This window comes from Onychomys torridus, chromosome 19 (genome assembly GCF_903995425.1).
Source record: "Onychomys torridus chromosome 19, mOncTor1.1, whole genome shotgun sequence".
Taxonomy (NCBI): domain Eukaryota; kingdom Metazoa; phylum Chordata; class Mammalia; order Rodentia; family Cricetidae; genus Onychomys; species Onychomys torridus.
In genome coordinates, this window is record NC_050461.1 from 47,697,310 (window position 1) to 47,841,488 (window position 144,179).

Genomic DNA, 144,179 nt, shown 5'->3' on the forward strand with positions numbered 1-144,179 from the left:
AGTTTGAAATAGCTTGAGTGTTAAGGGCAGAAGAAACTGCACTTGAATGGGAGCCTGGGAACAGTGGCGGGAGTCCTTCACTGGGGTAGCTTTCCTGGATATGGGCTTGGGACAAGTGACGGTGACTAGTCAGTGTGCCTGCCACTGTTGTGGGGTATCATTTTAACCAGGCAAAGATGGGTTACATGTATTTCTGCTGGGGAATATTACTTTAACTATGTGAAGGTGTGTTACATTTGTTTCTGCTGCCTTTGTTCACAATGTAAAGACATGTTGCATTTGTTTGTGCTGCGTTTGTTTAATTATGTAAAGATGTGTTATGTTTGTTTCACTTTGCCCAGGCACCTGATTGGTCTAATAAAAAGCTGAACGGCCAATAACTAGGCAGGAGAGGGATAGGCGGGGCTGGTGGGCAGAGAATAAGCAGGAGGAGAAATCTAGGCAGGAGAGGAGAGAATGAAGGAGGAAGAGAGGGAGATGCCCGGGGCCAGAAGCCAGGCAGCCATCGGCCAGCTAGACAGTAAGATGTACAGAAGGGAAGAAAGGTCAAAAGCTCCGAGCCAAGATGTGGATGAAGGGAAACAGGTTAAGTATAAGAGCTAGTGGACAAGCGTAAGATAAAGCTGAGCATTGATAACTAATAAGTCTCCATGTCATGATTTGGGAGCTGGTTGGTGGCCAAAAAGAAAGCCTGCTACATGTCACCTTCTAACCTCAGAGTACTCCTGATGTAGCCTCAGGTAGGGGGTTCCACTGCTTGTGGAACTGTGACTGAATGGTTTGTGTAATCCCATGCATGGCTAGGCCTCCTTGTTTTCTTACAAATTTGTGCCTTCTGCACTGGCAGACAGTGGGTGTTTGAGCCCTTGAACAAGATGTACTACGGCTGTTCTTTCCTGGCATTTAGGCTCAAAATGGTGAGACTCAGGTCAAGACTGTGGATCTATGAAATGGGATCATTTCAAGCTAAGCATGACCTGAAAACTGATATTACATATGACAAAGACTAAGCCAGAGCAGGCTGCCTTCTGCTTTCGCACAATGTGTGAAGAGCCTGTTCATGGCACTGACCATGTTAATTTTGAGTTTGGTTTACGCTCAATGTGATGATCTTCACACCCATTTTCCAACAACCATTTCCTTTTTATTTATTTATTTTTTTAAGATTTATTTATTATGTATACAGAAGAGGGCGCCAGATCTCATTACAGATGATTGTGAGCCACCGTGTGGGTGCTGGGAATTGAACTCAGAACCTCTGGAAGAGCAGTCGGTGCTCTTAACCTCTAAGCCATCTCTCCAGCCCCATTTCCTTCTTTTTTAAGGTTGAATGAAATTCCATTGTATGTTAGCCATGTTGTCTTTATCCATCCTCTGTGGATACTTACTTTGATGGTATAAGTTGGCTATTGTGAATGTTGAACATTTCCCCCACATAGTTATTAGCCCTCAACTCTTTTTTCCTTCCTTGAGACAGAGTCTTACTATGTAGCTCTGATTGTCCTAGAACTCAGTCTGTAGACCAGGCTGGCCTTGAACTCACAGAGATCCTTCTGCCTCTGCCTCCTGAGTGCCAGGGTTAAAGTCATGCACCACCACACCCAGCAGCCCTCAACTCCTAATGTCATCCTATTGGCCATTATTTCAACACCCAAATTTTGAAGGAGACATTTAAATCATGATACCATTTCCTATTGTGTGGCCCCAATCATAATCTCAATAAATACTGTGAACTAGATGTTCTTTCTGGTCTTTTAAGGCTCAACTCCAGATTATATTAGGGAAGCTATCAATGTGGAAAAATATCCTAGCATTCTGGTATCCACTAATGGTCATCAGAATACTCTGTCAAAGCTGATTTTTTTTCCTTCCTTAGTCATCTACATACAGGGAACCTCTGTGGCTCTGGATCCTCTCTGCCCATGCTAAGCAGTCACATCAGAGACCATTCAATCTCTTTTCTCTCTGCCTTCGCCTCTCGATACATCATCACATTCCTCTGCTCAGTCTTGACTATTACCTCACCCCATCTTCAGACTTTTCACAAATAATCAAGGGAACCAGTTCATCCTGAAGATACTTCTCACAGGTGAATCACAGTAGCTGCACATTTCCTGGACAGCCAAGGCCTGTGTCTTTGGTGATTTTAGTTCTGCTGGAATTCAATACAAAATGTAGGCACAAGGCGGAGACCCATTGGCACAGCGGAGTGCCTGGAGGTGCTCACCGAGATTTCAGTGAGAAAAGCTAGCAAATGGTGATTTTCATGTTGACGGCAAGAATTCTTGTGTCTTCACCTTTAACAGGACCACAGTGGAGCTAGCCATCTGCCGCCGTGATTAGGGCAAGCATTGTATGCGTGTCCTTGTCCATTCTTGGGGCTTAATTACTGCCTAGATTTCCTGCAACAACATATTACAATGATTAGTCATCAGGCAGACTGGAAAATAAAATTCAGGAAGAGAAAAAAAAGTGAGAATGTGTTAATGGGACAAAATAAAAAGTCACATTGTGGGAAAACCTTTCTATGAAAAAGAAACAGCTTCTCATTCTGTCAGCGTTTGCTTGAATGTTACACACAGCAAATTAGAGGTTAAGAATACTGCAGATTTCCCCTAATTAATTAATTTATATATTATTATTATTATTTTTAAAGACAGGGTTTCTCTGTGTAGCTTTGGTGCCTGTCCTGGATCTCACTCTGTAGACCAGGCTGGCCTCGAACTCACAGAGAACTGCCTGTCTTTGTCTCCTGAGTGCTGGGATTAAAGGTGTGCGCCGCCACCTCCGCCACTACCACCACCACCTGGCTCCTAATTTATTAATTGTGAATGTAAGAAGTGATGTTTAAAACACACACACACACACACACACACACACACACACACCCACACACAACTGGACTTAAAGGAATAACTTTCTGGGCTATCTTCATTTAAAAAGACACAAATTGAGCTAGGCGGTGATGAGCCAGTCAGAACTGTGCGGCCATTCTCAAATGGATTTAAACATTTATTTGGAGGAGTCCACATTACTGTACAAAAATCCCGTTTTTTTTTTTTTTTCTTTTCTCCACCCATCTTCCTTTCTTCCCCTTCATGAAGTTGTTGAATAGGACTGTTAGGTTTGTTTTCATTTTTGTTTATTTATTTGTTTGTTGCGAAGGCTAGATTCCAGGGTCTTTGTGCTCACCCTGAGCACACACTGTGCCATTGAGCACATCCCTAGCCCCTCCCACCTCAGGCATCCAGGGCACAGATTAGAGTGTGTTTTCCCTTTTTCCCTTGGACCTCAATATAAATGCTGTCCTTAATGCTCTCAAATGAATCCTTAAAGTAAATTATTCTTTTCTTGTTTTTTTTGTTTGTTTGATTTGTGTGTGTGTTTGTGTTTTGTTTTTTGAGATAGTATTTCTTTCTCTCTGTTGCTCTGGCTGTCCTGGATCTCACTCTGTAGACCAGGCTGGCCTCAAACTCAGAGATTTGCCTGCCTCTGCCTCCTGAGTGCTGGAATTAAAGGCATATGCCACCACAACCCAGCAAATAAAAGATTCTTATGTATGCATATAGACTAAGTCATTGGGTTTTTTGTTTCTTGTTTTTTGTTTTTGTTTTACTTTGTTTTGAGATAGGGTCTTTCTATGTAATGCTGCGTGGTCTGGAACTCTCTATGTAGCTCAGAATGGCCTTAAGATGGTAACAATCCTCTTGTTTCTGTCCCTCAAATACTGGGATTACAGGTGTGTACCATTAAGCCTGACATAAATATTTTTTTTTTTTTTTGTTTTTAAATAAAACTGAAAAAGCCAAGCATGGTGGTTACATTGTGACCTCCTCATTTGGAAGGCTGAAGCAGGATAGTCATGAGTTCAAGGTTAGCCTGTACCACAAAGCAAGATCTTGTCTCAAACAAAACAAAAGTTGAAACAGATTCCCAAATAGGGGTGTGTCCCTATAAACCACAGCAGTTGGGAAGGGCAGGCAAGACCATCAGGAGTTGGAGTCTAGTCTGGGCTATATAATTAATTCCAAGCCAGCCTGGGCTATATGAGACACTGTCTCACAAATGAAATAAATCAGTAAAAAAATAAAAGCAGAAGAAAAAGGCAAGAAAAGTATGGAAAAATCCCAAATGGAATTGTTTTCCTGTTTAGAATCTAGAACCAAAATCCACAAAAGAATACTTCATTCATTTGTTTACTTTCCTGGCCGGAGGCTCATAAAATGCATCAGGTATATAAAATGTGTGGATATCACATATGAAGCTCTGCATTCAGGGCATAGTATTAAACATCTTACTCATGATGTGGCATAATATGCTAATACAGATACCACAGGCAATGTACTTATTACATTCTGTACACACAGACACCAAGCAGCAAGAGTGTTCGTTATTGCTTTGAGTCCAGCCTTACACTGTAGCTCAGGCTGGCCTAGGACTCATTGTATAGCCTAGGCTGACATCAAACTTGTAACAATCCTCCTGTATCAGCCTGTAAGGGCTGGGATGATGACCGTGAGTCACCATGCCCAACTGAACACAGGATTTTAAGTTACAAGCCCAATGTTGTCCAGTTAGTCAATGAATCAAAATTTAAACTCCAATCTGCTGGAATCCAAAACTCTTATTTATATCTTTATAAATTATTTCATTTCAGCATAATTTATAGCCATGGTGACGCGAGGCAGAGTTCTGGATGTAAGCCGTACTATGAGTTTCAAATACATCACAGACTCACAAGTCCCATAATGAAGAAAGATCGATGGTAGACAGATGGAAGCTGTTTTTTTGGTAATGTTGCAGTTAGCTTCATTTGGCACATTCGAATTCCTGGATTTTTACAATGAGCTGAACACCACATGAGATGAAAGCCTTCTCTAAGATCTTCAGTGTAGAGAGCCCCAACATGAACAACTCCCACGATGAGAAGACATGTTTCATGTTTCAACAGGCCACTAGCAGCTGGAAGCCAGTGGGGAAGAAAAAGGAAGTTATTTGGGGGGCAGATGGAAGCAATTTGACAAAGATGAACTGGCTCACTCTTCTAACCAAAAGGATGCTAATAAAATTTGTTGGTGAAATCCAAAATTTTGCTCATATAAATGATCCCACTTCCAGCCTGGTCTTTGACAACATTACTGACAAATTATTTAAAATTAAATGAGGTACGCTTTTATGTTGATCTATTCCATGTTTCCACTACCTTCGATCTCAAACAGAAATCTTGGCTTGAGCTGCTAAAGCCCCAGAAACTGTGGAAAATCAACTTGATTATTGTCAAGATGGGTTCTGACTCAGAGTTGAGCAAGGACTCAAGTCCTATTCCAATACTAATTAACAATGCCCTTGCAGTAGGGGATATGACTTAAGTGTTCAGTTATTTTTGTACTTAATATCCTTTATACATTGTAGCATGAATCTTAAAAGTTCTTATTAATAAAAACAAACCTGGAGCCAGGTATTGGGGTGAATGCTGGAAAATCAGAGAAGCAGAACAAGCAACAGCCACCTCACCTTGCCAATTCCTCAGCTGATCCTGTTTTTTTCAGACTGGAAGCTTCTGAGTCCTTATCCAAATGGATCTCAGCTGAACTGCTTCTCGAAAGCCCGAAAGCTTAACCAGCCAAAAGCCTCTAGTTCCTCGTCCTCACACCTTAAATACCTTTCTGCTTTCTGCCATCACTTCCTGGGATTAAAGGCTCACTTTCTGGGATTAAAGGTGTGTGCCACCATGCCTGGCTGTTTCCAATGTGGCCTTGAACTTACAGAAATCCAGAGGGATTTCTGCCTCTGGAATGCTAGGGTTAAAGGTGTGAGTGGCACCATTTTCTGGCCTCTGTATTTAGTTGTTCTGTTCTCTGACCCCAGATAAGTTTATTAGTGTGCACAATATTTTGGGGAACACAATACCACCACAATACATAACTACTAAACTCACTTTTAGCTCTGTCTATAATTTTAGTATCCAATTGCTTGTGTGTGTGTCTGGTTGTAGTCCTTCCTTCCTTCCTTCCTTCCTTCCTTCCTTCCTTCCTTCCTTCCTTCTTTCCTTCCTTCCTTCCTCTTTCTCTCTTTTCTTTTTGTCATGCACCAAACAGCATGATCCTATTCATCCTTTTTACTTGAAAGTTGATACTTATTAACAGAAATTCCACATCCCTTTCCCCACTGAGTGTCATTTTTCTTCATGGACAACTCCTGTGAGATATGATGATTGGTAGTGTCGACTTGTCAGAAATTGTGGGCATGTCTGTGGGGGATTATCGTGATTAAAAAGGTGGGCAGAGCCTTCCACCTGTGGGCTCCTTACTGCTCTAGAAGCAGTGGGACCTGGGAGAATGAAGCCAGGAAATGAGGCAGACTAAAGTACATGCAGTAGTCAATCTTATTTAGAACATCAGACAGTTTATATTCTGAGGCTTAAGGAGAGTCATGTGATTAAAGTATACAATCACAAGGACAAGGCACACGTGGCAGACAAACTGCATGTGGCAAAACCATGTTCTTCCACAGAGGTGTAACAAATAACAATAGCCAGTTGTAACGAATAATCCGAAGTAAACTTGCCCCTGTCTGATATACCTGGGAGAGTCATGAAGGCACAATTCAAGAACAGTGCCATGTTTTTGAAGAAGCTGAGGTCAGGAGACTGTTGGTTTCTTGGAGTGCTTTTTCCTGCATGCATGCAGAAATCTCCTCACACAACTCCATTCTTGGACTATGTTCTGACAGTGGAACATTCCAACCGGGGGATCTTGGACCAGAGAAGAAAGGGAGATAAGTAGCAGCTTGCATGCATGCGTGAGGTGGCTGCTTCTGACTTCGGATGTACTGAGATCCGCTGCTTCACATTCGTGTGTCTGGTTGGAGGGGTGGGGGGAAACCAAGGCAAAAGCAACAATATAATATTAGTGTGAACTAGGCAATGGTAGGAAAAAAATAGAGCAAGGCTACACACACACACACACACACACACACACACACACACACACACAAATAAGGAAAAATTGAATTTCTTGCCTAAGAGGTTATACAAGTTGAAAATTGTAAATAAATTTCAAAACACAAACTGGTAGATAGTAGGGTCAGTCTACATTATAAGGGAAACTAAGTGTGCCCAGTGTTGACTCTTCCTAACGTACTCTGATTGGTTGATAGAACTGTGACTTTTAAACTGTGCTCCCAAGGGCTCCTGGAATTTCCTTACAATGTTTCCAAGGGGCCAGAACTGAGGGGAAGCCATATCCTCAAGTCCCATTTCAACCAAGGCAGCACCCACATAGTCTGCTTTGCATGTGTGATTCCCTATAAAACTTCATCAGGATAAAGTGTTGCATAGCGAGAGCGTTATTACACAACCAAACACCTTCTGTGTGGTGAATGGAGACTTAGTCCCTCCCACAGACAGAATCTACTCTGGCCTCCTAGCTAGTGGGGAGAAGGTAATGCGGGATCTAGACTTGTAATTTATGAGTGTAACTATACTTAGAATTTTAGTTATACTCATTGTTCAAATGTTTTGTTTTGACTTTTAGAAGTGAAAACAAATTTGCAGTAATCTCCCTTCATAAGTACACAACATTCCCCCAAGAAAATGGAACACTCTTTCATTTCCAGTAGCCCCCCCTTATCCCTGGAGCCCACCCTCCAATAAACAGGCTCTGAAAGTCCATTAAGCTGCTGCCTCCCAGCCAAAAGGATGGAGTCTACCTCTAGGTGGAGACTTAAGACTTAATCCAGGTGGGCAGGTCAATCTCCTGGCCAAGAGACCACCCCTAGGAAACTGGGTTCATCTAACGCTATCCTAAAGAGATGGGAGGTATATTTATCTCTTTAATGAGATAATACTTTTCTTTCCCAGAATTCCTGGCTCCTGGGTGGTCCCATATGAAACCACAGCCATTCAGCTTCCTAAATCAGCCCTCTTTTTCTGAATGAGTCAGGAAAGCCCATAACTTCTCCTTTCCTCCTTCCTCTTTTCTAAGCATGCTTTATTTAACACTTTGGGCATCCTCATGCTTTCCCCAAAGACCATTCCTCCCCCTCTTTTGCCATGAAGCTTACCTCCATTGCCCAACACGCCAACTTAACTCAAAGAGCATGATCTTCCGTCTTCCGTGTCTCCATCTTCCTTCTTTGGGTGTCTGCTAAGATTTATAGCTTGCATGCCCTGGATTTTTCGTTTGAACTGTAACAAAATTTTCTGTAAGTTTTCTGAGTTTCTTCTTAATTTTAAAAAAAAAAATGAGTCTGAGCCCTCAAAGGGGACCTCAATTTCCATGGTAACATGAGGCAACCCCAATGGGACTCTGAAACATTTCTGGGCACAAAATGTTTGAAATCCATTCTAAATGTACTACAGTACACACCTACCTGTGTGTATAAACCTGGTAAGATTTAGTTTATAAATTAGGCACAATATAAGATTAGTACTAATCATAAAGTGAAACAATTATGATAGTCCTCCCTTAAAGGGATTAAGGCACACGCCAGTTCTTTCAGACTGTGTTGACAAGGACATCTGCACTGGTTGCTCTTCCAGAGGTCCTGAGTTCAATTCCCAGTGACCAGCTCACAACCATCTCTAATGAGGTCTGGCGCCCTCTTCTGGCCTGCAGGCATACATGCAGGCAGAACACTGTGTACATAATAAATAAATAAATCTTTTTTAAAAAAGAAAGAAATGTTAGAAAATGCAACTGCAGATAGTGGAGGTAAGGTACAGAGGGTTTGTGTGTGTGTGTGTGTGTGTGTGTGTGTGTGTGTGTGTGTGTGTGTGTGTGTGTGTTTTCCAAGACAGGGTTTCACTGTGCAGCCCTAGCTGTCCTGAAATTTGCTCTATAGACCAGGATGTCCTTGAACTCACAGAGATCCGCCTGCCTCTGCCTCCCTAGTGCAGGAATTAAAGGTGTGTGTCACCACCACCGCCGCCGTCGCCGCCGCCGCCAGCTCAGAGGTACTCTTTTAAAAACGGTATTATTTTGTGTATATAAGTGCAAGTATCTGTGTACCATGTGTATGTATACTGTGCCTGCAGAGGTCAGAAGAGGGCATCAGATCCCCTGGGAGTGGATTACAGAAAGTTGTGAGCTGACAGGTGGGTGCTGGGAACTGAGCCCAGGTACACTGCAAAAGCAATCCATGCTCTTAACCACTGAGCCATTTCTCCAAGCCCTAGTGGATCTCCATTTTCTTTCCTGTTCTTTCCTCTTTCTTTCTCCCATTCTCTTCCCCTTCTCTTATTCAAGTAACATTTCTTTCGTGTGTGTGTGTGTGTGTGTGTGTGTGTGTGTGTGTGTGTGTGTTATGCGTGTGCATGTGCACACATGCCATGCATGCTCGAGGAGGTCAGAGGACAATCTGTGGTTGTCATTTCTCTCCTTTTACCGTGTGAGTTCTGGTGAGTGAACTCAGATCCTTACTTAGCAACACACACCTTTACCCACTGAGCCATCTCACATGTCCCCCATTTTCTTTGTTTCAAATGACAGTACACTTATTGTTAAGATTGTGCTAGCTGTGATAATAGCCTCAACTCAACAGCTTAATAGAATAGAAATTCTTCTTCTTCTTCTTCTTCTTTTTTTTTTTTTTTCAAGACAGGATTTCTTTGTGTAGCTTTGTTCCTTTCCTGGAACTTGCTTTGTAGACCAAGCTGGCCTTGAACTCACAGAGATCCGCCTGCCTCTGCCTCCCAGTGCTGGGGTTAAAGGCGTGCACTACCAACGCCCAGCTAGAAATTATTCTTATGAAGTCCGCTTATCTGGGATATGTGTGTGGAAGCATCCAGCTCTGTGAAGACAGGATGGCGGCTCTGGGGTCCTACAGAAATTAAGGTCTGTGAAGCCTTGTGAAAACAGAGTAGCCACAAGCACAGGAGATGTTTTTCTGGGCTGAACTTGGAAGTCACGTACTTCACTTGTGCCTACATCCCAAAGGTCAGATTTCAAGGTCACACCTAAGTATGTTTTGTGACCAGCAAAAGAGTTGGCCACACTATGGCTGTGGCAGAAAAATGAAGTTATAAATTTATGCTTTTGATTGGGACAAGTTAAGATGCTTTTTGTGTTTCGTGACTGAGAGTGAATGCAGAGGTGTATAAGGACAGATTCAGAGTCTATGGACTCATGGGAGGCCCAAATGGCTGTCCTGAGGCTCCAGCATATAAGCGAGGGAATAGCTTCTTTCTGTCTGTCTTTGACAGGTTGAGTAATATCCGCTTCCCGGGGAAGTCATTTTCTAGCCTGTCATCAAACTATTACCGGTAACATAAAAATCAAAATGGCCACAGAATGGGCAAAAAGAGCAAAAATCTCTTTCGAGTCAGTGGTTTTACCAACAGGGCTAAATTGCCACACAGAGATTATGCTGGGAACTGAATTTGCCAGAGGGAACAATTTTTTCAGACTCTGAAAATACCTTGGAAAGTTTGAGAAATACCAGATTGGCCAGTTTGCCTCTTGACCTGGACATTCCAATGCGCTTGCAAAATTTATATCCACCCTGATTTGTGCCGAATTTGCCTCCGTCCACCTATGTCTCTCAAAGAATTCTAAACATTGCCTCCTATTTCTCCAGGTTTCCCTTCCCCGTGTGAGGAAGCTATGTCCGGTTTACTTGAGTGGCACTCTCCATTTGCAAATTTCTTATGCACCCCCCCCCCAAATGTCTTCAATTAAAAAAAAAAACAAACTTACTTGATCATATTTTTAAGTCACTTTATTACCTTTGCAATAAGGGTATTATGCTTTTTCTTTTCGAAATCTCACCATTTCTTACTGGTCTGAATCCAGGAGGGTAGTGTTAGATACTTGTCGCTCTCTTTAACTCACCAGCTTTCTGATCAATGCACGCATTGAGCAGGCTGATTTATCAAATGAAATAAAAGAAGTTGGTGTTCTGAATTCAGTGCTCTGTATCTAGCGTGAAACTTCTAGAGCTGTGTCAAGAAACCCGGGACAGGCTCAAGGGCTTGCCTGTTTTTAAAAGGACCATCTGATGACCCAAACTGCCTGCAGCTTGCTTGCTTTATCTTTGCTTCCTTCTCTTTCTCTTTTGAAGAGTTTTATTGGCCAAGTAAATTCATGACTGGTAATGCAAATTTATAAATAGATTTAATTGAGATCAACCTATGAATCAGCAGAAGATAAGGCTCTCTTCTAAACAAAAAAAAATTAGACCAGTTTATTATTTGGATGTTTCTGGGAGGGATACAGGAGAGTCACTTTATAGATATAGGCATGTGGTTGACTAACTGACAATTGCTTATAAAATCTGTTCTCATGTGATTCCGAAAAATCATCAAAAGGGTGTGGAATGCGGCTATGAAAACCTTGGCAGAAACTTAAAGTCAGCCCAAGAAGCTAGGGGCGAAAGCAGCGTGAGCAGGGACATTTTCCCTCTTGATGTTTTAAAAACCGAGAACTGCTTTTTGTTTGAAAGTTGGCACAGTTTTAAAAGCAATCCGGAACATGTCTAAAACAGGGTCAGGAGTATCTCACACTCCTCTCAACCCTACTCAGAGCAATGAGATTTCCCAAAATGATAAGGACATTAGAAAGATTCAGAAATAGCTGGGGCTTCTGCCTAAGTTTAGAAACCAGCTTGCTTTTGAAAGCTTGTTCTTAACTGAACGTTGGATCCGTTGTCTTCTGTTTTGAGGAACTTTTAACTTCACTCCTTTGAGAACTTTGTGGTGCAAGAAGGATCCTGGGCTAGGAGGGTGGCTCAGTGGGTAGATATGCTCTTCTGCACAAATGTGGTACCCTGGATTTGATCCTGAGAACTCAAGATGAGAGGATAAAACTGGCTTCAGAGGGTTGTACTTTGACCCCACACATGCGCTGTGGCATGTATGCCACACACCACAATGATGGTATTATTAATAATAAACCAATCTTAATATTTTCTCACTGCTGTCTCAGTGTGATCTTGAGTAACTTCAAGTAGGTTGCTATAAGTCTACTGTTAACCTCCTGTTCCTGGACAAATTACCTCCAGAATCATTTTACAAATGGACCAGGATTCTAGGGAAGACAAGTTCAAGGCTGCACTGTGGCATGCACCCGCCTCCCACAGATCACACATGTACACAAACCAGGGCTCACTTGGATAGGGCTCCATGCCATTAAAATAATAATAATAATGATAATGATGATGATGGTGATAATAATAATAATAATAATAATAATAATAATAATAATAATAATAAATTAAAGCATAGTGGCAAATTTCAATTAATGGCATTAAAATTATCATTGGACAATTTCATGCATTTATGTAATGTCTTTTGATCATATTTACCCCTTATCCCTTCTTATCCCTCTCATTCTCTGGATCCCTTCTTCCCAACATGCTTTCCTCCTATTTTTGTATGTACGCATGCATGCATGCATGTCTGTGTGTATCATTTTTATGATCCACTGAGTTTAATTAAGGTTGCTTGCATGAGCATAGGTGTCATGTTATTGACTGGATCATCGACAGCTTACCAGTAGTTTCACCCCTGAAGAAAAATGACCCTTTCATTCCTTATCAGCCCCAACTGTCAATAGCTCCTCAGCTAGGGGTGAAGCCTGGTGAGCCCCTCTCTCATCCATGCTGGAATGTTGACAGGCTTGATCTAGTGCAGGCATGCTGCAGGGAACAGCTGCTGTGAGTTTAAGAGGGCCATGGCCATGTCATGCCCGGATGACAGTGTTTCTCGGCACACTTCTGATCATCTGGCTCTTGCCTTCTTTCCGCCCCCTCTTTGAGATGTTTCCCGGGATGTGGGGAGGATGTGCTACAGCTGTCCAGTTTAGAGCTGAGCACTCACCCACCCACTGCGAGGCTCTGCAGTAACTCTTGCCCACTGTAAAAGGAAACTTCCCCGACCAAGGCGGAGAGCAGCACAAATCTATGGTGTGGACCCAGGCACAGTTAAGCATGGTTGAAAGAGAAGTTCTTAGAGTTCTCCAGCTCTAGCAGGTTCTGCTTGGTGCTGTGTTGGGTGGAGCCTTGATTGTTCAAAACTAATTGCCTACCTATCATTTTAGATGATGACCAAAGCTACCGAAGGGACAAGGCATTAGTGATTGAGGTCCACAGCCTTCCCTGTCTCCTGTCTCCATTGTGGATCCACTTGTCCCATGCTGACCACATTCTTTCTTTAAATATGATGAGATAGTTAATTAGGTTAAGGTTTTCCTTTGGCTCAGGAAATAGTAGGGTTTTATAAGGCATTCTGCATATCCCTGCTGTGGCTTAAGAAGAGGGGGCCCATAGGTTTGTATTTTTAATTCAAAAAATTAGAAACATTTATTTTCTTGGCGTGTATGTATGAATGTGGGCTCAAGTCTGCCATGGAAGTGTATAGAGGTCAAAAGGCAATGCTTGGGGGTTCGTTCACTCTTGTTTCTGCCACCTCAGGTACTCCAGGCTAGCTGGCCAGCAAGCTTCCGGGGAATCCCCCTGTCTCTGCCACTCATCTCACAGGAGGACTGTTGGGACCATGCCACTTGCTCCCTCTTCCAGGATTTTGCATGAGTTCAGGGGATTAAACTTGGCTCATCAGTTTTCTACAGCCACAGATACTTTCAACTGTTAAGCCATCTTCTGGCCCTGTGTTGTTTTGAGGCATGGCCTCATGTAGCCCAGGCTTAGATTCCCTATGTAGCCATGGGTGGCCTTGATCTTCATGGGTTCACCTCCCAAATGCTGGTGTTACATGCCTGTGTCTCCGTGACCAGTTGGATGTCTGATCTTAGAAGTGAGGTGTTTTCAACTCCTTCCTAAAAATTCTTGCTTTCCCAAAAGCAAAGAAGATGTTTTAAAAATATATTCTTGTGCATTTAGTTAAAATAATTTAAGCCTATGATCTTCCAAAGTTGTTGGTCTGGTAGAATAAGAGTAAACACTGCTTTTGTGGTCCTTATGGGGAGAATTCTCTATTCTAGGACAAACAATGATGACAGCTAACTAACTTACTAACTTCGTCCCAAATTCTGCATGCTAGGTACTTTGCACATGTTAAACAGTATCATCTTGGTATCAACCTCACATTAGTACCTCTATATCACAGATACCAAAATAGGTTTAAAGAGATTAAAGAATTTGTCCATCATCCTAAGGCTAGGAAAGAGCAATATCAGAATTTGAACCCGGACAGCCTGGATGAGGATGTGTCCACTCTGGTGATCTGAGGACCTCCAAACCTAGGGATAAATCCAAGGACTTTTCATATTTTTTAAATGATAAAATATCCTTTACTTTATGGTCATTTTTTCATATATGTGAAAAGACCTTGCTCTCATTAATAATCCAATTTCAGTGAACAGTTAATTGCTGATTGCCAACTTATTTAAAGTCAAGAGGATGCTTTATTCTACATCATTTTCCTTGAGCCATCTATTAGTTTTAGCCATCAAGAAGAAGAGTTAGGCTTTTGTCTGGCCATCTCCATAGGCCAGTTTTGATTTCTCAGGGACCTATCTATTGAGGACTTTTGCTCCTGGCTGTCTTCCTCTATCATCATCCTTGGTAACATCAACATCCAACTGGGTGACCTGTCCAACATCTTGACCACTTAGTTCTTTGATTACCTGCTTTGGGAGCAATGATTTCCTCCCATTTTCGACTGAGTTACCTGTTTCCATGGTTACAGCCTAGCCTAGGAACTGTGCTGTCTCAGGTTTCAAACCTCGCACTCTACCCGGCACCCACTGTCTCCTCAATTACTTACTAGAATAGCCCATCGCTACCCAGTTCTGACCTCCTCACATCTTTCATCCATCACTCCTGTGCTTTCATTATTGCTCTTTAACTCACACATGCTTTCATTTCTCTTCACCTCCACTTCCTGTACTATCCTACTCATATTCCATATCCATTATTATGATGACTCCCTTGCAAATACAATAAGGTCTCTGTTCTTCTCTCATCTTCCTGGCCTGATATAACCTTGACCTTGGTTGAAGGTAAATGTGTTCCATTTTCTTCAAAAAATTGGAACAGAGGAGAAAAATCGTACAATAGAGACCACTGGTTTCATCTTAAAACCTTGACCATAAGCCTTAGGTGTTTCCTCAATGCTTCTAGAAAGTCCCATGATTTCCCTCTGCAGTGTTTCCCAAATGCTAGCCATTCCCATGTCACCTAGAAGATATTTTTGTGTTTGAATACTTCCTATGCAATGATTTACTTCATAATCTACCTTAAATTGATTCTGGATGAAAATTTAAAGCTGGGTGTGGCAGCACACACCTGTAATTTTTGCAACAAAGCAGGAAGATTACTGCAAGTCTGAGGGCAGCCTAGTCTATGTAGTGAGTTCTAGGTCAGCCAAGGATATGCGTTTTGTTTTCAAAACGAAAACAAAAATAAAGGAAATGTATCTGTATCTCAGATTTTGTTCTAGACTATAGGAGGCATGTAGGACCTTGTGTTCACAGATAAGCAACAGGGAAATCAGGAATAACAACCTCACTGAGGTAGATCAATGAATCTACTCTGAGAAAAAAGATGAAAAAATAATAGGATAAATGGGTAGATCACTGAATCTACTGTAAGAAGAAAAAGGAGAAGATATAAAAATGACAAAAGGTAGATTACTGAATCTATTATGAAAAGAAAAAATACTTTTAAAAAGGAACTACTTGTTTTAAATAGGATAAGTAATGAAAATTTTTTTGTCTGAGTTTATCAGACATTGTTATATATAATGGAGTTTTTCACCTGAATCTGTCAAATGTTAATGGACTAGACATCATTAATGTAATCTTGACTGTGTATAATGTGTATACTTATTGGATATGATTTTTCTTGTATTAGTTATAAGCTTTTTTAAAAATTTTAGACAAAAACAGGGGAAATGTGGTGGGTATTGTGTTCCCAGAAATAAACTTATCTGGGGTCATAGAACAGGCCGGCCACAATATTAAACATGAGGAGAGGCAGTGGTAGCACACGCCTTTAATCCTAGCATTTCAGAGACAGAAATACCTCTGGATCTCTGAGTTCAAGGCCACATTAGAAACAGCCAGGCACGGTGACTCACGCCTTTAATCCCAGGGAGTGATGGCAGAAAGAGAAAGATTATATAAGTCGTGAAGACCAGAAACTAGCAGCATTTGGCTGGTTAAGCATTTGGCTGGTTAATTAAGCTTTCAGGCTTTCGAGCAGCACAGTTCAGCTGAGAGCCATTGGGATGAGGACAGAGAAGCTTGCTGTCTAAGGAAACAAGACCAGCTGAGGAACTGGTGAGGTGAAGTAGCTGTGGCTTGTTCTGTGTCTCTGATCTTCCAGCATTCACCCCAATAACTGGCCTCAGGTTTGATTTCATTAATAAGACTTTTAAGATTCCTGCTATACCTCACAGGGTTGTCTCTTCAAAGAGAGATATGGATAGTCTGTTTTCTGCCCAGAACACTGAGATCAGATGTTTTTAATAGCCTGATGACCTTTGCTCTGTTTGTATGGCCAGGCCACAGCTGCTACCCTGCTCCTTATCATGAGCTTGTTTACCTTGAGCCTCTTTCCTTGGTTAATCTATAGAACCTATCTTTGTAGATGATGTCATTTGTACTTTGCAAGAGTTTGGAGTAATCATATCTTAAGCTGTGTTGTACATAGGGGTTTGAGTTATTTACCAGCAGGAAACTTTTTGCCAAGTTGTGCTGCACTTAAATGTGTCTTAAATAAACTACCTGGGGTCAGACTCTCAAAGTTTGAACCAACACCAGCTGCTGAGTCATGCAGGAATGGATTTCCTTCTTGTCTTCCTCCATTGACACTCTGCTGGCCATGGTGTTTGCAGAGACCGTCCTCCACTCTCACACATTAGATCAGGGACTACAGGTTGGAAGCATGGCCTATGGGCCAAATCTAACCTGCAACCAGTTCTGGGTGTATGTTTGTGCCCATGTGTACATATTTGTGTTTGTCTGTATGTCGGACATACGACATCTGTCAACATCTTTTTTTTCCTTCATTGACTTAGAATTTACAAACAAGGCCACACTGGTTGGACTAGCCCCCTGGAATCGGCCTGTCTCCTAGAACTGTGATTACAATTGAGTATCACTATATCCATCTTTGTTTTATATGGACTCTGGGGATCAAACTCAAGTCCTCCAAGCTTGAAAAGCAAGCATGTTACCAACTTCAAAAAGTTTTATAATCTCTTTGATGCTTTCCTGAATCTTTTGCCCATGGTATTAATACTTAAGACTTTTATCTTTGTATATGTGCATGCATGTGTATAATGAGTGTTCTACCTTGTTTGAGGAAAGGCCTCCTTTCTTGTTTGCTGCTGTGCTGTACACTGTGATGTGTAACTAGTCCACAAGCTTCTGAGGAAGTCAGTCTCCACCTCTCATCTTGTAGGGGTGCTAAATTACAGTCATGTGCCACTGTGTCCAGATTTTTCATGGGCATTGGAGAGCTGACCATCAGGCTTATGTGACAAATGCTTTTACCTGATGAACCATCTTCCTAGCTTTACTTTTGTTTTTAAACACTACCAAAACAATCCAGTGCAAATACATCTAGAAGTTATTATATTTTAGAGCAATATTTGGCCTATTAAAATTTGTTATTTTAAAGTTTAATTTATGTGTATGTGTGTGTGCTTGAGTATGTATATGAATACCATGCATGTGCAGTGTCCATGGTGGTCAGAAGAGGGTATCACATCCCCTGGAATTGGTGTTAGAAAGGCTGTGAGTTACCATGTGAGTGCTGGGAACTGATGCTAGGTCCTCTGAAAGACCACTGAGACATTTCTCCAGCCCCTTGGCCTAATTTTTTAGCATTCATAAGAAACTCTGCACATATATAAATTAACCCTCCAATCATTGTTTTCACATTTGTTACTTATCTATTTTCATGGAGAAGGGATGCACCTGCTCTGGTGCGTGTGTGGATGTGGGAGGACAACTTTTAGCTGTCAGTTCTCCCCTGCCACTCGGGGAGTCTGGGAGAGCAGACTCAAGTGGTCAAGTAGGTTGCAAGCACCTTTGCTCACTGAAAACTCTTGAGAATCCTAAGGTTTTTGCTTCTTAAGATAGCAATTATAATTTCCCTTAACAGTGACAGAGAAGATGTTTGAGTGGGTTATTTCCCATGAAGTGAGCTCCCAATGGTTCTCTCAACCTCTTTGACAGTAAAGTTACAAAAGGATCATTTTTATTTCTGATATTAAACATGTATGCTCGTATGTACATGAGAAAAAAAAAGTGGATCTTAAACATAAAGGGAATGGACATTTGTGGTGATCACCGGAAGTGGCATTGGTAAGTTGTTTCACAACCAGCTGCCTATTACAATAAGACCAATGACAGATGGGGGATGCCTTTTAGGATGAACTGGTAACCACAACCATTGTTCATTTATTAGAGAGCAGGGATTAACACACACTCAGGAGACCTCTCCCTGCTCTTACACAGGTTTCAGTAATGTGCGTTTAAGTTATTTCTCTTTTCCTTAAGTAACTAAATGGCTATTTGTAGCTTCGGGCTAGGTTTCATTGAGTTCTGTCTTAGTCCATGCCGGTTGCTATAATAAAATATAAAAAAAACTAGAATGGGTCACTGTAAACATAACATTATGTCTCATAGTTCCGGGCGTTGAGAAGTTCAAGGTCAAAGTGCCTGCACTTCTGGTGGTTGTGAGCTCTGCTCTTTGCAGATGATGGCATCTTGATGCAGTGTCCATGGTAGCTTGACGGAACAACTCTTCTTACACAGGCACTGATCTCTCTCTCTCTCCTTTTAAAAAAAAATAAATAAACTTATTTATTAATTTTACATCTCAGCTGCAGTTTCCCCTCCCTCCTCTCCTCCCAGCTCCTTCCCCAACTCCCCCCTCCCCATCTACTCCTCATCCATTTCTGTTTAGGAAAGGGCAGGTCTCCCATGAGCATCAACAAAACATGGTGTATCAAGTTGCAGTAAGACTCCGCACCTCTCCTTGTATTAAGGGTGGGCAAGGAGTAGGGTCCCAAAAGCCACCAAGTGCTGGGATCAAAGACTCAAGATCTCAAGTGCTGGGATCAAAGGCGTGAGATCCTAAGTGTTGGGATCAAAGACTTATGCGACAGTCGCCTGGCTCTATTTCTCTTTTAGACTGGTTCAATCTCATGTAGCCCAGGGTGGCCTTGAACCCCTGATTTCCCTGCTTCCTCCTCCCACATGCTGGGATTAAAGGTGTGTGCCACCACTGCCTGGCCTCTAGGGTTAGCTAGTGGCAGCTAGCTCCATCCTCTGATCTCCAGGGAAGCTTTATTTGTCAGAACACAAACAAAATATCATATAACAAAAGAGTCAGAGACAGTCCTGTTCCCAGTGTTAAGAGTCCCACAAGAGGACCAAGCTACAAGACTGTAATATATATGTAGAGAGCCTAGGTTAGTCTCATGCAGGCTCCCTGGTTGTTGGTTCAGTCTCTGTGAGCCCCTGTGAGCCCAGGTGAGTTGAATCTGTGGGTTTTCTTGTGATGTTCTTGACCCCTCTGGTTCCTAAAATCCTTCTTCCCTCTCTTCAATGGGATTCCCCAAGCTCTGCCTAATGTTGGGCTGTGGGTCTGCATCTATTTCCACCAGTTGCTGGATGATGCCTCTCTGATGACAATTGGGGTAGTCACCAATCTATGAGTATAGCAGAATATCATTAGGCATTATTACATTGACATTGTAGTTTTCCTCCAGTCATGTTTGGTTCTATCCTAGGTCTCTGGGTCACCCAGCCTGTGGGTCCTGGTGCTCCAGGCAGTGCCAGGAGTGGGCTTACTCTCCCGGCATGGGTTTTAGGCTAGACTGGTCATTGGCTGGTCACTCCCTCAATCCCTAGACCACTCTTACCCCAGCACACCCTAAGTCAGACTATAGGTCTAAGGCTATGTGGCTGGGTTGGGTTCCCACTCCCTCCACTTGAAGTCTTGCCTGGTCACAGGAGATGGCCAGTTAGGCTACATATCCACTATTGCTAGGAGTCTTAGCTGGGGTCATCCTTGTAGATTCCTTGGAGATTCCCTTGCACTAGGTTTTTACATGACCCTGAAATGTCCCACCTTTTCAGTAATCTCTTTTAGTATTCTCCCCATCCTTCCCCCTGTAACCTGATTGCTCATGTTCCCATCCATACCCACCTGCAGTCCACTCATGAAATCTCTTCTATTTCCCCTTCCCAGGGAGATGTAGGCATTTCCCCCATGAGCCCTCCTGATTACCTAGTCTCTCTGGTTCTGTGGATTGTAGTATAGTTACCTTTTATTTTATAGCTAATATCCACCTATGAGTGAGTACATACCATGTATGTCTTTCTCTGTCTGGGTTACTTCGCTCAGGATGATTTTTTTTCTAGTTCCATCCATTTGTCTTCAAATTTTCTGATGTCCTTTTTAACAGTTGAGTAATACTCCATTGTGTAAATGTACTGCATTTTCTTTATCTATTCCTCAGTTGAGAGGCATCTAGGTGGTTTCAACATCATGGCTATTACAAATAAAGCTGCTATGAACATAGTTGAACAACATTCCTTGTGGTGTGGTTGAGCATCTTTTGGGTATATGCCCAAGAGTGGTATTACTGGGTCCTGAGGTAGGTTGATTCCCAATTTTCTGAGAAACTGCCACTCTGCTTTCCAAAGTGGCTGTATAAGTTTGTACTCCCAACAGCAATGGAGAAATGTTCCCCTTGCTCTACATCTTCTCCAGCATAAGCTGTCACTTGTGTTTTTGATTTTAGCCATTCTGACAGGTGTAAGATGGAATCTCAGAGTCATTTTGATTTGCATTTCCTTGATGGCTAAGGATGTTGAACATCTCCTTAAGTGTTTCTTGGCCTTTTGAGATTCTTCTGTTGAGAATTCTGTTTAGATCTTCACCCCATTTTTTAATTGGCTTATTTGGTTTGTTGATGTTTAGTTTCTTGAGTTCTTTATATATTTTGGAAATCAGTCCTCTGCTGAATATGGGGTTGGTGAAGATCTTTTCCCATTCTGTAGACTGCCATTTTGTCCTATTGACAGAGTCCTTTGCACAGGTACTGATCTTAATCATGACAGTGAGGTCTTTCTTTATAATTGTGTGTGTGTGTGTGTGTGTGTGTGTGTGTGTGTGTGTGTGTGAGCATGTGTGTGTCTGGGGGGTGTATTTGCCTGTGTGTGCATGTGTGGAGGAGGCCAGAGGTAGATGTTGAGTGTCTTTCTCTATTACATTCTACCCTATTTTTTGAGAGAGGGCCTCTTACTGAACCTGCAGCTCACATAGTTTGGCTAGGCTGCTGAAGCAGGCTTTCTCTGGGGTGCCAACCAGCTCCCAAATAAAGACACAGAGACTTACTATTAGTTATGAATTCTTAGCCTTATCTTATGTTTGTCCCACTAGCTCTTATAACTTAGTTTAACCTGCTTCCCATCATCTATGTTTTTCCTTGGAGCTTTTTACCTTTCTTCCATTCTGTATGTCCTACTTTTCTGCTTCTTCCGTGTCTGTCTGTCTGGCAGTTTCCTGGCTGACTAGACCCAGGCATCTCCCTCTTTTTCTCCTTCATTCTCTCCTCTTGAGCCTAGATTCCTCCTTCTACTTATTCTCTCTGTCCACCAGCCCCACCTATCCCTCTACTGCCTAGCTATTGTCTGTTCAACTTTTTATTAGACCAATCAGATGCCTTAGGCAGGCAAGGTGAAACAAATGCAACACATCTTTACATAAACAAATGCAGCATAAACAAATGTAACACATCTTTACATAGTTAAAGTAATGTTCCCCAATAGCTGCTATCCAGTAGTCCTCCTGAGATCTTCCTCTCTCCTCCAGCCAGTGCAGTGATTACAGATGTATGCTGCTATGCCCAGCTTTTTACATAGCTGTTAGGGAACTGAACTCAGGTCCTCAAGCTTGCAAAACAGCACTTTACTCATGGAGCAATTTTCCAGTCCTCCACCTTTTAATGTTATCACACCGAATAGCGTATTCCAACATATGACCTTGGAAAGATACCAACATAGGGCATAGCAAGGTGTACTCTTTAAATCATATGGACTCTTTAAAAAGAATCCTTATATAACCCAAGTGTCATAGGCGTGTTTTGAGTGACACTTTCATGTTTGTGGTTTTTCGAGATAGAGTTTCTCTGTGCAACAGCCTTGGCTGTCCTGGAACTTGCCTTGTAGATCAGGCTGGCCTCGAACTCACAGAGATCTGCCTGCCTCTGCCTCAGGAGTGCTGGGATTAAAGGTGTGCATCACCATGCCAGGTGGATAACACACTTTAAAACATACATTAAAGCTCCAAAAATCATCATAGCAAATTTTTCCTTAATTTTTTTCTATTTTATTTGTATGGGTCTTTGACCTGCATTTGTCTGTGCACACACAGAGCCTATGGAGGCCAGAAGATTCCTGGGATGGGAGTTACAGACAGTTGTGAGCTGCCATGTGGATGCTGGGAACAGAACCCAGGTCTTCTTAAAGAGCAGCCAGAGCTCTTAACCACTGAGCCATCTCTCTAGGCCCAGTACAAATTATCTTATAAGAAGCATGTGCATTTGTAAAACACACAAATAGACAAATGTCATGATCTAGACCATAAGAAACTGTCAGAATGGACATAGCTTTCCACCTTCCTCTCCAGGAGCTACTTTCAGGCTTAAAAACAAAAAATCTTGTCTTAGCATTTACTTAACATGGGTGTGGGCACTCCAGGATTATCAGGGTACTTCAAGATGGGGTTAAACACTGTTAGAGAATGAGTTGGATTTCTGCTTTAAGCTCGATGTGCCCAACACTTCCCATTCCATAGCACAAAATATTTGTCTTCTCTCCACACCTCAGTCTGAGTTTGTCTGTGTGGTGGTTTCAATATGTGTGACCTCCCTAGACTCATGTGTTCAAATGCTTGCCCCACTGGGAGTGGTACTATTAGGAGGGGTGGCCTTGTTGGAGGAAGTGTGTCACTGTGGAGGTGGGCTTTGAGATATCTTCTATGTTCAAGGTATGCCCAGTGTGGCTAACTGTGGATCAAGATGTAGAACTCTCAGCTACCTCTTGGGCACCATGTCTGCCTGCATGCCGCCATGTTTCCTGCTATGATGATAATGGACGAAACCTCTGAAACTGTAAGCCAGCCCCAATGAAATGTTTTCCTTTATAAGAGTTGCCGTGGTCATGGTGGTCTCTCCACAGCACGAGGACAGTCCCTGACTGAACTTCTCCTCTTCCCTCCTTTGCTTTGTCTGCTTGCTGTCTGATTAGGTCCCACTATGATCCCCTGTGCCCTGTGAGCGCAGATGTAAGTACACATCTGTCTCCCCTCTCCTCAGAACTCCCCTACACTCTGTTGAGTCACATCTTCCCTTCCCTGTGGCAGTCTTCTCCCTGGGTCTCCTTGCCACCCCCTCCTCCTCCATCCAGCCCACCGCTGTCCAGCTGCCTTCTTGAAGTTTAGCATTTATGAGATTGCTGTTCCCAAACTTACTAGCTTTAGAACTCCTGGACCACACAGTTCAAATTCAGCCTGAGCCCTAATTAGGAACATTCCTCTTCTGCAAAAAGTTATATGATGTGTTCAAGGGTGAACTGCTGGTTGCTCATATCTCTCTTGTCACTGCAAAGGAAAGCATAAATGAACACTGGGGTATTATGGACCATAGTGTATTACTCACCCATGGATTGCCCCCACTCATGAAGTTTTGTGAGAAGACTGGATGGGAGCAAGCTTTATTCATTTTACTTTTTTCTTTTGCTAAAACTACCATCATAATGGAACACTCCAAAGTGCTGTGTTTATTATGCAGCTCCCTCTGTAATCCAGGCCTCTGAATCCACCCGCCCAACTAACTAGACATCGTTAGACTCCAGCATCAGATGAAGGCGTCAGGAGTCACTGATTTACATCTTAACATTCCAGAAAGATCAAAGGCAATACTTGTCTGTATCCATTACCATATGAGTACTTATGCCTTCACGTGGAGACAAATCTTTTCACAATAAGTCCTGAGAACAGTGAAAGCTGAGATCTGTTTTCATGAAAACATACACACACAGTCTGAGGTCAATCAAAGTGACCAGAAACAGGCTTTAGCAAATAGAATTCTACAATAGACTTTAGAATTATTGGAGAGGGGGCTTTTTCCAGGCTGGTTCTTCCAGAGGCCTCAAGTTTTCATCTGCTTTGAAGTTTCTTGGACAGTGTCAGTTCGTTGAAAATTAAATAAATCCACAGCAATTCCCCTGTGATGAAACAAACAAACAAACAAACAAACAAACAAAAAACCCCCAAAAACCTAACTGGAAGGTATGTTTCCTATGAATTCCACTGTAAATTGGAGATTCCAAAAGCATAGTTTCCAGTGAGGAAATTTAAAAATTAACGTGGCTGCAAGCGAGCGTACTTACAGGAGCTTGGATTGATTATATGGCTCTCTTACTGTCTGTCAAGCATTGCATGGTAACCTATGAATAAGCATGGCTCTGATGTGTCAATCAAGGTAGTATAGGTTGTTTTTTCAGTACTATTCACAGTATTTAAATTATGTAACCATCCTAGGTGTTTAGCAACAGAGGACTGGATAGAGAATGTGTGATATATATTCACGATAGGATTTTTTTTCTGGTCATAAAAAAGTTCTGGAAAATGGATGCAACTGAAGATAATCACATCAAGTGAGTTAAGCCAGCCTCTGGAGGACAATTTTTCTCTCAGTTGTAGTTCTTAGATTTTATATGTATGTTCGTATATGTAAACCATGTGTCTATGTGACATAAAAGCAGTAATGAAACTGTCCTTGTGGCAAAGGGGACTCATGAGGGTGCAGAAAAGGTAGAATGAAAAGAAGTATGCTTAGCATACAATTTATACTTGTACAAAACCTCAGAAAGTTAAACAGTAATAACCCCTTGTCAAGGCCAAGACACCCTGGGATACATCTAGACACATGACTGGATGGAACCTAAGAAAAGCTGCCTCAGCCTGTGATTTCATGTGTGTTTCCAACAGCACATGTGTCCCCCAGGGCTCTCAAATGATGTGACTGTGGGGTTCACTTCCAGTTTCCCTAACTAAGGCAAGCTCCTCCACCACACTTTGTTTTCTGCTCTGGGATGTCGCCAGTCTTCCGTTTGACAGCTCTGTGTCTTCGGCTGGCTTTTATTTCATCCCACTGTGACTGTTTGCTTATTTGGAAAACGGATTATTCTGATATCCACTTCTAACTCTCACGGAACGCTTGGAGCTTTCGGATGAAAGGCCACCTGCCTGCGAGTGTGTCGCAAGAAGCCACGAGGTTACCCGCACAGCATTGCTACATCTGTGCTTCTGGGCAGGGTTGTTGAGAAGGCGGGATGGAAGAACGTTCACTCACCCAGGACAGGCTACATACTTTGCAGAGCCCGGTACAAAGTGAATGCATGACTCTTAAAAAAGAAAAAAACAAACAACAACAACCAGCCCAGCTGAGATGGTTGGACATGTGGCTCAGTGGTCTAAGTGCTTGCCTAACATGCATGAGGCCCCGGGTTCAGTCTCCAGTGCGGCCTTAGACCTGGAATTGCGCTCACGGTAGTAATGTGCACCCCTCCCCGCCTTAGGAACGACCTCTGTCCCTAAATGTCTTTGACAGCTAGGAGGACCGATTCCTAAGGGATAATTGCATTGTGGCCTGCGGGTCCCTGTGGTGGCTTTGGCCACTGGCTAGTGCAGGCAACAGGCGCCGCCTCCTGGCCTCCTGGTTCTGTTTACTTGTTGCCCCAGGAGACACAAGGGTGTCTCTGGCTCCGTGCTCTGCAGCACTCTGCTTCCTGGGTCCCAGCAGCATCTCGGGGGCGAGCCAACATGAACCACAGCTACTCCTTGGGCTCCGGGAGCCTGGAGCGCCCCTGCGACGCCTCACCTGCCGAGGTAGAGTTCCAGCTGCTGATTCCTGGGAGGGGCAGGGAGTCTCCGGTTTGCACGGTGTCCTGGGTGGGATTGGAGCAGCTCAGCTCCTACAGGGGAAGTGGTCAGGAATGGCTTGAGGTGGTGCCACGCGGCCCCTCTGACCACTGAAATTGACTGACTTCTCCAGAGTAGCCTCTTCTGGAGGTTCTTCCCCCACCCTATCCCCAACAACAACAACAACAACAACAACGAAGGTATTGCTTCAACGAACTGAATTTTCCATTAACCTAGTGGTGGCAGGATTAGTCCTGGGCCTCACAAGGCTCCAGCCTGTAGGCTGCTAAAAGGTCCCCAAAGAGTGTTTGGTTGGAACTATTTACTCATTACTCCTAGGCATTGGGGACTTAGAGGTGTCACACTCCCAAACAGGAAAGGGAAAGTTCTGAACCTGCCTGGGGTCCTCCTCGGAAATTGTGTGTGTGTGTGTGTGTGTGTGTGTGTGTGTGTGTGTGTACACACATGCTGCTTTCAGAATAAATCTCTAACCTAGGAGGTGTCCTCAGGACACACCCACCATGTACATACTCTGGGCAAAATTAGATTAAAAACATGGGTTGGAGCTGGGCGGTGGTGGCACACGCCTTTAATTCCAGCACTCGGGAGGCCGAGGCAGGTGGATCTCTGAGCTCAAGGCCAGCCTGGGCTACAGAGAGAGATCCAGGACAGGCACCAAAACTACACAGAGAAACCCTGTCTAGGAAGGAAAAAAAAACCCAAAACCAAACTCCCCCAAAACCCCATAGGTTGTGTTCTCTAACATGCTATCAGAATTCAGTCATTTAGCACACTTGACTCTCACCCCACTTCTCTGATTCTTCACATATTGTGGGGAACCAACATCATGCATGATATACAAATACATCTAATTTTTCTTCAGACAATTTTGTATTTGGTATTACATTTTATCTTAATGTTGTGTTTGTTCTCTGAATTAAGATGGTTGAATCATATATAAGTTATGTAATACTTTTGTTATTAATATATTTTTAGCAAGCCCATTCAATTTAAATTACAGATCTACCTCCAAATACGTTCTTGTAAGAATAAGGGAATTCACCAAAGCACAAATTCAGAATATTTAGCATTATTATAATCATATTGTCTAATGTATATTATCTGCTAAATTTTGGCAATCATCCCAAATATAAAATATTTTACTCCATCCCCAACATGCATTGTGTTTAGTGTCTTTAAATTTGAACCAGTTCCTCAGCTTTTTGCAACTCTGACTCCCCATGAGCTGATTATTGGTAAGAGACTACATTAGGAGATATTGTGTCTTGGTATATTACTTCAGGAGCTATGAAATATCAGCATGACCATTATTGATGTCCCCAATAACAGGGACTATGTCTACCAGATGCTTCAACTGTAAAATTCCCCTTAGTGATAAGTAAACAATTATAGGGGCTGGGAAGATTGCTCAGTGGTTTAGACCATATACTGACCTGACATTGATATGGTGGCTCAAATTATCTGTTCCTCTAGTTCCATTGGACCCACCACCCTCCTCTGACTTCCCACGGGCTCCAGGCTTGCGCATGTGCACATACACATATACTTGGCAACACATTCATACACGTTTAATCATCATAATCATCATAATTGTGTAATTATCTTTTAGGATAAGCCCCTACCTACTATAAAGGAGAATTTTTGCTACACTTGATATTTGAGCTGGCTTGGAAGAAATAGACTTTATTGAGAAGAGTGGAAAGAGAAAAGCCAGAATTTATTACCATTAGAATTTGAATTTATAAAATATTTCATCTGAGATGATCTTAGGTAGATAATGAGGATGTTTCAAATTATATAGTTGGGTTGCTCAGTTGACAAAAGACGCAACAAAGACTTAACTGTCTTCTGAAAGTTTTATGCATTTCCTGCTGTGCTGCGCTGGAAAATGGATTAAAATACAGAGCATGGATAAGAGGTCCCTTTCAGATAGTGTACATATCCAAGGGACTGAGACACCAGGTTTGCAATAAAAGTAGGGCTCAAGCAATCTGGATTATTCTACTTCTCCAGAATATTTTCATCAAAAATTCTTTAGGACTTTAGAACTTGAATGTTCTCACCAGAAAGAAGATGTATTAATGTTACCCTTTTTGCTATGATACAATATCATGACCAAAAATGGCTTATGGAAGAAGGAGTTTATTTGGACTTTTAGTTCCAGAGGGAGAGTCCATGCATGCCCCTGTATGGCAGCAGGCAGCTGGAGCCAGGCAGGAGCTGAGAGATCACACCTTCAAACATACTCAGAAAGTAGAAAGAGCAAACTGGAAGTGAATTCTCAAAGCCTGCCCAGTGACATGCTTCTTCCAACAAGGCTCCACTCCCTAAAGTTTCCATACTCTCCCCCAAACAGTGCCATCAATGGGAGACCAAGTGTTCAAATATGGAAGCCTTTGGGGGGGCATTTCTCTTCCAAATCACTACACACACACACACACACACACACACACACACACACAGAGAGAGAGAGAGAGAGAGAGAGAGAGAGAGAGAGAGAGAGAGAGAGAGAGAGCTCATAATACCATGTAGTGTCTTTTGGGGATTTCATAGTCAATGTGTGCAGGGCACTTAACAGACTGTCTGCTATGACACTAACTAAAATTAACCATTAGGGTCTCTTCTGCTATAGCCATCATTGGTATTTCAACCAGTACCTCTGTCGCCACCTCAACAATGGATTTCTTGAGGATCCGAGAGTGTAACTGAAGCTAGAAATGAGTTCTTGTTTTTCCTGGAGAGTTAGAGTTTGTGGTCAAGGGAACTGGAGTCATGACAGGGATATTCCTTCTCTGGTGTCACTTCAGGAGGCAGATTTCATGCTAAGATTTTCCTCAGTTGAATTTACCGAAATCAAATCACCCACCAGAAGAGCTTCCCGAGGCTAGACAATGTGAGAGCTGTGGGCGGTGTTGGAACTGACCCAAGCTTCTCAGGCAGGGAGGAGGGCGCCATGCGTTGGAGAATTCATGAGCATGGGAGTCCTCATGCACTTGCGACATCCTTGGGTGTGAAAGCACCACCCAAGGATGGGGCAGCGTCAACAATCAGCAAAAGCTATAAAGTGGGGATTTTCTGAAAAGTGTTTTGATTTCTTGTCAGGGCCACAAACTAATGGTAGCTTTCAGGCTATCTTGTGATATTGCTGTTTTTACTCATTTAGAGGCTCTGAATGAAAATTATGACTCCAAGTCTCTTTCCTCTGGGCGTCACAGGGGCTGGAGAGATGGCTCAGTGGTTAAGAGCGCTGGTTATTGGTACAGAGGACCCGGGCACATAAGGAACCAAACAACCATATATGTTAAGGGAAAAAGACATCACTTGAGGTGATGATAAAAATTGATATCCTAAGATAATAAAGATTTCATTCGCTGGGAAATTGTAATAGTTCAAAGTGTGTATGTAGGAAGCAGTGTAGCCTCATTTGAAAACCTGGTAGATCTGTTAGGATGAACAGACAAATCTACATGAGGTAGCACATGTCCTTCCTTTAAAAATTGAGCATTTATTGTGTGCGTGTGTGTGAATGTGTATGTGGGAGGGAGGGAGAGAGAGAGGGAGGGAGAGAGAGAGGGAGGGAGGGAGGGAGAGAGAGAGAGAGAGAGAGAGAGAGAGAGAGAGAGAGAGAGGTGTGTGTGTGTGTGTGTGTGTGTGTGTGTGTGTGTGTGTGTGTGTGTGTGTATGGAAGCCAGAGGATTACTTGTCAGAGCCAGCTCTCTCTCTTTACTATGGCTGTCTCAGTGACTGGAATCAGGCTTCACAGTTAGTACCTTAACTCCCTGAGTCATCTCATTGGCCCTAGAACACTTTCAGCAGACCTCAGTTAGGGTAAGGTGGATCAACCAGTCAAGAGTTTAGTGGGGAGGCGTTAAAGGGCTAAAATTCAGATTTAATTAAATTATTGTGAGAATAAACATGTGTAAAATAGTGGAAGGCTGGGAGAGGAATTGGAGAGGAGGGAAAAGGAGATGGGTTTGATGAAAATACTTGATGCACATATATAAAGTTCTCAATAAACAGACAAACACAAAGCCCCGAACAATAATTTGGGCCTTTGACTATCTTTACTTATGTGGGTTGCTGTCAATCTTGAAGCTGCTCCTTCCTAATCTGTATTATTTCTTCACCTTAACGTTTTATTGCTATGTTGCAATCCCTATGAAATAAAGTTATCAAGATGTTTTTGCCCCTGTGCCTAAAGTGGTGTGTGTGTGTGTGTGTGTGTGTGTGTGTGAATGAATCCTTAGACTATGAAATAATTAGACCTAAGCCTAGAAGTACTTTATTGGTAGGGACTGAATGAAATGAGAACTTTATACTATTATGAGCGAAGGAAAACTATCAAATCATTTGAGAAAGTTAGATAACCCAGCTTTAAAAGGAATTCTGCAAAATCCTGGCCAGTACCCTTCCAAAGTGTTGAGGCAGCGAGGGAAGAATGAGGGGGGTATGAACACCAATGGTAATATGGAAGCCTGCCTTGGCTCCTGGTTGGGAAAGGGCTCTTACTGCAAAAACTGTAAGACTGGAACAAGGCCTGCAGAGCAGTAATATTGTGACACTCGGAGTTCTTAGTGTTGATAAATGTGCACAAGTGGTTTTCTGGGGAGGCAGGGGGAAGATGTCTTTGATCAAAAAGTCTTTGTTCAGGTTTTGCAACATTTCCAGAATCCTAAGTCATTTCAGAGTAAAATACCTAAGAGATAAATGAATAATGATGACAGGTTTGCTCATTTACACTTTGACTTGGAGGTTTTTATTATATCGTTCATCTTCTCCTGGCTCCTCTTTCCTGGCCACCTGGCTTCAGAATGGAGTGCAAGATAAAAACTTCTGGCTTCAGAATTTAGTGTGAGATAGCACCTTCAAAGAATGGGCAGGACTTTTTTGAACACCAGAGAGAGAATCATTTTTCCCCCATAATATCCTTTAAAGAGATCGTCTTTACTTAGTGTCAGCAAATAGAATGTAGAGGCATTTCAAACAGTAGTGAATGCTTCTTGGTTTGGATTAAATTGATGAATTTATAAGAACTTACATTTTCCCCCTCATGTTCAAGGACTAATTTTTTAAAAACTGTATGAGGGAGCCACACTGGGTACACCAGGAATTTTTTTTTATGGCATGTTCTTTTGCTCAAGGTTTTCCTTCTTTCTTTGTTTTACTTCTAGTTTATCTTCTCCTTTGAAACTGGTGTGTTGGCAGCTTTGATCTCAGGGTAGGGAAGTTCAAAGGCCTTGCTGGAGTGGATGAGGATACTTCACTCTTTGAGTTACTGATATGCCAGCCCCACTGGCTACAGTTTCAGTATCAAGATATATATTGCTTGAATAACTAAAGGTTGCTTATAAAATAATCAAATGGAATAAATAAATATCTAAATAAATATCTATTTAGGGCAGCAGGGAGGATATTAGTTCATAAAATAAATACCTGCTTTATAGTTCTGAGTAACCCAAATGATTTTCTTCTCGTTGAATTTTCCTTTATATTTTTCTTCTCAAACCTTCCCCATGGAGATTCATTTTCAGAAATGTGGCTTTTGGCAGAGGAAGGTCAACATGTGGTAACCTCAGCATTAGTGATAAAGGCAAGATTTTTAAGACCCGAGGGTGATTAGGGTATTTTTATGAATATCTTTGATTTGGGGTCAACAATGTGATAGTAGGATTTCTGATAGGAGGTCTTGATGTTGAAACCTAAATGTTTAGATTAGCAAAAGTGAGAACTTGGGAGGAAATGGGAACCACAGGGGTTCTGCTAATGAGTTGTTGGAATAGCCAGTCACAGGGCTACAGTCTCAGGCATGCTGTTACACACCAAAGGCACAGGAGTACCTTCCTGCAGCCACCGTAGGGCCTGTCTTAAAGTCCACTCTCACAAAAGTCGTATATGAGTAAGAGAAAAAGGTTTATTTAAAAACTAAGCCACAGAGAACAGAATTTGAGAGCGTGACAAAGGCTTTGAAAAGAAAATCAGACAGGGTCATAAGCTGAGATTCGTAGGGTATAGGGCAAGACCCACTTGGCAATGGGCTGAGTCCTAGGTAACCTGGAAGGAGTGTGCCTAGAAACAGCAGACCTGTTGATGGGAAAGAGATAGATGTATGTGGTGATGTATTGTGTCCTCCAATAAAGTTGTCTGAGAATCAGAGAAAAAAAAGCCAACCACTATAATAAACACAGAGGTCAGGCAATGGTAGCACATGCTTTTAATCCTATCACTCAGAAGGCAGAGATCTGTCTGGACCTCTGTGAGTTTAAGGCCACACTGAGAACAGAGTCAGGCATGGTGGTACATACCTTTAATCCCAGCACTAACCATAAAGGTCTGGAGGTCTGTACAGACAGACAGGAAGTGACAGAACTAGGCAGGAAGAGGGAGTGTTGTAGCTTGGCGGAGAGAGGAAATGTGATGGAAGCACAGAAAGGCATATAGCATGGGTATACAGGAAGTAGGTCTCTTTGGCTGAGGATCTCCAAGTGGTGAAAATGTGGCTGACTTTTTTTTTCCCTTTTCGGATCTCTTGGTTTTAACCCCAATATCTGGCTCTGGTTGTTTGTTTTTGTTTTTGTTTTTTTAAATTATTAATAAGACCGTTTAGCAATTTGTCCTACAAATGTATATATTCAAGAGTAGTTTGAGCCAGACATTCTGAATTTCCAGCCAGAAATCCAAGAATTTGGGATGCTGAAGCAGGAGGATTGCTATGATTTGAGGCCAGCTTGAGTCTTCTTGGTGAGACTCTGTCTTTAAAACAACAACAACAACAGCAACACCCACAAAATACCTGCAAACAAAACCAAACAGCAATAGATTGTTTTCAAAAGTGTGGCTTTTGGCATAGGAAAGTTAACGTATTGTAACCTCAGCATCAATGCCAAGGGCATAAGTTGTTGATTAACAACAACAAAAACAAGAGTTGTTTGTTGACTGATGTTTCTCAGTTTGTACATGTGCAATGTCTCTCCATGACTGACAGTTCCACGGATGCGTGTGAGTAGTCCATGACAGTTTATTCCATTACTGAGGATATGAAAGACAAGCACAGGCTGAGAAACGGCTACTTGACAGCCACATGCCATGCATTCACTGTTGCTCTGAGAGAACATTACTAGCGGAATGGGTGAGTAATTCTGCGGCCTTGTTAAACGTCTTGAATCTGACATTACGTGAAGAGGAATGTTCTTGTTCTTGGGAAATATGTGTCGAAGGACTTGGGGGTAATTGGCCATCATGTGTGCAAATTGTTCAGAAGTAATTCAGCCATCAGAATCGTCACTCACACACGAAGAGGTAAATCAAATGCAGCCAACTGTTCTCATAACTGTCGACTGTGTCTAAACTAGTCTTGAGTTCATTGGATCATTCTTGGAAGTTTTTTTTCATCATGAAGTAAGAAACCAAAACCCAAACCAAAACATTCCCATCAACACATGCCAGTCAGCAAATGAGGTTATAGAGTAGAAAGCACTGTTTCTGGCAATTGAGTTTATAGTTTGGTTAAGTGACAAATAATTAGTAATAAGTGATGTGTGCACAAGGGAGATGTCAAGCATGGTGAGTGTCAATACACTAATTCATGGAGGAATCCAGAGGGGTAAACGCAGTGAAGCACACCCAATGGTGTGGGTGGGGTGTTCATAGACTAGAGCGTGGGGTGTGCATACAGGGAAGCCTTGAGATGAATGACTCCTGTCTTTGTTGTGTGAGAACACAGGATAGGGTCCTATAAGCTAGGGAGAGTGTTCTCACTGAGAAAATCTTGGTCTCAGGCTTCCAAGCCTTCTGAATTGTGGATGAGAAATGTTTTTGGTTTAAGTTGTCCAGGCTCTGGTATTTTGTTATAGTAAGTCTGAGTTGACTGACAGACCAGCCTTTGCTGAAGTTAGAATCCTTATTCACGTACTTGGGTCTTACACCCAGCAGATCTGATTCAGGGCAAAGGCCTTTGGCAACATTCTGGGCTGTATCTTTAACTGCAGAATCTTTCTTTCTTTCTTTCTTTCTTTCTTTCTTTCTTTCTTTCTTTCTTTCTTTCTTTCTTTCTTTCTTTCTTTCTTATGTTTTCTACTTTTATTTTATGTGCATTGGTGTTTTGCCATGAGTGTCAATGGAACTGGAGCTATAGAGAGTTGTAAGCTGCCATGTGGGTGCTGGGAATTGAACCTGGGTCCTCTGAAAGAGCAGTCAGTGCTCTTAACCACTGAGCCATTGCCTCAGCCCCCGAGAACTTCTTTCCTTAGCAGACTAGATTCTTGGTGCACTGCCTTGCAGGACTGCAGGCAATGGCTGCTCTGACCCTTTTGTTCACCTGAGTTTTCTTCAGGTGGTCAGCAGATGATGGCTAAGTCTGTGGCGAGGGCTAAAGACTGGGGCAGACAAATGCATGAATGTACACACTTTAGAGATGATGTCGTTTAGGTGGGGAAAATGAAGCTTTTGGTCACGACTTCATTTATTATCAGGAGACATTACCCGGAGTGGAAATATACCTCTTTTCCTGTGCAAGGAAACCTACCCCATTGTTTTCTCTTTCTCCCTTAGACTAATTTCTGATGGTGAAAATGATCATGAATATGTTGTCATGGGGCTGAAGATTAGGGAACCGTCTTCATGACCTTGTGACCCCCAAGTCTTTCTTCTCGGCCCCAATGGACATCATTGTTGCCTGAGTTCTTGGCTCTGCCCTGACTTCCGAGGGTTCAGTCAGCGACCTGGTCCACACTCCCATTCAGTGGTCCTTTGAGTCTTAGCTACCTTATTCTTTTAGTTTTTCTAGGGAAAATGGAAAGCCATGTACAGTTTCCACCTAGCTAGTTGTCAACAGGGCTTTCCGCTGCCTCCATGCCACTTAAGTGGCAATGTCCCCAATATTCAGTCATCATCTGTCCAGACAGAGGCACCTAATGCCTCCTGTGGAAAGAGAGCCAATTTCAAAGCAAAGATAGTGCTAGATGCCGAAAATAGGCCCTGAAGTCAATTAATTTTTCCATGACTTCTTTGAGTCCAGTTTGAGAACTATATTCAGTTAAAATATACACTTCTAAATCGGCCAGATCCAACCTGTACGTTGCTGCACTTACAGAAAAAAAAAAAACTCATCTTTTAGACAGTAACTGGAAAGAGGGTTATGAATTAAAATTAAAGCCCTTAACATTACAGATAGGATACAAGCCATTATTCCAATAGTCAGACTAGCAAATAGTAGTACTGGGGGTTAGGGACAAGTTCACTTTCTGAAAAGAGATTATTTTAAACTTTTGACCAGACAGATATAGGACAGTAATACAACAATTGAGAATATGGGCTCTGGAGTCAAGCAGTCTTGGTTTGCATTTGGATGGATCACTCACTCATTCATTCATTCATTCATTCATCCCCTACACATTTGCTGATGGCTAGTTACTGGAAAAAACAGCAGTGAACAAAACTGACATTCTCTTGTTAATAGTCTCTCAGGGGAAATGGATGTTGTATAAATAGTCATTCAGATAAATCATAGCCACAGTGGTCATGACACAGAGGATAAAGGTTGGCCCCACGTGAGGGGATAACACAAGAACTTAATCTATGTGGAAGGGTCAGAGGTCACTTATTTAGTGGATGAAGAGCCACCGTGGCTGGAGCAGAATGAACATGGGGGGTTAGGGTTGAGGGAAGGAAGGAGGCTGATGCCTCCTTGTCCTCTTAGAGCCTCATTTCCTTTTAACACATTGTGGACAACACCATCAGCATTACAAGGTCACTCCAGGATTAAATAATGCTGTACTGCATTATGCTGAGTCCAGGCTCGGTTTCAGCATTTAACACTTGGTGTGTCCTCTGTGGGATCCCTGATATGGTGTAGACATAAAACAGTGTGTGCCAGGGTTGGCTTCTCCAATGGGGTTTTGAGTACAGAAGGGTACAGCACATGACTTATGGAAAGTTCAAGAAGAAAATACATTTTAAAAATACTATCTTCATTTATATTTTTATGTGTTTTGGTGATAAACCAGATATGCACAGTAGTACATTTTATATAAACATAGTCCTGGCAAGATACAAGCAAAATTATTTGTTGATCCCAGGGTAAGATCATGGGTTTAAGGATCCGAGGAGCAGGTAGACTTGAAATCAGGCTCTACAGTGCACTCCCTGTGGGCTCCTTGGGCAAGACCAAGCTGCTCATGTCTTGTGACATTATTGTAAGGGCTGAATGTAGTAAAATTAGTATAATCATAGTTTATGTTTTCCTTGAGAAAGGATCACTAATTGTGTCCTTCAAGGAACAAATATTGAATACAGGCTTTTTTTTGTGTGTGTGCTTTTTCGAGACAGGGTTTCTCTGTGTAGCTTTGCACCTTTCCTGGAACTTGCTTTGTAGACCAGGCTGGCCTCGAACTCACAGAGATCCACCTGTCTCTGCCTCCCAAGTGCTGGGATTAAAGGCATGAGCCACCACTGCCCGGCCAGACATCTTTTTAAAGATGTGTGTGTGCCTGTGTGTGTGTGTGTGTGTGTGTGTGTGTGTGTGTGTGTGTGTGTGTGTGTGTGTGTGTGTGTGTGTAGATTTATATATGTCATGGTATATGTGTGGAGATCAGAGGACAACCTTGAGTGTTTTGGTCTTTCTTTTACACTTTGAGTCAGGGTCAATCTCTCTGTCATTTTACAGTTGTGCAAACCAGGCTTGCCGGCTGTGGGGTTCTTTTTCCTGCCTCCCATTCTCCTGCGGAGATTACAGACACTCGCCACTGTATCCAACTGTATGTGGGTTCTGCAGGTTTGAACTCAGTTCTGCATGGTTGTGTAGCATTCGTTTTACCCACTGAGGGCTTTCCCTAGCCCTGGAAAAGGACGTTTTGAAAGGCCTTCAGAAATAATGAAAAGCTGGTGTCTAAATAGTGACCCTTCATCAGGGACACCGAGAGAACACGACCCACAGAATCAACTGCCTGGGACTCATGGGAGCTCACAGAGATCAGAGAGCCTGTAGGAGTCTGACCTAGATCCTCTGCATATACTATGTTTGAGTAGTTTGGTGTGAGGTTCCTAACAGTGGGAGCAGGGACTGCCTCTGACTCTTTTGCCTACTTGTGGGACCCTTACCCCCTGCTGGGTGTCTCATCTAGCCATGGTGGGACGGTATGTTCTTGGTCTTATTGTAGCTTTGTTATGCCGTGTTTGTTTGGTTGATGTCCTGAGAGGCCTCTTCTTTGCTGAGGGGAGACAGAGGAGGGGTGGATTGGGGAGGGGCAGAGGAGGGATGGGATGGAGAGGGAGAGACCTGGGGGAGGGCTGGGAGGGAAAACTTCAGTTCGGATGTACTTAATGAGAGAAGAATAAGAACAAATATAATGACCCTTCATATGACGAATCTCAGTTTGTTGGTCAAGTGTAAGTTGGTGTTGTTTTTATGTGAGATAAGCACCCAAATCCTTAAAATGTTTATTACACAGCCATCTTAGCAGACATTGCTGAAGGCCTGAGGTCGAAGCCTCAGCAGGGCCTAGCAGCTTCTCTCAATAAGCTTGGCCAAGTGGAGCTTCCTCCCTCCCTCCAGCAAAGCTTTCTGCCCTCTACCCCCGCCCTTATCTGGAGAATGTCCCTGGGCCTGGAGGACGGGCCTTATCTGAAAGCTCTCTCTAAACCAGATGCCGATTCTTCTTTAGCTTGACCCTTGGCACAGATCCCTGCAGAGAAGACCTGTGTTAGGAGCTCTGCCATTGGACCCCACTGCCACATACTGAGCCCTGTGATAGGAGCATGAGAGTTATTGTAAATTAGGGTTTGTCCCCAGCCTCCCCAGTCCTATATATTCCTTATACCCTGGAGTAAAATTGAACTAATTCACTGAACTCTGTCTCCCAGAGGGCTGTCTTCACTTGTGCTCATGGGTCGCCAAAGCTTTCTGTCACCCCCTCTGCTTCTTCCCCTCTTGACCTGGTGGCCAGAAGGCCGAGGGGGAAAGAGGACCTCCACACAGCCATTTCTTTTTCAGGAATTATTCCTAAGAATAAATTAAAATACATCTTTTACACTGGACTGTTATGTAGGTGGTTAGAACTGCTAGGATTGTGGGGACCGTTGGAGATGGACTAAGTGCATTTTGTAGTAGAAGATGGTTATAAACCTTTGGTGGGTCCTAGAGTAGAATTTCATGGTGTCTATTGGGGTCAAGTAGACATTTTAGGTGTTTATTTGACAAAGGGTGGACTTAAACCTGTGATGACTTATCCTGCATCTCAGCTTGACTGGGCTGTGAGATGCCTCAAGATTACTAAAATGCACTTTGCAGCATGTCTATGAAGGCATTTCAAAGAGGATGAGCTGAGGGAGAAAACCTGCCTTGGATGACTGTGACTCCATCCTACAGGTGTGTGTGTAGGGTGCTTTATAGACTAGACATGAACAAAGAGAATGCTTCCTAGTGTAGGCAGTCTTTGGTGGTACACTTCCTGGCTGCCATGTCGTGAATTATTCTCCTCCACCATGGCCCCACTCCATGGTGGACTGCAGACTGGGCTAGCCATTGAGGATTAGAATAGAAATGAGGGAAATGTGGATCCTGATTAAGTGAGAAGTGTGTTATGTAGAGCTTGGGGTGTTTATTTCTTACCTTGTTTACCTGGGAAGGTTTTATAGGATGTTCCTGGTGATTGTCACCTTGACAGGATCTAGAACCTCCTAGGGGACAGGTCTCCAGGGATACCTGTGGGAGTTATCTGGTTCAGTTGGCCTCTGGCCAAGCCTGTAAGGGATTAGTGTGGTTAATTGATGTGAGAAGAATCATCTTAATTGTTGGCAGGGCCATTCCCAGGGCAGGGAATTCTAGACCATATAAAATGGAGAGCGAGAGCTGAGCATTAACAAGCATGTACACATGCATTCATCCCTTCTTCTTCCCGTGGATGCAATGTGAGCAGCAACTTCAAATTCCTGCTGCCGTGAGCCCCCCATCTCCACCCATGATGGACTGTACTTGGAACAGTGAGCTAAAAATAAACGTCATCCTCCTCCTCTTCCCTTCTCCATTAATTTATATTTTATGTTCATGTTTGCTTGTATGCATGTATATGTACCACATGCATGCCTGGGGCCTACAGAGACCAGAAGACCGTGTCAGATCCCCTGTCACTGGAGTTACAGATGGTTGAGAGCTGACACGTGGGTGATGGGAGCTCACCCTGGGGCTTCTGCAAGAACGGCAAGGGTCTCACTGCTGAGTGTCGCTCCAGTCCTCCTCTTCTTTATAGAAGTTGCTTATGTTGGGGGATTTTATCATAGTGACAGGAAAGAAAAAGACACTGAAGAAGTTGTGATCAGAGCTTCCTGGAAAGATCAGCACAAAGGAAGACGGAAGGAAGGGTGTACAGGAATTCCTCCTACCGGGTCAGTCTTCACTTGTTTCTGGGGGAGGTTTTGGCAGAGCCATTTCAGTCCTGACGCTGAAGTGCTTCAACTCAGGTGCTTGAGAGCTTGGTGAATTGATATTTATTATTTTATTTTATTTTATTTTTGTTTTTTTCTAGACAGGGTTTCTCTGTGTAGCTTTGTGCCTTTCCTGGAACTCACTTGGTAGACCAGGCTGGCCTCGAACTCACAGAGATCCACCTGCTTCTGCCTCCCGAGTGCTGGGGTTACAGGTGTGCGCCACCACTGCCCGGCCTGGTGAGTTGATATTAGTCAGAGGAGGCTGCCACACTTGCCTCACAGAACACACCTTGCTATCTGTCTCAGGTTTTCTGTTGCTTTGAAGAGACACCGTGACCACAGCAACTCTTATAAAGGAAAACATTTCATTGGGTGGCTTAGAGTCTTAGAGGTTTAGTCCTTTATCATCATGTCGGGAAATATGGTGGCATGCAGGCAGACATGGTGCTGGAGAAGGAACTGAGAGTCTACATCTTGATCAGCTGGCAACAGGAAGAGGGCTGTGACACTGGGTGTCACTTGAGCATGGGAGACCTCAAAGCCTGCCCCCACAGTGACATACTTCCTCTAACAAGGCCACACCTGCTCCAACAAAGTCACACCTCCTAATAGTGCTGTTCCCTATGAGCCAATTACATTCAAACTACCACATTATCTCAACAGGAACCAGTGTTAGGTGATGAGGAAATCACACCAAATGACTTGAATCTTGGAAACCGGAGGCTGGGCTATAGCTTGGGTGGTATAGCACATCTCTGTCCCAACTGGCCTGACTACCTCACTACTTAGACCAGGCTGGCCTCGAACTCACAGAGATCAACCCATCTGTCTTCTGAGTGCTGGGATTAACATGTTCAGTTTAGTCAGCTTTCTTAGACAACTGAATCACAACCCCAAAGTGGGCTGGCCCTCCTCCATCTGTTAACAATGAATATATTCCTCACAGATATGGCCGTAGGCTAACTGGATCTGGGCACACACTGTCTTTGCAGATGATTCTAGGTTATACCAAGTTGACAATACCAACTAAGGAGGATAGCCTCTGCTGTCTCCTTTGAGTCCACAGCTGCCTTTATTCTCTTCACTGGAGCTTCTGGGGAGATTCGGATGTGGGTCCTGAGGAGGAGGGAGGTAGATCTAGCTTAAGGTGGATCCACCTTTCAGAAACATGTGGTTCCTTCCTAAACTGACGTCTACCACCTCTGCCCCAAAGGGTGTGGTGGGGACACCTGTCACTCTCATGCTAAGCGATGACAGTGCATGGGGTTTGAGATCCACCTTGAATCTGACTTATTCTGAAACAGACTATAAAAATATTATTCTAAGCTGGGCGGCGGTGGCACACGCCTTTAATCCCAGCATTCGGGAGGCAGAGGCAGGTGATCTCTGTGAGTTCGAGGCCAGCCTGGTCTATATAGTGAGTTCCGGGACAGGCTCCAAAGCTACACAGAGAAACCCTGTCTCAAAAACAAACAAACAAACAAACCAAAAAAAGTTCTAAATACTTTATTGTGACTCTCGTACCTTTGCATAAATTATTTAAAAATTTTATTACATATGTGTGTGTGTGTGTGTGTGTGTGTGTGTGTGTGTGTGTGTGTGCACGTACCATGGCCCACATTTGGGGGGTGGATCCAGGGGTTAAACTAACTTATCCTTACAGGCTCAGCCAGCTCAATGATCCCAGGTTTGCATGATTTCTTATAGGAAGGTTTAAAATTATTTGAATGTTTGCTTCCATGTTCTTAAGGTTTCCACACTCTCTTGTGTTCCAAATGGGCCTCCGAGAGCCTTTGTTGCCATCAGGAGATGGTGTGTCCCGGAGGTCACACTTTTCTCTTACCAGAAGAAACAGCTGCTGGCAAATGGGAAGCAACAGTGTTTTCAGGAGGTTTCCCTGGGTGGCGCTAAGGGCTTGTTTGGAAGAGAAAACAGGGGTTTGGTTACACAGATGTTATTTAGGAAGCCCCCCCCCCCCCACCCCGTCTGGTTTTTCCTTTGTTAATTGGAGAACTTTTACAGTTAAGGGGAAAAAATGAAAAGCATTAAATTCCCGTTTCAAGCTCAAGCTTCTGGGACACTCATATTTTGGCTGCCACACTATTTATGTTTCCTCTCTCAGCGGAGAGTTTCCTGCCTCAGAAGTAAGTAGTTCAAACTGTCCCTGCTCCATGCCGCTCCCTTCTGCTTTATCTTCCCTCACCCTAGGGTTCAGGTTCAGGGTTTCTTGTTTCCTCTGCAGCCAATCAGAGCTCACAGAGAAGCCAGGCACAGCAGCGCACACCTGGAATCCTAGCACTTGGGAGGTGGAAGAGAGCTGGAGTATCCAAAGTTCAAGGTCATTTTCTGCTATGCAGTGGGTTTGAAACTAGCCTGGGCTACATAAGACCATGCCTCAAGAAAACTTTGAAACCCAAGAGATCAAAACAAAGCACAACATCCAGGAGATTAGGAATATGACTCAATGTGTGAAGGGCTGTCTGTGTAGAGATGAAGACCCAAGTTTGGATTTCCAGCACTCACACACACACACACACACACACACACACACACACACACACATGCATACCGACATGAGCACTTGTATATACAAGAGCATGCACACACATGCATACACACAGACAAAGACAGACCTAAAACCCCAAGCAAGCAGAGATCACATAACGTACAACTTCTGCAGTCTCTAGGGGTTAGTATGTGACAACTGAGAACTTGGTAATTTAAACTCCTAAACATGCTTTCAGCTATTGCTTAAGGTTTTTAGTATGGAAGTTCATCACTTTGTTTAGATCTATTTGGAACAGAACCACAAAATGTGCGTGTTTAACGGAATCATGTGGTGTTTTGATAGATAGATAAAAGTTAATTGCTTTCCTTTAGGAATCATGGACATTACCAAAGTTGCTATTGTTCCCTTTGAAAATTATTTCTACTCTTGACCTCTTCAGCAGTAATTAACACATAGGACCCCCCACCCCCACCCCATGGGTGTCTTTTAGGCTGCTGAAAATACTTTGTGCATGCATTTGTACCTAGAGAAGTTACTATTTTGTTTAGCATGTACTTTTAAAACTCAGCAGTGGATTCTGGAGAGACGGCTCAGCTGTTGAGAATACTGTCTACCCTTCCAGAGATCCTGGGTTGAATTCCCAGCACCCACATGGCAGCTCATAACCATTTGTAACTTCAGTTCCAAGGGAGCCAACATTCTGGCTTCCAGGGGCCACAAGGGGTGCACAGACATACATGCAGGCAAAACACCCATATACATGAAATAAAAACAAATAAATCTTAGAGACATAGATGGTCTGATACTGTTAGCTTTGTTCCATAATTCACTTTATTTAAAGATGTATGCTTTTGAAATCTACTTATGTTTGTCACATAGATTTGATTGGTTCTTTTTTTTTTTCTTTAAAAAAAATTTTTTTTGAGATTATAGTATAATTACAGCGTTTCTCCCTCTCATATAGCCTCCACATTCTCCTTCAAATCCCTGTCCTGTTTCTCACTGATTGTTATTGCATGTACACATATATATTCGTAAATATAACCTGTTCAGTCTGTATAATGTTACTTGTGTGTATGTTTTCACAGCTGATCAGTTGACAGTGGACAAAGAATTGATGTGCTCTTCCCTGGGGAAGGCCACCTCTCCTGCTCCCTGCTTTCCTCAGTTGCCTATAGTTCTTTGTGTTTGGTTGAGGCTTCATAGGCTCTTCCCCAAGCAGTGTAGAGTGTTCACTGGTGTCCTCCTTGTTCAGCTCACCTTTGGGCAGTCATGTTAGTGAGACTTTACAGGTGGAGCTTCTGACATCACTAGGAGACACACTCTTCAGGATACTCTGGTTCTTCACACTCTTTCTGCCCACTCTTCTGCAATGTTCTCTGAGCTTTAGCTGCAGGACTGTTTTGTAGATAGAGCCATTGGGACTGGATTCTACACCTCTACATTTTGATTGGTTGGGGTTTTCTGTCGTGGTCTCTATTGTTGCCAAGAGAAGCTTCCTTGATGAGTTGAAGATAACTTTTAACGGTGGGTATAAGGACAAAAGTTTATAGATTGTTGTTAGGGTTAGTTTGGTGCTTTTACTGCTTTCTAGAGTCTCATCTTATGGACAGACAAAAGTTTGCTCTTTCCTATTGTAACAAATATTACAGTGATAAGCCTTGTGTCGAACTGGAAGGACTGTGGGGCAGAGAGTATACACCAAAGTGACAGCCACATTTTATACACCCATTCACAGAGTATACATTGAACTCATTTTTTAAATGTAGAGCTATAGTTTTTCTTCTCTCTCTTCCTCCCTCCCCTCTTCCTCCCTCCTTTTCTCACCTCCCTCCATCTCCCTACTATTGGCTTTTAAAAAATCTGCCAATGTAATTTTCTTTTGGGACCTTATTTTCCCCAGTTTTAAGTGGTGTTTTAAGGATAGCCCCTACTTATAGAGTCATTGAGAATGGGGACAGCTCCTGGGTCAGTGGATATTAGTGGTGTATTGTTATCTAACACGTCAGGAGTTATTCTTAAAGCAAATACCAAAAGAGATTGGCATTTATCTATTAGTTGGTGGAATTTTCTGTCCAGTCAGCCAGCTCCCAAATAATACAGAGACGTATTATTAATTATAAATGTGTGGCTGATAGCTTAGGCTTGTTACTAAGTGGCTCTTACAACTTACATTAATCCATGTTCCTTTTTAAAAAAAGATTTATTTATTTATTATTATGTATACAGTGTTCTGTCTGCACATATCCCTGCAGGCCAGAAGAGGGAGCCAGATCTCATTACAGATGGTTGTGAGCCACCATGTGGGTGCTGGGAATTGAACTCAGGATCTTTGGAAGAGCAAGCAGTGCTCTTAACCTCTGAGCCATCTCTCCAGCCCCATAATGAACTTTTTTTTTTTCAAGACAGGGTTTCTCTGTGTAGCTTTGCACCTTTCCTGGAACTCACTCTGTAGCCCAGGCTAGCCTTGAACTCACAGAGATCTGCCTGGCTCTGCCTTCCAAGTGCTGGGATTAAAGGTGTGTGCCACCCCCCCTGGCTTCCATGTTCCTTTTATATGTTCTTCTACAAGGCTCATACCTTTCTTCAGCATGGCATGTTCATCTTTCTTGTCCCCGAGTCTACTGTTGACTCTGTCCTTCTTCATCACAATGCTCTCTCTCTCCACAAATCCCACCTAACCTCTTCTTGACTAGCTATTGGCCATTTAGCTCATTATTAAATCAATGACAGCAACATGTCTTTACAGTATACAAGAAGATTATTCTACAATAAACTATGGCTCCTGCTCACCATATGATGTCTTTAGCAGAGCAATAATATGAAGGTTGTTCAAAAATAGTGTTTTCTTTTCAGTGGGTGTATTGAATTAGAAAGGCTTTTATGTGAATAATAAATAAGTCTAAGGGAAGATAATAAAAAACAGCATGGTCAGCTTTGTTTGAAGTCCTTGGACTCGTGCAGAAATATCTTCTGAAGTTTGCCTGTGTCTGCTAAGTTGTAGATACTTGGACTGCTTTCTTAGGTCCTCCACCCATTACTTTGCCCCCTTAGGCATGAATGAGGCCAAGAGGCCAAGTGCAGGCAGAGGAGAAAAGCAGAAGACTCAGGAGAGAGTCCTGACAGATCATCAAAATTTGACGAGAACTACCATGTCCAACCTCCAGCCAATGGTCTACCTGTCTCAGTACAGTTCTAAGAGTGGTCCAACACATTTTAGGTTAATGTCATATTGCGACATCAAAAAGATAGACATCTGTGGACTGGAGGAGTGATCAGGTAGAAAAATTTGTTTTTCAAGATGATCAATGTGCTGTGAATTAAGGAAGAAACTAGTGGGTGAGGAGAAGATGGACAGCAGAAAAGAATATCTTAGAAGGGGTTATTCACTAGGCAGCACTGGAAACCTGTGTGTGTGTGTGTGTGTGTGTGTGAGTGTGTGTGTGTGAGAGAGAGAGAGAGAGAGAGAGAGAGAGAGAGAGAGAGATTGAGATTCTATAATGGAAGAGTCTGTGGTGATTCAGTTGGACATTATGGTGTGGTGTAATGCTGGAGCAAGGGGGAGAATGGTTGTGGGAACCAGAGATGAGAATGAAGTGAGCTTGAGAGCTTTTGGGTGTCCCATATGGCAGTGACTTTCCTCCTCTCCTTCTTTTCTTTCTATTTTTGTCCATGGGATAATAAGATAGCTAGGCACTGTAGTAGCAAGACTGGCCCAGACACTGCCCACAGGTCAGATAATTGGGCACATTGTGTACTAAATTATGAGTGAGCTCATCTTTGCTTTATGGCACTGAACTTCGAAACTATCCTTTATTCTGAAAAAAAAAAAAAACCCAAAAACTATGAGCCTCCGGAAAGCAATTTCATTCATTATCATAATAGTATCAGCGGCAGAATCAAATCATATGTATTTGGCTCTCTAAAATTAATGTAAAATTGCTTCATGCTAGCTGGGTTGTACCTAATGGCTTCAATTGTCCTCATGGGAGGACAAATGGATGGGGCCTCAATTTTGCCACTGTGGATAGAATAGAAAAAAAAAAAGATTGTTTAGTACTTATAGGTAAAGTTGAGGGATTAAAAAAAAAAAAAACCAAGAGGACTACAGGAGGGCTTGATTAAAAGAAACCTCCTGAAATATCAGCTCTCACCCGTGTTCCAATCTGTGCTGTCACAGTTATCTCTTTGTCTCTGTGGTTCATAGAGAGACTGCACAGGAAGGCTGGTACAGATTAGCTCTGCTTGACCCTTTAAAAACGACTTAAGGGGGATGGAGGACGCCATGTAAACAAGGTCCCCTAACTCAACATGATCAAAGCCCACATGAGCTCAGAGGAGACTGAGGCAGCATGCACAGGGCCTGCACAGGTCTCTCTACCAGGTATACATTGTGGCTTCCAGTTTAGTGTTCGTGTGGGACTCCTGAGTGTGTGAGCGAGTGGGTCTTTGATTCTTGTGCCCTCTCTTGGGCTCTTTTCCTTCTGTTTGTCTTGTCCCACTTCGATGGGTGAGTTTTTGCTTTAGCTTATTATATTTTATTTTGTTATCTTTTATTACCATCCCTTAGAAGTCTATTTGTTTTCCAGTGAGGCAGAAAGGGAGTGAATCCCCGTGGGAGGGGAGAGGAGGTGGGGAGAAGTGGGCGGGAGAGGAGGGAAGAGAACTGTAGTCAGGATACATTATGTGAGAAGAATATATTTTCAACAAAGGGGGGAACAACAGAGGACATGCATTCTAATGATGAAAGTAATACACAGTCTTGTGATGGACCTGGAAAATATGGGAAGATGAGAAGAATCACAGTATTTCTGGCCAGCATTTTAAAACTTACGTTTAACTATACAAATGGTGTAAGACTGAGTTGTTGTGCTCTTACCTTGTGTTCAACATTGGTGTCCTTCCTGGAGGTCATTATTACTACCAGGCATGTGTGTTTGGTTCACTTTGATTTGTCATAGATGTACTAATAGGAAATACATAGTAGTAGTTTTTTCCCTTTTGATTTATGAGCACAAGCATCAGGTTGTGGCTCCATACTTTCTTGGTTTTGGTCAGTGATGTCGCTTGGAGACAATATAATGCTCTGATGTGCAGATCTGTCTCCTGTTTCCCATTTTGTGGGGTTCTACAGTTCAGGAAGGCCTTTGTTTAATAACTGTCATGTGAACAGGAGTTTACGATGCTTTAATAACCTCTTCCCTTTTGTTGTTATTATAAATCACCTCATAACAACAATTATCTCTATGCATGTCTCTGTGCACATGTGTGAATAGTTTTCAAGGGGAAATAGAGGAGAGTTGAGCTGTTGGGCCAGCTTGTTTGTGTGCTTTGGTAGTGCAAGAGATTGACATCAAGGCTTTATACATGCTTGGCAAGTTCTCTTACATGGAGTGCTTTGCACCCATACCCCTGTTTTTAACTGAAATACATTTGTGTCCACCCATGAACACTTGAAGATGTTAATACTTTTGGTACAGAGCTCCTTTAGATCAGGACCTGCTAAGATAAAGGGCTATTTCTGAACTGTTTCATATGGCTCTTAATATTATATTCAGTGGGCACATTGCATTTATTAGAAGGAGGTATAAAACAATGAGATAATTATAGCACTTCTTAAATGAGATAATTACATCACTTCCTCAGTGAAATGTGCTTTGTTCTTGAAAGAGATCATAGCCATTGGAGAAGTTATTCTCCTAGTAAAATTTTTATTAAATGGTGGGCTGTGTACACTAACGTTGAAACCTCTCCCAAAGACACTTCAGTCTCTCATGGCCTCATGTGGCAGCTATGGTGTTGAGAGTCAGTAGGCCCTTCTGAATCCTGAATGAGGCCGGTGGAATGTGACCTCCAGGATGTGACCCTGCACCAAAAGCTTCTGTTCAACCTATTTTGCTGTCTCCCCAGGAGTATTTAGCCACCTTGGTTGTGTTGTGACTGCAAACACTAGCTGTCGTTACGAGTCCAGGAGCTACAAGTCCTGTTTGGCATCTTGTGGATTGCCACACACAGGTCATGGCAACGTTTGTTTTCCAGTTCAGGGCTGCTTGACGACTTGTGTGTGCATGAGTGGATCAAGCATTGGTGGTTGGTGGTGGAGTAGTCTCTGGTGGTCATGGTGGTTTTACTCATGTGTCCTTTGAGGCCACTGGGATATTCCATGAGATTCTCCTTGCTATGACCTCTTTCACATTCCTTCAAAAAAAATTGCATGTCTTTCACAAAGACCATAGGGCCTTGAGAACTCACAGAGGTGGGTAGAGACATACATCTGTTTTACTTATTTTTGTCTTTGCTGTCTCAAGATACTTGACCAATGCAACTTAAGGAAGGAGTCGCTCACTCTGGCTTAGAGTTTGAGGGTCCAGTCCATCATGGCCAGGATGGTATAGTGGCAAATGCCCAGGGCAGCCAGTCACATTGCATCCACATTCAGGGAGACCAGAGTGGTGCTTTCTCATTTTTTATTGTCTGGATCCCCAGCTCATGGGATGGTCCCACTTACCATCCCATGTCAGCTCCCGTCTGTGTTCCAGTCAGTGTTCTCTACAGTCATTTCACTGTTGTTGTTGTGTGTGTTCTGTGAAGACCAAACAGAGCAAGTAGTTTTCAGCTAAGCTTGTCAGCCAACCCAGTCTAGAGACTCCCTCACAGATACTCCTGGGGGTTTATGTCTCTGGTTATTCTAACTTCTGTGAAGGGGCTGGAGAGATGGCTGAGCGGTTAAGAGCATACACTGCTCTTCCAGAGGTCCTGAGTTCATATGTCATTCATATGTCAAGGGGGCTCACCACTATCTGTATGTAGCTCTAGCTCCAGGGGATTTTATACCCTCTTCTGTACACACACACACACACACACACACACACACACACACACACCCTGTCAAGGTAACATCGTTAACCACCACAATGTCCAAACTAAGAAGCCATCCTTACCAGATGTATACCTAGGCATGAGGAGCAGAAAGAGGACCAGAGGTGGCAGATTAGGACCCAACCTGCCATATCTGCTGCTCAGCTCTGTTCACTTGGCTCCTGTTTTTCTTGTTTAAACATTAAAGTTAGTTGCCAAGAAGTTTTACTTTAAAAAGTCAAGATACGTGGCTTGTTTTGCAAAGTTGAAATGAGGGGCTGGAGAGATGGCTCGGTGGTTAAGAGCACTTGTTGCTCTTCCAGAGGACCTGGATTTGATTACTAGCACCCACGTGTCAGCTCACAACCATCTGTAATTCCAGTTGTAGGGAACCCAGCACCTTCTTCTGGCCTCTTCGGGCATCAGGCACACATGTGATACACATGCATACATGCAGCAAAGCACCCAGACACATAATCTAAAACAAACAAACAAAAAGAAAAACGGGGATGATTTGGACAAACAGGGACCCGTACTTTTGCATCAGCAGCTGTCAGTGGAGCCCAGAACTGTTACCTTCTAGAAGGGCCTAGACTTCCTGCAAATCTCCACCACCCCATCTCTCACCTCATGCATTCACTTAAGTTGCTTTCATGATCTGAGAGAGATTGTGATGTTGAGAAAAATGGCAAAATGAACCATTAGGAAGAAGGCGACCTTTTCCATTTAAGCCACACAGTTCCTTGGCAAAGAAATGAGATCGGAAAGCAGCCCGTCAAAATTTGCTCTCTGTCTGTCTGCCTGTCTGCCTGTCTGCCTGTCTCTCTCCCCCTCCCTCCTCCCCCTCTCCCTCTTTGTGTTTTTTGAGACAGGGTTTCTCTGTGTAGCTTTGGAGCCTGTCCTGAAACTTGCTCTGTGGACCAGGCTAGCCTCGAACTCACAGAGGCTCTGCCTGCCTCTGCCTCCCATGTGCTGGGATTAAAGGCGTGCGCCACCACCACCCGGCTGCTGTCTTTTTGTTCTGGGCAGATGTAAGACATTGTTTGAGTTAAGTGGAAGGAAACTTAAAAATATTAGTTTAATTTAATCTTTTTTTTTGTGCATGTGTGTGTTCATTTACAGTCAGTGCCCATGGCATGGTTCTCTTGTGGAGGTCAGAGGAAAACCTCAGAAGTTGGTCCTTACCATCCACCTTGTTTGAGACAGGGTCTCTTTGTAGTTCAGTGCTCTGTATTCCAGACTGGCCGGCTGGCCTGGGAGCTACTGGGATTCCTGTCTCTGCCCCTAATCTCCCTGTAGAATTGCTAGGCCAGATGGACACCTGGCTTGTATATGGGTCCTAGGGATTTGAACTCAAGTCCTCACATTTGCATGGCCAGTGCTTTATCCACTGAGCCATCTTCCTAGCTAGGAAGAAACTCGAAACTAGCAACCTCCAATTCTTTCTTGCTTGGTTTCTTTTTCTTGTTCTGGTTCTCCTCCTCCTCCATCTCCTCCTCCTCCTCCTCTTCCTCCACCTCCTTATTCTATTGTTTTGTTTTTGCTTTTTAAGATAGGGCCTCAAGTAGCCCAGGCTGGCCTTGAAGTTGCTAAGTGGTCAATGTTATTCTTAAAGTCCTGGTCCTAATGTCTCCAACTCCCAAGTGCTACCATGCCTGGCTATCTACCTTCCTCTCTTTCTCTCTTCCTTCCTTCCTTCCTTCCTTCCTTCCTCCCTTCCTCCCTCCCTCCCTCCCTCCCTCCCTCCCTTCCTTCCTTCCTTCCTTCCTTCCTTCCATTGGAGATCCAACCCAAAGCCTCACTCATGAGCTGTACTGCTGAGCACCCACATTATTTTCTCATAGAACAGTATAAGACTTATTTTTCTTGTAAGATCCAGGGTTTTGCTGTGTTGTACAGGTTGGCCTCACACTGTTGATTCTGAGCTTCCTGAGTGCTGGGATTATAGGTGTGGGTCATGGCACCCAGCTCTAAAGATCAATTCTTAAATGCCTTATCTCTCTACTATGATCTCAGGGGGTGTGTGCACCATTATTTCTTGGGCTGCTTCTTGCTTCCTTTTGAACTTGGAGAAAAAGACACAGTACCTTCTTGGTAGCACTTTCTATGCATTTGAAATACAAAGGAAACTTCCATCTGAGATACCTTTGCGCAGTCTCAGATAACGGACCGTTTAACCTTCCTTTTAATGCTTTGTCTTCTGGGGACACTCTACCAGGAAACTGCCAATCATTCCACGGAATTCCCAGTCACCCGGGAACAGCTGAACCACTACCGAGATGTGGCTGAAAACGCTCAAAGTGAACTTGCAGCAACTTTGGTCAAATTTGAATGCGCTCAGTCTGAGGTGAGGCGCTGCACACATGCAGTACTCAGAAGTGAAGTTTTAAAGCCTTTTATAGGGTGAAACGGGTTGCTGGGGATTAGAAACAAGATAGTAAGCAAGGAATTTTGACCTATTGACAAAGCTTAGACTTACTTTCTTGTGTGCTTAGCACCTCCAACTCCATGCTGCCTTTCAGATTTTAGTGAAGTCTGTATAACCTGGGGGCACCTGAGGACTTTGGGTTAAAGTTGCATGGGCCTTGGGGAACGTGAAGCCTCCTTCAGAGTGCCTTCCCTTAACATGTATTGCTTGTTTTCCAGAGCTCTTAGAAAGATTTCTGAATTCTATTCATGTGCGAGTTCTGGTTGGGCAAATTCCAAGATTGACTAGTGTAGTGGAATTTCGGAGCCTCTCTGGAATCATTCTGCTCCAGAGCAGTGGCTGTGAGGGGTCTAGACTGGCCTGTGATGTAATGAGCAGTGTCACTGAGGGTGCAAGGGACCAAATGAGAGATGAACTTGTAACATGTGTGTGATTCTGCATGCATGCACATTCTCAGTTCCAAAGAACCACAAGTGTGTGAAGATGGTTCCTCAGAAGAGACCGGACATTCCCGGTCAGTAGAAGGCAAACACCCTCCAGCATTTTTGATGCTTCAGAACTCACAGAAGTCCAAAAGTTTCCTTTGCATAATTTCCCTTTGTTGCCAGATTTCCCCCAAGAATCTGAATGTTATTTTTCTTTACCACCTACAATTATGGTCAAAAAGGCAAATGGGAGAAATACAGTGGTATCCTGAACATCTGGATTTACTTGAGAGACAGTTTTGGCTGTGAAATCACAGTGTGGCTTGGAGGTTCCCAGAATCATTGTAAATCAGCACTAAATGCAGCAATACTGATAGAGTAAATGGGTTCCCACTGTGAAATATTTTATTGCTTTTTGTAATATCCACCACAAATGTTTCTCGAGTAGCATGAAATCAACTTTAGATGTTGCTCAATTTTATTTTTGTCTTTGTTTTGGGTATTGAATTCAAGGTCTCTCATGCACTATACAAGTATTCTTCCACCAGGCTGTCATACTAGCCTTCAACTGATTTTCGAAAAAGATAGATTATGACTATTAGTCAGGAATTTACTCAGTCATAATTTCCAATTTGGTAATGCAGACCCAAATTCAAGAAAGAAAAAGTGAAATTAGACTAGGTCATGAATAAAAAGGTGAAAATTTAAATTACAATTTTGGTTCTTTCGGTAGGCACTTCCAATGGCACATTGTTAAATCTCTTTGCCCTGCCCTTGTTTCTTTACATTAGCTTCGAGAGCTCCGCTCCAAGATGCTCTCTAAAGAAGTTTGCTGTCAAGAGCTGAAGGCTGAAATGGAGGGCTACAAAGAAAACAGTGCCCGAAAATCGTCTCTTCTCGTCTCTTTGAGGGGCAGAGTGCAGGACCTCCAAGAGGAATCGGCAGCTCTTTCTGCTTCTAAAATCCGAGCAGAGATCTCTGCTCACACCACGATGAAGGAGAATCAGGAACTAATGAAGAAAGTCCTAGAACTGGATGAAAAATTACAGTAAGAAAGTTGGAAATGTTTCCCCATTTGCTAGTGGGCATACTAGCTTTAGATCTCAGCCTATGTCTCGAGCGAACTTTGAATGTTATACATTATTTTTCCTTGAAATTGAAAAAACAATTACAGACCTCATATCTCTTTGTAGTCTTGGAAACTTTGCTCGAGTTCAAACGTCATCAAGTATTTTAACAAACACAATGTTGTCTTATGCATGCTTAGAACTGTTGGTGAGACCCGCAAAAGCTTATAGCATATATTAGATGTGAGATTTTTCCTTAAGTACAAGTTTAACTCCGGAGTGACAGGGAAGCTCACAGGAGTATATTTAGAGGTTTGCAAAAAAAAAAAAAAAAAAAAAAAAAAGCAAGGAAGCCAGACATCCCTAAATAGGTTTTATTGGCATTTCATACAGAGAACACATGAAACTCAGGTTTTTCTCACTTCGTTTAGTCAAGAGGTCACTATTAAAACAAAATTGGGAACTGCTGGCTTCCAAAATATATTTTAAAATTCTATGTATGGCTTTATTTTATTTTTTTAAGACAAGAGTCTCTCTACGTAGTTCTGGCTATCCTGGAATTATAGACTAGGCTAGCCTCAGTCTCACAGAGATCTGCCTACCTCTACCTCTCAAGTGTTGGGATTATAGTAATATGTTTTGAGACATGGTGTTGCTATGTAGCATTGAACAGTTCTGCCTCTGCCTCCTGAGTGCTAGGATTACAGTCAGGCTGTACCATGACCAGCTTTAAATATCACTATTAATGAAGTAGTTGATACTGTTTTTATGTATTCCATCTCAAAAAACGAACCGGTGCCCCCAGCCCCTGTCCTTTTCCACCTATAAACAAACTTTTTTGTTTGTTTGTTTGCTTGGCTTTAAACCAGGCTCTCCCTGTGTAGCCCAGGCTGGTGTTGAATTCACAACCCTCCTTCCTTTTCCTCCCGAGAACTTGAATTACAGGAGTTCTTAAGTCTTTTTATGAACCGGTGTCTCCAGCTTATCTCTTTTCTCTGCTCCCCTGAAATTCCTTGGTATGATCCCCAGTGATGGTACAGGGCTGCTGGCCTCTGCAGCATCAGCTACGGCTGATCTGTGAACCAATTTCTTCCCTTGGCTTCGAGAACATTACACACAACTGGGTTATCTCTTCCTTTTCTCTTTTTCTGTTCTTTTTCTTCCTCTTGACTTCCAAATATTAGGGTGCCTTTCTCCTTACTATTCCCCCTTATTTAATCTCCTGTCTTTTAAGTATGATCTAGATGTGGGTGATACCACAGCAACTCTGTATCCAGCTTGAAACTCTTCTCCCAACACAAGACACACAAACCTGGGCATCTTCATGTGGACGCCCAGCAGACATTTCAACTTTCTGCATCTGAAACTGGGCTCCTGAGGTTCCCACCATATCTCTCTGTACTTATTTGATTTGGTGGTAATTTCATTCTTCTAGCCATCAGGTAAAACATCCCTGGTTCTCTTTTTCTTTAGTATTCTTCTCTATTTAGCAAATGCACTCACAACATCTTAAAATAAAACTAAATATTGACTGTTTTGCATTTGTTACCCCAATAACACTACCATCTCTCACCTGGACTTACTGTAGCAAGGATATACTACTTGAAGACCATACTCCTGGTACCAGTTTATTCTTTGAGTAATCTAGGGTGCTATTATAGTATAATGGAATATGTGGCTTAGCCAACAGACATTTATTGCTCATAGTTCTGGAGGCTGGCTGATTCATTTCCTGGTAAGGGTTCACTTCCTGTTTGAAGATGATTATTTTCCCATGGTAGAGAGAGACAGAAAGAGAAGATAGCCTCTTTCTCATTTTCTCCCAAAATATAATAATCTTATTCATAGGGATTCACATGCATGACCTAATAATTACCTCCTGGAAGCCTCAAGTATACATACCCTCTCAATGGAGGATGAGTAATTCAACATATGGGGGACATAGAAATAACCAGTTCAAACATGTTTTTCTTTCTTCTGTCAATGTGCAACCCCAGCCAGAATGATCTTGTTAAAGTGCACATTAGATCATGTCAGTCCTCAGCTAGGACTCCTGCAGTGACTTCTCTTCTTACTTAGGGTAAAGACCTAGTGTTTTGACAACCAAAAAAGCTCAGACTAACCTCCTCATGTCACCCTCTTCTCCCTTATTACTTCTGTTCCAGACCATTGGCTTCTTTGCTGTTCCTTGAACTGACAGACAAGGTCCTTCCTCAGGCCCTTTGCAATGGCTCATCCCTTTGTCCTCAAGGTTCTTCTGCAGATAGCGAAGTTATGTCTGATCTAGACACTCACTTAGAAGGACCTGTGCATTAAGTCCTTCCAAGAGTGCTATGTCTAAAAACTTCTTACTCCCTTTTCTGTTAGATCGTTTCCCTCCAGTCTTTATATGACAATTGCATGGATTAATATTTTGATAAGCTTCATGGAGCAAGGATTTTTACCTATCTTGCTCACTTCTGTGTGGGAGCCAACAGAGGCTCCCTAGTAAGGTCTTACTCAAAGTCAGAAAGTCTGACCTTGCCTTACTCAGCAGGACTATATAATGGGATGATTTGGCCAAGGCGTGGCTACCAGGTTTTTGAAGGGTCTACACTTTATACCTCAACCTTGGAAGGGGGAGGTCTTTTGCCCCTCCCCTTGGTGATATTTAAAAGGCCCATCATGAATAAAGTCTGGGTGACTGGGTATGGACCCAGGGCCCTCCTGAAGCTATCCTGTGTCTCTGCCTTTTCTCTCTATCTATGCCTATATTTTTATATAATACTTCTTCATACCTCTCTCCTGCCACCAAGAACCCTTCGACAGGTCAGAGCTGGACCCTGACACTTCTGTATCTTTTGCATCCTTGAAAGGATCCAGTGCATAGTTATGTTCATTAATTATCTACTGCATAAATGTGTATTCAAATGTCATATACTTATTGTAAAAACATCCTTTCAATACAGAAAATCTCAAGAAGAAATTAAAATTACTCAAAAACTTTGTTTATGGAAAATCTTATTAACATTTTTGAATAGACTTTCAGATGAGTTTGCTGAACTGCACTATGTAAGATAGTACTTTTACTGACTACGACATTGTTGATGTTTTTAAAAGTCGTTTAGTTTATCATCTTAATGTCATTTTATATTCCACTTCTAAAATAGCTTAATTGGGAGCTGGAGAGATAGCTCAGTAGCTAAGAACACTTCCAACTCTTTCAGGGGAGCAGGTTTGGTTCCCAGCACCCACACGGCAGCTCACAATTGTCTGTTTACAACTCCAGTTTCAGAGGATCCAGTACCCTTTTCTGGTCTTGATGGGTACCAGGCACACATGTAATGGACATACATATAACTAGCTAAATACTCATGCCCATAAAATATAAATAAATAAATCTTAAAAAGCTTAACTTACTTAAAACTAGTTCCTTAACTCTTTCCTTTAAATACTTAGATTAGTCTCATTAAAATGTTTACTATAAAACAATCTGAACAGGACATCTGCAGACACTCGTATTTTTACAGTTATGTGGATATTTCCTTAGAGTAGATTCTTGGGACTTTATTTGGTTAGTTAAGAAGCAGATCGTTATGGACATAGTTTAGGGACCTTTGCAATAGAGCTGTGATGTTGAAATCTTGTGGCTAATGTGTGGGGTCACCTAGACAGATCTATCAGAGCCATGGTAGGCATTGTGCTTTTTTTTGTGCATGCAGAAACTACAGATAGATCAGCACTAGTCATTTATTAATGCACTTTCCTAAATGGAAATATGATATGCTTTTGAGTACGTGCAATTACATGCTTTGTTAATCTTTGAATAGAGTCAAAAATTTAGCAGTAAACACTTAACGTGGGCAAAAGAAAGCAATAATCATGATTATTGTCTAGAATACTGAAAAAATGATACTAAATTACTGAGATGATTCTAATTTGCCTTAAAAGTATGCCTGTTTTTTGATGATATCTCTCTGAACATTGAAAGCATTGGAAATGCACTGTGTTATTTCAATAGACCTATTGGAGACCAAATACCTGACATTTCATTGACTTGTCAATTTCCATACATTGTCAATATGCTAAAGATTCTCTGAGTGCCTGCTCATATTACTCTTTGCTGATGCTTGAATATTTTCCTCTCCACAGGTGGAGTATCCCCCCCTGCTTTTGATATTATCTTTGTATGTATGTATGTATGTATGTATGTATGTATGTATGTATGTATATATGTATATGTGTCTACCAGTTATTCTTGGCTATGAACTAGGACCTTATAGATCACATAATATCTAAAAAGAAAATGAAACTTGGCCTTCTAGCATCCATACAGTGCCACTCTCCTCCTCTTTGAGGCCCCAGTAGAGGTCTCGGGGCTTGTGGATTGTGACCACAGCCATGGTGGAGGGTCTGTGTGTGAACTAAGTGCTTGCCTTCGTGTCTGCAGATCAGTTAAAAGCAGGGGGCAAAGACTCTTCCCCTCTGGAACTATGGAGATTTTTATCTTCTGTAGACTGTAGGTGCACTGAAGTTGCTTTGGCATTTCTCATTTCCTGCCAGGACTTAGCTGTCCATCATTTGTACTGGGACATTACGACGTATTGGGAGTGGTAGTTATTCCCCATGGAGAGCTTTAGTTCCGACTTGGTTTGATGAATGTTACCTGCTATTGTGCTAACCCTTGATCCATTTGTTATTTTACTGATAGAAACTGTTCAAAGGAAAATGAGGAGGCTAAGAAACAAGGCTCAGAGAATCTCCAGAGACATGAGGAATTTCGGACTCGACTTCGTGACTGCTTGAGCCTAGACAAGAAACACGAGGAAGCAAATGATGAAGATTTCATTTTAAAGGTATTTGCACGCAGGTTTAAGGCACTACACACCCATGGGTCATCCTGACATGTGGCAGGAAAGGGCAGTGTGGTGGATGAGTCTAGGGTTGGCAGAAGACTGGACAGTAGCCCAAAGGGAGCATTAATTAATGGTGTAGACCAGGATAGACCACATCACCTCTATGAGCTTCAATTCTAGGTTCTTCACTAGCATTGTTTGAGATTAATTAGTGTCTCAAAGGGATTAATTGTGTTGTCTAAAATGCATTTAGGTATTCAAATGTAATTAATTATCGAAATGATATGTCTGTGAAGGAACTTTTTTCTTTTAGTTACAAACACACACCAACAAAATCAGACATACAAAACATTAATGTTTTAATTTTCATTGATATTTATAAATGAACACATGTGGCATTAGACTTCATTATGCATTTTCAAATAAAATATTTTTTGTGGATTCTCCTCCTCCCTTTTGTTTTCCCCCATGTTCCCATCCCATCTTGTATCCTTCAAAGATGGGAACAGGACTAGAGGACCCATGTGACCCCAAGTGGAAAGATGTGGGCTATAGCTTGTACTATTGTTACTGACTCAGCTACAGCCCTCTTTGTAGTGTACTTAATAGAATATTTCCTGTAGCCTAAATTTCTCAGGTCCTGCCCAGCCCCCCATGGTCCAGACAAATCTCTCTCACCCACAGTCCACAGTCTCTTATCCATGGTCCCACAGCTGGTCAGTCCCATATAACACACAGAGGCTTATATTATTTACAAATTGTATGGCCTATGGCTAAGAATTCTTGCTGGCTGTCTCCTATAACTTAACCCATTTCTATTGATCTATAAGTTGCCACATAGCCATGGCTTACTGGTCTGCTGGCATGTTGTTCCTTGGGCAGCAGGCTGGCGTCTCTCTCCAGACTCCATCTCTCCTTCCTTTTTCTCTCCTTGGATTTTCCACCTGCCTCTAAGCTGCCTTGTCATAGGCCAAAGCAGCTTATTTATTAACAAATCATAGCAACACATATTCACAGATCACAGAAAGACATCCCATAGCAATTGCCCCCAACTGTGCCAAAAAAGTGTCATTTTGGGCATATGTAGTGGGTAAAAAGCTAGACTTAGTCCTAAAGTATTATTACCTTTTACATTAGAACTAATAAAATCTTATCCTTTGGCAGATTGCTATTAAAGGTGGAAATTGATCATTCTGATGTAATACTTGGCTTGGTGCATAATGATTCATACAGGTGTCTGCTCATTCATAAACATTTTGTGTCCTTGTATCCTGACAGATACTCATACAGCCATTCTTAAAAATCTCCTCTCAGCTGTCCACTAGTCAGCCCTACAGTGTCCCCTGCAAGCTGATTCATTTTGCTTTAGCAACAGTCCACTGCATAGAGTGAGGGCTAGAGTGCCAGGGACCCTGTGTGTAGCTGGTTATCTCCTGGTGCTGCCTGGCCCACTGTCAGGACAAATCTCTCTCACCTGCCAGTCCTGCAGCCAAGTAAACACACAGAGATGCTTATGTTATTTAAACTGTTTGGCCTGATGGCTCAGGCTTCTTTCTTTCTTTGTTTGTTTGTTTGTTTGTTTCTTTGTTTGTTTGTTTGTTTGTTTGTTTCTTTCTTTCTTTCTTTCTTTTGGTTTTTCGAGACAGGGTTTCTCTGTGTAGCTTTGCGCCTTTCCTGGAACTCACTTGGTAGACCAGGCTGGCCTCGAACTCACAGAGATCTGCTTGGCTCTGCCTCCCAAGTGCTGGGGTTAAAGGTGTGCACCACCACCACCCGGCTTAGTTCTTATATCTTAAATTAACCTCTTTCTTTCTTTCTTTCTTTCTTTCTTTCTTTCTTTCTTTCTTTCTTTCTTTCTTCCTTCCTTCCTTCCTTCCTTCCTTCCTTCCTTCCTTCCTTCCTTCCTTCCTTCCTTCCTAAAAAGATTTATTTATTATGTATACAGAAGAGGGCACCAGATCTCATAACAGATGGTTGTGAGCCACCATGTGGGTGCTGGGGATTGAACTCAGGACCTTTGGAAGAGCAGTCAGTGCTCTTAACCTCTGAGCCATCTCTCCAGCCCCCAAATTAACCCATTTCTATTAATCTATACCTTGCCATGTAGCTTGTGGATTACAGGTACTTTACATCCTGTTCTTCATGGCAGCAACTGTCAGTGTCTTCTTGCCTCAGCCTTCCACCTCCCAGCATTCTCCTCCTCCTTGTCCCACCTTACACTATCCTTCCTGCCTGGCTACTGGCCAACCAGCATTTTATTTATCAATCAATCATAGCAACATATATTTACAGCATACAGGTCATCCCACAGCACTCATGGGTGATGAATGTTCCTACTCCTCCTAGTGAATACAGGACTAGGTGCTGGCTTGCACAAGTCCACCTTTTGGTTTGGTTTGGGGTACTTGTACATTTTTTAAGTCAAGTGTCAGGCGGAGCAAAAGGGAACTTAAAAACTTCTTTGGGAATCCCTTCCCTCCACTGGTGACAACCTAAGCGTATTTCAGGAGGATCTCTGTTAATCATGCCCCTTTATTTTCTGTATTCCCAATGCTTTGCGACTTGGCCCTTACCTACCAGGAGAGGCCATCCCTCCCAAACTCAGCCGGCTGGTGCAAATGGTAGGTGATTCCCTTAGATGGCCACTTTAACATGCAAACAAAAGCAGAGGCCATTCCTCAGCTGCCTCCTGGATCTTACACTCTCAGCCACAGTCCTGCTGCTCTGCTCATCTCAGAACTAGATATCAGATGGCTCTGAGCAACCTTGTGCCCCACCCCTCAGTCCTGCAAGTATTCATTCTAGCCTGTCCTTAGCCTGGATTACTCTATTTTCTTCCCACAGAAGCCATAAGGAAGCCACTTGTCTGTATTTCCTTGTTCCTCTTCCTTCTCAGTGGCCCCAGGGATTCTCCAAGTACTGACCCTTGTAACAAAGACATGTATAATGAGTAATCTTTTCCTTTTTAAGACATTTTATTTTTTTGGTTTGTGTGTGTGTGTGTGTGTGTGTGTGTGTGTGTGTGTGTGTATACACATGTGAGTACAGGTGTTCCTGGAGGCCAGAGGTGTTGGATCCCTTAGAGATGGAGCCACAGGTGGTTGTGAACTGCCTGACATGGGTTCTAGGAACTGAATTTGGGTCTTCTGTAAGAGCAGTCCACACTCTTAACCACTGAGCCATCTCTCTCCAGCCCTGAATGATCCTTTCAATAACTATTTTCTTGTAGGCCTTACCAAACCTATGTTTTAAAACAGAGTACCCAAGCTGGATGGAGCAGGTACTCCTCTTTAAAGATCTCACTGCCAGACAGGAAATCTTGTCTAAGCATCCCCATGAGAAGTAGAAGAAAGTCCACACTATCACAGCAATTCCTTTACTTTCACATGCCTGTATAAACACATGGTTAAAAAAAAGAGGGGGGGAGGCATTCTTTAAAAATCAGATCTTGGTTTTAATTATGTATGTGTATGTGTACATCTGTGTGGGAGTATGGGCACATGCCATTTGAGACCAGAATAAGACATCAGATGCAAGTGTGAGCTCCTAGTCCTATGCTAACTAGGAGGAGTAGGAACATCCATCACCCATGAGGGTCCCTGGCACTCTAGTCACTTTATGCAGGTGACTGTTGCTAAATCAAAGTGAATCAGCTTGCAGAGGATGCTGTAGGGCTGACCAGTGGACAGTAGGGAGGAGACTTTTAAGAATGGCTGTATGGGTATCTGTCAGGAAGCAACTGGAGTTGTAGGTAGCTGTGAACTGCTTGATTTGGGTTCTGGGAACTGAACTTGGGTCCTCTGGAAAATCAGTATATATTTTTAACTACTCATTCATTTTTCCAATATCTCCCACATTTAGACATGGTCTTACTATGTCACCCTGGTTGGCCTGGAGCTCTCTGTGTAAACCAGATGGCCTTGAACTAGAAGGGATCTACCTATCTCTGCCTCCTGTGTTCTGGGAGTTAAGATGTGTCACTACACCTAGCCAGGAAGCATTCTTCATAATTTATTTGATATTCACGCATCCATTTTACTAATGTTTAATGAATGTATATTGTATGCTGGGCACTGTTCTGGGGATGTAGCAGTGAATGACACGCAGCTTTCATTGCTATGAGGTTGAGATGGTGCCATGGTGAATAATTGTAATGCCATCCTATCTGGTGAAAGGTTCTGTGAAGAAAACCACCTTGTGATGCAGGGTTAGGGAATTAAGGATGCCAGCAGTGTGGGAAGCTGGCTTAGGCAGACTGGGGCACTACCCCAGAGGTGGGGGCTTAGATGGATGCTGAGAAGTGAGCACGGGAATGTGAGGTAGTGTGCAAGAGTGATGGACAGCAGTGAGTTGTGAAATGGTCCCAAGGGCAGGACCTGAGAAATGGGCCACTTCCATGGGTGGGCAACACGCAAACGCTGATGATGCTATCTGGGGTCTCAAGTCCTGTTACGGGCACTGTTAATGGCCCTAGAGAGTGAGCTTATCTACATGGCTAGTGAGTCTTACAAATGCTTTCAGTGAACATTTTTCAATACACAGCATGAAAAGCAAAAAGCCCCCTGAATGCTAACCCCCATGACAATCATTTTTAGCACACTCCATAGGATGCTTACAATTATTTGGAAAGATATTTGTAAACACAACTACTCTGTTTTCTCTGCAATGCCTCCCATGCCAGCACCTTGCACACAGTAGGTGCAAGTGGATGTGGGCTGAGGGCAGCTCTCTCGGTCAGTGACCTTTGCTGTCATTTTAGCCTATCATCTCTGCCTCCAGCACACTTCATCTGGCACTCGCCAACGCTCACTCACCTCGCCTCATCCTTGCCTTGTGGCCTCCTTTGAATAATTTTAATTTGATCACTGGGTCTGCAAATAGTGGCGTTTAGAGGCTGCCTTTGAAAATGTGACTGTTTGGATCTGTCTTTTTTATTGTTCTGTAAGATCACAACCTCATTAGGCTATAGATTGTGAGTTGCTTGGAGAAAGTGGATGGAATTGTCTGTTTTTGTTTTTTGTTCTTTTTAGCACAGCTGTAATTTCTTTCTTTTCAGCTTAGAGAGCTGTGCAAGGAAAACACATTCCTGAAAGGACAAATCAGTACTCTTGAAGAGACTATAAATGTCCATGAGATGGAGGCAAAAGCTAACAGAGAAACGATCATGAGGCTGGCGGCGGAAGTCAGCAGGGAGCAGAAAAGAGCTGCCTCCTGGGCCCTGGAGAAAGACAAGCTGAATCAGGTACAGTGGGCTGAAGGTGCCTCTGTGCCATGCTCACAGAGCAGAAATGCAGGAGCAGATGTCCGGAGTGCCCTGAAATTATGGGCTACTGTTTCAAAGGGCTGCTCTCAGCAGGAGGGGTAGGGCATTGTGGGGCTAAGTGATCCAAGTAGCACATTTGATATTTGAGATATACTTTTTATACATACTAGTTCTATATTTCTAATTGCAAAAAGGAAGTACAAAATGCTCTAAAGGATTTGTAGACAGGAGGGCCAACTTTGATTAGATAATAAGGATGTTTTTCATATTCAAGTCTTAGACTTTGAACTAATAGGTAATGAGTTTAAAAGATGCAAAATTCTAGTTGTACAAAAGATATTAAATGTCAACTCCTCCCTCTCTTCCCTTTTCTTAGGCACCCACTTCTCCTCCAGGGAAACTTCTTATAATTCATTTTTTATTTAATTAATTGTGTATAGCTGTCTTTCTTTATATCTCTCCACCTTATTTTTTGAAACAGGGTTTCCCCACCGAACTAGGAGCTCACCAACTGGCCATACTGGGTGGCCAGAAGGCTCTCAAAATCCTGACTTCACCTTTGGGATTATAGTGGTGTGCTCTCTTTCTCTCTCCCTTCTTCTTCCTCTCTCTCTCCCTCCCTCCCTTTCCCCTCTCCATACTTGGCTTTTTGCACAGATATCGGGGGTCCAAATGTAAATTCTCATGTTTATGTAGAAGCAATCTCAGCAATCCTAGCCCTTTTCTTTGAAACACACACACACACACACACACACACACACACACACACACACACACACACACACACACACACACACACACACACACACACACACACACACATACATATATATCCTTTTGGAACTATTCAATGTACTTGTATATGTATAACACAATACACTACATACGGTTATCAATAAGGCCATTATGAAGAATTACATCAGTTGCTTTGCTGTTGTGATAGAATACTCTAACAAAGGCAATTTTGGGGGGAGAGGTTTCATGTTGGCTTACAGTTCCGGAGGCGATATGGTCCATGATGGGAGAGAAACCATGGCAGCCCAAGTGAGAGGCCGCCTGGTGGTCAAGAAGAAGACTGATCATATTTCATCCACACGCAGGAAGCAGAAAGAGAGGAAACAGGAAGTAGGGTCAGCTATAAAACCTTAAATCCCACCCCCAGTGATATACTTCCTCCAAGAGGGCTCTACCTCCCGCAGGTTCCAGAACCTCCCCAACAGCACCACCCACTGGGGACCAAGTGTTCAAACACACGAGCCTATGAGGGCATTTCTCTTTTAAACCTTGGAGATGGCCCTGTGCCCCTGCACCATGACACTTGTTTAACGCTTCCTTTCTTTCAGGACAAAGGCAATATCCTAGGCCCACTTGAAACTTCCAGGTTACCAGCCCGAACCCCTCAATTCCCTAGAGAACTGACATTCTACTTGTCAAGGAAAGAAGGTGCTTAGAGACCATACCTAATCCTGCAGGTGTGCTCACTTCCTGTACATTCACCGCATCCCAGTGACAGTGCGATTCATTCAGGTTCACACAGTGATCACGTGCCAAGCCTGGGGCCTGAACCCATGTCTTCACAGTGCTCCCTCTGCCTCTGTCAATCATCCTCTTTGCATGGCAGCCGCCACATCATCCTATATATAATTGTGTTGGCAGGTATTATTTATTAGCAGAATAATAATAGTAAGCAGCCGTGCTATTTCCTTAGTGAGTATAAACTTTCAAAAAGTGTCTTTGGACATTAGTAGGAAATGAGTGAGAAAGTGTGCCAGAGTACTACATGAAACAGGAAAACAGAATGCAACTCCCTTTCTTATATAAGTGTCTTTCCTTGGGAGTAATTCTGGAAACGCAAGCATTTTGGCTACGGGTTCCTGCCAACATTATAAAAATTGTAAAATAAAAATATGGGCAATAAAAACCTGAGGTCTTTAATAAAGTGCTCATTCACAGAACTATTACTCTGATGATTTACTATCAAAAAATTCTGTGCAGTGCTTCTACTGACATGTTAATAGCCTCGGAAAGTCTCCAGACTGCTTTCCAAAGCTCTGTTTTTAAGGTAGGAAACTTTATTTTATTAGGAAAGTCCAGATGTATGGAAGATGCTGGAGTAGCCTAGCCACACAGCTGGGGGTGTGGGAGGGAGGCATGTCCACAAAATTTGGCTTTATCACCTTGTTTAAAAACTGTATTAAGCACCAAGTGTGGTGGTGCACACTTTTAATCTCAGCATTCAGGAGGCAGAGGCAGGAGGATCTCTGTGAGTTAACGGCCAGTCTGGTCTACATAGTAAGACCATGACTCCAAGAAAAAAAAGTCCAAGTAATTTATCATGTGTAATAAATATATTCTTTGGAAATCTTTAGCAGTTATTTTGTGTGTTTGGGTACTGGGTACTGGGACCTGAGGTGAAGATATTATGCCTATTAAACACATGTACCCCTCAGCTGTACCAAAAATGTTAGTGTGTTTTAAAAGCTGTCAAAGATCTCTTATCTTTGTGATATTAAAAAAAAATCAACTCTGTTAAAGTAGCCACTTTGCCCACAAAAGCCACACACACCTTTCTTAGAGCCCAGAAGTTAAATACACAGGTTCTACTTTAAATAGCCTCTTTTGTTTAACACTGTTCATATTTCCTTGATTAGAAAGAAGAAACTATGGGTTGGTACTGTTTTTGGACCCAGTCATGCCTGGGTCTGGAATCATGACCCTTCTGTATTATTTTCTTCATTATGCTACATTCAAGGAGTACAGACAGCAGAGCCTAATATGGTGGGCAGAAAAGTTAAGAAGCAGGCTGGAGTAGCTCTAGTTAATGGTGTCCTTCTCAAGATCTGGCATCCCCTATTAGAAAAGCCTCAGGGGACACCTAGGAGGGATCGTTTAGCCTCTAGGACACTTCTTGAGAGACTATGTTGATTAGGGTAACTGAGGTTGGAAATCCCACAGTAGAAATGGGTGGCACTATTCCCTAGGCTCGGGTCCCGGACTGTGAAAAGGAGAAAGCTAGCTGAGCACATTGTGTATGCAATGGGACCAGCTGATTCATGCTTCCACTGCATTGACTTTCCCAGCATGAGGGGCCAACACCCTTAAACTGTGAGTGGAAAAATATAAAGCTCTCCTCTCGAGTTGCTTTGCCATTTTATTGTTGTTTTGTTTTTGTTTTTTGTTTCATTTTCCAGACAGGGCTTCTTTATCTAGTCCTGGCTGTCCTGGAACTCACTCTGTAGACCAAGTTGGCCTTGAACTCAAAGAGATCCACCTGCCTCTGCCTCCCAAGTGCTGGGATCAAAGGTGTGCGCCGCCGCCGCCACCACCACTCAGCTATTGCTGGGACTTTGGTTGTGGCTCCAGAATCATTTAATTATGAAGTCCTTCCCAGGCATGCAACTTTACTTTTTGAACCTTTGGTTTCTCTTAAAATTATCCCAGAAATGGGAAAATAATTTAAGGCTCTATGTTATGTGTATTTTTAGTATTAAGTTGTAGGTAATAATCTCTTGATATCTGATATCTGTGGGGGCTCCAATCCAGGATGCTCCATGGAGAGAAAAAAAATCTGTGGATGTTCAAGCCATTGTGTAAAAATACTATAGTTTAGTATACATATCATCTCATAGATTTTAGGTTATCTCTCAATTACTTCTAATACTTAATACAATCAGACTAGCACACAAACAATTTTTTATTAAGAATTTACAAGGAAAATGTCTGCACTTAATTTCCTTCCTGTGTATTTTGACCTGTTGTTGGTTGGATCTATGTATGTGGGAAGCCAGAGCTAGAGAGAACACATGGTAACATCAGTGTAGTACTCAATGTGCATTGGTACACAATTTACTTTTTTTTCTCTCTCCTTGTGACTCCCTTTTACCTAGAGATTCAAATGAGTATGCGATTATTTGAAGAGAAGAGGCAGGCAGAACAGTTCCTGGAAGTGAGAAATGGTTAGACATAGATTACTAAGGAAACTAAGGTTGTCTAACACCATGCACTATGTTGGAAGGAACCTTCAGGTAACTTCCTATCTATACCCCAGCTCTCATAGGAAATGTGAATTATCTTTAGTTACTTGTTTTGAGATAAGGTCTCACTATGTAGCTAGTTGGGGCTAAGCTATGTAGTAGACCAGGGTAGGCTCAAACTCAGAGAGATCAGCCTGCCTCTGCCTCCTAGGTACTGGGCTTAAAGGCGAGTGCCATACCTGGCCTATTTTATTTTTCCAATTTATTAGTTACTTTTGGCAGTTCTAGGGCTTGATCCCAGAGCCTTGTGTATACTAGGCAAGCACTTTAAAGACTTATCTTTCCCCTACTACCTGGTGTCTAGCCCTTCTTCAGGCTCCCCCAGAGGGAGCCCTTCCAGCTGGGGCAGTTCCCCATCAAAAGAGCTCGAGACCAGAGTTTCTACAATTTCTGCCCTAATCCCGGTAGTGTCTGTCTTCACAGAACAAATAGAGATATACTTTCTTCCTCTCTTCCTCTCCCCTCCCCTGCCCTCCCTTCTCTCTTTCCCCAGCTCTCTCCTCCCTTACCTCTCCTTCTGTCCCCTCCACTCCCCACCTTTCCTCTCCCTTCCTTCCCCCTCCTTCCTTTCCGTTCTTGTTTCTTCACAGTTCTGCAGATTGAACCTACAGCCTCATTCATGCAAGGCACATGACCTCAGGCATATTTTCTTTACTTAGAAAAAAATTCTTGGAGACCAGATCTTGTTAAATTGCCCAGGCAAGCCTTGAGCCTTCTTCTCAGCCTCCCAAGTACCTAGGATTTCAGGCCCGTGCTACCAGGCCACATTGTAAACATCTTGAAGCTGTTTCTAAGTTTCTTCCTTGGGCTAAGTAGTCCAAGGGTTTTCCTGACGCTCTTTACTTGGACCCTCTTTGTGCTGTCTAAGAGGCTGAGGAGTTCCACTCTCCAGATGAGGAATTGGCATGAAGACAGACACAAATATAACACCTGTTCATGAGGTCAAAGTTCCAGCTGTTCCTTGGAGTCTAAAGTATGATCAACAACCGAGCCAAGGAATGATGGAAGAAATGGCAGAAGGTTGTTCATTGTACTCCCTGTCACGAAACAGGAAGAATTCCATCCTCTTAATTTTTCATCCCCCTTTTTACTTCAATAAATATCAGAATGTCAAGGTTGACATTCTGATATTTATTAAAATTTATTAGATGACTTATCCTTAGGGTCATTCTAAAAATGTAAAATCAGAACAGCATTTAAAGATTACACAATACAATACTATTGATTGCGGGTCTAATCTTATCCATGATAGAACCCGTCATATCCTGCTGAAAAGACCCAGTGGGAACTGTCCGTGGTCCTCCAGGCACAGAATGACCAGCCTAGGGTAGTGTTCTCAGCTCTATAGTGCAGCTCAGGAACACAGTAGCTTCTGGGGCACATACATCCCCGGTCAGCCAGCACCGAGTTTGCTAATAATGAGACTTTCAAACTTCAGCTACCTTTGTCCTTTTCAACATGCACAATGCCACTGGGACAGCCCTGATCTGGGAAAGGTCAGCTCATCTGAAGTAAAATATTGTTCTGCAGTGCTGAGCTTCTGTTAAGAGTAGAACAGAGCAAAGCATCCTAGATGACACTTTAGCTGTTGGATTCCTGGAGGCATCTGCAGGATAAATGCTCCACTTAAAGAAAATCTCTCCCCAAAATACAACTTCAAAACTCCCACCAGTCTTTCTATGTGTGCACTCTCGTATGAAAGTCCTCCAGGCTGTGGGTTAGGGTCATAACTTTTTATTTATTTTGAGTCAGCTCCTGACTAATACCTCTATAGATAGAAAAATAACTTAGTAGGAAAATTAACATTTATTTGCATAAAGAGCAAATCCAAATTTCAAGTGTTTGAAATCACAGCCATAAAATGGAAACATAATCACTGTATGGAGAATGAGTGTGAGAAAAAGAATCACCCAAAAGGTACCTTATTTTGAAAGTTTGTGTGGGTTGGGGATTTATCTCATTAATAGAGTGCTTGCCTAGCAAGTGCAAGGCCCTGGGTTCAATCCTCAGCTCAAAAAAAAAAAAAAAGAAAGTTTGTGCACAAGAGATTAATAATGAAGAGCTTGGTTATACAATGATATCTGAACAAAAGTTGAAATCACACAGCTTTGTGTTAAAAAGAAAACTATCTGCAAATATATTGACAAGGAGTGGTGTTTGCACCAGCATTGAAGTTTGCTTGTGATCATGCACTAGCTTTGGGTTTGCATACGAAGTGAGGTAGTCAGAGTTGGACCCATGATGCTTAAGGGAGGGGTATGCTTGGATTTCAAGACATTTCCAGAAGTTGCTGGCTGTGGTGACATGCTCTTCTGCAATCCTAGCTCTCAAGAGAGAAAGAGACACAGGAGGATCAAGTTAAAGGTAAAGGCTAGCCTGGTCTACATTGACCCAAGATAAGTTAAAGGCTAGCCTGGTTTACATTGTAAGTTCCAGGCTAGGCAGAGCTACAAAGAAAGAGTCTGTCTCAGCTAAACAGAACAACAAGAAAAACAAAGACACAGGACTAAGCCCTTCTTACAAAGATTTGCTGAAACCAGGATCATCAGGGTGCACCCTCGCACCTGGCTTCCAAGAGATTTTAAGGTGATTTCTTCACTTCCAAGATGTTTATTTTTAATTTGTATCTAAATAAAACAAGAGTAACTCTGCTTTCAAAATCTACCATTAGCCCCGTGTTGGCCAACAGCCCTATGCATTCTTCTGTAAGGTCTAGTGTCATTTAATGACATATAACTATATTCTAATTGAATAATTTGGAATATTTGACACTTACATATTTAATAATTTAGCATATAGTTATCTCTTGGGGACTAGAATTGTAGTTTTAAAAGATGTTTTCCTGTTATATTTTATATAAAAAATTTATACCCACATTGCCTGTGTTTGCACAAGTGTGCCTGCTTGTGGAAAATTGCAGGATTTATTTATTAATCTTAACTGCAGTGGGCAGAGTTAAACAACTGACCTTTTTTATTTATAAAATTAGTTTAGAATTGGGGGAATTAAGCTTCAGCCACCTTGACAAGAACTAATTATAATTTTTTCCTTTTTGTTTTGTTTTGTTTTGTTTTTTTTGAGACAGAGTTTCTCTGTGTAGCTTTGCACCTTTCCTGGAACTCGCTTTGGAGACCAGGCTGGTCTCGAACTCACAGAGATCCACCTGCCTCTGCCTACCGAGTGCTGGGATTAAAGGCATGTGCCACCACCGCTGCTGGGCTATATATTTTTCTTTTTCTTTATTATTATTATTATTATTATTATTATTATATTTGTGTTTTAATTTTACATATCAGCCATAGGTTCCCTTATTCTCCCCCTCCCACACCCGCCCCCACCTTTCCCCCAGCCCCTCCCCTTCATTCCTATCTCCTCCAGGGCCAAGACTCCCCTGGGGATTCAGCTCAACCTGGTAGATTCAGTACAAACAGGTCCAGTCCCCTCCTTCCAGGCTGAGCAAAGTGTCCCTGTGTAAGCCCAAGACTGTGTAAGAACTAATTATATTTTTAAGAGATAATTTGATTGCAGAACTATATAAGTCCATATTGTAGTTAGCAAGTTCATGATAGGAATCAATTGTGCATGTATGCCATGCATAAATATGTATATACTGGGCTTTTCCTTTTGAGCCACCAACCAGCTCCCAAATCATGACATGGAGACTTATTATTAGTTATGAATGCTCGGCCTTAGTTTATGCTCATTTCTGGCTAGCTTTTTCTCTATAACTTTAATTAACCTGTTTCTTTTCATCTGTGTTTTGCCTCGGGGTTTTTTTTACCCTTTCTTTCTGTATGTCCTACTCTGTGTCTGCTGGCTGGAGGCTGCCTGGCTTCTGATCCCGGACATTTCCCTCTCTTTCTCCCTCATTCTCTTCATTCTTCATCTCCTTCTCTAGATTCTTCCTCCAATTCATTCCCTCTGCCTGCCAGTCCCACCTGTCCCTCTCCTGCCTAGCTATTGGCTGGTCAGCTTTTTATTACACCAATCAGGTGCCTTAAGCAGGCAAGGTAAAACAGCAGCACATCTTCACATAATTAAACCAATGCAGCAGAAACAAATGTAACACACTTTTACACAGTTAAAGTAACATTCCACAGCATAAACTAATGTAATGCAGCTTTGCCTAGTTAAAATAATATTCCACAACATATGTGTTTGTTTGTGTGTGTATGTTTCGCATGAATGTGTAGTGTTTGTGTGCCTGTGGAGGCTAGTGGTTGATGGAGAGTCTCTCCCTCTATTGCTCATCACCTCATTTTTGAGACAGGACCTCTCACTGAACCTGTACCTCACTGGTTAGGCTACACTGGCTCCCCTGCCCGCTCTGGGGATCTGCCTGTCTTTCCCCAACCAGCAGATCTCTTGGCTTTTTCATGTGGGGCCTGGGGATTCAAACTCAAGTCCCTTATGCTTTTGAGACAGCTACTTTATTCACCAAGTCTTCTCTGCACAAACCATTGAGAGGCCTTTTTTTTTTTTTTTTTTTTTGCTTCAGACAGATTTTTGTCTTCCACTGAACACTTCCTGTTATTTGTACACAATTTTGTTAAATGTAATGGTGATGTCATTATTGCTTACTTAGTGACTTAGAGGCCTGAGCCTCAAGATTTGTTTATTATTATTATTATTACTATTTTGATAATTTTTGAGATGGGTGTGTGTGTGTGTCTGTGTGTGTGTGTGTGTGTGTGTGTGTGTGTGTGTGTGTGTGTGTCTATGTAGCCCTGCCCTAGAACGTGCTATGGCAGACCAGGCTGGCCTTGAACTCACAAAGATCCACCTACTTCTGCCTCCCAAATGCTGGGATTAAAAGCATGTAGAGCCACACCCAGCAAGATTTGTTAATTATTACAAAATCTTTTAAGCATTACCTTCCGCCGGGGGCCAGCCCTTACTGCACAGCTGTGTCCTCAGTGGAGGCCACGTCTGAGCTTTCTGGGAAAGAAGTTGTGTGTTTCTCCTTCCATGTCAGGGTGGTCTGACAGTTGTCACCAGGTCACGCCTCGCCATGCTCATGTCTCCTCACATCTCCTGCTTCAGGGCATCCTTGAGGTAGCCATGCAACCAGGCTCCAGTGCGGTGGCTTGCTCCTGGGGACTTGGGGAGGTAATTGCATTTGCAGTCCCGAGGACATTTATTTCCAGTAGACCAGTGCAGCTGAGTCCCAGAGTGATTAATCAGAGCACCAGGGAGTGGCCATCCCCAAGGTCTGCTGCTGGCTCCGGTTCCTTCCTTTCATCGAGAAAGATTAGAGTTCACTGGGCTGGATGTTTCCAGAAAAAAAAAAAAAAATCCAACCAAACTACTTTTGTGATTTCTTTAGTAGACATGATGATGGGTGCTTAGATTAAAAAGAGGCAGTGTTTTGTTTTAGGGTGGTGGTTCTCAACCTTCCTAATGCTGTGACCCTTTAATACAGTTCTTCATGTCATGGTGACCCCCTAACCATAGAGTTATTTCATTGCTACTTAATAACTGTAATTTTGCTACTGCTGTGAGCGGTAATGTGAATATCTGATATGCAGGACATCTGATGAGCAACCACCAAAGAGGTTATGACCCACAGGTTGAGAACCTCTGTTGTAGGGTGTTAGATTAAGTTGGTAGTAGATAGTAGGGTAGAAACAGTCTTCGAAGCCAAAATATTTTAATTATGTTTGGTGCTCTTTTGGTATTAGATGACATTTGATTGATCTACTTCAAATTGTCAGCAAGTCCATCCCTACTCTGGCATCTGAAAGATTTAAATTAAAAACATGTTATATTTATTTATTTGTGTGTGTGTTGCTAGCATGTGATGTGCAGGTATGGAGGTCAAAGGACAACTTACAGGTGAGCTGGTTCTCTCCTTCCATCATATGGGTCCTGGAGATTGAACACAGGTCTTTGGGCTTGGTGGCAATCGTCTTTGTCCACTGAGCCATCTTGCTCTGATAGATTTTTTTTTAAAATGTATCTTAAAGGCTTTTTGTGAAGAACGGCTTTCAAATACCATGACTGACAATGAGAGATTCCCGCTTTTGCATGTGGGGGCTTCTTTTCATACACAAGCTACTATGTAATATTCTATAGGGCTTTGGAACTCCGAAGTCATGCGGGTTAACCTTGCATCTGTTTTCTAAGTAAGAACACGAGTCCACTTGTTCATTACCAACACTGCTCCTGGCTACCAAAAGTGAGCAAGTGGGCAGATACCATGTTCCTATCTGAAAAAAATATGTAAACGCTAAAAATATGGCAACTTTGCTAAAGGACCCTAGGCTGTACTTTAAGGCCTATGGTTTAATTAGCAGTGGTGCAGGTGTTCTTGAAAGAGAAAAGGGAAACCAAGTCCCTAAAAAGCAAAGTATTTTACAAAATAAACTCCCCAAAGAGTGATTACCCTGCAAGGGGCAGGCTTTTCTAACTACTTTGCCTCTGGGTGGCTTTTCTTTCCAACTGATAACTGAGACTTCCTCGTTTTATTTACTTAATTTTAGAATCACCATAAGAAAAAAGGGAAGATGTTATATTTTCTCTATGAAATAGGAAGTAGCATTTCAGCCCACCCTGTTTCCTGTCTCCCAGCTGTTGGTGGAGAGAAATTCCCCTTTAAAGACCATTTCTAATGTAAAAACAATGATTGTATCTTAACTAACAGCCAGAAATGTTACTGGCCCTGTTGGGAGAGTCTGTGGTCAAGGATGTTGTCTCTTTTCTGTGCTTTTTGCCCCTCACATTCTATTTTCATTACAAAATAAAACGAAAGATCCTTAACTAGGTAACTAAGCATCAAGAGTCTATCATAAGGCAGGCTGACCCATTGTTTGATCTTATTTGATGTGAATTTGCATGTTTGGGCACTTGACGGATAGTTAAAGAAGTAGGCGCACATCTCTGTGCCCTGCATTTCATTTTTCTTAATCTGTGGCTACCTATGGTAGTTTTCAAGATTATTTTTCTGAGTGTGGCTCTTATCTCCTCCTTTCAATCCCCCACCCCACCCCACCCCACCCCACAGAGCCAGGTCTTTCAGTCTTCGTTCTTCAGGCTCTACCAGTTCCTGTTTTCTCTTTCTGAGAGAAGTTAGTCAATGAACTGAAAGGAAGACCCAGCTCTCCTCTGTGAAGGATCATGTCTAAGAGACTACCAGTCTAGTTTTAAACACAGGATTAAAGCAACCACTGTATTCAAATAATGTTTGTTTGTTTTTGAGACAGTGACCCATGTAGTCCAGGCTAGCTCCAAACTTGCTGTGTAGCAGAGGATGACTTTGAACTCGCAACTTCCTGCATCTGCCTCCCCATTGTTGGGTTTTCAGCTGTACACTACTGTGCCTGGCTTTCTGTGACGATGGGGCTAGGGCCTAGGGTTTTTTTCTGTGACGTTGGGACTAGAATATAGGGCTTTGTGCATGCTAGATAAGCACTCTATTGACTTAGTCACATCCTAAGTACCTCAAACAGCTTTTTTTTTAAAAAAATAAAAAGATTTATTTATTGATTTTTATATATGTGAGTGTTTTGTTTACATATATGAATGTAAATCACATGCATCCCTGGTGCCTGTGGAGGTCAGAAGAGGGTGTCAGATCGATCCCCTGGAACTGGAATTCTAGATGGTTATGAGACACTGTGTGGGGGCTGGGAATCAAGCTGGGGTCCTCTGGAAGGGCAGCTAGTGCTCTTAACCACTAGGCTCTCTCTCCAGCCCAAACAACTATATTTAATAACTTTATGAAGCCATGGAGAGACCTTAGAACTAAGATGGTAAGGCACACCTAACCCTAAGTTCCTGGAGTCATGTGGGTAGGAGAGGTAAATGAAGACCTCATCCAGGGTGGATGTCCCCATTACTCTTTTCGTTCTATAATCTTTCAGGACTTGCTCAGTGCTGTGGAAGCAAGAACAGCTCTAGAAAAGGAAGCTAAGCTCTTCCGAGAAAGGCTGCTTGCTGCACAGCGAGCCTGGGACGCTTCAAAGCAAGAGCTGACCCAGCTGAGGAAAAGCTGCCAACAGCTGGACCTGAGCTTGACAGCCAGCAGGGATGCAGCCGCAGCCTTGCAAAGCCAGAACTCCTCCTTCAGGGAGAAGCTCGCTGCACTTCTTTGTGGCAGATTGGATATGGCTGGGTCCACCGAGGGTGCCATATTGGAGAGGGTTCGAGAGCTTGGCATCCAGGAAGAGAGCAAGAAGAGGGTGAGTAGGCCATGGCCCCACACAACTTCTTCAGCGTTCACTCAGCACACAGCAACTGTGTCTGGGAAGCAGTTACTATGTAATGGAGCATGTTTGCGCCACCTTTAGCTGTACATCCGATGGCCCGAGTCATTGGTGGAGTTGGAGCTGTCTGTGCGGAGCCCTGTTTCTCCTACGTGTTTACTCAGGGTGTCGTGAGCTCTGGCAAGACCCTGAGGGCATGGTTTCTGAGATTTTCAGTGACCTTTTCTGTTTCTTTTTCTCTTCCTTCTCCCTTCACTGCCTCGGTGTGTTGTGTGGTGTGTATGTGTCTATTTGCATGTGTCTGTGTGTGGTGTGTATGTATCTATTTGCATGTGTCTGTGTGTGGTGTGTACGTGTCTGTGTGTGTGTGGTGTGTATGTATCGGTTTGCATGTGTCTCTGTGTGGTGTGTATGTATCTATTTGCACGTGTCTCTGTGTGATGTGTATGTGTCTGTCTGTGTGTAATGTGTTTATGTATCTGTTTGCATGTATCTCTGTGTGGTGTTTATGTGTATCTGTTTGCATGTGTCTCTGTGTGGTGTGTATGTGTCTGTCTGTGTGTAATGTGTTTATGTATCTGTTTGCATGTATCTCTGTGTGGTGTGGATGTATCTGTTTGCATGTGTCTCTGTGTGATGTGTATGTGTCTGTCTGTGTGTAATGTGTTTATGTATCTGTTTGCATGTATCTCTGTGTGGTGTGTATGTGTATCTGTTTGCATGTGTCTCTGTGTGGTGTGTATGTGTCTGTCTGTGTGTAATGTGTTTATGTATCTGTTTGCATGTATCTCTGTGTGGTGTGGATGTATCTGTTTGCATGTGTCTCTGTGTGGTGTGTATGTGTCTGTCTGTGTGTAATGTGTTTATGTATCTGTTTGCATGTATCTCTGTGTGGTGTGGATGTATCTGTTTGCATGTGTCTCTGTGTGGTGTGTATGTGTCTGTGTGTGGTATATATGTGTATCTGTTTGCATGTGTCTGGGACCGTGCGGATGCATGGGCCTGTGGAGACTGGAGGTGCATATCAGCAGTCTTCCTTTTGGACTAGTCAACCCCAAAGCTTGGTGGTATAGTTAGCTTCACCAGACAGCTTGCTCTAGAGAGTCCTGTCTCTGCCCTTCAAGGCTAGAATGACAGGTGAGCCACAGGCATTTAATGTCGGTTCTGGAATCCCACGTTTGGCCCTCTTGCTTACACAGTGAGCACTTGAACCATGGGGCTATCTCCCCAGACCCAATGACCTCTTTTTCTTTCTTGCAATACTGAAGACAGAACCCAGGTTCTCACACTGGGAAGGATGCTCTATCAGTGAGCTACCGTCCCACTTTTAGATTTCACTTTCTTATCCTATGAGCATCTGGTACAAAGTTCACAGTTCCTGTTCAAAACTGTGAAATTCTTCAGGCTCATTGAGTGTTTTCTTTTTTAGGGGAGTGAGAAGTGTTTTTGAGAAAGTTTCATTATGAAGCCCAGGCTGCTTCCAACTCACAGGAACCCCCCTCCTTTATAAGGCCTCCTGAGTGCGAGAATTGCAGGCCTGTTCTACCACACTCCCCAGTGTGCTTTCAAATTTAGGGTATTTGTGGGCTTGCAGACTAAATATATAAAAAAGCCATATATCAACCACACACAGCTCTCCACAAGGGGTCTAGACTGTACCCCATTGCCAGCCATACTCACTGTGCTACAGCAGAACCTTCGAGCCACTCCAGATGGGATGAATGGAGACTATAAATAGCCTGAGTCATTGAGGATTCAATGTCCTGTGAGGTCAGATCAGGCCAAGTCTTGCTAGGAAATCAGTTACTAGTATTTGCCTCATAAGGTTATTGTTTATTAGAGGCACGGAACAGTTGTTATATGTGAACACACCGTCTGGCAAATCAAAACAACAAACATTAACTCTTGCTGCTGTGTCTCCTCCCACTCCATCCTTCCTTCTGTCTTCTGCATACCGTGTTGAGGCCCAGGAGAGGCAGCGAGGAGACCCACTCCATAAATAGTAAAAGGGACCATTCAGGTTAGAGTAGACCCATGTTTAATTGTGTCATCATCCTCACTGTCAGCGACCGTCATCAGCAAAGCTCCACTTAGTGGTGTTGACATCAGCCTGTTGCAGGGATCATCAACTCCAAATGATCGGGTCCTGGCTAATGAGGGTCGAAGATAAATGGCATTGCATGGGATGTAGACTCCCATGATGGCTAGTTCTTCTTTTGATGTTAAACTCACTTCAGAGGAGACAAGTGTGCTTTTGCATCGGCCAGTGTTGCTCATCCACAGGTTGGTGCTGTGTCTTTTGTGTCCCCCGTCTCCTCTCCTTCTCCTGTTCCAAGAAATGACAGCTTTGTTGTTTACTGCGTTCTATATGTACTTTCAAGATTTTTAAGATTCTGCACGTAGGTGAGATCATGCAATATTTTTCTTTCTGTGCCTGATTTCTTCCACTTTGCACAGTGTCCCCTAGGTCCATCTATGTTGTAGTAGAAAGCTTAAGAGGAGAGATGATATATGTACTAATCCGTCCAAGGTGTTCACTAAATATGGATCTTGCAACATCATTTTATACCTTAAATATACACACTACATTTTATTTTTAATTTTTTTTTGGTGAGTGAGTGAATGTGGTGTGTATGTGTGTGTGTGTGTGTGTGTGTGTGTGTGTGTGTGTGTGTGTGTGTGTTTATATGTAGAGGCTAGAAGTTGACCTTGGGTCAACATTGTTCCTCAAGGTACCATCAAAATTTTTTTTTTTGAAACAGGGTTTTTCACTAGCCTGAAAATCACTAGTAGGCTACCCTGCCTGGCCTGTGAGCCTCAGAGATCTGCTTGTGACCACCTTACCTTGCCCTGCTTTTGATCTGTAGGCTCTGGTGACTGAATTCAGGTCCTGGTCCTTTGAATGCAGTGATTTACTGACTGAACCCTGGAACTAGCCCCACAATGACTTTTTTTTTTAAAAGTTAGTTTGGGAATGCATTTGTAAATTAAAAAAAAAACCAACCTAAAATTCATGTATGTTCTTCAAGTAATTCTCATGGCCTTTTTACCCAGTGCACAGTGTTTTTATAGCTGAGCTGTACTCTGTAATGTATGAGGGTAAGTCCATTTATTTCCCTGTGACTCAGTTTATATGTAGGAACTCAACTGAGGCAAGGAATTGTTTACAGAACTGGGAAGAACTTTAGGAAGTTGTCTTGAGTGGTAATCTGTGTGCACTGATAGTTCATGTTCCCCCACACTCACTTTATTGCTTTTCATTCTATATTTCCCAGCTTCTCCCTTGCTATTTTAATTCCAGCATGTGAACCGTGGCATACAGTTGCCAGCATGATGTATATGTTTATTTTCTAAAGCAAAGTGGTGTAAATTGGGTAAGCTGACTATGCCTCCCCCACTCCCCATACAAATGGGAATGATTCAGTCGCGTTAGTGTCTTTCTCGACCTCCCCTACCCTGTAATTTTTCTCAATAGCTGCACTTCCCATTTAAAAGCCCCCAATCAAGCATGTAGCTGGTGTCTTGCGTGACTCATCTTCAAGTAAAATCAGGAGAAAATGGATTTTGCGCATTGTCTTAGAAATGCTTTTGAAGAATGGGCGCTTTACAAATTGAGGAATCTGTTTGTGGAGGAAGCTGCTTCTCCCTGCCAGCTGCCGTGGCTACAGGCAGCTGTTGAGTCATCCCATGTGAAGGCCCTGCAGGCTCGGCCTGGCACACTGTCCACTTGGTGTGCGCTCCCCACTGCAGAACACTGCTCTTCCTGTTTACTCTGGGGCTGTGCATTCTCCCTTGGCTAGATGTGCAGTTCTCAGTAGAATTGGGGGCACCGCCCCCCACTTCTTCCCTAAGTCATTTCTACTTCCTCCTTGAATTTCTGCTTCTGGCAAAGTTTAATTTTCTTTTTAAAAATTAGCTGTACCATATCTTAGAGCAGGGATTCTTAACTATGGTACGGTTGATATTTAGACTGGATAGTTTCTTCCTGCTCCTCTTCTTCCTCTTCCTCCTCCTCCTCCTCCTCTTCCTCCTCCTCCTCTTCCTCCTCCTCCTCTTCCTCCTCCTCCTTCCCCTCCTCTTCTTGTTCTTCTGTTTTGAAGAGAAAGTCTTATATAGCCAGACTGTTCTTGAACTCATGATCTTTTTGCCTCAGCCTCATGGGTGCTGGGATGATAGGTGTGTACCCTCACAGCTAGCTCTGTATGGGATAGTGTGTGTGAGTGCATGAGTGTATATATGTGTGTGTTGTGTATCTGTGTACGTGTCTGTATACATACGTGTGTGTATGTATGTGTGCATATGTGTATATGTGTGTGTGTTGTGTGTGTATTTGTGTTTATGTATGTGTGTGTGGCAGGTGGTAGTAGTGTCCTGTGCGTTGCAGGTGTCAGCAGCATCTCTAGCCTCTTCCTGTTAGATCCCAGGGCAACCCTCAGCCCCAATTTGGGACAATCATTGTGTCTCTAGACATAACCAAATGCCTGTCCACAAGGGTAAAGTCATCCCTGATTGAAACCCTCTGCCTCAGAGCAAAGTCCTACCTCTGGATTCCCAGGAATCCAGAAGGATTTTCTGGATGTTATTTTGCCTAGAATTTCAGGTCATGTAACAGATGTTCAAGAATAAAAGGCTTCTTGCACAATGGCTGAAACATGCAACGTTTTTACATTTTACATTCTGAGGCAATTTTTTCCACAGTTTGAGGTATTTCCTAGCTTGCTAATTTGAATGAGAATTGATTAAGTGTAGAGATGATGTGCCCTGATCAATTTCTCCTCATCTTCTAAACTAACTCTAGAGTCACACCAGCTCATTCACCTTGGTGTAGACATTCCTTTTGCTGGCTTTGCTTACTGCCTCAGCTGAAAAGTCTCTCAGTCTGGAGGCTCTGCAGGTGCCATGGACATTGCTTGATGCTCCTGAAGGCCTGAGGGAAGTTCCATACCCCCAGTTCTTCAGATCTCATAGCCCACCATCATTTTCCTGGCACTCACTACAGCAGACATTTCCGGAGAATCACCAGCAGACTTCCACTGACATGCCACTGTCAAAAACTACTCTGCATGCTCACTCCGGGGTGCAATGGTGTCTGAACAGCCAGAGGTGTACTGCCTGCATCCTCCCTACTTGTAATTGGTTTCTAGCACAGCATTAACAATGTGCCACCAACTGGATGGTGTCAACAGAGCTTCCTAGCTCACAGTTCTGGCAGTCAAGGTGTAGTTGGGGCTGGTTCCTGTGTTTGTGACGCTCACCTGGCCTGGTCCCAGGGCCTCCCTTGCTGGTGCACGGGTTCTCCCCATGTTTTCACAGTATCTTCCTTTTATATATGTTTGATTTTGCATAAAGTTTCTCCCTTTTATGAAGATACTGGACAAACTAACCAGATCTCACCCCAGTGAGCCAATGGTAACACTATCTCGGTAAAAAGCTTGTTTCTAAAGAAACCCCATTCTGATGGTCTTAGTTACACCAGCCTACCTTTTCTGCTGGTACCAAGTTAACCCATAACAGAAGTTGGCTTGAACAAAGAGGGAGGGGGCAGGTTAGCTGGTCGACATTGTTGGCCCCGTGTACTGATGGCAAGGAAGGGGAGCTTGGCTGATATTAAATCTGGTGTTAAGCTACCAGATAACTTACTTTATATAATTCCAAAACGAAAGATATTATTTGAATAAGAGAAAGCACCAGACCTTAGGTGACCCAGGAGGCTTTTTTTTGGGGGGGGGCACAGAGCTCTCATGTTGTTTGGTAGAGTCTCAGAGCAAAAGGTCTCTCCATAGAGATCAACAAATCCTTGTCTTTGGGAGGTGAGTTAGCTCTGAGGGCATTATGACTTTGCTTCCCAAATCTCTCTTGTTTCTTTTTGGAGGGTAGCCTGCTGAAGTACGTCTTTAATTAACCAAATTGAGGCATGTGTTTTTTTTTTGTGATGCTCCCGTCCCCAAGCCCCTACATCCTCAGCAGAGAAACTCTGAGAACATCCAGTGTACATTCAGACGACACTATGGAAGGATGGGGGAAGGAAAAGTCTGTTGTTGGCTCTTCAGACTCTTGGCATGAAAAGCAACAGGTGTACCGTTTGGGTAGCAACACCCAGGGACTGGTATCTGGTGTTTGAAAGAATGGAGTCAGATGGTGCTCTTAGTTTATTTGAATAAGTTTATGTAACTTTAGTTCTGAAAACAACAACTGTGTGCCCATATGCCCTGAGAGCTATCGAAGCTTCTGAAGCTCAGCTTTGTGATGGAGTATATTGGGAAGGGCCACAGTGTGATGGTGGGGTAGATTGGGAAGGGGTATAGTGTGATGAGGTAGATTGGGGAGGGCCACAGTGTGATGGTGGGGTAGATTGGGAAGGGGCACAATGTGATGGTGGGGTAGATTGGGAAGGGCCACAGTATGATGGTGGGGTAGATTGGGAAGGGGCATAGTTTGATGGGGTAAATTGGGAAGGGGTATAGTGTGATGCGGTAGATTGGGAAGGGCCATAGTATGATGATGGAGTAGATTGGGGAGGGCCACAGTGTGATGGTGGGGTGGATTAGGAAGGGGCACAGTGTGATGATGGGGTAGATTGGGAAGGGCCACAGTGTGATGATGGAGTAGATTGGGGAGGGCCACAGTGTGATGGTGGGGTGGATTAGGAAGGGGCACAGTGTGATGATGGGGTAGATTGGGAAGGGCCACAGTGTGATGATGGAGTAGATTGGGGAGGGCCACAGTGTGATGGTGGGGTGGATTAGGAAGGGGCACAGTGTGATGATGGGGTAGATTGGGAAGGGCCACAGTATGATGATGGGGCAACCAATTGGGAAGGGCCACGGTGTGATGGGGAAACTGATTGGGAAGGGCCACAGCTCTTTGCTCCACTTTGGGTCCCAGACTCTCGAGTAGCAGTTTGGTACATTGTGTACAGTTCAACCATCCACTTACTAGTAGTTTGCAAAGTGCTGTGCATTGGGCTTTCAAGGCTCTTTGGAACATCCTCAGGTCTAACAGGTGGTATGCAGGCAGGGTTCTCTTGGCTTTGACTCAAATGATTTTGTCCCTCACTTGTCTTCTGTAGAGAGATTTCTAGTTAACAAAAGACTCCATAGCTAAAGAAAAATAGTTCAGGGAGTAGAGCATAGGACAATGTCTTTTTTTATTTTACTACTTTGAGACAGGATCTCGTGTAGCCCAGCCTTGGACTTGCTTTACAGCCAAGGATGACCTGTGTCAACCTTCCCAGTGCTAGGATTATAGATAGGCAGGGGCCACCACATCTGGCAGGTGGAGGAAGATTTCTGAAGGTTTTCAAACACTCTATAATGAAAGAACACCTGGTTGGTTGGATTCATACACCGGATTGGGAATACTGATGGCGGAAATGGTAACACCTGTGAACACCCAGCCCATCTACTAGCAACAGTTCTTAGAGCTGACAAGGAGAATCAAGGTTTGTCAGAGTCTTCTGCTCTGTAATAATCATACACATTTCCCCGAGGGGAAAATAATTCCTCAAATATGTCTCTGAGTGACTTACCATCAGATACTGATGTGAAATACCCTCTGAAGTATAGAATGGGTTGTATTATAGGCTTGGTACTCGGAGAGCTATCAAAGCAGAGGATGAGATTTCAGTTTGCTTGGTCTAATGCCCTCCAGGCATCACTCACTCCAATCCACTCTGCAACAAGGAACTGATTAGCCTCTGTCCTCCACTGACCTGGATCCACTACCTGTTTGCTGTCTGGTGTCTTTAGACAGCTTTGGTCATCAGAAGAAACATTTTCTTTTCTTGTATAGGAATGATTGAGCTGGGGGTAGGGGCATGGAGGAATGGTCTCATGTAGACCAGGCTGGTCTGGAACTCCTGACAGTCTTGCTTCCATCTTCCAGTGTTGAGAACTTTTTCTTTGTTTTTCATGGTGAATTGTTTTAGAGATTGAACCCAGCCCCATACAGGCTAGGCACATGCTACACAACTGGCTTACGTGCCCAGTTCCATGATGGATTCTTTTCAAAATTTTTTAAAAAATTATTTCTTTTATTATTTTAATGTATGAGTATTCTGCTGCATGTATGTGTATGTACCTTGGAGATCAGAAGAGGTCGTTGGGTACCCTGGGACTGGAATTACAGACAGTAGTGAGCCACCATATAGGTTCTGGGAATTGAACCCTGGTCCTCTGCAAGAGCAACAAGTGGTCTTAATGATGGAACAATCTCTCTAGTCCCTCATGAGGAATTCTTAATGCAGCCTTTGAAATGCTAATAATTTTGAATAATAGAAAATGACAGAAAATGATGCTTAAACCATTACTAGGTAAAAACAAGGACAGAAAGTTGTATACATGACACAATCTTGACGGTATCATAACAATACAAAACCAGCATGTTATTTAAAATAGATAAACAAGTAAGTAAATAAATAATTGTGGTCTCTGGAGGATCATGGAAAGTTTTTTTTTTTCCAATTTATATTTTTTGCTGTGGATATCGCTCTGTGTAAATAAAGTTCTGATTGGCCAGTGGCCAGGCAGGAAGTATAGGCGGGACAAGAGAGAAGAGAATTCTGGGAAGTAGAAGGTTGGAGAGAGACACTGCCAGCCGCCACCATGAAAAGAAACATGTAAAGACACCGGTAAGCCACAAGCCATGTGGCAAAATATAGACTAACAGAAATGGGTTAATTTAAGATAGAAGAAGCAGATAGCAAGAAGCCTGCCACGGCCATACAGTTTGTAAACAATGTAAGTTTCTGTGTGCTTTCTTGGTTGTGTCTGAGCGACTGTGGGACTGGCGGGTGAGAGAGATTTGTCCTGACTGGGCCAGGCAGGAAAACTCTAACTACAATTTTTGGCCTTTAATGAATATTTTACAGTATATATTTATTATATTGTATCATATTACATAGGGATGGATGAAAACTTAAGTAAACGTGGACTTTCTTTTCTAATTTATGCTTATTGGCCCTTCACTGAAGGTCTGAGTATAAGTCAGATCAAATCTTACATAAAATAGTGTTTCAAAAAATTGATGGCAGCTTCAGTCTCTTGCATTAAGCATGTTTATATAAATGACTTAAGAAAAAAGCAAAGCCTGATTTCTGTTCTTGATTTAAACTCTAAAAAAGCCAAAACAGTCGAGGCCATTAGTACTGTAAAACATCTATTACTCTTTTCCTTTACGCTTCCCCAAACAAAAGAAAACATTTTTATTTATCAATGTTTTATCCCAATTTTATTGAGCTCAGCATTGTCCAAAAACCAAATTTAGTAAAATCAGTGGGAGGTCTGAAAGTGTGCTTTAAGTCTGTGATTTAACTTTTGCTCTTTGTTTCTGGGGACAGGACGATCAGGACCAAAGAGAGGAATTCCTGGGAAGGATGTAAATACTGGGAGAATTTTTGGTCTCCATATTAAAAAGAATTTGACCTTTCAGATGCTAAAATGATAATATCAGTGTATAATTGTATCACTGAAGTGTAGGACGTATAGAACCAATATTTAGTAGAAGGCTAACAGAAGAAAAACATCTGTCTGTATTGGAACTCCCAATAACAACTTCAGGCTGCTTCTCATGATAAATTCATCACACAATCTTTAATCAACTGTATGTGCTGAAAGAGTCTCTCTGGGGAAATGACATTTTTGTGGCTCTTGAAATGACTTTTTGCCTGAACCTTTTTCCTCCAGCTTAGTTTTGAAATCTCTTTCCTTTTTTTTTTCTTTTCCTTTTTCTTTTTTTCCAGAGCTGGGGACCGAACCCAGGGCCTTGCGCTTGCTAGGCAAGTGCTCTACCACTGAACTAAATCCGCAACCTGAAATCTCTAAATTAATAACAATTTTGGAGACAAGTAAATATTATCTATAAATATTTATTGACTAAACATGTTAAAGGAATTATAGAAAAATGAAAAAAAATCCACCATTATCAGTCTGATAATAAATGTTGGTTTATTTCAAACAAGAGGAAAACAGCTACAAATGACCTACTTTTAATTTAATTTTTACAAGGAATCTATAAGTGGGTGTCATAGTGGTTAGGCTTCTTGGGCAGAGTGGTGGATCTGAACACTTTGTTTCATCTAAACAAGACTTTGCCTTCTTCTCCGTCTTTGTTTCCAGATGGTCTCTCAGCTTGAATCCCAGATATCAGACCTTGTCGAACAGTTGGGAAATGAAGCCGAGCTTCATCGGAAAGCCATACAGAGGGCCCATGAGGCAGAAAGCAAGTTGGAGGTCCTTCAGGGTCAGCTGAGTCACCTGGAGGGAGAGCTGCTTTCTGGAGACATAGTGAGAGACAACTTGAACCTTGAGAAACAGAAAGTAAGAATGGGATGGCGTGTCTGTGGTGTCATGGGCTGAAACTGTACCTGAGAACATTCTGAACTTTGCAGTGGTTAGAGAGTGATCATGTCTTGAGTTACAAGCAAATTTCCAAGGAATAATAAAGTCTCTTCCTATTGTTTAGGGTTTCTTTAATTGTTAATCCGGTTAAAGCCAGTATGTATTTATTGTGTGTCCACTATCTATGAGGTTGGAAGGTTTGGGGTAGCTGAAGTATGGGTAATGTATAGTTTCTATTAGCAAAGGCTCAGCATTTAATAGAGGAGACAGGCATTAAGATACCCTGCTGTACCCTAGACTATATATATTATAGTTGCACAGTGTATTAATAAAGTATTATAGACACATCTGGACAATGAGGGGATTTTATCATCTTTGAAGGATAAATAGAATTATAGTGGAGGAGGGGGCAGATGCTGTAGGTAGAAACAGTTTAAATGTATGAAGTCTTATAAGTGCTATATTCAGAGAATGCAGAGTGGGTAATCATATGTGGTAGAACGTGGCAACCTTAGTGGAACTACGGCAAAGAGAAGAATGGGATGTGAAGATCTTTTAGACCTGAAGGTTCTTTTCTTCTATAGAATATAAAGTATAATTAATGACTGTGAACACCAGAGTGCAGTCATTTGCTGCCTAATGATGTTTTTGTCAGTGGTAGATTGCGTGTATGACAGTGGTCCTCTATGACCATGGCTGGCCTATTGTGTAGTGGTAGATTGTGTGTATGACGGTGGTCCTCTATGACCATGGCTGGCCTATTGTGTAGTGGTAGATTGTGTGTATGACGGTGGTCCTCTATGACCATGGCTGGCCTATTGTGTAGTGGTAGATTGTGTGTATGACGGTGGTCCTCTATGACCATGGCTGGCCTATTGTGTAGTGGTAGATTGTGTGTATGACGGTGGTCCTCTATGACCATGGCTGGCCTATTGTGTAGTGGTAGATTGTGTGTATGACGGTGGTCCTCTATGACCATGGCTGGCCTATTGTGTAGTGGTAGAGTGTATGCTTACCATGCACAAAGCCCCAGGTCACATTCTCAGCACCTCAAAAGTTAACAAAGAGTGGTGGTGTAACTGTCCATGATGTCCACACAATGACAGCCCTGTCTGATGCTGCAGCTTTCAGAACCTAGATCCATGGTTAAGCAATACATGCCTGGTGGAGCTGAGATGTCGCAATGGAACTACTCAGAAGAAATAGTATCATTAAGTTAGGGGGAGACAAGAACAGCATGAGAGAATAGCCCACCCTAAGGACCTGAGCATGGGGAGGGCAGCAGGACTTGGAGATGGTTTTGCAGAATGGTGAGTATGTGAGCTCACTTGTTTTGTGCCGAGTGTAACTAGAAGGGAAGGGATGCAGAGTCACAAGAAGAACATGAAAAGCAGAGTCAAAGAAAGGCTTTGTTGGTAATAGTGAAGAGGTAAAAGCTTATGAGCTGCAAGGGTCCATGGACAGAGGGCAGGGACAGAAAAGGAAGTACCTAGAATAAAGAATAGAGGGACAAAATTTGTCATGAAAGATACTCTTCGATTGAGAAAAGTGTACTCTGGAAACTCACTCCTTCTCATTCTTCTGAACTTAAAAGAAATTGAGGATGGCCATGGCTACATTAGGGATCAAGTAGGCAGAGATGCCCAAAAGGCCTCTGTGGAAGCCAGTCCACACGGGACAGGTGGGCTAGGGCATGGTTAGCACACTTGGTGCTCTGATGGAGATGGGTGTGGAATGTGGTCGGAACTTGGAGGCAGGAGTAACAGCTTCTTTCTTATTTACATATATGGGGACATGATCCTCTCTCCTCCTCCACCTCCACCACCACCTCCTCCTCCTCCTCCTCCTCCTCCTGGTCCTCCTCCTGGTCCTCCTCCTCCTTCTCCTCTTCCTTTTCTTCCTCCTCTTCTTTTTCTTCTGGCAAGGATCAGGTCTCATTCTGTAGCTCAGACTGGCCTTGAACTCCATATCCCAAGCTGGCCTGGAACTCACTCTTTGGAGCAGGATGGCCCTGAACTTCTGGCAGTTCTCTCACCTCCCTCCTAAGTGCTAGAATTACAAATGTGAAGCACTAGGACCCACTTCATGTAGGTTGATTTCTCGCCCCTTCTTTCCACATAAGTGTATATTAGACTTCATCAAAATTATGCCAAAATAGTTCTCAGTTATGAAAGCAGATTACATAAGCTAATTATGTCCCCAGTGACTTTTCCACAGATGCAAGGAGTAAAGGCATGGTGATGTAAAACTGAAAGTAAAGTTGTGTAGGGATTAAGTGCCAGATATACTCTAGACTAATACATTATAGAGTAGAATGCATGGTCTCTAACTCATGCTAACCTGTGATTAAAATGAACAAAACACACAGTAACCTCCCTTTTTATTTCTACAAAGCTAAAGATTTCTAAGCCAGTTGGGCATGCCTGTATTACTTGGATGCTGAGGCACAGGACCATGAGATTGTGAATAGCCTGGGCTACAGAGTAAGTTCAAAGACATCCTGGGGTATATGGTGATAACCTACCTCAAAACCAAAAAAAAAAAAAATTAGAAAAAAAAGGAAATAAAACAGCTTTCCATCAACTGCAATCTTAAAAAAGGATAGATTTATTTTATTTTTAAGTGTATGTGTGTGTGCGTATGTGTGGGTCCATGGGTTTGTGTACATGAGTGTAGGTACCCAAAGAGGCCAGAAGAGGCCTGGTCTGCAGAATGAGATCCAGGACAGGTACCAAAACTACACATAAAATTTTAGATATTCAATCTCTATTGGATATGTAATTGGTAAAGATCTTTCCTTGTTCTGTAGCCTGCCAATTTGTCCAAATACTCTTGTCCTTTGCCATACAGAAACTTTTCAGTTTCACGAGGTTCTATTTAGTTGTTCTTAGTGCTGGTGCTTTCGGGGTTTTGTGCAGGAAAGTCTTTTCCTGTGCCAATGAGTTCAGTACAGTTCCTCACTTTCTGGTCTATCAGATTTGGTGTATCTGGTAATATGTTGAGGTCCTTGATCTATTTGGAGTTGATTTTTAAGCAGGGTGATAAATATGGATCTGCATTCTTCTACATGTAGCCATTGAGTTTGACCAGCATCATGTGGTAGAGATGCTGTCTTTGACCCAGTGTGTATTTCTGGCGTCTCTGTCAGAAATTGGTGTCCACAGGTATGTGGCCTCATTTCTGGGCCTTCAATTCAGTTCTGTTGATCAACATGTCTGTTTCTATGCCAATCCCATGTGGTTTTTATTCCTGCAGCTCTGTAGTACTACTTTGGTGATAACTTCAGCAGCTCTTTTGTTGTTCAGGATTGCTTTAGCTGTCCTGGTTTCTTTGTGTTTCCATGTTGAAAGCTGTCCTTTCAATTTCTGTGAGGAATTGTGTTGGAATTCTGGTGGGGATTGCTTTTGGTAGGATGGCCGTTTTCATATATTAATCCTACCAATCTATGAGGGTAAGTCTGCTTCCTCCACTTAAAATGCAAGCAATAGCAGCTAGATCATGTTCAAGCACATATTAGAGGTTAAATAAAATCCCAAAGGTAGAAACCACCAGAGCAAGAAGAACCGGCAGTGTGACAACTCAGATATAAAACTGTCTGTGGCTATATTGGTAGTTACTGTAGATTCCAAAGATGACTAAATTGTATTTATCTGTATGCTACTTAACAAAATTGGAAAATATACACTTACAGATAATTCCATCCTGATGACTAAAATATAAATAGTTCAGCCTTTAAACCGATACACTTAGATGGCAGGAAATGATACTCATTTCACAGTCTAATGGCCTGAAAGTGCCAGATGCTGAGAAGTTACTGCAACAAGAAGGTGATGTTGGAGATAGAACCCCAATCCTGTAATCACCGTAGAGCAAGAGCATTGATGGATTGATCCGCTCATCCAGCACACGGTGAGCATTCTGTGTCTGAATGTGCTCAGGTAAACAATAGCAGCTAAGTGACGGACGACCTTTAAGCTTTGTGCAAGTTGAGTTTGTGAAAACATGAGCTGTCGGGGCTAGAGAGATTCAAGGGTCAAAAGCACTTGCTGTTCTTGTACAGGACCTGGTCAGCACCCACCCACATGGTGACTCACTCCAGTTCCAGTGCATCCGATGCCCTCTCCTAGCCACCTCAGGCACTGCCTGCATGTGGTGCACACGCATACACATATGAAGGCAAAAACGCACACAAAATAAAGACAGATATTTAAAAGAATGCAGACTATGACATGTATCACTCAGTTCTGTTTCAGACTGTTGTTCACCTAATTATGTTATATTGAACACTTTAAAGAGCATTTCCTGAAGCTCCCTCCCATGTTTGTGCCTTTCTCTCTCTCTCTCTCTCTCTCTCTCTCTCTCTCTCTCTCTCTCTCTCTCTCTGTCTGTGTGTGTGTGTGTGTGTGTGTGTGTGTGTGTGTGTGTGTTTCACCTTATTTTGAGATAGGGTCTCTCACTGACCCGGAAGCTTACTCATTTGGCTACACTGGCTGGCCAGTGAACCCCAAGGCATCCTCCCGTCTCTGCCTCCCTCATGCTAAAATACAGGCACATTCAGGGTCTGACTTTAAAAAAAAAAATGTGTGTTTTGCAGTTCAAACTCAGGTCACCATGCATGTACTGCAAGAACATTATCAACTGAGACGTCTTTCCAGCTCCATGAAAGCATTTTAACTAAAAACAAAACAAAACAAAACAAAACAAAACAAAATAACAAAACACCTTAACTGTTGTTCAACTTTAGTATACATGTGGACAACTTTGGTTGTGGAGTGATTGCTAAGTGCTGGGATGGCCTGGGAGGGGCAAGGCCACAGTGGCTTCTTGCCAAGACACATAGAGAGAGGCCAGGGTGGAATTAGGGGCATAGACCATTTGTCATGTGCCAAGGCTTAGAAGTAGTGTGTTTAGTATTAAGCTGACATCAAGGTTACTGGCCAGGACAGTACAGTGTGTTTGGACAGGAAGATGGCAGAGACTTGGTAAGGTGGTTCAGACATTTACTACCAAATCTTGGGTTCAGAATCTAGGCTCTGGGATGACGTTAAAGAGAGCAACCTGTAAACTTGTGAGAGAGAGAGAGAGAAGGACTCGGTGAGACCACACCCTAACTCCCGTGTCTCATTTTCATTCTTGTTTTCTGCATTTAGTATCTGAAGTTTTTGGATCAGCTTTCAGAGAAAATGAAATTGGGCCAGATAGCTGCTGAACTTGGCTTTGACATGCGTCTGGACGTAGTTTTAGCTCGCACGGAGCAGCTAGTCCGCCTCGAAAGCAATGCTGTCATTGAAAACAAGACCATCGCTCACAACTTACAGAGAAAGGTAGGCACCATCACACTTCGTAGTACCAAGAAAAGAAACTCCTGGAAAGCCTGAGTGTTAAAATGATTTTATTGCACTGTGATCAGCCGTGTGTTTAGGAAGCATGTTATTAGAAGACTATCTGACGTGTGGATCTATCACCAGGCTTCTGTAAGCCTTGGAATTGCCCATCCTTGTGGTGGGCATTGTCTCCATGGTCGAGATAGTGACTAGAACCGTTGGTCTGTGCTCCATGCTGCAGCGTGGAGGAAGGGAAGACGAGGGAATTGAGCATGCAAGTGATGGCTTGGAAAGAAGATTCTGGAAGACACTAGCTGAACTTATGTTTATACCTTGGCCAAACCTGGTCGCAAGAGAGACTTGCAGACACAGCCGTTAAATCTCATAGTTTCTGTTCCTTTGAGTGAGGAGGGAAGCCGAGGTTGGGGGAGTTGGGGGAATGAGGGGCACTGAGTGGATCTGCACACACCAGCTCTATTGAGCTAGAAAGCACAGAGAGAAGGGTTCACTTTCCATCCAATTAAAAGGCAGAGTTCGAATTGGTTTAGAGCAAATGAGTGAATGGACAAACGAAAGCGATAAAACATAGTTATTAGTTGTGTAATTATCGGCCCCAGAGAAGGAGAAAAGGAAACACAGATGTGTTCTTGTTCTTGTAATCCTTCTTAGGAGAAACGTTTTGTGTAGAGGCTGTATGAGATGAGTCACATCTGGGTCCTTGGATTCGGCCAGACTGTGTAATCTTGGGCGAATCACATACCTCTCTGTTGGTTTCTTCATGTTAAGATGGGGATGACATACCCTCACGGGAGAGTTAATTTTAATAAGAGAAATTGTGAACTCATGTCTCATAGAGTGAACTTGGTTCTCACTTAGTCCTTACCCCAGCTCACTGTATCTGGAGGATTTTTTTTTTTTTTTTTAAAGAAAACAGAAACCATCAAGGATGTCGAATAGAGCCAAAATTCCTTCTTCACTTTTCTTCAGAAAATTGATTTTGTTCCTTAATGCCCAATGCGATTCCTTCTTAAGAAATTATATCATTAAAATTACCCATGTTCAGAACTTATCAGTGGACATTTGTATCAAAGTACAATTTGACACAAAGTGGTTTAAGAAAAGGAGTTGGGGGTAGGCCAGATGGCTCAGTGGGTAGATCGAGGTGCTTGCTGCTAAGCCTGACAATCTGAGTTTGATCCTTGGTACTCATGAGATAGCAAGAGAGGATGGATTCCCACACGCTTTTCTGTCACCTCTGTGGGCTGAAGTTCCAATAAGATCAAAATGCATTGTATGTGTGTATGGAAGTTTCAAAGAATAAATAAAAGCATTGCTCAAAAATATTAAAAAGGGATTTGGTTTGAGAAATATCAGATAAGTTTGTTAAGGAGTGACCCAGGTGTGGACACAACTGTCACAGATAGGCAAGAGACGCAAAGTAGTTTTTTGGTAAGTCTTTTCACCTCAGAACACTTAGGGGGAAATGAAGAGTCATGTAACAGTCTTCAGCCCGGGCATTGGGCATTGGACCGTTCTCGATCCCCCCTCCCAGTGTTTATGACCTGTGATGGAACTGCCTGTAGTTAATATCTGCCCACTGAAGTGACAAGCAGAACTCAGGAAGCTTTCTCCGCTTGTAGTCATTTTCCAATGCCCTTCATCAATCTGATAGCCAACGTCAGGGATGTTGTTCCAAGAACTTACTCCCCGCCTGGCTGGAGGAGCTCACAGCTTAACACAAGGAGTTCAGAGAAGCGAAATCTTCATGAAGTCCTGTTTCAGAGATTTGAAGTTTGTAAACAATTTCCTTAAAAGTCTCCTGGGTATATCTTCTGCAAGAATGGGTATCAACTCTCATCCTGGGAGCTACTCAGCCCAGTTCTAAGGGGCTCAAATTATCTAGGGCAAGTTTCCAGTATGATGTGGGACCTCTTGCTTCAGAAAACGCCACTGAGCACTGGAGAGGATTTTGTCTGTGTCCTATTATATTTTACTTATTCTGCTCTTGATAAGCCTATTTTATTAGACTTAAAAGTAATTTTACATTTTCATTATGAGGCACAGAATATTGGATGAAGCAGCTGTGGAGAACAGACTTCTTCTCACATTTTCTGGGGCTCTTTTGTCCCAGACTTTGTAGCTACAGAATTAATTCTTGGAAAAAATATGAATAAAAAAATTCAATCAGGGAAAGGAACCCGGTGACCTTTTTTTTTTTGATGGTTTGCAAATGACTCTTATTGAAGTACAGATAAAAATCGACATTATCTGAGTAATTCATTTATATTTACTGACTGCTCAATTATTTTTTTCAAAAAAAAAAAAACCCTCTTGTATCAAACCAGCTAAAGACTCAGAAAGAAAGGCTGGAGAGCAAAGAAGTGCATATGAACCTCCTTCGGCAGAAAATTACCCAGCTGCAGCAGGAGAAGCAGGCACACACAGCCTTGGCTCTGGAGAGGGATGAGGCCCATCTTGTTGTCAGGAAGCTGGAGAAGAAGGTGGAGAGGATGCAGAAGGAGCTGAGTGCATGTCGGGAACACAACACTGAGCTCAAAGCCAAGTTGGCTGACACCAACGAACTCAAGGCAAGTGTGTGGTTCCTTTCTCTGTTTCTTTCTGCCAATGCACATCCAAGCATACACCAAGGAATGACATCTTTGACTCAGGCATGGCTGTGCGTGCCTGTAATACCAGTACTTGGAAGGTAGATGCAAGTAGATCAGGAGTCCAGAGTCACTCCTGTTATGTAGACAATTCAAGGCCAGCCTGGGTTATATATATTTTCCTCAAATAAAAGAGGGAACAAGGTGGAGCTAGCAAGATGTCTCAGTGTGTAAAGTCTCATTCTGAAGTGGTCTGACACATGTCTGGGGCCTTTCCTGGGGGAAATTCCCATTTCTCTGGGGTCCACCGTTTCAATAGTCTGAAAGACTGAGAGACCCAAGTGTCTCTGTAGAGTATCTTCATTTGCAGCAGGCCAGTTACAGAAGTCTTTGTTAGATAGGAATTTGTTTAGGAGGGGATGAGAAAATAGAAGCTCTTATTATTTACTGAGAACCAGAGTTTTGTCTTAGGGTTACCATTGCCATGAAGAAACATCATGACCAAAAGTAAGTTGAGGAGGAAAGGGTTTATTTGGCTTACATTTCCATTTCATAGTTCATCATTAAAGGAAGTCAGGGCAGTAACCTGGAGGCAGGAGCTGATGCAGAGGCCATGGAGATGTGCTGCTTATTGGCTTGCTCCTCATGGCTTGCTCAGCCTGCTTTTTATAGCACCCAGGACCACCAGCCCAGGGCTGGCCCCACCTATGGTGAGCTGGACCCTTCTCCACCAATCACTAATTAAGAAAATGTCCCACAGGCTTGCCTACAGCCTCATCTTATGAAAGTATTTTCTTAATTGAGGCTTCATTCTCTCTGATGTCTCCAGCTTATGTCAAGTTGACATAAAACTAGCCAGTACAAAAACATACCATAGAAGAGGCCCACAGATAGGGGAGATGGAAGTGTTCTGCTGCAGTACATGTCTGATGCAGTTCAGTTCTGGATTTTTGCTTAGCAATTTCCCTCTTGTTCAGGGGAGGTTCATTTTATTTATTTATTTATTTTGCTTGTATGCAGGAACTTCACTTTATTGGAAGACACCTACCCACATTAGCTAGAATAATCTGGTTTGAAATAGGTTTGGAGTCTCAATTATAATTGTAGCATCTCGCTGGGTGGTGGTGGCACAGGCCTTTAATCCCAGCACTCAGGAAGTAGAGGGCAGATCTCTGTTGGTTCTAGGCCAGCCTGGTGTACAGAGCAAGTTCTAGGGTAGCCAGAGCTGTTACATAGAGAAATCCTGTCTTGAAAAAAGAAAAAAATAATTGTAGCATCTCAGAGGCTGATGCAGGAGGATTATGCATTTGAGGACATCATTGGCTATAATGGGAGTCTGTCTAGGCAAAGCAAAGTGAAACAAAACCAAAATCACCTACCTACTTTTAATATCATCTGCAAATATCCTCCAGGAAACCTCTAGAACACCACTTTATCAAATATCTGGACATTGTGGCCAAGCCAAGTTGACGTATACCATTGTAATTCTTTTTGATGGGTGAACTAATAATCCATTACATGGATGTACCACCTTCTGTTTGTCCATTTAGCATTTAATGGACATTCAAGTTGTTTCTACCTTGGGGCTGTTACCAATAAAGCTGCTATGAACATTTGAGTTCCAGCTCTCAGGTACATTCCCATGTCCATTGCAAACTAAGGCTGAAGACCAGGTTATCTGAATATCTCCTTGTATGACCCGCACATTAAGCTTTCTTGAGTTCTAGACTGAGAGAAAACAAAATCCTTTCCAGATGAACTGTTAAATTTTAAACCATTGAAAATTATCTTGGCATACAAACCTAAGTATTATGGAAATACTTTTTTTTGAAAGACAGAACTATTTTTGCATAGATCTCCCTTCTTGTATTAAATTTAGAATAATTCTATGATGTCACTTACTTAAGACTACATGGATTTGTCAATTGCATTACATTTTTTACCATTATGAAACCAAAACTAATTTAGAAATCAAAGGATTAAAACTCCAAACTAAGAAATTAATGATATTAAGTCAGTATAAATGATGATATTGTTTAACTAAAATCATCATTAACAAGAATGTGTGATGCCAATTTCAGCTTTCAAGTTTGTCCTGCCTATGAATTCTCCCTGCATGATGAAGTGTGTTCTCCCACATGCTTCATTTTACCAGTGTGAACCTCCTACACACACAGTGATATAGTTTGGCCTTAAGTTTTCATGGATGTATGATTTATGAACTAACTATACCTTTGTTCTTTTCTCATTAACCTGGGGTTACTAAAGTAGTGTCCCTATTTGGCACTAATATCACCTTATAAGAAAGTGAAGGCACAGAAATCTTGTGGCAGAATTCTAGAGGATGTAGAAGAGGCTTTGTGTAACCTCTCTATAGCCAGATACTTCACAGCTTGCCACAGACATAATCAGTTTCTAGGGAATATATAGAAACACCCCATAATGCCAGTGGCTCAGACAGGAAGGATGTTAATTACTGTTTCACTGAAAATAATAAAAAAGCTGGGGTGGTAACTCAAAGGTAGTGTGCTTGCCTTGCATGTATAGGCCTCAGGAAAACCCTCAGCACTGATGGTGTGAGTGTGTGTGTGTGTATAAGGGAATGTGCATGCCACATTTAGAAGGAAGTCTCAATGGTCCTCAGAAGTCTGGCTTATTCTGATTTCAACTTGAGCATCCTAACCAATGTTTTCATTATCTCTCACCCTATGTCCCATGTAGTTTCTGGGGCTCCAGCCTCTTTCCAGGTATTAGCCAAGAGAAAGGCCTGAAAGTCAACCTGTTGGCTAGTTTCTGGGAATGATGTAACACCTCTATGTCTCTATTGGCCAGAACTTAGTCTCTTGACTTTATTTAAATGAGATCAGTCAGAGGAATAGGTCTTCATTGTGGCTAGTGAGAAAGCATGGAAGGCCAGCTGTCTGGTGGAGAGCCTCAGCTGTCCTTGTAGGAGCCGTGTTCCAAAATCAGCTCCAAAACTCAGGAGAGAGCCATGTGTAGCTAAAGTTTTTCTGTGTCCTGCCCAGCCCACAGCTGCTCAGACCCAAGTAAACACACAGAGGCCTATATTAATTAAAACTGCTCAGCCATTAGCTCAGGCTAACTACTGACTAGCTCTTACACTTAAACTCAGCCCATTTTTGTTAATCTATATGTTGCCACGTGTTCTGTGGCTTTACCTGTGTGCCATTATGTGCTACTCCCTGGATGGCGGGCTGGCATGTCCTGACTCAGCCTTCCTCTTCCCAGAATTCTCCTCTCTGCTTATCCCACCTATATTTCCTGTCGGGTTCCTGGCCAATCAGCATTTTATTTACCAACCAATCAGAACAACACATATTCATAGCATATAGAAAGACATCCACAGCAGCCATGAGTGTCTCCTTTGTGGTCTCTCAGAAAACACAGGAGCAGACAGTAGCCTTCAGCCAGAGGCAAACCTTGCTTCTTTTTCTGACTTTTCCCATATATCCACTATATAGAAGCTGGTCCCCATGTTCCTTCCACATGGATGTGGTTCCCACCCAGTCAGTGTAGCCCTTACTCACCTTCCCTGGAGTCAGCTCTGTTCTAGAGTAGCCCGGATCTCCTGGATTGCTTTTCTCACTGTGCATAGTGAACAGGGCCTGAAAAGGCAGACTGTTTGCTTTTTGCAGTGAGGGTAACTATACTTTGCCAGTTTCCAGAGTGTGGGCTGCTAGGGACAAGAAGAGGAGAGGGACTGAACAGTTGAAGGTCGCCCCTACATAGCAGTGCCTTTGTGGACATAGTATCTGTTTTGGCCATCAGGACACTCCAGAACAGTGGCCTTCAGCCTGTGGGTTGCGACCCCCAAGGGGGTCAAATGCTAAGATGATAGGAAGACCCAGATCCATAACAGTAGCAAAATGACAGTTAGGAAGTAGCAACGAAAGTAGCTTTATGGTTGGGAGTCACCACGACATGAGGAACTATATTAAAGGGCCGCAGCATGAGGAAGGTTGAGAACCACTGCTTTAGAACATTGCAGCCCTACTTCATGCATACTCATGTACTCTGCTTGATGCCTGTCAGGGGTTTTCAGTGAACTGTCTTTAACAACTGCAGCTGGGGAATTAGACCCTAGGGTCAGCCAACATGGAAGAGTTCAGATTTAATCGCCTTTCCTGTCTGGGCCTTTGACACTTATGTATAAGAGGGAATTGCCCACCAGATCGCACAGTTCTTTCCTGGGAAGCAGACAGCACACAGTGTTCACCACGAGTGGCACCCTGGGAACCTTCCCCATCCTAGCTGGACTCTTGATGATACATCAATCTTGTTTATAGCCAGTTCTGTCCTGCTGGAGGGAAATTAGAGGCCAGTTGCTTGCTGAACTCTGGGCTGCTCTGAGAAGTTCCCTCAAGGGGATTAGGAAACCAACTGAGTCCCACCCCACGCCCAGGAATCTGTTGTTGGTTTGATTTCAGTCTCCGTCATTCTTGCTGGCTCCCAGCTCTGTCCTGGTGGCTTGGCTTGGCACTCCCTTTGAATCCAAGCAGTCCTCTGTGTAAGGAGTGGTGAAGTCCTCAGTGAGTGTGTGTGTGTGTGTGGTGGACATAGACACAGCCATCTAAGGACCCTAATGCCTCAGCCCATGGGAGAGGTGAGGAAGGCCTTCCCTGATGAGGCTCAGAGAGATGGCAAAGCCTTTCTGTGTCTGACTGCAAATGTTGACAGTGAGTGAAGAAAATGTCCACTGTAGCTTTCTCCCTGGGGTGTTTATTGCCTGAAGACTGCTCCTTCCAGAGACGGCTCCTACGGAGATTAGGAACAGACGCCTCCTTAGTCAGTGGTATATAATAACTCTGTTCCTTGTTTATTTGTATGTAATAACCCCATTTCCATGTTCAGCTGTGTGCAATAACCTCACCTCTCTGTTCAACTCTATGTAATACACATGCTGAGTGCCTGGATGCTGTGACTTCTCCATCTGAGAGTCCTGACCACTTGATCTAGATGCATGTCCATGTGTTCTCCATCTCTTCATTCCTGGCTGCCCTGAGTCAGGGTTCTGGGACCTAAGTTCACACACCTCTGGGGTGTGAAAAGGCCTCTGATTATCCAGAGTCCTCTCCTCTTTCTTCTCATTAGGACTGTCTCTAAGCTGTGACCTGTCACCTCTGGTAGACATTTCACCATGTTTCCTCAATCTGAACAGAAAGCTGTCCATTTCAGTAATGCAAGGTTACATACTCAAAGTACCAATCCTGGCAGCTTTGTGGTTGGGCGCAGCTTTTCTCTGCAGTAATGATATAGCATGAATATTAAGAATCTCTGTTTTAATGGGCAGTGCCTTTTTTTGTTTGTTTTTTGTTTTGTTTTGTTTTTTTCAAGGCAGGGTTTTTCTGCATATCCCTGGATGTCTAGGAATTCACTCTGTAGACCAGGCTGGCCTTGAACTCACAGAGATCCACCTGCCTCTGCCTCCTGAGTGCTGGGATTAAAGGCATATGTCACCACCATGGAGGGTGATGATTTTGTTTTAAAGTGTGATAGGTGTTTAATCCATGAAGTTTGCCCAACTTGAAAAATATTTGATAGTCTATACAATATAATATTTGAAGTAATATGTTTAGGTCATCTATAAACAAATATACATATTCCTTTTTTTGTGGGATCTTTAATCGATATAATTCCTTCCCATCTTTTGGCTTTGAAAAGAAGTCTTTTTAAATTGATTTGAAATGTAGTGTGTGTGTGTGTGTGTGTGTGTGTGTGTGTGTGTGTATGTGTGTATGTGTGTATTTTGTGGCACTAGAGGTTGGAATGAGAGCCTCATGCATGTTAATCAAGAGCTCTACCGTTGAGATTTTTTTTCTTTTGATCTGGGGATCGAACTCAGGGCCTTGTGCTTGCTAGGCAAGTACTCTACCACTGAGCTAAATCCCCAACCCTCTTTTTTTTAAAAAAAAAGATTAATTAATTAATTAATTAATTATGTATACAGCATGTATGACTGCATGCCAGAAGAGGGCACCAGATCTCATTACAGATGGTTGTGAGCCACCATGTGGTTGCTGGGAATTGAACTCAGGACCTCAGGAAGAGCAGTCAGTACTCTTAACCTCTGAGCCATCTCTCCAGTCCCCTCTGAGATATTTTCAAAGTCCTTTTAAAACCTTTGTGTTTTGAGACAGGATCTTGCTAAGTTGTCTACACTGGCCTTGAACTCAATCTGTAGGCCAGACATAAATCAAAGTTGGCAATTCTCCTGCCTCAGTTTCCCAAATAACTGGCATTGCAGATCTGTGTCACTAGGGCCAGTGAAAAACTTCAATTCTATAGAACAAGTGCCAAGTATAGTATAATGGATATTCTTTTACCCTTCGTATAAATTGGTAACATCTGACTGATTACTATATTTTACAAAAGAGAATGAGAGGTTTAATTTCTTCTGAATCATGGGAAAGTGCTTTGCACACATCTTGAAACACTACCCCTTAATAATTTCCCCAAGTTTCTTTTTAAAAACAAAGTCATTCTCACTTCAATGGAATTAGCCATTCAGGAATTACCATTGAGACACTCGTTGGACACACTGGATTTGGCAGGAAATAACTTTCAAAATATGGTTTTAACAACATGGGATCCATGAATGATCACCAAAGTTGGCTCCTGCAGACCTGGACGTTTCCTATCTTAAGAACCTGCTCAGCCATGTCACTCACCCCTTTCTGTATGCTGCCCTCACCCCAGTGGCTGGCACTTTACTTCCTGTCTATTTCCAGAGCTGTAGAAGGTGTTCTTTTGCCCTCTGGACTGTGAGTTCAAAGCTGCTGTCAGAATCCCAAGAGACTTCATATCACCCTAGAGCTGGTTCAGTGGCTGTGAGGTCAAGCATGTCTGCCATTGATCTCTTTTCTTTTTAGATAAGTATCTTAGTCTTTGAGTGTCATAACAATATGCTACAAGCTGGGTGGCTTATAAACAACAGAAATGTGGCTTTTAGATTTCTAGAGGCTGGAAGGCCCCAGGGCAAGGTGCCAGCAGATTTGATGTCTGCTTTATCTTAGCTAGGCCCTCATATAGTGTTAGGGGCAGAAAGCTCCACCTGTTTTACTGGGACATCCAAATGCTTTGTTTCTGTGTGTTGCGAGGGCATCTTAGTTATTATTCTACTGTGTGAAGAGACAACTCTTATAAAAGGAAGCATTTAACTGGGGGCTGGCTTACAGTTCCAGAGACTTAATCCATTATCATCATGGAGGGGGGAGCATGATGGCATGCAGACAGATGTTAGAGCAGTTTCTGAGAGCTTTACATTCTGATCTGCAGGCAGAGAACCTAGGCCTGGCTTGGGCCTTTGCCTCACACTCATTAGTGGTGTCTAGAGACACTTCTGATATCTGCTGATGGAGAGCTGAGGCTTGCTGATGGGCTCCCCTGTGACACCATTAGAAGAGTGGGCATTCTACCGCAGTCATTTATTGGCAAGGCACAGGGACCCAATGGTTAGTATAGAGAGTCCAACTTGCTCACAGGCTTTGTTTAGCGATCTCACTTCAGAATCATGCTGTCTGCAATTTTATTGGGTTGACTTCCCAAAATAAGCGTACTCTGCTTTCTCGTTCATAAGCTACAGTGACTGAGGTCATGCTTGTCCAGTTTATGCTCTTCTGCAAGGTCTTTGCAGCTGCTTGGGATAAAGTCCATTCTTTATTCATAGAACAATTAAGTGAGTCCCATTGACTTCCCAGCTGTCATTGTATACAGTTCTCCTAAAGAAGAAAAAGGGAAATGATCCTCATCCTCTTGACTCCTTAGATTAAAACTTTGGAACAGACCAAAGCCATCGAAGATTTAAATAAAGCCCGAGACAAGCTGGAGAAGGTGAAGGAGAAAGCAGAGAAAAAGCTTCTGTCGGTCAAGTCTGAGCTGGAGACTACGGAGCAGGAGGCTAGAGAGCACAAGGAGAGGGCCAGGGCCATGACAGAGGTGATCACCAGTGAGCTGAGGACCCTGAAGAAGACTCTGGAAGAAGCTGAGAGGAGAGAACAGCAGGTAGATAAAAATCTGCTGGTGGGATCCTCCTCAGGACATGACAGGATGGCTTAAAAGCTTCATGAGAAGTCACATACTTAGCGATACAGACGGCTTTGGGAATGGGCATGCCATCCAGTGCAGGGCCACGCTCAGCTCCCCTGTGCCATTGTAACTTTAGTTTATGTGCTGCCAACGAGAGCACTATTCATACATTTCTCCCAACACAATTTGTAAAGATTTCTATATCATTTCGACAGTTCCACCCACTCCCCCGCCTCTCTTTTGGCATGCCAATAATCACTATGAGTTTCTTGGCCAATAAAAACAATTCATACTTGCATGGCATAGACTATAAGAAAGAAATGAACGTGCTTATCAAAGCAATAGAGAGCCAGTGTGGACCGAGCTTCTGGTGGTGATGAGATGCTTTAAATTGTATTTGATAATTGCCTCTGGAGATTGCCTCATCGCACATCATTTATGGTTAAGCAGGGTTTGGGACTCATAGGGAAGCTTTATCTCCCACAGAGATCAGTTGCAGGAAAGAGCCTCTACTCTCAAACAGTGGCACCCAGACTTCATGGTTGACCAAGCACAGATGTAGGCCATAAAAAAGTACACATCGGCTGTCTGGCTGCAAGGGGAAGCATTTTATCTCCTGAGCACATCAGGTCAGACATAAAGAACTCTGTCCCGGGCAGTCTGACCCCTACTGCCTTTGACTAGCATGTCACTTTCTGAAGCTGAAAGGGCAGAGAATGGACTCTGTTCCTAGGATTTTTTCCCCCCTATTCTGCTTTGGCTCATGTGTCAGGCAGAGCTGGGAAGAGCTAAACCATAAGAGCAAGTGTTCTCAGGAAGAAAACATCTCAGGAATTGTGAGTTTTGGCTTCATTCAAAAGGGTGGGGAAGTTTGAGAGAAACTCTTGCATTTGAGAGGCGAGGCTGGTGCCTTATTCTATTTAGGTGCTTTAACAAAGCATGGGAAATGGAGCAGCTCATATGCAGGACAGTTCTTTCTCTTAGGTCTAAGGCTGGAGATTTAAGGTCAAGACGTCAGCAGATTGGGTATCAGGCTTATAAATGGTGTCTTCACGAACCCTCAACTGGCTTCGTTGATAAGGGCACGAATCCTATCTTTGGAGATTCCACCTTGGTGACCTTATCCAAGCCTAACTACCTCACAAAGTCCCTTCTCCCAGTACCATTGCACTGAGGAGTATGTCTCAATATACGCTTTGCGGGTGGGGTGTGCAAGTCAAAAGCTCTCCTCTCCCATGCTGGACCATTCTTGGGAAGGAAGTTGGGGATAAATGTTGGGATGGTGTTCTGATGATACTCCGTCTACAGGTTGGATCTTATCTTTTCTGAAATGGAAGGTATTTAGTGAGGGCTTATCTCGATGATGCCCCTGTTTTGCCTGTGTTAGTCTCGGGCCACAGAAACGACCCTAGAAGAACATGAAGAGAGGTGACGCCCACTCTAACCACTGCCCTGGCTTCTACTTCCCTCTTTCTTGATGGACACCTAGCGACCTCAGAGTTAGAACTGTGCTTGGAGGCAGCAGTCTTTGCAAGGTAGTTTGAGAAGGACTGAGAAGCCCTCAGGTTTCCATCAGCTCCTTCTTTTTCTTTGACTTGCAGAAATTCATTAATCAGTTAACATCCCAATGCAAAATGCTTATCATTTATGGACAGGCTCACACTAACATCTGTGTAGCCCTTTGTGGGCCCCAGGGGATGTACTCAGTTATCATTTCACTTGTCCAGAATGTCAGAACAGACTTAGTGAGGTCAGAGTCTCAGGGATGGTTGTTTCCTGGGGTTCTTGACTCTGTAGTAAATACACACATGTGTGGTTGGTATATTGTGCACCCCAATAAACTTATCTGGGGGTCAGAGAACAGAACAGCCACTATATTAAACATAGGTTTAGGCAGTGGTAGCACACGTCTTTAATCCTAGCATTCCGGAGGCAGAGATCTGTCTGGATCTTTGTGAGTTCAAAGCCACACTGGAAACAGCAAGGCATGGTGACTCACGCCTTTAATCCCAGGAAGTGATGGCAGGAAGCAGAAAGTTATATAAGGCTTGAGGACCAGGAACTAGGCCTTGTTAAGCTTTTAGGCTTCTGGCAGCAGTTCAGCTGAGAGCCTTTCGGATGAGGACACAGAGGCTTCCAGTTTGAGGAAACAAGATCAGCTGAGAAGTTATCGAGGTGAGATAGCTGTGGCTTGTTCTGTGTCTCTGATCTTCCAGCGTTCACCTCAATATCTGGCTCCGGGTTTGTTTTTATTAATAAGACCTTTTAAGATTTGTGCTACACATATAGCCACTTGACTCACAAGAGATTATGAAACTACTGAAGTCTGGGGAATCTGCAGGGATCTTAGAAGTTACTTAGCAAGCAAGTCTCCTTATGCAGAATTCAGAGAACTGAGGCTAGGGTGGGTCATTTGCCTACCTCATGCAAATCTGGGTTTCCTGCTTTTGCTGTGGTTGTCGCGTTTGACCTGGCAACAGTGAAGCGTTTTTTCTTTCCCAGCTAATGTGTCTCTGCTTGATATCTGCAGCTGGTGGACTTCAGGGAAGTGATTTCCCAGATGCTGGGCTTGAACTTGACCTCTCTGGCTCTTCCTGACTATGAGATCATCAAATGTCTGGAAAGGCTGATTCACTCCCACCACCCTCACTTCGTTACTTGTGCCTGCCTCAAAGACATGACTGCTGAGCCAGAGAACTGCTCACCATGCCACTTAGATCTTCTGCATTGATCGCTTGCCTCCTGGAGAGAGGAACGGAGAGATGGGGGACAATTCTCAAGTGGTGCAGCTCAACAGTTCCTCGTAGTTTTGAAATTTGGCCAGTGTGTGACGATTATAGACTTTGGTGACATGGTGAGAATATATCATGGGGAAAAAAAGGTTCCCCAAAGTGCCATCCCTAGGCCAGAGCAATGGCTCAGCAGGTGAAAGCATTTGCTACGAAGCCCGACAACCTGAGTTCAATCCCTGGGACCCACATGGTAGAAGGAGACAATTGACCCTTGCAAGTTGTCCTCTGCCCCCCATACAATCTCTGTTATACATGTTCACACACACACACACACACACACACACACACACACACACACACACGCTAAATAAATGTTAAAATGTGCCAGTCCTAGTTAATATTCAGTACTGAAGACCACCTATTACTTCTTTAGCGTTGTGCATTGAGACCCACAGGAATCCCCTGGGTTTGTGCCTAGGCTGGGACATCTGAGCACAGAGTTTAGAATGGCAGACCTTCTGATCTGGAGTGTTACTGATGACTTTACATCTTAAGATAACCATGTGCAGAAGTGTTCTGAAAAATATTGTTTAAAATTATTTTAGTTTGTGTGTGTGTGTGTGTGTGTGTGTGTGTGTATGTGTGTGTGTGTGTGTGTGTGTAGGTTCCAGCAGAGACTGTAAGATGGAATCATATCCTTTGGTACTAGAGTTACAGGTAGTTGTAAAGCACTTGATGTGGGTGCTGGGAACTGAACTCAGGTCCTCTGCAAGAGTAGCAAGTGCTCTCAACAACCTGAATCATTTCTCCAGTCCCATAAAAATTCCTGCCCCTAATCTATATACATACAATTTGACACATAATAATTGTACCTGTTTATAGATTTCTGAGTGACATTCCAATCCATGCATACAATGTAATCAAGAATCAGGGTAACATGGTGAAGTCTTAATGTACTCATTACGTGCTTTCCACGGCCTGGAGACAGTTGTACTAACCTAGGGTTCTACGTGGCTAGTGTGGGAGCCAGGATGGACAAAGCAGAGGCTATGCGTCTAGTACTTTGCGGTCTCAGATTCTGCTCCATTTTTGATACTGATGGGAATTGGTGGCATAAGGGAAGGGAGACAACGCTACAATCAGGAGAGAAGTCTGAAAGTGACAGATACTCATTTGAATAACTATCACATAGGTCTGAGGGCTGGTAGGAAACATGGCTGCTTTCACTACTGCTCCCAGGTTATGAATGGTGGTTTTGAAAGTCTGAACGGAGCCGACCTCAGTTTTTATTTCCTTAGGGTAGTCTCTCATTGAACCTGGAGATAGGCTGGCAGTTGCCGAGCTGCACCATCCGCCATCCTCCTGTCTCTCCAGGAAGAGTTATAAGCACCTGCACAATCACACCCAGCCTTTGGCAGATCCAGCTGGGATCCGAACTCAGGTCCTCATGCTTGCATATAGCATTCTTACCCACAGAGCCGTCTCTCCAGCCTCATCTTGTATCTTTATGTGCCTCATTAAAATAAACAAACCAACAACAACAACAACAAAAAAACCTTAATGCCTCACAACATTGAGGAAAATGAGAAGTATGCAGCTAAATGTTAAGACTGAGTCACAAACAGGGCATAAGCTGATTCAAAACAACAAGGGCTTATGGATACCTATTGACCAGTTGTAAAGCTGGGAATGAGACTAGATGTGGATTTGAATGGGGAAAAGAGCATACACAACTGAGTAAATGGCTCATCCAATTGTTTTATAAGTTACACTGCTTCCCTCATGCCCAGTGGCATACACATGTGTGGTAGTATTGTGTTCCCCAAAATTTTGTGCACCCTAATACACTTATCTGGGGTCAGAGAACCGAACAGCCACTAGATACAGAGGCTAGAAAATGGTGGCACTCACACCTTTAATCCTAGCCTTCTGGAGGCAGAGATCCATCTGGATCAAAAGCCACACTGGAAACAGCCAGGTATGGTGACTCACGCCTTTAATCCCAGGAAGTGAGCCTTTAATCCTAGGAAGCGTTGGCAGAAAGTAGAAAGGTATATAAGGCTGAGGACCAAGAACTAGAGCTGGTTAAACTTTTAGGCTTTTGAGCAACAGTTCAGCTGAGATTCATTCTGGATGAGGACTCAGAGGCTTCCAGTCTGAGGGAACAGGATCAGTTGAGGAACTGGCGAGGTGAGGTAGCTGTGGCTTGTTCTGCTTCTCTGATCTTCCAGCATTCACCCCAATACCTGGCTCCAGATTTGATTTTATTAATAAGAACTTTTAAGATGCATGATGCACACCTGTAATCTCAGCCCCCAGGAGCTGGGCCAAAAAGATTGACCTAAGTTTGAAGCCACTCTGGGCCACATAGTGAGTGCAGGCCAGCCTGGTCTACAGAGTGAAACCCTATCTCAAACCAAGCTAGCAGGCAACCAATGGCTGACTGTCCAGCTAGGCGATCCTTCTGCAACCCTAAACAAAACAAATAACCATATTAGGTTGGCTTTAGCTCAAGCAGTTACTCCTCAGGCCAGACTTTTATCTGTCTAAAGTGATAAGTGTGTTATTTTCCCTTTGATTGGTCATTAATTCCATGTCAGGGGGTCATATAAGAGACCAAACATAACCCATATTGGTTATAACTATACTTTATCATGTGAAATTACAATTAGTTTATCCAAAATAAATGGTGCAAGTGTGTAAATAACAACTCTTGATCTATATATTAATAATTCAGTATGTTTGAATATATACCCTAGAGACATTAAGTGGAAAGGACAGATGGGATAAGCATAAATAAATCCTGTGCCTACAGATAGTTCATGTACACAATAACTGTTTGCTATTTGGACAAACTGAATATGTGTTAGTAAAGCTGTGTCCTTCTCTTAAAAATGCTGGTTGTCTGCTTGTCTCCCCTTTGTGCATGCATTCCAGAGTTGGCAGGTTAGCGTCACATTTCTGGGCTAACTTTTGTTTTTCTATAATATCCATGCATATTTTATATTGTCCAATAAAATGCGTTAGATTAATGTGACTTTTAGATAAGGTCTTAAAATATTTATTACTAACTAGTCTAACAAATATACTCGTGGGGAATTGATATTGAGGTTATTGTTCTGGTCACTGAGACATCTAAATATTTTTCAGAAAATATCTCACAAAAAACTGTTCCCATGGATCCATCTAAATTTCCAATCTATTCTTCCAGACTTCTGAGGAGGAGTGGCCAGTGATCTAGACCAGGTGGTGATGGGCTGAAGGGCTGCTAGGGACATCTGTGATACTGAGCCACGATAACAGCATGCAAAAGAAGCATTCTAAGTTTATTGGGGTAACGTTTTATGGTAGCTAACCTTTAACCTGGAAGGCTTCTTCCAGTTTGTATGGTAGTGTTTAAATGGAGTTAACCTTATAATGGGGCAACAATGTCCCTACTAGATACCAGAGATTAGCAAATAAAAAGACCAGTGTTAGGAATGGGCTACCTCTTCTGGAGTTGCTTGCCAGTGAGGCCTGATAGACCCCCAAAATATCATAGGCTATCACCAATGCTCTTGGTTACTCTCCAGAACTTGATGGTAAGATCCTATTGCTGAAGACACCACATACATGAGTCAGAGGACATGGCAAAATCAAGCTGGTACTCAACTTGACCCTTCATCCCTATTGGCTAGGTTTCATAGTTCTGGAAGGTGCTATGCATGCAACCAGAGGAGAAAAGTAATCCATCTTATCCAACTGTGAACCCTGTGAGCAACAATCATGACCAGTCTGTCAAGACATGCCCACCGGTGCAAGAGTGACGTCAATGCCATGGGAATAACCAAGCACTTTCTGATTGGATTTAAGGACCACTTTGCAAGAAGAAAACCCTGTGTGGCACCGATATCAGGAAACACCCTGGCTACCACATCCTAGTAACACTTTTTGTGTGTATACACACATGCGTCTTCTTCCCTTTTCCTAGTTTAGCTTAATTTCACTGCCTGTCAGGGCACTCACATCCTTAGCAACCCATTCCCACCAGCGGATTGGTTCTATTTCAAATGTTTGCATCCTCACCACCATTCATAGCTTATTCCCACCATATTTAAACATATTCAGCTCTCTCCCCTCTTACAACACATTGCCCCCTTTCCCTCAGAGCCCTCTCTCATCTTTCTAAGCTCCAGGGGAGAAGCTCCTACTATTGCCCTGATAAATGGCCATGACTTATCATTATAGATTAGTGCATCTCTCAACCCTTATCATGAAAGCTTCTTTTTGCAGTAGATGGAGATTAAGAGAGAGAACCCAAATTAGTTCAAGTGCAGAGAATGAGACTGTGGAGTGCTCAGGCCTTAATGGTGTACCAGTATCACATGCCCTTCTCCCAAGGCTCAGGGATCATTGTAGAAGAGGTTGTGGATAGATTCTCAGAGCTGGAAGCAGTGGGTGATGTAGTAGAGTATTTTAAGGTGTGTTATTTTTGTTCATGTTGCATTTGTTTAACTCTGTGAAGCTGTGTTACTGTGCCTGTGTAAAACACCTAGTGGTTTAATAAAGAACTGGTCAATACCAAAGCAGGAGAAAGGATAGGCGGGGCTGGCAGGCAGAGAGTATATATAGAAGGAGAAAACTGGATGGGATCTAAGATTGAGGAGCCAGAGAAGAGGAGGACGCCAGGGGCCAGCTACCCAGCTACACAGCAAGCCATAGAGTAAGAGTAAGATTTACAGAAGTAAGAGAATGGGAAAAGCCCAGAGGCAAAAAGTAGATGGGATAATTTAAGATAGGGAAGCTGGCTAGAAACTAAGCCAAGCTAAAGCTGGGCATTCATAATTAAGAATAAGCGCCGGGCGGTGGTGGCGCACGCCTTTAATCCCAGCATTCGGGAGTCAGAGCCAGAGGGATCTCTGTGAGTTTGAGATCAGCCTGGTCTCCAAAGCGAGTTCCAGGAAAGGTGCAAAGCTACACAGAGAAACCCTGTCTTGAAAAACCAAAAAAAAAAAAAAAGCCTTTGTGTGTGTGATTTATTTGGGAGCTGGGTGGCGCCCCCCCCCCCCCAAAAAAAGAGCAAAACCCTCCAACATCAGGATGACTATGAGGAAATAATGTTTTCTAGACAGAACAGGGCAGTTGCACATATCAACCCACAGAAGTTGAGACAGTGTACACAAGCCCAAGTCAGACAAAATCCGCTCCATGGAAATGGGAGTGGAGCATGATGTCTCATCCCTCGCTAAGGAGTTATTGACAGTTGATAACTGGTAGGAAGGGGACAGTCAATTTTCTTGGCATGTGGTCCCTGGTAGGTTGACCATGCTCAGTGGAAGGCCCGATATTCATGAATATAAATCCAGAGCGCCCTCACTGATGGGAACATTCAAATGAGCACCACCTGACCCTAGCCCTTCACCCCGCACTCTGGAATAGCAGATCTTTACGGTTGAGTTTCCTGGTACTCCATTTCCTCCTGGCCCTGTCAATCTTCACTCCATCTGCAGCCAGCCTGGATCTTATGGTTCATTTCTCCAGCCATTCTCTTTCTTATCCTTTGACTTCTTATCCCTTTGCTCTTCTGCCTTCAGCTTGGAGTTAATCCCAGCTACCAGTGTTTCTGCTGATTTATCTGCCCCACTGAATGAGGCTGGAGAAAATCACATAAAATCGAAGTTAAGTGGCATCCCAAATCCACAGCCCTTGATCTCCACAGAGCCGCCTGTGCCAGCCGGTCATTCTACACTGTTTTCCTGGTTGGATCTCACTGCCATTTTCTGAAACAACTATTGAAAATATTCGTTTCCTCACTGCCTTTATCCATTTTTTCCTTCTTCATTCTCAGGGGATAATATCCCCCGATTTCACTCAGAAAATAGAAGCCATTACATGAAACACCCTGGCTACCCCGTTCTAGTAACACTCTCTGTGGGTCCATGCACATGCCTCTTGTTCCCTTTTCCTAGTTGAGCTGAACCCCACTGCCTGTCAGGGCGCTCACATCCTTAGCAACCCATTCCCACCAGCTGATTGATTCTATTTCAAATGTTTGCATCCTCACCGCCATTCATAGCTTATGCCCACCATATTTAAACATATTCAGCTCTCTCCCCTCTTAAAACACATTGCCCCCCTCCTCCCTTTCTTCTGTGTATTTGAGCCCCTTGAAGGTGTCATTGGTACTTTGCCTTTCTGGTTTCAACTCACATCAGGCCATCATGAACCGGCCGCCTAGCTCTGGCTCCACCCACCCTGCAGATTCCGGCTGGCAAATCTTGGTTACTTCTGAAATGCTGATCTCACTTGAGCTTTATGAAGCATTAACCACCCTCTGCCTTTTCCTCTTCCTTCGGCTTCCATGCTGTGATAGTCAACCCACTTTTACCCACCTCTGCGAGCCTGAGCCAGGTTACTTGAAGGTTCTAAGGCACAAAACTGTGGTGAGAGATTGGTGTAAGGCAAAGTGGATAAGAGTGCCGGTGGCCAGCAGCTTGCCCTCATAGTCAGAGCTTTGTGGAGAATATTCCGATGCTCTGCAAACCTGATAGCCGAAGACTGCCCTGGGATTAGAGGACTCCACGAAGGGCCCCAGTATTTCTTTGTCCCAAATCGCTCCCAAGTTCCAGGTTTCCTTTGATCTGGTCGTGATGATTCCACTCCTCTCAGTCAGTATTCATCACTGTCTCTATCCACTTCTCCCATCACCTCAGGCTCCTGTCACCTCAGGCTTCTGCTCTTGTGGCCTGGTCCCTTGTTCATGTTTTCTGGTACGTTCTGGATATACTGTGTCTTGCTGTTGCCGTTCCCACATTCAATGGGTCTTATTCCTCTGGGTCTCTTCTGGAGACCCTGGTTGGGTAGTCTGTCACTCTTGAATATAAGGGGCCCCTGATGAAAAGAGACACCAGTGACAAGCCTGTGGATAGTCTGTCTTTAGACAAGGCACCTGTTTCTGGTCCAGTCCACAGTGGTGACAGAGTGGAGTCTTATGCCTGTCTCCTGGCTGGGAATGTTCCATGAGAGTCTGGTCTCTGCCTTCCTTTTGTATACGTCAATGCATTAGCCTCACGATATCAGGTAAATGTTCTCTTTGTGCCTTGTCTCCATTTGTAAAATGGATGTTCTACCTACTTCTTTTGGGTTGAACTGTGTCCTGCCAAGTCATGCCAAAGTCCTAACCACACGTGTCTGTGTATGTGACATTATTTGGAAATAAGGTATTTGTAGATAAGCATGTGACAATGCCATTGGTGTGAGCCCTGATTAAAAAACAAAGAAGGCAGATGCCTTTCTAGGAAAATATCGACATGGACGTAGATGCAGATACAGGGAGAATGTCACACAAAGACGGAGTTAGACATCAGAGTGATGGCTATATGTGTAAAAGAAGCCCAATTGTCAATGAGTTAGGCAAGTGTCTGTACCTCTGAGCTACACCCCTGGCCCTGAAGTTCTAGATCTGCCCAGAGATGCTGGCTCCCAACAACCCACAACTAAGTCCCTTTCAAGGCCTTGCATCTTGTCCTTCTTTCACAAGCTCTCATCTAGTGACGGGGTAATGGCGGGGCACACAGACTTGGCATTTGTCCCCAGTGCAGGATGCTCTGGAAGGTCCTCAGCTTCATACCCTTCCTTTCTCATAAGATTGATTGTTAGCCTTAATTGCCAACTTGACACAACCTAGAGTTACTCTGCAGGTCAGCCACAATTGAGGAATTGTCTAGGAACAATCAGGTTATTTCATGGAGGATTGTTTGGATTGTTCAAATGACGTGGGGAAACCCAGCACACGGTGGGTGGCACCATTCCCTAGGAAGAGTGTCCTGAACTATATGAGAGTACCAAGAAAGCAAGCAAGCAAGCAAGCAAGCAAGCAAGCAAGCAAGCAAGCAAGCCTACACGCCTCATTTCTCTTGTCTTGACTGTGGATACAATGTGAACTACTTAGAAATCCATACACTGTGACTTTCCCCAATGTAATGGACCACAACCAGAATTGTGAACTAAAACAACCCTTCCTTCTCTGAGTGCTTGTGATCAACACATTTTACCACAGCATCAGAAATGGAACTAGATGGTAGTGCCTCTGCTGCAAACACACCATCACACCACAGTATCACCACACCATAGACAGCCTTGCTTTCCCACTTTCTCACAGGTTTGGTTTCTCTGTATGCAACTGACCAACTCTCTACCTCACAGTCTTCTCAGGAAATGAGACTCCAAGATAGGAGCCACATCTTCTATGAAGCTAGGCCTGAAGACACTAAACCATCTTGGTATCTCTGTCACATAGTTTTATGACCCATCCAACAACTATTCTTCTGTCACTCAGCACTATAGTGCCTACCAAAGCCCCTAAACATCAAAACACAAATATCAGTGACAAATTTTATTTTTGCTTTTTTCTTTCACGAGTCTCCATGGGGACTCTTAACTAAATTCTGGTGTAAGGTCTAGAACCAGAAAATAACCTCTTAGTTGGAGTGTTTTGTGGTTGTAACAGTTCACAGTACAGAATAGGAACTACTTAGAGCAGGACAAGCAAAAAGAGCTTTGTTATAGGGTATAGCCACTAACAGAACCCTCTGAGGACTGAAGGAACAGAAGTGTGGTTGAGCTTTCCAGGGGTATTCCTAAATTCCCAGAGCAGGATGAAAATAACCATAAAGCCAGTGACACAGAATTACACGATTCATGTTCTGGATCTACCGTTTCCAGAGTTTTGTTGCTGATCCCAGATACCACCCAGTGTTCCTGCAGGTATCTCAGCCAGGAAGTACATGCCGAGTACTCCCCGTCTCAGGGACCACTAATCTAGTGACCACATGTTATACTTTATGCTAAGGATGCCACAGAAAACCAAATGTACATATCATATGTCCAATAACAGTAGCTGTGGTAGTAGAGGTGTGACTACTGCCAACACCCAGACCTCATACTTAGGCATGCAACTGGCTAAACTCAAGTGGCATCTGGAGTCTACTAAGGAAAGATTCCAGGAAATACAGTGTTCTACTTGTCAATGTCAGAGGGACAGGAAGGCACACTAGAAGATTATTTCTCCAACGTTTTAACATACTCCCTTGGAAAACTCATTTTATTCACACATCCCCACAACCACATCCATGTCTGCCTGAAATAGAGGGCTCACAGGAAATTGTGTGGCATCCCGCTGTGCGGTGCTGTGTTACCCTACGTGATTCTGTTCCACTAAGAAATAGCTGTTTTGACTCATTGTTTCATGACCTCCCAATGGATGGCCACTGGCAGTTTGGAAAAACACTTTATGGTAAGAGAGAAATGGATGTTGATTGCCAATCACAACATCCCCAGTTCTGTGCTGCTCCTTCTTCTGTTCATGAATTAACAGAGGATTCAGGGCCATTGGCAGAGGGATCCAGCATTGCAATACAGCTCACAGTGCACGTAGAAGCAGCAAGGTGGCTCCTTCTCAGATCTGCACCTTTCCAGTCATAAGCAAGAATACCGTGACAGCTTTGGGCTGCAAGAACCGCACTGGTGTTGCTTGGTAGGCGAATAGAGGAAAAGACCATGTGCAGCTTGCAGTTTTTAGTAGAGAGTGGACCAAGCCCACATAGTGGTTCTGATGCCAAGTGCATTGTGGGTTACCCGCTGGATGCCTTAAATAAAAAATACTTGTCTTTCATCCAGTTTCTGACTTTACATGTAGATATAAAACCTAACAATTAATCCCGAGAACATCCTGGTGTATATTGAATGGGAAATGTCTGGCTGGCCTCCTGCCCCATGTTAGGTGGTAATTGTTAATTTTACTGTTAAGGTTTGCAAAAAAAAAAATTAATCCCTTATTGTAGAGCTTTTAGATAAAAGCTCATATTTGCTAATGATCAAGTCTTTCAATAAGAATGATTTCCTAATGTGCTATGGCTTGGAAGGTAGTTTATTTTAAAAAAGAAAAGCCAACCAAAGACACAAGGCAAATAAGTATTCAACATATGCCTCTTCTATGACAAATGGCATTTGCAGGCACATTAACTCTTATTGTTCACTGGGAGTTTTAGAGGTGGGGTTGAGTCTCATTTTTACAGACCAGGTAAAAGGGTGAAGTGATTAGCAGGGACACATCCAAGGTCATTAAAGTAGAAAGTGATAGAATGTGGGTTTATACTGGTCCTAACTGGCTCACATCACATGCTTTCTGAATACAAGTGAAAAAAAACAAAAAACAAAAAACAAAAAACAAAAAACAAAACAACCCAGACTTGAAAATCTCAAAACAGACTTGATTAGCAAGACTACAATTTTTATGTTCTGGAGAAAATATATTCTAATGGGTACTCAAACTACTCATTTAATCCACATCCCCAGCCATATTTTGTTCTTTCTAGGACCCTGACATCTTAAGTGCATTGAGGAATTGAAAAGATAATTTGCAGGCATTATTTTAGCCTTTCATTTTTTTTTCCAGGCTTTTCCTCTGCTTGTGATACTGTTTAAAGTGACTAGAGGAATTTGCATGTGTTGCGAACTGAATGTCAGTACCTCTTGAAAATTCATATAATGAAGACCTAAGCTCTACTGTGATGACATTTCCTGGTGGAGACAGGAAATGGGTAGTCAATTCTCAAAATGAGGGCATGAGGGTGGAGCTCCTCTATGATGTGATTAGTGTCCCGGGAAGAAGGAGAAGAATCACCACCACTACTACCACCACCACCATCTTCATCGTCATCGTCGTCGTCATCATCATCATCATCATCATCACCATCAGTACCATCATCATCATCATCATCATCATCATCATTCTTACCATCAGCAGTAGTAGTAGTAGCAGCAGCAGAAGCAGAGCTAGAGCTTGCTCTCTGCCTACCATGCGAGGGCATACTGAGGTGGCATAGGATGAAAAGCAGGAGAGAGCCATCGCCAGAGCCACACCATGGAGACGTCCTAACATTAGGCTTGCAGCCACCATAAGAGCGAGAAGTAAACTGGTCTTCTTTAAGCTCTGTTCTGCTTCCACTTAGTCATGGCTGTCTGAGTTGACTAAGGTATTAACACAAGTCTCTCAAGTGCTTCCACTCTGTAATGGAGTGCAGTGGCCAGTCACATGCATGGCATTTCAGTTCTGTATAGTTGTAGCAATCTGAGGAATGCCATGCCTGTACAGTATGTGAAAAATCCTACAAAGTATTTATGCTTCTCTTAATTCAATATTTATTCTTAAATTTTTCTTCTTTTGGTAAAAATACACAACACTAATCAAAATGTAAGAGCACAAGTCAATGGGGTTCCTCACCCATGTAATTTATTCTTATTACCCTCAGTACAGGGATTGAGCTCAAATCAACATCAATACGATCCATAATTTATGACCTTGGAAGACATTTTTTGCATCATACTTTTGAGAACCAAGATTTTGTTTTAGCATAGGCCAAGTTTATTTAGAACTAATTCTTGGATTCTTTCTTATAAGTTAGTATTTAGCCTATACAATCCTGTTGAGAATTCTCAGAAGGAGGCAGTGATGATCTTCAGGATTGATAAAATCTCATATGTGCCTCTTTCAGAGGATGTGAAAATTAGCAAGAAAATGGCAGAGGTTCCAGACAAGTTCTGAAAACCCACTCAATCATAATCTTAAGAATGAGAGTTACTGTTTATTTATACGCCAAGGTCTCCATTGAGCACGTTGTAAGTTTTGTGAAAATTAGTCTTCTCTGAAGCTCCCAGGCAGTTGGCAGACAATTTTGGTCAGCGTTCACGTCAAAGAAAGTATCTAAGATGGGAAAAGTGACTGGTGCCAGGTCCCACACTGGATGATTTTATTCTAGAGGCATTCACTTTTGTGCATCGCACTTTGTTTTTGGAAGGTGCTCATATTTAAATGTGTATGTGTGTGTGTGTGTGTGTGTGTGTGTGTGTGTGTGTGTGTGTGTGTGTGTGTTGTGGTCAGTGCCACATCTGCCCTATATGAGAGTGTATACTGAGTCTGTACATAGGTCTCAGTGACACAAAGGAGAAGAAAGCTCCCTCCTGGCAGAGAGTCCTGCTTTGCTAGGTGCTCCTTCTGTATGCCTGCATTGGGTACCAGGCCAATTGACTTGATCTGGATGTTAAATACTAGTTTTGAAAGCCACACCTCATCATTGTAGTGGGATGTTAGATTTGTCATCACTGTGATGAAATCCTGGAGAAAACCAATGTAGAGGAGGAAGTCTTTATGTGGTTCATGTTCTCAGAGGTTCTGGTTCATGATCAGCTGGATTCATTGTTTCTGGGACACAGTGAGGCAGAAAAATCATAGCACAAGGGCTTGGAGAGGTAGAATTGTTCACCTCATGGTGGACAGGCAGAGGGTAACAGATAGGAAATGGTCAGGACAAGAAACCTTTCAAAGGCATGTCCCAGGGATCTATTTCCTTTAGCCAGGGCTCACCCTTCTACAATTTCACAACCTCCTAATAGTCTCCCAATTTTGACTCCATTCAGTGAGTTAAACCCATTGATGAAGGCAGAGACCACATAATCCAACCACTTCCCAAAGCTTCCACTGAATACTGCTTTTACTGGGGACCAAGTCTTCAGTACATATGACTTTTGGGAAGACAATTCATATCCAAGCTCCGCTCCCCCCCCAACACATACACACACATATACATCATTGGCATATATATGTATATTATATATGTACATATACATCATTGCTGCAATCAAAAGCACTTTAAGGAAGAGAGTTTATTTTGGCTCACAGTATGAGGGCACAGTGCATCACAGAGAGGAGGGTGTGGTAACAGAACCAGGAAATAGTGGTTCACAATACATTCACAGTCAGGAAGGAGAAAGCAATGCATCCTGGTACTCAACTCATTTTCTCCTTTTATTCAACCTGGGAACACAGCCCATGGATGGTGCCACCCATATTCAGGATGAATTTTCTATCTTCACTTAAGCCTTTCTGGAAACATCCTTGTAGACAGCCTTACAGGTGTGTTTCCAGGGTGATTCTAAATCCAATCTAATTGATGATTGAGATGATCACAGTTGGTGTGGGTGTTAAGTGAGATAAAAGATATGTTTAGTGCCTGGCATATTGTTATTGACAAAGATCTATTAGGTACTATTTTTAGGTTATCTAGATGCACAATCATCATGGTTTGTATTTAATGACCTTACTTCTAGACTAAATCATTGAATACTGACTTTTCCTGCTCTTTGGGGTGGACTATTAGGTGGATAGTTGTATGATTTTTTTTCCCTTGGGAAGTTATGAGTGAAATTCTACTCACCTTACACAGGGCACTGATGATATACCAAAGACATCATTCCACCCAAGCTTAGCTTAGTGAACCTGTGGGTTTGTTAAGCATTTACAACTTTTATATGTTAAAGGAGTGTGGGTGAGGGGTTGCTTGCAGAAGCATGGGATGCTCAAAGGCAGCTGCATCATGGAAAAGCTCTCCTCAGCATGAGTGATGGCTAATAAAAGATGTAGCCCATAGAGCTCTCTGTATCTTCCAAAGAGCTTGTCAGAGTCTCTTCCTTAGCAGCTTTAAAACTTGGAGTCTGTACATTTTAGGAACTTCCTGAGGCTTCCGAGGTTTGTTCTTTACTTCCTGAGTCTTACTCAGCTTACCTCCAGGAGGGAGTGTTTCAGTTAAAAGGAAATGCTACATAACCACGGTCCATAGGAACTTGTAGGTTTTGATGCACAGTGTAATCCTCCTCCAGTCCACACTAACTTTCAGTTATTTGGCTTGGTTTAGGCCATCAGATACTGTCAAGGGTGCTGTGAGTAGACTTGATTGTCATTGTATACTGGATATCACCCTCTTTGGATCTAAGTGTCATACAAGAGGAACAGAATAAGCTAGTCTTTTTTTTTTTTTGGAGAAGCACCCTAAGATCATGTGTACAGTGAGGTGCAGCCATGCCAATATTGTAGTTGAACTCAATCACAAATCCATTTTTCCAGTCAAATGCAACCGCAAAGGCATTTTGGTTATGACCAGAGCTGCCAAATCACCCACGGACTCCTGAGAATAAGTTGCTATACTTTCAAGCCCCTGCTTTTGGGGAGTGGTTTTCCATGTACCAATTGATGACTGAACACTCTCTATAATGACATAACATGGTGGGACCTCACCTCGTAGCACAACTGTGCCAGTCAGAGTGAGCATGCTCTTCAGTCCCTTGTGCAAATGGGCAGCAGAGGGTGGGGACTTGGAGAAGAGATTTCAGAGAGCCTAAAGTCATACTTCTTTCAGCAGAGAAATCTATCAGAAGGCACCTGGGTGATTTCCGGAAGAGAAAGCCAGCACTGTGGAGGTTGGCCTGTGGAAAAAAAAGAAGAACCAAACAGAACAAGATACCAAACATACACAAAAATACAGGAACACCAACCGCCTCCCACAGTAATTACACCCATGTTGCTATTTGCTGTCACACTAGTGTTTATAATAGAAAAACAGGACAATTTATATTTTTAGAAGCCAGTGTTTTATTTGGAAAATGTCCATTGTCCCCTAATGGTGTTTTTCTAAAATGTGTGGTTGGTAACATGAGTAGGGTAGAGCTTTGGGTTCTTTTAAGAGAACTTTGAGCAGTTGACTAAGCAATCTGTGTCTGGAGGGATTTAGACATTCTGTTTTGTGCTGCGAAGTTCTGGTGTGTGACACGTGACACATTCTTATCCGATGGGTGGCTTCAGTACGTGTACTGACACCACTTTATCCTCTGACTCAGTTTCTCTTTTCTGAATGGCTTTTTGTTTACTATGTTTGGATGAAGGTAGGCCATTGGATAGTATCATAATACTTCATGAGAAAATACATATAATGCTTTCTGGGAGGACAGGAATACAAAAGAAAATCCAACCCAAAGAACTAGGTTTTAAGAAATCCATTTTTTAAGAGTAGTTCTAGAGTTACTGAACAAGCCAAGTGAGGCATACAGAGATTTTCACATCCTCTGTATGTCTACTTTTCCTGATGCTGTGATAATGTACCTGACAGAAGTAACTTAAGAGGAACTAATTTGCTCTGGCTCATAGTTCTCATCATCGTAAGGAAGGGGTGGGGGAATTCCTGGCAGGGGGAGTGTCCCACAGGAACTGTTCATGACTTGATGGATCAGGAAACAAAGATGAGACTATATGTGGGGTCAGTCCACATCCTGGAAGTTCTTCCCCCAATGTCCCCTTCCACCAGCTCCTAAAGGTTTCATGACCTCCTCAAGCACTGTCACTAGGCAGGGACCAGGTGTTCAAGAATGTGAGCCTAGAGGGAGCATTTTAGATTTTTTTTTTTACCATAACATACTCCATCCCACTGGCATATTCATACCCTTCTTCACGATCAAAGTGCTGCATCTGAATGCTGTTATGATTAATGAATTGCATTGATACAGCACTGTCACTCAATATGTAGAATTTATATTAGGGTTCAACTTTTGTTGTTCATTCAGGGGTTTTGACAAATGTATCATGATATATATATATATATATACAACACACACACACACACACACACACATCTCCACGATTATAGTCCATAAAGAGCAGTTTAGTTGATCTAAAATAACCTGTGTTCCATCTCTTCATCTTCCCCTCCCCTCCGCTCCTTCTACTGTATCTACAGTAGTGTCTTTTCCTGAATATCATTAGTTGGATTCCTACTGTACTTAGCTCTCAGAATGCCTCTTTCTTAAGATTTCTCCTTGGCATACCATGAGTTGAGAGTACATTTCTTTTCTGAGCTCAGTAATATCTCACTGCCTGGATATGCCACATTTACCCATTAATCTACCAAAAGACATCTTTGTTGTATCCCAATTATGACAACAAAGGACAAAGCTATTATAAATACCCATGTATAGGTTTCTGTGTAGATGCAAATTTTTAGCTTGTGTGAGTAAACACCAAAGAGCCTGCCTACTGCATGCTGTGGCTTATGTAGCTTTCTAAGGAAGTAACAAATTGTTTTCTAAGGGCAACTCTCACTAGCAGTGTGTAGCAGGAATCTTAAAGGTACTTGTTAATAAAATGAAACCTGAGGCCAGTTATTGGGGTGAATGCTGGAAGATCAGAGAAGCAGAACAAGCCACAGCTATCTCACCTTGCTAGTTCCTCAGGTGATCCTGTTTCCTCAGGCTGGAAACTTCTGAGTCCCCATCCTAATGGTTCTTAGCTGAACTGTGTTGCTCCAAAGCCTGAACGCTAAACCAACCAAATGCTTAACTAACTACATGCTTTTCTTCTTTAGTTCCTGGTCCTCACGCCTTATATACCTTTCTCTTTCTGACCCCACTCCCTGGGATTAAAGGTTGGGTTTCTGGGATTAAAGGCATGCACCACCACCGCCCAACTTCTATTATGGCTTACTCTTCCCATTTTTTAGCCACCATTTTGGCTTTGTTCTAGTGGCTGTCTGTTCTCTGACCCCAGATAAGTTTGTTTCGGGGTACACACAATATTTCAGGCAACATAATACCCACCATAGCAGTGTTGAAAAGCTCTTATTCCAAACCCATGACGTCACGTTTTTCTTTAAGTTCAAGGTTTCTACAGCATCTTACCATTGTTTTAATTTGCAATTCTGTGATGACATATGGTGTTGAACATCTTTCTACACCCCCTTTCCCCCCTGGGTTATGTCTTCTTTGGTTAGGTGTCTGCTTGAATATTTGGATTGTTTTTAAAATTGGATTGTTTATCTTCCTCTTGTTGACTTTCAAGACTTTATACATTTTGGAAAATGGTTCATTATAAGATATCTATATATACTTTTGCCTAGAATAGTTTTATAAAAGTAATAATAGCTAAAGGCTGAAATTGATCTTTGCATTGTATAATTAAGAATAACTTGAAGAAGAATAAATGGAAACATTAACTATCATGATCAAGTTTGGAGAAAGACTTAAGACATTGATTCTTTTAAAAAATAACAATTGTTTTTGTGAAGGAGAGACTATAATTGTTTCTTTCTGAGTTCAAAATATGCTTGTGAGGGGGCCAGAGTGATGGCATGGTGGGTGTAGCAGGAATCTTAAATGTTCTTATTAATAAAATGAAACCTGAGGCCAGTTATTGGGGTGAATATTAGAAGATCAGAGAAGCAGAACAAGCCACAGCTACCTCACCTTGCTAGTTCCTCAGGTGATCCTGTTTCCTTAGGCTAGAAGCTTCTGAGTCCTCCTCCACATGAGTCTCAGCTGAACTGTGTTGCTCCAAAGCCTGAATGCTAAACCAGCCAAAAGCTTAACTAACTTACTTCCTGGTCCTCACGCCTTACATAATCTTTCCCTTTCTGCCTCCACTTCCTGGGATTAAAGGTTGGATTTCTGGGATTAAAGGCATGAGTCACCATGCCTAGCTGTTTCTAAAGTGGCCTTAAACTCAGAGATCCGGCTAGCTCTGCCTCCCAAGTGATGGGATTAAAGGCGTGTACCACCACCGCCCAACTTCTGCTATGGCTTGCTCTGACCCATTTTCTAGCCACCATTTCTGGCTGTGTTCTAGTGGCTGTCTGTTCTCTGACCCCAGATAAATTTATTAGGGGTGCACAATATTGTGGGGAACACAATACCACCACATTTCCCCATTTTTTGTCTAAAATTAAAAAATGGTTATAATACAAGAAAAATCATATCCAATAAGTATATATAATATATAGTCAAGGTTACATTAATGATGTCTAGTCCATTAACATTTGACAGATTCAGATAAACAACTCCATTAATATATAACAATGTCCAGTCCAGTAACATTTGATAAACTCAGACAAAAAAATTTTCATTACTTATCCTATTTAAAACAAGTAGTTCCTTTTTAAAAGTAGATTCAAAAATTGATCTTTTTTTCTTATCATATTCATATTCTCTTTTTTCTTTTCATAAAAGTTTCAATAATCTACCTTTTGTCATTTTTATATCTTTCCCTTTTTCTTTTTAGTGTAGATTCAGTGATCTACCCATTTATCCTATTATTTCTTTATCTTTTTTCTCAGGGTAGATTCAGTGAACTACCTCAGGTGGGCACATTGTTGTATAAGAATGAGTGCCTGAATTCAGTTCCCTCTTACCAAAGTAAAAGCTGGGCATGGCTATTTCATACCTGTAAACCCAGCACTTGAGGAGGGGACAGAGACAAGAGAATTGCTGGGCACACAGTCAAGATGAAACCTGGAGCTCTAGATTCAGTGAGAGACTATGTCTCAAAATATAAGATGGAGAGCTACACAGGAAGAGACATTTTCTAGCCACCATTTGTGGCTCTGTATCTAGTGGCTGTCTGTTCTCTGATAAATTTATTAGGGTGCACAATATTGTGGGGAACACAATACCACCACACCTGAGAGAATGTCTTTCTGACATGTTCATCTTCATGCAGAAAGGATGAGACATGGTAGATTCTAAAAAGTGTTTCTTCACTAAGTAAATAAACGCACTTACCTCTTGCTTTCTGCAGGAGGTTGAAATCTGCAGGGTTCTAGAATTCCCCATAGGTTAAACAAAAAAACAAACAAACAAACAAACAAAAAACAAAATAAACAAAAAAAAATTATTACTGTGGATTCTCAAGTCCTCCATAGAAAACAGTGTAATATTTGCATATAAACCTTTCCACATCCTTCCTTACAGATCTTACATGTTAAGTCATCTCTAGGTCCCTTTTAAGATCTATCACCATGCAAATAGTTGTTGAATTGTGTTGTTTAGGAGCAATGCCAAGAAAAAGCAGTGTGTGAGGGTACAGTGCAGTTTGGTTTTGCTAGGATCAAATCTAGAACCTTGCACATAGCGAGTGAGTGCTCTGTCACAGAACTAAAGCCCCGTCCTTTGCAGACAGGGTATCATGTAGCTCAGGCTGGCTTTTTAAAATTAACTTTTTTCTTACAATATGTTTTGACTGTTTTCTCCCCTAACAACTGTTCCCAGATCCTCCTCTCCTCCTCCCTACCCATTGAACTTCACGTTCTTTCTTTTTCTGTTTCAAAAGAAAAATAAAACAAAAAACAGCCAGGTGGCGGCGGCGGGCGGCGGCGGCGGCGGCGGCGGCGGCGGCAGCGGCGGCACATGCCTTTAATACCAGCACTTGGGAGGCAGAGCCTGGTGGATCTCCATGAGTTCGAGGCCAGCCTGGGCTACAGAGCGAGATCCAGGACAGGCACAAAGCTACACAGAGAAACCCTGTCTCAAAAAAACAAAACAAACAAACAAACAAAACAAAAACAGGAATAATAATAAACAAAACCCAAGAAGACAAAAAATACTAAAACAACAATAAAAGAAACAACTCCCCCCCCCAAAAAAGCCCCCAAACATGTGTTTTTTTGTGTTGGTCCATTTGTGTTGGTTAACTATTCTGGGCATGGTGCTTGTACTGGAGTGTGGTTGAAATACCCATGACATCCCATTGAATAAAACTTATTTTCCCCTTTCCCAGTAGGAAACTGCAAACAGCTTTTTGGTTAGGGGTAGGACTTTGTGTCCACTTTCCCTTCTCAGCAAATGACACCATCATCTGAGCCAAGTGGCGGCCTACAGAGTAGGAAACAATTCTTTCCCAATTCTATATATGATAGAGAATTAGTATCCAGAATGTATATATAAAGAACTAAAAAACAAAAAACCTGGATGTCAAAAAAATAAATAACCCAATCAAAAATGGACTATAGAACTAAACAGAGAATTCTCAACACAAACGGTTGAGAAACGCTTTTAAAATGTTTGACACCCTTAGCCTTCAGGGAAATGCAAAATAAAATTAAGAATTTGGCTTACCCTGATTAGAATGGGCAAGATCAATAAGACAAAGGACAGCACATGCTGTCAAGGATTCAGGAAAAGGGGAACACTTGACTAGTGGGAGTGCAAACTGGTGAAGCCACTATGGAGACTAGTGTGACCTTGAAATCTTCATATGGCCCAAGCTGGCCTTGAACCTGTGCCCCTCTGGTCTCCATCTCCTGAGTGCTAGGACCACAGGTTTGCCAGACTTTCAAATGCAATTGTTTGAGTATTTCCTTTTAAAAAGTAAAACACAACTAAAAAGATTATTTGCCTTTTAAAAAGTGCTTTTTATTATCTTTGGAGTTTTCAGTAAGACTTAAATACTTCTTTATAATATGAATATTTTATAGAGTTCATTCCTAAAAGATTAATCATCAACATAACCTAAGTACCCCAGTAGTTTGGTCTTAATTCACTGATTGATCATTTGTCAACACTAAGAAGAACTCTCTCTCCAGGTACACTTAAAAACAAAGCATATTATTAAGTATTCACTAAGTTTTTATCTGTGTGCAAGATCCACAGAAACAAAGAAAAATAATACGAAGTATCTTTATGAGAGGGGTGATTTCATAAGTATTCTGGGTTGGGGAAATTGCAGTCTCTGTGGCGATGGTTACAATTAATGAATACAAATAGTGAATCAGTTCTCCCACACAGCCATACAACATGGTTGTTCTGTATAGGAGCAGATACCATGTTCTAAGACCACATACCAACCCAGCAAGAACAGAATGAAAAATTCTGTAATTCTGTTGGGAAAACACACACACACACACACACACACACACACACACACACACACACACACACATTATATTTGGCCAGGAATCATACATTTGATGGTCTCAGCACCAGCACAACTTGTAAATTTGTACTTGTCTCCCTCCGCTAAAATTTCTCTGCTTATCAACCTTTTGTGCCACCACCGATTGGCTCTTGGCATACGCACCTGTGACCTGGATGACAGATGCAGTGAACACCATCGGTCCTGCCTGAAAGAGTTGCTGCTGCCAAGTTGTCTCTCAGGATACCTATTTAGTGAAAAAATGTTCTTGTTCCTCCTAAGGCCCATGGCATCAGCAAAAGGACAGTTTGATTAACACATATGTAAGGAGGGGCTCCATAGACTAATTTGAGTTGAAGGTCTTCAAGAACAGTTTGTGGAAAGTGCTCCAGCAGGAAGTCCTGTTTGTAATTGTTCAGCACAAGGACATCTGGACTACTCATACTTTCCACTCAGGATTGTCCAACAGTCACATCTTTTTCATAATCAGCAGTATCTGGACTCACTGGAGGAGAGAGGCAATGTGAGTGCATCATGAGACCATATCTCCCTCAGTGAACTCTGTTGGATGCTCTATCTGATGCTGGCATTACCTAGAGGCCTCCAGGACCACTCCTGTTTCCATGTCTAACATCAACTGCCTAAGTGTTTTCTATCTGTGGTTAATTGAATTTGTGGATGTTGAACCTACCGACACAGTTGGCTAAATGCATATGATGCCTACTAATTTAAAAATATTTTAAATGGAGGGGGGAGTCCTGAAATATTATTGATAAACATCTGTGGCTTGAACATCTGGGGGAACGTATCAGATTGTGGTTAGGAGCTTGGCTTTGAAATGTGTATGATTGCTGGGCGGTGGTGGCACACACCTTTAATCCCAGCATTGGGGGGCAGAGCCAGGTGGATCTCGTGAGTTTGAGGCCAGCCTGGGCTACGAAGTGAGTTCCAGGAAAGGTGCAAAGCTACACAGAGAAACTCTGTCTCGAAAAACAAAACAAAACAAAACAACAACAACAAAAAAGAAATGTGTGTGATCTAACTTTGAGTTCTGAATTAGACTGCAAATAATGCCTGTTTTGTGGGGTACTCATGAGGTGGAAATAAGAACATGGATGCACAGTGTGTGGGAGAAGGTCAACCAGTCTCTGTAATCTCAACAAACTTGACATGACTTGCAAACAATAAAATTGTGTTTGCAGGAGTCAATGCCAGCTCTCGCTGGAGTAGACCAACTAACCCCTAGAATTCAGAGGCCCAGTTAGAAGTAGGTTGACTCTGATAGCACATAAGAGCAAGCCTTGACTTGGCACAGGGCATCCTGGGATAGTGTGGTTTCTATGACATTTTCTCTCTGTACCACGAGTGGTCATAGGACAAGAACACATGAACGTAAGTTTCTCTTGTGAGGCAGGCATATCTGACCATGCTCATGTCAGGGGTAAGTACAGGACTGAGATATGGGCTGGCTTTGGTTCCAGGTGACCATCTTTGGAAGGAATCCTCTTGTCCTTATAGATCGTGACTAAGCAAGACACTTTTGGAACCCAAGACACCAACTCCTGGGATTCACATCACCTGAGGTCCCTTTGTTTTCTGTCTATAGTCATAAAACTACTAACAGTAAGAAAATGTTGTTGCTTTTGTTATTCCTAAATCCTGGCCACAGTTTGCTCCATGGTCTGATGTGGAAGAGCCTGCTGAAGAGACAAGATGTTAATCATGTGAGTTATTGATGCTTTTAGAAGATGTCTAAACATGGACTCTTGAGGATTGCTGCACAGCCTGAAAGACCCCCACTGGAGATCTTTCCTTAGGAGAGACCCCGAACCCAAGGAACACACCGATACCACGGATCAGATGCAAACAGCAAGAGGGTTTATTCAAATGCACAGGTACCTGGGGCGACAAAGTCTCTGGGAAGACTTGCGCGCCTCCTTAGGGTAAAGGGGACTTTTTATAGGATCCCAGGGGCAGAAGCGCGGTTACAGAAGCGAGAAGCATAGTTACAGGGTTCCCACTGGTTGATTCAAATAAGGCCAGGGTGAACTTGGGGACTATCTTTAATTTTCAGAAATGTGCAGCTGTTTGTTCTCCAAGGCCAGGTGGCCAATTATAGATATCCTGTTCTGACTCAAGGTTTTTCTCCCAAGGCCGGGTGTTTGACATCTCCTGTTTTGACTCAAGGTTACTTTCCCAAGGCCAGGTGTTCGACCATAGTTATCTCTCTCAAGGCCGTTTCTTAGGCTAAGTTACTGAGACGGGGGGGGGGGGGGGCATTTCATTCCCCCATTTTCTTTTGTTTTAAATGGAATCTTTCATTTTAGGATGGAGAATAAGGGGTCAATTCCATCTCTGACTGTCGGAGCCTCTGATATTGCTGGGTCAGGACCAAAGCCTGGACAACAGAAACCCTATCCTTGACGAATTATACCAATCTGTTGAAGATACATGGCCCAAATAATAAAATGAGCAGGAGGATGATTAGGGGGCCCGTAATGGTGGAGACAAGGGTGGTAAACCAGGGTGACCTTTGGAACCATCCTTCAAACCATCCCTGTTGTGACTCGAATAGTTGTTGTCTCTGTTTTAATCTTTCTCTCAATTTAGCCATGTTATCCCTGACTACTCCAGTATGATCTGCATAGAAGCAACATTCTTCTCTAAGGGCCACACATAGACCACCTTCTTGTAGGAAGAGGATGTCTAACCCCCTCCTGTTTTGTAAAACAACCTCAGATAGCGATGTAAGGGATTTTTCCAGGGCACTTATGGATTCCTCTAGGGCCTGGATATCAGTGTGCATAGCCATCTGTAGTTGTTTGAATTGTGTAGTTTCCATGAGCGCCGCAGTGCCAGTTCCTATGCCTGCGGCCATACCCCCGACAGTCAATCCCCCCAGCAGTAAGGCCATTGTCATAGTCACTGGTTCTCGAGGGAACCTGTGTCGTTCCTCATAATAGGTAAATACATATTCGGGGGTATGATAAACAATTTTGGGCCATAATTCTATCAATATACAATAATCAGAGGTCAGATTAAGTACTGTCATTGAAATACATGGAGTCAACCCGGTGCTGCAGGCCCAATAGGTTCCAGTGGGGGCTACCAGGTAGTAGGAGCCCCTGATCATCTGTTGGATGGTATTGCACAGGAACTGGTGAGACTTGGGCATCTTTCCTATACATAATCCTTGTCCCGCAACTTCGGATAGGGTCAACCTATGTTGAGGGGTGCGGGCGCATTCTGTGGATGGGGTAGTGTGGTTAGTGAAATTCCCTGTAACAGCAACCCCTTCGTAATAAGGGGGACTTGAAATTAGGCAAAGCCAGCAGCTTCTGGTTTTGTTTGGGGCAGTGAGGTTGAGGGTTAGATATGCCCCTTGGATTAATTCTAGGAGCCTATCTCCAGTGTCTGGTCTTACAAGGGAAGCAGTGGTGGCCATGCTAACTGTAGGGGACAATGTAGTAGACTGGTAGGGGACCTGGGCTGGGGCCCTCTCAGGTTGTGAGGGTGACTTCTGTTCTGGGAGAACAGGGTTGGGGCCCACATGAACGTTAACTGATTCTATTTTTTGCTTTATTTGGAAAGTGAATCCCTTGTCTGCTCCTGTCATATAGAACCTAACTCCCCAAGATAGCCCATCGGTCCATGAAGAGAACTTTGCGCCCTTCGGGGTGAAGGAAATGTTTAGTGAATCTTCTCCCTTCCTACTTTGTCCCACCCTGATGAGATCCCAACTGGAACTAGGCTCCCAGTATGCGTCCCCGGTCGTTTCACATCCCCATTTTGCACAATAAAGAGATTCTAGTCCCCCACAATTTGTAAGCCGTATTCCAATCCCTTCCGTCCCTAGGGCATACATATAGCTGGGTCTGCTTCAGCTTTCTATAGGCTGACTGTGTTCGGCAGCCAGGCGAGTCGGCTATATAGTGCCCTTGGGTTGTATCCCCAGTCTGTATGGCCCGCTTTTTCTGGGACATAACATTGTTGTGGTCTGAATCTAGGACAGAGGGCCTATTGGTGTGGGTGTACTCGGGGATATCCCAGGTATCCAGCCTAGCGACTAGATCACATATCTTGGGAGTCAAGAAGGGCCACCATGTGTTAGGGGCATGTTGAGCAGTTGTGGACCAGACCATGTCCCCAGTCTGGGAAATGACCTGCCAGGTAATTTTCTTAACCAGGTGGGGGCTCTCTGGTGATGCCCCTCCTAACGTTAGGAGGGCTACTAGGGGGATTATGGGGACCCACGGGTAAGTCTTATCTTTACTGGGTTTGGGGAGTGTTGAACTTTCCATGTAGATGTCTTGGTGCTCTCAGCTTTGTCGGGTTCTTTGGCGGCCTTCACATGCGACGAATGGACCCACGCTGCTATCCCGTCAACCTTGAGTGCAGTGGGAGTAGTTAGCAAGACAGTGTATGGTCCTTTCCACCTCGGCTCTAGGTTCTTGGATTGATGGCGTCGGACCCAGACAGAGTCCCCAATCTTGAATGGGTGAGGCACCACCGGGCGGTTCAGTTGCTCCCAGTAGGCATCGGCCAGGGGTTTCCACACCGTCTTTTGTACCAGTTGGAGGGCTTGAAGGTGTGCCTCCAGGGTAGGGCTAGTGGCAAAAGAGGAGATATCAGGGTGAAGAAAGTTTATTATTGGTGGGGGAGTCCCATATAAAATCTCAAACGGGGTTAGGCCGTGAGGCCCAGGAGTATTCCAGGCTCGGTAAAGGGCTAGTGGGAGTAGGAGCACCCAATCTCTAGTGCCAGTTGTGAGCGTTAATTTGGTTAAAGTCTCCTTAATGGTTCTATTCATGCGTTCTACCTGTCCTGAGCTCTGGGGGCGGTATGCACAATGGAGTTTCCAATCGATCCCCAATAGCCTGGCCACCTTCTGACTTACCTGGGAGATGAAGGCGGGCGCATTGTCTGACCCCAGTATCTGGGGCATTCCATACCTGGGAAAGATGTCATCCAGGAGTTTCTTGGTTACCACGGTAGCAGTCTCTTTCTTGGTAGGGAAGGCCTCTGTCCATCCTGAAAAAGTGTCTGTCTACAAAAACCAGAAGGTATCTGTATCCATACAGCCTGGGTTTTACCTCGGTGAAGTCAAGTTCCCAATGGACTCTGGGGTGGTGGCCTCGCAGGCGGCTTCCTCTGTTCAGATGGTTTTTTCCTGGGTTGACTTGGGCACAAGCAGGGCAGCTGGAAGTCACCTGTTGGAGGACCTGTTCCTGATTCAATAATACAGTGTTCGAAGCCTCATCAGCCAGAAGGGCCTTCATCTTGCTTTTGCTTAAGTGGGTTAGCGCATGGAGGAACTTGAGCATGTATTTAGTGTGGGAAGTTGGCATAACTAATTTGTCATCTATGATGTAAGCTTGTTGTTCGGGGCTCCATTCCGCCCCCATTTTTTTTGCTAGTTCCTGGTCCTCCGGGCTGTAGGGCATGGGGTCCCTGCTTGGCTGTTGGTCGTCCTGCAAGACCAGCAGCTGGTCGCCGCTGGGGGGTTGTAAGGCCACTGTCCGGGCCATCAGATCGGCCAGCCGATTTCCCCGCGCTATGACAGAGTCATCCTTTTGGTGCCCGGGACAGTGTATAATGCTGAGCTGATGTGGGAGGAACAAAGCCCTTAAGAGGTCTAAAATTTCTTTTTTGTTTTTAATTTCCTTGCCCTCTGAGGTCAAGAGGCCTCTCCTCCTGTAGATTTCTCCATGTACATGGGCAGTGGCGAAGGCATATCTGCTATCGGTATAGACCATGAGTCTCTTACCTTCCGCCATCCGGAGGGCCTGGGTCAGTGCGATCAGCTCTGCCTTTTGGGCCGAGGTTCCGGGCGGCAGCGGCGAGGCCCAAACTACCTCTGATGCAGTAGTGACTGCTGCTCCGGCCCTCCGTTCTCCTTCTTGGAGAAAGCTGCTCCCATCCGTGAACCAGATGAAATCTGGGTTCGACAGCGGTTGATCTGTTAGGTCGGAGCGGGTACCATGGGCCTCCGCCAGAATCTGGAGGCAATTGTGCTCCTCTCATGGGTCTGGCAAGGGCAGCAGGGTAGCGGGATTGAGGGAGACAACTGGTCCGAACACCACTCGGTCTGTGTCTAACAACAGAGCCTGGTAGTGGGTCATCCTGGAATTTGAGAGCCATTTATCTGGAGGCTGCCGGACCAGAGCTTCCACCGCATGGGAGGATAACACAGTTAATGACTGTCCCAAAGTCAGTTTCCCTGCGTCCTTGAGCAAGACAGCAATGGCGGCTACCATGCGCAGACAAGGGGGCCAACCTGCAGCCACCGGGTCCAATTTCTTGGATAGATAAGCTACAGGTCTCTTCCATGGCCCCAGTCTCTGTACCAGCACTCCTTTTGCAAAGCCTGAGTTCTCGTCCACGAATAGTTCAAAGGGCTTAGTCAGATCTGGTAGGCCAAGAGCTGGTGACTCGAGTAAAGTTCTCTTAATTCGTTGAAAGGCCTGCTGTTGCTCCTCTCCCCAGTGGAACATGACCCCGGGCTTGGTGAGAGGATATAGAGGGGCAGCCATCTCAGCAAAACCTGGGATCCAGAGGCGGCAGTAGCTGGCTGTACCTAGGAACTCCTGCACCTGGCGGGGGTTCCTTGGAGGGGGTATGGAGATTATGGCCTCCTTCCTTGCTTCCGTGAGCCATCTCTGTCCTCCCTCCAGGGTGTAACCCAGGTAAATGACTTTGCTTTGGCAAATCTGGGCCTTCTTGGCCGAAGCCCGATAGCCCTTCTGTCCCAGTTTAGTCAAAAGGGCCCGAGTGCCTCTCAAACATTCAGCTTGGGTTCTGGCTGCTAGGAGGAGGTCATCCACATATTGGAGCAAGATTAAGGCCGGGTGCTCGACCCAGAACTCGGCCAGGTCTGAATGTAGGGCCTCATCAAAGAGGGTCGGGCTGTTCTTAAACCCCTGGGGGAGCCGAGTCCAGGTCAACTGTCCTGAAAGTCCCATTTCTGGGTCTCTCCATTCAAAAGCGAATAGCAGCTGGCTCTGGGGATGCAATCTCAAACAGAAGAAGGCATCCTTTAAGTCCAGTACCGTATACCAAATATGGGTTGGTGGAAGAGTGCTGAGGAGGTTATAAGGGTTTGACACCGTGGGGTGTATATCTTCAACCCATTTATTAACCTCCCTCAGGTCTTGAACCGGTCTGTAATCCCCTGTCCCGGGCTTTTTTTACCGGCAGGAAGCGGGTATTCCAAGGGGATCGACAGGGCACAAGTACCCCCTGGTCCAGGAGCCTCCAGATGTGTGGTTTAATGCCCTCGTGGGCTTCCCGGGATATGGGATACTGTTTGATTGAAACAGGAGTGGCAGAGGCTTTTAACTGAATAACAAGTGGGGGTTGGTCGCGAGCCAGCCCCAAGCCGCCAGTCTCTGCCCATGCCGAGGGAAATTCTCTCAACCAGCCCTGTATCCCTTCTGATGGCTCCTTAGAGGACTCGGATTCAAAGAGGCGGTATTCCTCTTCCAGTTTTAGGGCTAGGACTTGTAGGGGGGTCCCTTTGGGTCCTGTAACGGTCGACCCCTTGTCATCAAAATAGATCTGAGCCTTGAGCTTAGTCAACAGTCAATAATGGGTGAGGGCAATCAGGTATATGCAGAAAAGAGTGGGTTCCCTGTCCAGATGCCAGCTGAACCTTTCTTTCGGTGGTCCATCAATATCTCCTGCTACCTGTGGCCCCCTGGACCAAAGCTGTGCGGTCACTGAGAGAGCCTCCGGTATGGGTCAGGACTGAATGTTGAGCTCCGGTGTCCACTAGGAAGGTCACTGGCTGCCCCCCGATCTTGAGAGTTATCCTAGGCTCGGGGGGGGGGGGCTCCTGGCCTTGACCTCCCTAATCCTCCAGATTGAGGAGGTCCATGGCTCTTGTCTTAGTTTTTCGAGACCCTCGGGGTTTCTTTGGGCAGTCACGAGCCCAATGTCCTCTTGCTTTGCAGTAAGCGCACTGGTCTTTGTCAAGGGGTGTCCTTCTTTGATCTCCCTTCCTAACTCCCTCTCTGACCTGTCCCTGAGACATTACAGCAGCCAGGACTTTACTTATTTCTCTATGACGTTTTTTATCTCTCTCTTCCTGTCTCTGTCACATTCTCTCCTCCCGCTCTTCGGGAGTTTCTCTTTTATTAAAAGCTTTCTCTGCCTCCTTCAACAAATCTGACAAATTGAACGAATTCAATCCCTCTACTCTCTGTAACTTGGCCCTTATATCTGGACTTGACTGATAGATGAAAGACAAGATGACGCTCGGCGCCTGTCCTGGATCTTCCGGATCATACGGGGTATACATCCTATAGGCCTCTTTAAGTCTTTCCAGGAATGCTGCTGGCATCTCATCCTTTCCCTGGACCACATTTCTAACCTGAGCCAAATTGGTAGGGAGCCTAGCAGCCCCCCGGAGACCCGCCAAGAGCAACTGGCAAAAGAGACGTAGGTGCTCCCTACCTTCTGGGGTCATGAAGTCCCAGTTCGGGCCGGTGAGGGGAAAGGCTGCATCAATGACATTAGGCAGTTGGGTGGGTCTTCCATCGTCTCCAGGAACCTGCTTCTGAGCCTCCAAGAAGACTCGCTGCTTCTCCTCCACTGTCAGGAGGGTCTGCAGCAACTGCTGACAGTCGTCCCACGTAGGATGGTGGGTCGCTAAAATGGACTTGATCAGGTTAGTCAAGGCAACAGAGTCCTTAGAGAAAGGAGGATTATGCTGCTTCCAGTTGTAAAGATCAGAGGCCGAAAACGGCCAGGATTGAAGCTGGTGATTGGGGCCCTCCCAGAGGGGGAAGGCCCTGGATACTTTGGCTGGTTCATCGCGCTTTCCTCGTAGGCGACCGGCAATTGGGGAGGAAGCCGGAGTCTCCTCCTCCCGCTGTCCCTGTAGAGGATATTTGGGGACCGCCGGCGGTACTGGTGCCGCGGCGGGGACTGCCGGTCCCTCCGGTGCTGCCGTGGGGGCCACCGGTCTCTCCGGCGCCCGATTCCCCAGATACGGTGGTGGGTCCTCTGTCAAGAGGTCAATAAGAGGTGAATTGGGGTCCGGGGGAAGGACAGGGGTCTTAGGGAGATCCTTTCTTGGGAGAATAGGGTAAAGGGAGGAGGTAGGAGGGGCAAGAGGGGGCGGCGGTGCTGTCGGGGGGCAGGCCTGGGGTGCTGGAGGGGAGAGAAACGGCCTAACCCATGGGGGGGGGTTCGGTCGCTAGGAGTTTCCATATGACAATGTATGGGACCTGGTCCGGGTGGCCATGGGGACCCGGAGCGGAGACTTTTCCCTCCACCTGTGAAATAAGACTGAGGTTAAAGGTTCCCTCGCGAGGCCATCCTACATTCATCATGACCCAGTCAGCCTCGCAAAGGGTGATCCATTTGTTCTTCTTGACCATAAGTCCCTCGTTGTTGGCTCGTGCCTTCACGTCTGACCAGTGGTCAAGCGTGAGGCTCAAGGGGGTGGTGACAGTCTGTCCTATGGCTGTTTCTAGGAGGAGAGCGCTCAGACAGAAAATAACAAACGACAGACAAACGCAAACAAGACTGACACGTGCTGCGCGGCTCCGGCTCCAAACCGAGAGCAAAAACTCAGAAGGAGACTGCTGCGAGGGTCCAGATCCCTCGTCTCCAACCGACACCACGTATCCCTCGAATACGTGAGTGGCCCCGAAAAACCGTGCCCCAAAGGGGACTTCAGACACCTGTGGAACGTCTTCCAGGGTTACAGTGGGCGAAGTCCGAGCCCGTCAGCTCCTTCTGGCCCCACCGCCACAGACAGATTATCAGATGCACGCGGACTGACAAACAACAATCAAACAGGACAGGGACGACATATAGTGAGGCCGGCCGGCTTACCTCCTGACGGTGGGTCGGTGGTCCCGGGGAGGGGTCTCTATCTCGGTGGGACCTCCATATGAAAGACCCCCACTGGAGATCTTTCCTTAGGAGAGACCCCGAACCCAAGGAACACGCCGAAACCACAGATTAGATGCAAACAGCAAGAGGGTTTATTCAAATGCACAGGTACCTGGGGCGACAAAGTCTCTGGGAAGACTTGCGAGCCTCTTTAGGGTAAAGGGGACTTTTTATAGGATCCCAGGGGCAGAAGCGCGGTTACAGAAGCGAGAAGCATAGTTACAGGGTTCCCATTGGTTGATTCAAATAAGGCCAGGGTGAACTTGGGGACTATCTTTAATTTTCAGAAATGTGCAGCTGTTTGTTCTCCAAGGCCAGGTGGCCAATTATAGATATCCTGTTCTGACTCAAGGTTTTTCTCCCAAGGCCGGGTGTTTGACATCTCCTGTTTTGACTCAAGGTTACTTTCCCAAGGCCAGGTGTTCGACCATAGTTATCTCTCTCAAGGCCGTTTCTTAGGCTAAGTTACTGAGACGGGGGGGAGGGGGCATTTCAAGCCCATAGCTAAAAGATTTCAGTGTAGAACTCTAGAGGCAGATGGCCATGTAAACAAATCATGTCGGTGTCTGTAATGGGAATCTACAAAGGAAGGCTCCTTTAGTGAAGAACTCGCATAAGACTCTTGCTCCAGTATTCACAGTAGCCAGAAAGTGGAGCCGGCTTAGATGTCCTTCAGGAGTCTTAAAGAAAAGGGAAGGCATGGTGTTTTCAGGAAAATGGATGCAACTGGAAATCATCATGTTAAGTGAAGTAAGTCAGACAGACAAATGTCATATATTTTCTCTTATATGTGGAACCTGGCTTAAATGATATATGTGTGTATTAGTGCATCTAAAGGGATTTCATGAGGGGGAGGCAACAATGTGAGGGGAAATGGGAAAAGAGAAAGCAATGGATAGTGTGATAAGAAAGTGGAGGATGAGGCAGGCGGATCTCAGTGAAAGAAGGAAGCCACCCAGAAGGAGCAGCAATCAGGTGAGGGCAGTGTGGGAGAGGAAAGAACCACAAAGCTATAATGGATATGGATATGAAACCCACTACACTGTGTGCTAACCTAAAACATTCATAAAAAGTAAGTCCCTCATTCTAGGCTTGATTTCCACAGAATGTTGAACCTAAGTGTGAGTCTCAGGGCCAGAAACATTGGCTGTGTTCTGAGTAGACATGAAATTCATATTGTCTCATGGCCAGCCAACTGCCTTTGTAAACCTGCAGTGAAAATACAGGGGAATTTTCCTGTCTGATGCTTAGCCTGGTCTCATTGACAATGAGTTATAAATTATGGTGTGATGCATATTTTAACACATATAGACAAAGACTGTCATGTGTATTCATCCCTCTAGGCTCCCTCCTCCCTGTGGTGATATTTTAATTGTGCTGTAATGTGATTTTATTTGTATGTTAATAAATAATGTTTGCCTGGAGATCAGAGGTCATAGCGAGCCAGGGACAGCGGTCAGCGGGTGGTAGCCCACACCCTTAATCCGATCACATGGCAGGCAGTGTCTCTGTGTGGTCAAGGATACAGCCAAGCATGGTGACTTAAACCTTTAATCCCAGTATCAACCATAGAGACCAGGAGGTCTGTATAGACAGGCAGTGACAAGGAAGTCATGTGGTTGGGCTTAGAGCCAATGAGAAAGAGGAAAGCAATAAAAACACAAGTCAGACATTAGAAGGTATCTCTTGGGGAAGTTACTCCTGGTGGCTCTTGCTCTGATCTCTTTGGCTTCAACTCTGTATTTGGCTCCATGTTTCTTATTGAATAAGACTGTTTAGAAATTCGTCTACACCTCCCCTCTATTCACACACCCACATATCTATCTATCTGTCTGTCTGTCTACCTTACTGACCTACCTACCTATCCAGAATAAGATCTCTCCTACCTTTTGTCAAGTCTCCTGGGACTGGCGGTTCTGTGGATTCTTAAGATAGTCAGTGTTATTATGTTTTTGGTATAACCAGAACTTGTAAACGCAACCTTGATCCTTCAAGGTATTTTTCGATGTTGCATAGACAATACATGTATAGTGTTCATAAAACCTCAAATATGGCTCAGTTGCTCATGAGGAGAAAGAAGAGAAGAATAGCTACACCCTGAGTTAAGAAATATATTTAATAAATAGTATGTGAACAGATTCTCCCTGAGAATATTAACAAAAAAATCAGGTAAAGCTAAAATGTCCTTCATCTTCTTTATTGCATTTTCCCATTCAAATACAGCTATCAGTTTTACAAACATTGAGAGAGAGAGAGAGAGACAGACAGACAGAGACAGAGACAGAGACAGAGACACAGAGAGAGACAGAGAGACAGAGACAGAGAGAGATCGTTAGTAGGGGATTATTTTGGAGTCTGTTTTGAACATAAATGGCACTATACTTCATGTATCTTTCTGAAGATTGCTTTTTACCATTGCAGGTACCACAACAGAATACCACAAGCTGGGCAAATTAAACAGAGTTTCTTTTCCTCACAGTCATGGAGGGTGGAAATCCAAGCAGGGCTGGATTCTGATGCGCTCTCTCTCCTCAACCTGCAGAACAAAACTCCTCAGTGTGTCTTCATATGACTTCTCTATACTGGAGGAGAGGGGAGCGAGGAATGGCTCTGCAGTCCCTCTTCTTCTAAGAACTCGAGTCCTGTCTCATTGAAGCTCCACTTCTATGACTTGTTTTAACCTTAATCACATCAGAGTGTGGAGCTTCAGTCTACAGGTAGTGGAGGGACACAATGCCGTCCACAGTGATCAGGAAGCACACAGTAGGATGTTTTGAGGGTCTTTTCACTACATGCAGACCTGTGCAAGATTGGCAAGTGTTTCCCACCATTCCAGATGTTGTCTTTTGTTTCTCCACAGCTTCTTACAAAGTCAAAAGTTTTAGTTTTGGTGAAGTCCAAATTATTTAAATTTTTTTTTTTTTTTGTGTGTGTGATATTTGAGAACACTGTTTAATCCAAGATCATCTATTTCCTTCTAAGAGCTTTTTAATTTGTTTTTATACTTAGGTCTTTGTGGTTCCCTCCGTCCCTGACTGCTTGCCTACATTTCTTCCCCTTTCCTTCTCTTGTCTTGTTCTCTCTCTCTCTCTCTCTCTCTCTCTCTCCCTCTCTCTCTCTCTCTCCCTCTCTCTCTTTTGCTCTCTCTTCCTTCCCTATCTGTCTCATTCAACAGCCCAGGTCAGCCTTAGCTCCTGGCAATCCTTCTGCCTCTGCCTTTTCTGTGCTCAGCTTCATTGATAGTTTTTGAGTAAATTTTTGCTTTTTTTCTGAGATGGCATCTTGCTTTGTGGCCCAGCTTGGTTTTGAACCCTTCCTTTTTTTTTAAATCATGAATAATTTTATTTGTACATGACCCAATTCTATTCAATAGTTAGATCAACAAAGAAATCCAAGAAACTATTAGTTACTTGTATTAAAACTTGTATCCCTTCCTCTCAGAAAACAGGACCCTAGGAAAGACCCAGGGATCACTCAATGACAGAGAAATGGATGAGATCTACAGGAACAACCTGGACGACAGTGGGAGTAATGAAGGGCAAGGTTTGAGGGAAAGAAAGCTTAGGGGAGCAGGAGATCCCAGCTGGATCAAGACCAGAAAGGGAGAACAAGGAATAACAGACCATGATAAATGAAGACCACATGAGAACAGGAATAGGCAGAGTGCTGGAGAGGTCCCCAGAAATCCACAATGATACATCTACTATAGACTGCTGGCAATGGTCGAGAGAAAGCCTGATCTGACTTAGTCTGGTGATCAGATGGCCAAACACCCTAACAGTAGAGATGGAACTCTCATCCAATAACTGATGGAAGTGGATGCAGAGATCCTCAGCCAGACTCCAGGTGGAGCTCCAGGTGTCCAATTGTCGAGAAAGAGGAGGGACTGTAAGAGCGTGAATTGTTGAGACCAAGATTGGAAAAAGCACAGGGACAAATAGCCAAACGAATGGAAGCACATGAATTATGAACCAAAGGCTGTGGAGCCCCCAGCTGGATCAGGCCCTCTGGATAAGTGAGACAATTGAATAGCTTGAACTGTTTGGGAGGTATCCAGGCTGTGGGACCGGGACCTGTCCTTAGTGCATGAGCTGGCTATTTGGAACCTTGGGCTTACACAGGAACACTTTGCTCAGCCTGGAAGGAGGGGACTGGACCTGCCTGTACTGAATCCACCAGGTTGAATTGAATGCCCAGGGAAATCTTAGCCCTGGAGGAGATGGGAATGGAGGGGAGGGGGGAATGTGGGAGTGGGGGCAGGAGGGGGGAAGACAGGGGAACCCATGGCTGATGTGTAAAATTAAAACACAAATATAATAATAAAAAAATGAGTTGAAAGAGAAATGATAATAAAGACCAGCAATGAAATAAAGTTCACAGTGATTTTATGTTCTGAATCAAGTTGTAAGCAAAATATACTTACATTGAACCCTTCTTTTTAAGATTTATTTTTATTTCTAAATTATGTGTATGTCTGTGTGGATATATATACGTGAGTGCAGGTGCTTCAGAGTCCAGAAGAGGGCACCAGGTCCCCTAGAGCTGGAGTAACAAGAGTTGGGTGCTGGGAACCAAATTCAGGTCCTCTGTAAGAGCAGAACACTCTTAACTGCTGCACTATCCCTCCAGTGCCCTGGCCTTGAACTCTTCGTCTTTCTCAGCCTCCTGAGTTACTCAATTACAGATGTGTTCCACCAAGTCTAGCTTAATTTTTCATACAGTGTGAACCAGACTTTCTGCCCTCTCTTATCCCTCCCTCACACCAATCAATAATACTTCAAAACTGGCTGTACACAGTTTCAGTAATTTATAGTTCTTTGACAAATAACTGGTTAGACCTAGAACAATGTTTATTATGCTTTTGTATTTTATATCTTGTGAATCTTTTGCTAGACTTTGGTTCACATGTTCCAGTTTCAGGTTAGATTTCCTCCATCCCATTCTGTTCTGGGAATCAAATCTTGGGTCTTACATATGATGGGCAAGCATTCTACCATTGAGCTATTTCTTACCAGCTCAAGACAGGCTTTAAGAGCTATGTGACGTTCCATTTCTCAGTGCTTCAGGAATACCTTTCTAAACACAGGTTTTTTTTATTTATGTTTAATCATGTATATGCCTATGTGTCTTTCCCTGTGTACGCTACATGAGTCTAAGTGTCCATGGAGGCCAGAACGGGGCATTGGAGGCCCTGGAGCTGGAGTTATTAAGAATCACGGGACATGGATGCTGGAACTTAACTCCGGTCCTCTAGAAGAGTAACACATTCTTTTAATCACTAGGCCAATTCTTCAGTTCCTAACTACAGATTTGTTTTTCATGTCTAGGCTCAGGTGAGATGTTCAGTACTGGTTACATATTTTCACCAGCATGTGTGACAGCCACCACGGCCACTAAAGGCTGTTGGCATCTCCCGTCCATCTGAAGGGCTTGCTGGCTATCTTTGAGAGAAATTACCAACGTTTTTTGAGAGAGCAGCTTTGTGCCTCCTTTGAGTCAATAAAACATATTTGAAAGCAGAAGTGACTCTCCCAAGGACGTTTTCAATCCTGAGGGAAATTGACAGTTTTGTCCCTTCCCCAAAATATTGTGGCTAGTGGATTTTCTTCTGAAGTGCTCTAAGGTCCTAAGTGGCCAGACAAATGCATACATAGCTCTGGTCTCTCCCTATAACCAGCTTGATTAGGAATTGTATTCTCTAATTAATAATAAAAAAATTAAGTTTTACTTTTCTACTTTATTAAGTCTAACTTAGACTGTGGTTGTATTGTGTTCCCTGAAATATTGTGCACCCTAATAAACTTATCTGGGGTCAGAGACAGAACAGCCATGATATTAAACTTGAGGAGAGGCAGTGGTAGCACACTCTTTTAATCCTAGCATTCCAGAGGCAGAAATCCATCTGTTCAAGGATACAGCCAAGCATGATGACTCACGCCTTTAATCCTGGGAGTGATGGCAGAAAGGAGAAAGATATATAAGGCATCAGGGCCAGAAATTAGCAGCATTTGGCTGGTTAAGCTTTTAGGCTTTGGAGCAGCAGTTCAGCTGAGATTCATTCTGGATGAGGAATGAGACGTTTCCAGTCTGAGGAAACAGGATCAGCTGAGGAATTGGAGAGGTGAGGAAGCTGTGGCTTGTTCTGCACCTCTGATCTTCCAGCATTTGCCCTGGTACCTGGCTCCGGGTTTGATTTTATTAATAAGACCTGTTAAGATTTGTGCTACATTAGACAACCTATTATTGTGGTTACTATAAGTGAATGTAATCGAGTTAAAATCATACATGATAGAATTCATGGTTCGCAAATTGATGCCCAGGCATGTATGTGACATACTTATAGGGGGAAATGGTTAATGTTTTCACATCCTTGATCTTGGTCAGTGGGCTTTCAGAGATTGTAATGTATGACATCAGAACTTTCAGATAAAGAGAATTTTTAGTTTCTACGGCAATGATAGCCAGACAACAGAATTCAATAGTATTGCCAGACTAGATCTTATACACAGGGAACATATTTTTGTTTATTTCTCTTAATTTTCTTTGTATCTTCGGGTAATGTCCTCACATATCTTTTCCTCCAAAAGCCAGATTTTAGATTTATAACTAACTGCAAATACATTTAATGTGTAAGACCATTAAATAGTTTTGAAAATGCACAGCCAATTCTAGGCAAATGTCAAAAAAAAAAAATTAAGATCCATAGCACAATTGAAAAAGGGAAATTAGTTAACCTGGGCAACTTTGAAAAGGATTGACTTTTAAAAATAAAAATTTAATCATTATCAATGAAAGTTTATTGAATTTCAATCTTCAGTGAAGGTAAATCTTTTGGGTGACAGTTGTGCTGTATAATCTTGAAAGCAAGTTTGGTCTTGTTGGGGGAAATTCTTCCTAAACTTCCTTATTGGATGATACCACTGTAGTGGGTAGCTGTTCCAGCTTTGACCTTGAAACACTGCCCCTAGGGTGACAGCAGGTAACTGCCACACCTACCTATGACCTGCCCCTGGGGCTGACCTGCCCCTGGGGTGTGGCTGAGAGGGACCCCTTAAGACTCGAGGTACGTATGTGTCTGGCCCTTCTGGATACCTTGTGGTCCTGGAAGCTGGATGGAACACCAAGCCAGGGTTCTCCACTGGATAGTACCTCATCTCTCCCAGATCCTGTAACCAACACCTGTTGGGTGTATGTAAGTTATACCAGAAATAAACCTCTCTTGATTGACAGATAAATTATGTGGAATTGTCTCGCTAATTGCAGTAATATACCACTGCTCTAGTTCAGTGTACAGAAGGGAAGACATGGTGAGTTAGTTCATGGTAGCAGGTGGAAGCTTCTCACATATTTTACATCAAGCAGGTATAATCCTGCACTAACATGACATACTTGAGTTTCTCTAACACATGCATTGATGTTTTTTTTTTTTAAATATCTTGTATAATTTTCTGAATCACTGACCAACTTTAAAAAATATTTATTTGTGCTTGTGCATGTGAGCACATACACATGGTGTATGTGTGCAGGACAAGAGACAATTTTGGGGAGTCAGTTCTTGCCTTTGGCCATGTAGGCCTCTGGGGTGGAACTCAGGGACTCAGGGTTGGTGGCAAGTGTGTTTACCAAGCAAGCTGTCATGTTGGTCTGCGGACCAACTTATTGTATGAAAAATTTTCTACCCTTAGTTTAAGGATTATATAATTTCCCCTTCTAAATTTGCCATAAAAGTGAAGGAATTGGCATGCATTCACCTATGTAGACTGTAAGTGTTGCAGACATATCAATATATGCCTGGCTTAAAAAAATTGTTCACTCAGTTTAAAGACGAATCAGATGCAGTTTCTGTTCCATTTTGTATGGAAAAATGGTTAGAGAGAGTTTCCTTTTCACATTAAAACCTATTACCTTTCATTTGGGAGGTTCTTGGCTAACAGTTTGTGATGACTAAAGAAATATTAACTCTTTTATAAGCTTTGGTTTTAAAAATATTTTTCCATTTTAGAGAAATATAAACACATTCCAAAGGACATTAGAATTTTTTCTTGATTCCCCCTCATTTTTATTTTTATGCTGTATCTTCCTCCCAATTAGATTTTTTTGCACAATTGAAAAATTATAATTAATTTAGTGTGTGTGTGTGTGTGTGTGTGTGTGTGTGTGTGTGTGTGTGTGTGTAGATCAGAGGACAAGTTTCAGATCTTGGTTTTCTCCTTCTACTGTGTGGATCCTGGGGATTGAACTCATGTCTTCAAGTTTGGTGGCAATCACCTTTACCCACTGAGTCATCTCACTGCTCCTCTCCACTAGCTGGAGTTTCATCACGCAAGGAAGATAAGCTTTTCTCCGCAGCACCTGAACACAAGTGAAGCCTGCACTGGAGTGTCTCCAGAGGAGAATGTGCTCAGTATATATCCGTGGTCCTGGTCATGGTGTGATGGAGAGGGCTGAAGGTAGCTGCCCTCTGTCTACGAAGCTGGCTTGAGTTTGGTTATCTTTTTAATGTCTCTAAATGTTTCCTCTCAAGTAGATGAAATGGTCCATAGGAATTCTCAAGGATTCTGAAATTCCTTTTCCTTCCTATGTTTCTGAGAGCTAAGTTTAAGCTGTACTTGTAGACTTGTGTTTCCCTGGTCCTGCCTGCACCGCCCCACCCCCACCCCTGGTGGTCCACGGGCCTGCAGCCCCTCAGACCCAAGTAAGCACACAGAGGCTTATATTATTTTCAAACTGTATGGCCTATGGCAGGCTTCTTGCTAGCTAGCTCTTATAACTTAACCCATTTCTAAGTCATTTTTTATTTATTATGTACACAGTGTTCAGCCTGCATATATGTCTGCAGGCCAGAAGAGGGCACCAGATCTCATTACAGATGGTTGTGAGCCACCATGTGGTTCCTGGGAATTGAACTCAGGACCTCTGGAAGAGTAGCCAGTGCTCTTAACCTCTGAGCCATCTCTCCAGCCCCACTTAACCCATCTCTATTTCTCTATAAGTTACCATGTGGCCGTGGCTTACTGGGACTTTCACATCTTGCCTCTCCTGACAGTGCTGGTATTTCTCTAGACTCTGTCTTTCTCTTTCCTCTCTCACTCTTTTGATTTCCTGCCTGGCTATAACCTGACTCACCATAGGCCAGAGCAGCTTCTTTATTAACCAATCATAGCAACACGTATTCACAACATACCAAAAGATATCCCACAGCAGTGTTTGATAGATTATCATTCATACGTAACATATCTGGGACTGTTGTTTACTAATTTTGCTAAAATGAAGTAGTGGTTTGAAGAAAATGTCCCCCAGAGGGAGTGGCACTATCAGGAGGTGTGGTTTTGTTGGAGTAGGTGTGGCCATGTTGGATGAAGTGTGTCACTGTGGAGGTGGGCTTTGAGGTCTCCTATATGCTTAAGTCACATCTAGGGTCTCCGACCACTTCCTGTTGCCTGCCTATCAAGATGTAAGACTCTCAATTACTTCCCCAGCAGCATGTCTGCAGGCACACCACCATGTCCCACCATGATGATAATGGACTGGACCTCTGAAATTATAAGCCACATCAATTAAATGTTTTCCTTTATAAGAGTTGCCATGATCATAGCATCTCTTCCCAGCAATAGAAACTCTAAGACAAATGATATCCACTAATACTCAATATCTGATAAAACATTGGTATCTAATATGTACCAAACACTATTCTAAGGACTGTTCATTTCATTGAGAT

General features: G+C 43.2%; 1 protein-coding gene across 1 annotated transcript; it reads left to right on the top strand.

The window, feature by feature from the left end:
- Nucleotides 1–25,809: 25,809 nt before the first annotated feature.
- Nucleotides 25,810–104,238, top strand: Ccdc170 (coiled-coil domain containing 170). Its single transcript, XM_036168699.1, has 11 exons — nt 25,810–25,875; nt 50,934–51,062; nt 52,360–52,616; nt 57,326–57,470; nt 62,527–62,712; nt 74,630–74,947; nt 85,087–85,287; nt 90,459–90,632; nt 92,978–93,220; nt 101,024–101,260; nt 103,815–104,238. The coding sequence occupies exons 1-11, from the start codon at nt 25,810–25,812 to the stop codon at nt 104,013–104,015; spliced, it is 2,157 nt and encodes a 718-aa protein (XP_036024592.1). The 3' UTR covers nt 104,016–104,238.
- Nucleotides 104,239–144,179: the final 39,941 nt, after the last annotated feature.

Bases quoted from the DNA above. Each gene is read 5' to 3' on its own strand.
- Ccdc170 (XM_036168699.1), top strand. From the start codon at position 25,810: ATGAACCACAGCTACTCCTTGGGCTCCGGGAGCCTGGAGCGCCCCTGC. The intron at 74,948-85,086 runs GTGAGTAGGCCA...CTTTGTTTCCAG, and splicing joins AGGAAGAGAGCAAGAAGAGG to ATGGTCTCTCAGCTTGAATC. The intron at 90,633-92,977 runs GTAGGCACCATC...GTATCAAACCAG, and splicing joins CTCACAACTTACAGAGAAAG to CTAAAGACTCAGAAAGAAAG.